We start from the raw sequence: 144,179 nt of genomic DNA, 5'->3' as shown, positions 1-144,179 counted from the left end.
TTAATTGAATCATTTTTTATCATTTTATTTTATTTTTTTTTACACTGACTATGTCACTGACTATGACTCTGTCCATTCAGAAAATGAAGGAGCTGGTAAATTACATATTTACCGACCCCTTCCTGGTGGGGGGCAGTAGTGGGGGGCAGCACAGTCGGGGGGGGGGGGGACCAGAGGAGCACACAGGGGCCCAGAGACAGCGGAACACAAGTGAACTGGATAGGAGGAGTGGCGGGGGCAGCATACAGAGGAACCAATCTCCTCCATTTTTCTCCTGCAGCTACAGGAGGAAAAAGGATGGTGATTTCTCTACATGCTGCCCCCACCACCCCTCCTATCCAGGTGTACAGGGGAGCTGCATGGGCCCCCTGGAGCATGGGGCCCGGTTGCAATTGCAACCCCTGTAGTTACGCCCCTGGTAAGAGCATTTGCAATGGCCATAAGACACATTGCACATGTACAAAATGGGTGGAACTCAGTGCTTTAAGTGGCCCAAAAGAGGTGCCGGTACTCTATTATAGCCTATACATTTTTTTTTATATCAGGGCCCCCACAGAGCGCCCCCCACCTCACATCAGGGTCCCCACAGAGCCCCCCCCCCACATCAGGGTCCTCACAGAGCCCCCCCACATCAGGGTCCCACTGGAACTCCGCTTTAAGAATGTATGAGCTTTGCCTTGGAATAGACGAGCCCTGACACCCGTGAATATAACAGGCAGAATGAATGTCTGCTGCATAACTTTCACACTTTTGTAGAACTTCTTTAGCAATCTGCAGGAACTGGTAAAATATTCCAGCTTGCTTATTACCCAGGAGGTGTGATCGTACCGGAGCCGTTATGTCTCATACTTTAGTAGATCGTTAGAGTTTACAAACAAAGGCGCAACAGCCTGTTTTATTGGACCATAAAACCAGACGTATCCAACAGTGCCCCTGTAAATGCCGTTTACATTGGGTACATGTGGCTTAATATACCCGTAACGCTGTAATCATGCAATATGCATGAGGAAGATGATGATATTCATGTAAGCTTATATTGTGGTATGTCGATTTTTATATTGGTAGCTGCGGTTTAATGGGACATTGGAAGTCTAGAGGATTCCGTGCACTGCATTCTGGGAACGATGCCAGCAATTTTTTTTAACTATCCATTTGATAAAACTGTAAAAATGAGGAACTTGCCATTCAGATCGAATAGCCCATTTGCATTACGGCCATTCTGTTTTCCATCTCCATTTTAGCGTATCTTTGAAAGTGCCAATTTAGTAAAATAAAAAGAAATTGATTAAAATCTTGCTTTCGGTAGCATTTTTTTGTTTGTTTTCTGCCCTCAGGGTGATGCAGTAAATAGCCAACAGCAGAGTTCAAACTTAAGTTAGAAAAATGAGACACATTATTAAGTTTGCTTACATTTTTTTTTATGATTTAACCAATTCAATACCGGTCACTTTCACCCCCTTTCGAGCCCAGGCCAATTTTCAGCTTTCAGTGCTGTTGCAATTTGATAACAATTGCGCGGTCATGCAGCGCTGTACCCATATTAAAGCTTTTATCATTTTTTCCCCACAAATAGAGCTTTCTTTTGGTGGTATTTGATCACCATTGGGTTTTTAATTTTTTTGCTAAACAATTAAAAAAAGACAGAAATTTTTGAAAAAAAAAGGTTTTCTTCGCTTCTGTTATAACATTTTGTAAGTAGGTAGGTTTTTTTCCTCCACTGATGGGCAATGATGAGGTGGCACTGATGGGCACTGATAATGAGGCACTAATATGCAGCATTGATAGGTGGCACTGATATGCAGCACTAATTGGTGGCACTGATAGGCGGCACTGATATGCAGCACTTATGGGCACTGTAAGGCGGCACTGATGGGCACTGATAGGCAGCACTGATGGGCACTGATAGGCAGCACTGGTGGGCAATGATGGGCAGAGTTGATGGGCATTAATAGATGGCACTGATAAGCAGGACCGATAAGGAGGCACTGACAGGCATTACTGATGGGCACTGATTGGCAACCCCGATAGGCATTGATTGGCATCTCTGGTTGGCACGCGTTGGCATCCCTGGTGGGCATCCTTGATGGGTCTGCACTGATAAACAATACGCAAATTATCAGCGCAGACCTCCCCTGTCAGAAAAGCAGCTGGGAGGATTGATTGGGGGGATTTGTGCTGGTAGTGGGGATTGAGGGGGACTTGTGCTGAGAGAGGGGATTGAGGGGGAGTTGTGCTGGAAGTGGGGATTGGTAGGTGATTTGTGCTGACAATGGGGATTGAGGTGGATTTGTGCTGGGAGTTAGGAATGAGGGGGATTTGTGCTGGGAGTGTGGACTGAGGGGGATTTGTGCTGGGAGTGGGGATTGGGGGGATTTGTGCTGGGAGTGGGAATTGGGGGGGGGGGGATATGGGGAATTTGTGCTAGGAGGAGGGATTGGGGGAATTTGTGCTTGGAGGAGGGATTTGGGGGAGAAGATTTGTACTAGGATAAAGAATTTGAGAAGAGGATACATGGTAGGCAAGTGATTTTTTGGGGTGAGGAAGATTTCTGATAGGAGTGGGAATTCGGGAGGGATTTGAGCTGAAAGGCAGAGTTGGGGGGGGGGGGGGGCAAAGATTTTTGTTGGGAGGGGGAATATTTGCATTTTTGTTTGGGGAGAATTTTGGCTTTCAGACAGAATTTATGCTTTGGGGGTGAATGTGCTGATTGTTGCAGTTTTTTGCAGATTACCCGTGCCTTGTCAGCGTGAATAGAGGAAGAGCCGATAAACAGCACTTCCTGGTTACGATATGACATCTTTGATTGGACACAGCTGATCACATGGTAAAAAACCTACATCATAGGCTCTTTACCGAGATCAGAGATGCGGTGTGTCAGAATGACACACCTCACCACTGATCGCAGCTCAGGTTATCCTGCTGGACGTCAGAAGGTCATTACTAAGCATCCCTGACAACACCTCCTGTCATTTTACAAGCACCAAAATGACCAGTTAAAAGCTCTTCTTCATCTAAACACCCTTGTTGGGGGTGTGATCCCTCTGCAAAACCTGTTAACAGCAGTAGAAAGTGAAGTAAAAGCTACTTTGTCAATTTATAACCAGCAAAGTGGGTATAAGTGGGACAGGCAAGTCACTGCACAATACCAGTTCCCCAGTGCGAACCAGAGAAGGGAAACAACGTGATGCCTGTTTGTATTGTAATGAGTGTTTGAAACGAAAAATTGGGGAGGAGGGGGTTTAGTTGCATTCATTTGGAAGGATATGTATTAGCAGCATACCTTGGCAAGGTGCCTATGCAGATATGAGTCCTGCTATAATGTTTGGCAGGACCAGCACTGTCACATATTTAGAAATGCCTAAACTGAGAGTAGAGTTCTTCCTAAATATACAGGGATGCAAGAAGACCCCAGAATTGACCATGGGGTCTGAAGACCAGTTGTGTTCAGTTTCCTCCATCCTTGCCATCTTGCCAGTTTTCAGGTCCCAGTTGTTGGGGGATGGGCACTGATCTTTTGGAACATTGTCAGGGAGCTTTATTATTGCTTACAAGGGGGCTCTTTGGAAATAAGACCCTTCTGGTTACTAAGAAGTAACTACTTTTGTAAGTAACCGTACGCTCTTTTTAAATGAAGATGTTTTGTGGAAAGGAATTCTGTTTTTGGCCATCATTAGGCCCCTTTCACACGGAGCGGACCGTTTTGCGATCCGCTCCGGCACTTTTTTTTTTTTTCACGGACACGGATGACATTTGTGTCATCCGGTCCGTATGTCTGCATATCATCCCATCCGTTTGCGGATGATATACGGACATAATGCATGTCTATGGGATTGCGGATGTCAACGGATGACACAGCTGACATCCGATTTTGCGTCCGATTTTGCGTCATTAAGAAAAAATAGGGTTCTGTTCCGTTCCAAAAAACAGAAGAGAACTGAAAGGACGCAAATCGGATGTCAGTGGATGGTCATCCGCTGACATCCGCAATCCCATTGACATTCATTATGTCCGTATATCACCCGCAAACGGATGGGGTGATATACAGACATACGGAGCAGCCGTGTGAAAGGGGCCTTATGGTGGGAAATTATGATTGTGCTTAAGAGTTTTTTGGTAATAAGATAAATATTATACCCTAGTGAGCAATGTTTCTCAACCTTTTTCCAGTCAAGATACCATTTAAAATTATAGACAATCTCATGGCACCCTTTAAAATTATAGACAATCTCATGGCACCCCATTCTAAAATGTAAAAAACTATTCTAATAATTTTACATAATGCAGCAACATCCACACCTAGGACACCCAACGTTATAAGTGATTTTTTTTTCTTCCAAAGCAAATACACTTTTGCACACTGGTACTGACTAGTATTCCAATGTTTCTCTTCTCCCTCAATTTCTCTCCACCATTCAGCTAATGTGACCCCAGTGCTGAGGGAGAGGGGCAGAGGAGGGACAAGCAAGGATGCTGTGGAGGAAACAGACCTTCTCCTTATTAACTGATGACATCATTGGTTGTTAGGAAGCCAGTATCTTGAAAATAGTAATGGTGCATAATGAAAACCTGTGGCTTAGTGTAACTAAAAGGCAGGCTTCATTCACTTTCTGGCTTGTATACAATTTTTGATAAATTTTTAGACATTTTGCCAAGGTACCCCTGAAGAAACCTCAAGGCACCCTGGTTGAAAAAGGCTGCCCTAGAAATGCAAACATTTACCAGAACCATGAAGCTACGTGCTCTTGATTTTACTGTTGGAATGTGAAATTCCCTGTAAGATCTTATCTAGTGTTAGATGAAGATGATTAAACAAATCCATTGCCAGTGGATTGTCTTGAGCCCCAGTCCGGGTCCCGCTGACAATGAATTGTCTTCCTTCAGGAACATTTGACTTCTTGCCTATTTCACATCATTCTCCGACGTCCTTGATCTATGGAATTGGTATCGATTTGTAGCTTTTGTTTGAAGAGGGAGAGAAAAAAAACCCCTAGAAAGTCATTAAAGGACGTCATTTGGCTAATCTACGTTTAATTTAAGGTAAACAAAGAGTTCAGATGGCCTTTAATGTGGTAATCCTACCTATAGGTTTGCCTTTGAGATAAAGTCATTGCTCTAAACGAGGAGAAATTATTGCAAACGCCGCCATTGATTTTTTTTTTTTTTTTTTGTTCTTTTTTTTTTTTTTTTTACTTGAAGAACCTCAGAGATGAGAAAGACAGTTTAATCCTATCTTCATTTTCTCTTTTCTCTGGAGAAATGTTCTTTTTATGTACTTAGAATCTAAATGGTAGATAAAATGCTCAGGGGTGAATTTGTCAAGGAATCCCGTCTATACTTGTTCTCTGTAAAGGAAACTTGCTCATTCGCTTTTTCCCATCAATGCATCGGAATTCTATTACTTACAGAATGGGGATGTATGAGATAATAAAAATGCAACAAGTGCTTATTGTGTTTTAGGTTCTGAGAAACCTTAGAAAAGGTACTGCAAGGAACAGTGATACTGCATGAAGGTCAGTATCCTATTGTAGCATGTCAGGGTTCAGTATACTGGTGTCAGTTTAGTGAATGATGATTAGGCCAGTGTAGCAGGTTTTCCAGGCATTGGGACTGATATGGGTCTGTCATTGTTACCGGTGACACCTTCAGCCCATTTAAGCTTAATACCCAAGTGTGAGATTTGAGACAATGACGGCATCTTTGGTTTGTTTTGTATATTTGATATTGGGGATGGGAGAAGGGAATGAGTGGGATACTCCTCTGGCTCAACTAGGTATAACTGGGACACTCTGTGGAAAAATGCCTGTTAGCGCTGTCTTGGCGCCATCTGGATGCCGACCAACGCTTACTGGCACTTGAAAAATGCTGTATTGCTGAACTGTGCTGTAACTTGACTTTTAACACTCTGGTTAACTCAAAAGATCCTGGACTGTAGTGAGACTTGACTCTTGACACTCTGTTTAGCTCAAAAGTCCTGTGAACAACTCCCTCCAGCCCTTCACTGACTGAGGTAGCTCCTTGTAACTGCTTGTGCTGCTGCAACTCTCAACACTGCACGCTTTACACTTTAACTCTTCAGGGCCCAACCGCTGGCACCCTCTTTACACTTCAGGGTCCTCTCACTAGGCACCCCCTCTACACTTCAGGGTCCTAGGCACCCCCTCTGATACTTCAGGGTCCTATCACTAGGCACCCCCTCTGACACTTCAGGGTCCTCTCACTAGGCACCCCCTGTGACACTGCAGGGTCACACTGGCACCCCCTTTACCGCTAGCTAGCTCCTGGATCCCTTGGACCTTCACCGGAGCGGTCCCCTCTCAGCTAGGCAGAACCCCAGGGGCAGTTTGCAGTACTCACGAACTTGGAATGCTTTCCTGAAACTGGACCCCCTCTACTCCGCTGGTCCGCGGCACACCGGATCCTCTCTGCAGCTCAGCTCTCTGTCCCCTCAGGCAAGCCGTCTGGGACACCCGATCCATCTGACAGGAGGCGAGACAGCCGTACTCTCCCTCCTGGGACTCTGCTTCCCGCCAAAGACGCTGCGTCATGCGCTCCCCTCAAACTTATACCCATTCCCAGAATCCTGTGCGGCAGAATCTGCCTTTCTGGGGAAGATACAAGCCTGAATGTGCCACTGATTGGGTTTCCTCCACTGCCCAATGAGAATCCTCCCATGGAGCCAGTGGGGAGACTCCCCAGTCTCAATAGCAACACCTGGGAGACATGACAGTCCAGCTAAAAATCATGGCCCTGCTGTTAGGCAGCCAAGGCCCACTATACTTTGCCTAGCACCTTCCCTGTAGGGTGCTACACCAGGAATATAAAACTACAAATATTTTGTCACATAGAGGAGTACACTACACTGTGTGCACAAATATTAGGCAAGTGAGTATTTTGACCAAATCATCATTTTTATGCATGTTGTCCAACTCCAAGCTGTATAAACTTGAATGCTTTTGGATTCAAGCATATCAGGTGATGTGTATTTATGTAATAAAGGAGGGTATGGCCTAAGGAGATCAACATTCTATATCAAGGTGTGCATAATTATTGGGCAGCTTCTTGCCCTCAGATAAAATGGGCCAAAAAAGAGATTTAATTGACTCTGATAAGTCAACATTGTAAAAAGTCTTTCAGAGGGATGCAGCACTTTTGAAATTGCTAAGATACAGGGTCGTGATCACAGAATCATCAAACGTTTTGTTGCAAATAGTCAACAGGGTCGCAAGAAACGTGTTGAGAAAATAAGATGCAAACTAACTGCCAAAGATTTGAGAAGAATCAAACGTGAAGCTACCAGGAACCCATTATCCTCCAGTGCTGTCATATCCCAGAACTACAACCTTTAAAATATTAGAGCAGCACTGACGGATAAGGAAGTAAAAATTCCAGTGGTGATAGAACAAAGGATTGTCCATGCAATGCCCGTGCTGTAAGGTGACACACACTTTCTAGTTGAGGAGACAAGTGCTCTTTGTGCTTAACATCCACCACCAAGAGAAATGGCCTTTCACCTTAAACCTGCTTGTAATGAGCATGTAACTCGAGCAATCATGGAACGCTCCTCCCCTCTAGGCAAAAGACTGAATGGGATCTGTCTCACTCTTGCACTTCCCAACATCAAAGCCAAACACTGATCCTGGGCAGGCTCGGACCGTCACATCCCCTCATAGCCATAAAAAAGGGAATACAAAACCGGGCAAGCCCATAGTGTGATATTGCAACAAACTTTAATGTAAAAACGTGCATAAAGACAGCCTCTTACTTGTTGTTTCAGGTAAAACAGCAAAAAATGATCCAGCAATACCGGCGGGTCTTGCAGGTACCTCGCCGGGTTCCAGACAACAGCGGGCGACGTCAGATGGCTCCGCCTTCCCCCCGAACGCGTGTCGTCCCCCAATGGGTGGAGACTTCTTCAGCGGTGTATCACTGACCTCAACCCAATAGAACACCTTTGGGATGAATTAGAGCGGAGAACGCGAGCCAGGCCTTCTTGTATAACATCAGTGTCTGACCTCACAAATGTGGTTCAGCAAGAGTGGTCAAGCATTCCCATAGACACACTCCTAAACCTTATGGACAGCCTTCCCAGAAGAGTTGAAGCTGTTATAGCTGCAAAGGGTGGAGCCAACTCAATATTGAACCCTACGGACTAAGACTGGGATGCCATTAAAATGTACCTGCGTATAAAGGCAGGCGTCTCAATACTTTTGGTAATATAGTGTACATCTGAACCTATCTCTGTTCCCAGTCCCCCCTCCCCTGCTGACCGTGTACTATGGGTGACAGAGAAATTTCTAATTTAACAAATTCATTTTTTTTTTTTTTTTTTTTTTTACAAATCCCTTCTATCCCCACGAGTGTGAGCAAAATTGTACCAGCCCCTTGAGCTCTCAGCATATTTTCTGTAGGCAGCCAGTGAAAATGCTGGAAGCAAAGATTGCCTATAATTTGCACAGATGAATTTAATGAAACTGTATGCAACAGAAACTCCATTATGCTATTCCCCTACTCCTATATAATTTATTTCACAGCCATCCACATTTACTCTGCAACCCAGAAAAGGATTGCTGATGCCTTCACTACAGTTGGTTTACCTCCTCCAACAATTCATATGTGTGTGTCTGTAAAGAGGTGAAGGCATGCAATGCTGGTGCACAGATATCTCCAGCCTTGATTGCTGCCCCCTCTAATCATGCCACTCTATGGTGCCTTTATTGTAAATAAAGCCCTGATCCAACGGTGTACAATTATGATCAGTGCTTACTGGATGGTAAAATAATATGTTTAATGCAATGAATACAATCTCTACATTTTATTATTATTCCAAAAACCTTTCAAACAATGATTGCGAATTTACTTTGACAAAAATGCTGCTAATGTATTTTGCTATTTTTATTTATGTACATTAACCACTTAAGCCCCGGAAGATTTTACCCCCTTCCTGACCAGGGGGTATTTTGCGATTGGGCACTGCGTGACTTTAACGGACAATTGCGCGGTCGTGCGACGCTGTACCTAAACAAATTTGACGTCCTTTCTTTTGGTGGTATTTGATCACCTGTGCGATTTTTTGATCATGCGCTATAAACAAAAAAAGAGCGTCAATTTTGCAAAAATAACAATATTTTTCACATTTTTTATATGAAATTCCCCCCCCAAAAAAATGTAAAAATCAACATTTTTTAACATTTTCGGCCAATTTGTTTTATGCTACATATGTTTGGTAAAAAAAATCGCAAAAAGCATATTTTGATTGGTTTGCGCAAAAGTTATCGCGTTTACTAACAAAGGGAAAGATAGATTTTTGTCATTTTTGTTTTTTTTTTTTTAAATGCGTAATGGCGGCGATCTGCGATTTTTTTTGCGGTACTGCGACATTGCGGCGGACAGATCGGACCCTTGACTGACATTTTTGACACTTTTGGGGTTACCAGTGACATTTCTACAGTAATCAGTGCTATACATATGCAATGTTACTGTAAAATTACACAGGAAAGTGAATGGGTTAACTTTATTTGAGAGGGAGGGGTGGTGTGTGTCCCTAGGGGCGTGATTCTAACTGTGATTGGCTGTGGCTTGAGCTGTATGAACAGTGATCAACGGTCCTACATAGTAGAACCGTATGATCACTGTTTCTACACAGGGGAGAATGACAGGCGGCTTGTTTACATCAGCCGCCTGCCTTTCTCCCTCTGCATCGACAATCGCCGAGTGACCGGCGGACATCGGGTCCACCAGTCACACGCGCGGAGTGGTCCGTGACCTCGCGGCAGCGGGAGCGCGCCTCCGGCGGCGCACGCTCGCTCCCCAGAGCCTCACAGGCTAGTGACGTATATATACGTCACTTTGCCTGTGAGGAGCTGACCGCCGCAGTATATGTACTTGCGGCGGTTGGCAAGTGGTTAAAGTGGTTGTAAACCTCAGAAATGAAAAATGAACAAAGCATATCTTTCTATAGTGTGCACTCACTTCTATCCAAAGCACCTGTGATTTCTGTCACACTCTGCTATCTCACATTTCTCTGCTATCTGCAGAAGTCACTTCAGACAGTCTATTCGGACACCAGCCAATCCTGGGGCATGGCCCCGCTCCCTCCAGCACACAGCAGGTGATTGACCACCTCAGCTGTGCATGTTTTCTATGAGGCTGTGTAAAGGGGGTAGAGTCTATCCCTTCAACTCAGGTCTCAGATTACACTCAGCTTCCTAATCTATGTTTGTAGTGTGTGACATTAGACACCTTCCTTCTGGGGTTACGGAATGCTGTGTAAAATATGTGCTTTATGAGGCCTTAGAGAAAAGATGGCTGCAAATAAACAGGTACAACTTCTGTAGGAAGATTTGTTTCATCTCTGTGTGCCATGTGAGGCTAGTCACTTTAGTGGGTATACATAAGGGTTTATAACTACTTTAGCACTTCACAGGACATATGGAGTACATGAAAGTGTACAAAAAACCATATCTGTCCCTACCACCAGAGGAACTCACAGTCTAATAGTGGGGAAAATAATTATTTGATCCCCTGCATATTTTGTAAGTTTGCCCACTTACAAAGAAATTAAGGGTCTATCATTTTTATCATAGGGGTATTTTAAACGATAGAGGCAGAATATCAACCACAAATATAGAAAAAGCATATAATACATATGTGTTAAATTCAGTTGCAGTTCAGTGAGTAAAATAAGTATTTGATCCCCTACCAACCAACAATAATTCTGGCTCCCGCAGACTGGCTACAGTAGGTGCTCATGTGGTACACAGATTAATCCTGTCAATGTAAGAAGGTGCTCCTAACGACAACTCCTTATGTGTATAAAAGGCACCTGTCCACAGAATCTCCTTCTTCCATTCAAACCTCACCATCATGGGCAAGACCAAAGAACCATCAAAGAACGTCAGGGGCAAGATTGTAGACCTGCACAAGGCTGGAATGGGCTACAAGACGATTAGCAAGAAGCATTGTGAGAAGGAGAAACTGTTAGAGCGATTATTTACAAATAGAAGAAATAAAAAAAAAAAACCATTGGTAACACAGTACGCCGCCATGGGTTGAAATCCTGCAGGGCACGCAAGGTCCCCTCCCTCAAGAAGGCACATGTACGGGCCCATCTGAAGTCTGCCAATGAACATCTTAATGATTCATAGAAGGATTGGGAGAAAGTGCTGTGGTCAGGAGAGACCAAGATTAAGTTCTTTGGCATTAACTCGACTCGCCGTGTTTGGAGGAAGGAAAATGCTGACTATGACCCTAAGAACACCATCCCTACAGTTAAGCATGGCGGTGGAAACATAATGTTTTGGGGCTTTTTCTCTGGTAAAGGTACAATCCAGCTTTGCCGCATTGAGGGGCCAATGGATGGGGCCATGTATTGTAAAATCTTGGATGAGAACCTTCTTCCCTCAGCCGGAACACTGATGGGTCATGGAGGGGTCTTCCAACATGACAATGACCCAAAACATACCTCCAAAGTAACAAATGAGTGTCTCAAGAAGAAGCACATAAGGACATGGAGTGGCCTAGCCAGTCTCAAGACCTTAATCCTACAGAAAATTTATGGAGGGAGCTGAAATTTCGAGTTGCCAAGCGACAGCCAAGAACCCTTAAGGATTTTGCGAAGATCTGTAAAGAAGAGTGGACCAAAATCCCTCCTGAGATGTGTACAAACCTGGTCACCAACTACAAGAAACGTCTGACCTCTGTGCTTGCCAACAAGAGTTGCTCCACCAAGTACTAAGTCATGTTTTGCTTGGGGATCAAATACTTATTTTACTCACTGAACTGCAACTCAATATACAGTATACCATTTGTACCATGTGTTTTTTGGGTTGATATGCTGTCTCTATCATTTAAAATACACCTATGATAAAAAATATAGACCCTTCATTTCTTTGTATGTGCGAAAACTTACAGAAATCTGCAGGGGATAAAATAATTATTTTCTCCACTGTAAGCCTGCACACACTCTGGAGTCAGTTGGGTCAGACAACGGTGAACCCACCAGTGCTTTTTAGATTATTGGAGGAAACTAGTTTGAAGAAAACCCACTCAAACAATGGGAAAATACGTGATCTCCATGCAGATAGTGGTATTGATGGGAAATTACTGCAGAACTCCAGCTCTCCAAGGCAAACTCGCTATGCATTTAGATACAGCACTGCTCGGGTACTGCTAGCAGAATACGTACCACTAGCTGAAACTTTCTGCTATGCATCTTATATATTATAGTGCCCAAAGCTACTATGTAAAGTAACATTTGAGATTAAAGTTCTTTTTGCATAATGTCATCAAATATTTGCCTGGAGTGTAGGAAATTGTGAATGCAGGTCTGTTTATCTCCTGGCAGGTTATTTTCTTTAGCGGCCTGTTTATTTCCGCAGAGCATTGCAGCCACGTAAACGCCGTGTTTTGCTCAGTGGGGCCTGAAATACTGCTCTTAGCTTGTCGGGCTCGGTGCTTTCATTATGACTTTCATGGTTGGGCTCCCAGATTTTCTCTCCTATGTTATGCCGCTACAGATAAGGGCCGAACATTTGTTTAAGTTACTGTTGGTGGCAGATCCTTAAAGGATGAATTAAGGGCAGCAGTGCTCGGGGCCAGGTGACACAGACGCCAGAAAACGATAATGCAGACGTGTTAACAGATTCTATGTGATCACACATCATAATGCCTTAGTCAGTTTAACCTTGACGGTGCTAGTGGATGGCGGCCTTACGGCTTCAGAAATTTCTGACTCTGTGTCACGTCTAGTGGAAGTTACACGTTTGGGAGGTCTAAAAATGTTTCTAAGATGTGCACAAGGCATCTAGGATTACTGCAAAGAAAAGGATTCTTAAAAAAATCCATCATAAATCCACATAATAAGGGGTGAACCAGTATAAAGTACACTAGAGCAGGCATGTCCAAACTGCGGCCCGGAACCGCAGGCAATGCGGCCCACTGCCCCCTGACAATTTTTTTTTTTTGCTGGGGAGGAAGGAAGTTGAGTCAGGGGCACGGTCACGGCGGCTTCCAACTAAGTGTAGGCAGAGGCTGCCTCGGAGGGGATCATCCACTAGTTGTGTTAAATTAGTGCTTGGGGGGGGGGGGGCGCAGCAGCTCGGGAAGGGCGCAGCACCGTTTTATTACTTATATACCTTAACTATAGTATATATTTTTTTTATGCGGCCCGAGAAAATTTCTCTACACTCAATGTGGCCCAGAGAAGCCAAAAGGTTGGCCACCCATGCACTAGAGCCTTCTTAGAAAAGAAGTTATCTACATGTCTCGCTTCCATCCCAAATCCAAATAATAAGGGGTTATTCCTCACTTTAGCATAGTTGGCGGTTGAGCCATGCAATCTGCAATGGAACCCATTGGCCAACTGTTATTATTGCTTTATAATATCAGGCTGTATCTGTATTACAGGCGGTCCCCGGGTTACAAACAAACAGCTCCTACTTACAAACAAAGGAAGACAACAGGAAGTGAGGAGAAATCTCCCCCTAGGAAGGGAAATTCACTCCTGTACGAGTTCTCATGGGAAAAAGGTGTCTCCACTGAATATTTATCACCAATCCTTGTTTCCACAAAAAATTTTCAAAATCCATTCGTCATAGGGACATAAAGTGAGGTGAAATCTTCTGAACAGGGGTACGGACAGCAAAGCAAATGGTACAGGGATGTTAATCCTTCCCTATGCTATCTAAAAAACTTAAAAAATTATTATTTTGGCTGGGGCTACACTTAAAAATTGTACCTGTTTTGACTTACAAACAAATTCGACTTAAGAACAAACCTACAGTCCCTATATTGTTTGTAACCTGGGGACCGCCTGTATTAAAGTAGAATTAAAGTGAAATTCCAGGCTGGAAATAGCTAAGCTTAAAACTTAGGATGCACAGATATCGGTATTGGTTCCTATACCAAGCATTTGCAAATGCTCCCGATACCGAAACCGATACTTTGCAGTGGGTCATTACAAACTGATTATTTGAGAAAGTCACGCGTGGAGTGACGCAACGCGTTGGGAGGAGCCAGATGACGTCACTTCTGGTTTACGGCCATAACCGGAAGTCGGATTGTACACCGCATCGGCGGGCAGCGTTTGATTCTTTGCTTTACTGTAAGTTCTTTTTAACCATTAAAATCGTTGTTATGATATACTGCACCATGATGGCCTTCATTTAATTACCCCACATATGAGATACATTTGAGAAGCACACCGATGATCGGTTACTATCAGCATAGCAGTTTGGATTGATTCTCACGGAGGGGAGAGAAGCGCATCATTTTCACATCCCACCATCCATCCTATCCCACAAGAGGTCCATATAACACCTAAGGAGTTTCCTAACAGGCTCATATGAGTGTGCATTAAGGTAAGCGGCCATTGCACACATTCATCTTTATTCACTGGAGTGAAACAGTTTTTCTTTTGGCAAAATAGTCTGGAATCACAGTTATCACTTGGTTTATTTATGGAACCATCACTGTAAACCACTTCTTGTTAGCACACTGCTTGTGCACTACTTCATCATCTATTGGACATATTTTTCTTTGCACTCATCATCATTATTTGTGCATTGTCATATATCACCACTTTATTTGATATTAATCATTTGTTCATACATTGCCAGCTTTTTTGCATATGGGAAATTTCTCATCACTTTATGAATTAGCGCCAATTTCTTTCATTGTTTCTTCATATTTACCACACGGTGGGGACACCGAATAGAATTGGCTGCTTTTTCTACCTTATTCTATTCTTTTTCAGTTTTTTACACTTTACCTACAAGTTATTTGGCACATATTGTTTGTCCTGCTCATTCTATCTTACCCCTCAGGTAACGCATTGGCTCTCTCACATTTCTTTCACAAAATGAATAGGCGCAAATCGCACTGCAAAGAATCGCATGCGATTTGAACAGGAATGCAGTGCGATTCTTGCCCGAGTTGCATGCGATTTCCCAAAACGCTCCTGTGTGTATAGAAAGGGCAAAGCACCATCTAGTAGGCAATTTATTAAAAACATGAGAAGTCACATTAAAGTGATACTAAAGTCTAATTTTTTTTTTCTTTAAAAATAATAAACGTGTTTCACCCTCCTAGGTGGGTGCTAGTGTAGATGTACATAGTTTTTGGTTTCTCTGCTTAACAGGTGGACAGCCAGGTAAATATAGGAGCTGCCTGCTTAACAGAGAGCTGTGATTGTTGGATAGAACCTGCCCAGTGTGCTCTGATACTGCTTATCCTGGCTTGATGTTTCACACTGATCCAATAGTGATAGAGTGTATTGGACAGTGGGAGGAACCCATGCAGATGAGAGCAGGGGATATCTGTACAGCTATGGTCAATAGCCATGGGAGGTGCCCCAGTGCATGCTGGTTGACTTTACTTATATCTGAGGGGCACATGGGGCTCCTGGTCTTCGACTGAAGAGCGGGGTCCAGTTGGACAAGGGGCTGCTGCCTCTCCCCAGCAAAGGCTGCCATGCAGCCTCAGGTGATCGACCTGAGGGCCAGAAACAGAGAAGCTGAAACAATGGTTCTTTTGAGAGCTGACCGAAGGAGGATGTCCATGGATCCTGTCTGGTATCACGGAGAAAGGTGACCTTGGACCAGGGCCTTGTGATACAGACCCCCCTCAAGGGATCCTAAAAACTGTCGCTGTTAAAATTCCCACTCTTGGTGCTAGAAAGTCAGTGTGCTGGGTGTAAGGTAAAGGGGATATGTTATAGTGTTCTGAAGATACAGAGTCCACTAAGTCTGCTGCTAACACAGGCAAAGGACGTCCTCTTTCCATACGAGTGCTGTATGGTTTAGCAGAAGATCTGCTATTCAGTTCCACTAAGTGAGGCCAAGTGAGAGTTGTCCTCACCTGTACAAAGTTGAATTTGGAGTATCCCATTAATCCCTTCTTCTATCCAAGTTCTCCAATTAAAACACCAAAAACAAATCCCCTAGACTGGTCATTGGAGACAGTGAGCTGAAGAGTGTGTGTGCATCTAGCTGTGTGTGAAAATCAGAGGGAGACCCAAGATAGATCTATACTCAGCGACCCCTACAAGGCCATCGCTATACTTATCTGTTCTATGCAGTGGTTTTGCACAGAGCAGCCCAGATCCTCCTCTTCTCGAGTCCCTTGCCAGCACTCCTGGCCCCTTCCTCCTGCTGAGTGCCCCCACAGCAAGCAGCTTGCTATGGGGGCATCCGAGCCAAGCCCCTGCTCGGTGTGTTCATCCAGATATGGAGCTGCGGCTCGACCCCTTTTTCTCCTCATTGCCTCACTGACTTTAATTGACAGCAACGGGAGTCAATGGCGCCTGCTGCTGTGTCTCAGCCAATCAAAAGGGAGAGTTCACATTGGTTCACATTGGTTGAGCCAGATGGACTTGTGTCTTTTTTCAACCTGACTAACTATGTAAGTATGTTCCGAACTGCCGAGTCTCTCGTGCAACATCACTGGAGTGAGATGGGGCTCAGGTAAGTATTAGGGGTCGATGGAGGGGACATAGAATGCATTAAGATAACAAAAACCTTCTACCTTTGGAACCACTTTAAGTACAGTTCAAATGCAAAATCTTCATAGGTGTCCCGGTCCCTCTGATCATTAAAAATCACAGCCACTGGAGGTGCTCAAAGGGTTGGAGGAGATCTATAGGTGATCCGCTCCCAAACTGACATCACTTCTGCCCTATGACCACAGGGGTCTTGGAACTTCTCCTCCAGCCCTGTGAGCACCTCCAACGGCCATGATTTTCTATCATTGGCAGGACTGGGACATTATGCAGATTTTGCATTTGACCAGATAATGTGAGTTATAACATTTTTCCTAAACTGCCCACTAGATGGCGCTTCCCTTTCTAAACACACAGTGGTGGTGGAGTCACATGCAATTCAGAGAGGAATTCATTGCAGTGCAATTTGTGCATTTATTTAGTATAGACCCAAATCGCACCGCAAAGTATTGGTACTCGGTATGGGCGAGTACTTGGCTGAAAGTATCGGTACTTGTATGCACTGATTAAAAAAACCTACTTAAAACTGCTCCCACCCTCCTGCTAACGCCTATCCTAACTACCCTGTAGAAGGAAGATGCATATACTTGTAGGTGGGAATAAGGCCAGGCAGTAGGCGCCCAAGATGGAAGCAATGACTCACGGAAGTCTGAGTTTCAAAAAGTGTCAAGAATGTTCCAAACACACTACAATAGTGTTTATGTAGAGGTTTCAACAAGGCAGTAACACTCACAGATGATTATGCAGTATTTCGAGGAGCGATGATCGAGGGCCGACAACAGGGCCGCCACCAGGGGGAGACAGCCCATACACATGTAGGGGGCCCTGGCGTCCCAAGGGGCCCAGGCTGCCAACCAACGAGACCAAGTTGCTGCTGCTGTAGTTACTAGCAATTGCTAAAGCAGGGCGGCCATGGAGTGAGCCGATGCAGCTCACTTCGTTCCGGCTGCAGGGGGAAGGCGAAGTGGGTGCACTAAAGTGGGATGGCCAGTGGGAGAGCCCTGGGGAATGTTGGTGGTCAGACCTGGGTAGGGCCCAGACCTAAAGCTGTGTAAGGGGCCCCAAAATTTGTGATGGCTGCCCTGGCCGACAACACCTGATACTGGAGATGGCTGATAGGCAGTAGGCAATGAGACACTAAATTGGAGAGGTTCCACACATCAATGATGACAACAGTCTCTATACTGTCTCCTCCTTTGAAATTCTTCTCTACACTAGGTTCTTGCTCCCTAACCAGCGGGTTCCTGTTCCTGTCCTTTGCCACATGCAAAATGTGCGCCCCAGTAGTAAGCCAATGCTTTTTATAAGCACTGCCCTCACTAAAGATAGCCACAGAGGTCATCCAGAGCAGCCGCATCCAATCTAAAAGCTGACCACCCGATGACATGTATGGAGGCCTAAGAAGAAAGTGCGTTCCTCAACTCCCCCTGCATGGTGGCTCCTGACAGCACCACCTGTGTAGGGAGGTCATCCTATACCCGCCTACATATCTATTCTCAGGGTGCTCCAGTCCGTTCGCATGATTAACTCCCAGTGGCTTACTTCAGGGAAGAGGAGGGAAAGCTGACAACAGATGCCCCATAGTAAGCCTATGGGTAAAGACACCGTTTATTCCGTTTATTCGTTGTTGGCGCTCTGTCCTCTTCCCTGTAGCCAGTTGCTAAGGAGATCATGTAAGTAGAACAGAGAATAGGTATGCATCTTCCTTTTTCAGGGTAGTTAGTATAGGTGGTAAAAAAGGGTTTGGAGCAGTTTTAAGCTCAGTTCTAGCCTTGAATTCCCTCTAAAGCCTGAAGGCTATAGTTTGGAGACCCCTGTTCTAAAGCATCTTGGAAGGAGGTAGGGGGGGACGTCTTTATTGCAGAAGAGACATAGTAAGTCTCTTCTGCCAAAAAATCCTTCCTGCTTGCAAGTTTTTTTTTTTTTAAACCAGAGCTACGTTAGGCATTAACAAGCTATTTAGGATGTACAGTTGGTCGAGGGGCACAAAGGAACAACTTCATGGCTCCATCAACTATCCTCAAGTGAGGAGTAACTTCATTATTTGGATATGTGATAGAAGTGAGAATATCTTCAAAGAAGGCTCTACTGTGCTTCATACTGGTTCAGTGGTGAGCTTCTTGCTTTATTTTGATCCACCTTACCATAACCTCTCTGCCCCTCTTTCATCTAATCTATAATGCCATGGCAGATTCAGCCAACATGCAGTCTCTGGGGTCACTGCTTGCTGGCAGGTTATGCTGAGACTTGTAGCTTATCATATCTGGATAGCTTTGATTCATGGTACCCTACAAGCAAACCGCTAGACACAGCAAATACTTCACCAGCCTGTAGTACCAGAAGAGAACACTGTAGATATTTTGACTATTTATGAACCTCAATATTTCACAGCCACTCTTTTACTGTCTGTATTCCTTGTGTAAGACCATTCCAACTTTGCAGCAGCCCATTGCCAAACAAGTCAAGACCACAAAACATTCACATTATGGTGTCCCAGAGCTTTCCCTGCTCTGTATAAGCAGTAGGGATGGGCTCAGGCATGTTCGGATCCTAGTCCAAACCCACCTGAGCCATTTGCCAGATTGGCAGTGCGCAGTGACGGCTTCCTGGCGGGATTGCTCAGGTCAGTTGGGACTAGGATCTAAACACGCCTGAACCCATCCCTATTAGGCAGTTCTGTCAATCAGAGCAGATGCCACAGACACAAATCTTTTATATGAGCTGTGCATCCACTGCAAAAAACGAACGTGGAAGTTATTTTTAGTGCAACATACTCAGTGTTTCCGCAGCTGCTCATTGTTACAGAAATATCCAGTAGAGCAGAGTTTTCCTTTAATCCTTTCTGCCTTTCTGCTGCCATCCTCCTGCATCCAATTGATCCTGTTGGGGAATTTCACTGTGAATTATTAGCAGGCGTTGAAACAGCCTGTGCTGTGCTGGGAGATCACCTTAACACCCTATGTGTCACTTCTGGAGATGGAACTTCTCCTCTGGGGTTACGTGGAATTTCTCTGAACGTGCTAATGATGGTGGAAAATCCCCCCTCCCCATGATAGAGGCAATGATTAGTGTACAGCAAACCGTTTAGAGAGATTAATGACACCATTACAGGAGTCTAGGGCTGGATTAACACATTTCACTCTTATTATTCAGCTCTGTCCCTTTTTTTCTTTTTTTTGCAAGGAAGATGTCCCTATTTTCAAGACATCAAACATTGCAGAATGCCGGGAGTGACCATTGATGGTTCAACTGTTGCATGCAGTGGGTCTGGACTAGGAATGGCTTGCTTGTCTCTTGTGTGTGTAAGGCAAAGGTCTCAAACTGGTGGCCCTACAGCTGTTGCAGAACTACAATTCCATGAGGCATTGCAAGGCTGACAGTTCCCCACAAACACTTGATTTATAAATTAAGGGCGACAGGCATCGACCACAAGGTTTGCTCTTGGATACGGAACTGGTTAAAGGGGCGTGTCCAAAGAGTGGTTATAAACAACGCATACTCGGACTGGTCTGGGGTGGTAAGTGGGGTCCCCCAAGGCTCAGTTCTGGGACCAATTTTGTTCAATATATTCATAAATAGCATTGAGGACGGGATCAGTAGCTCGATCTCAGTTTTTGCAGGTGACACAAAATTAAGCATGGCAATAACTTCACATCGTGAGGCAGAAATCTTACAAAGACCTAAACAAAATAACAGAGTGGGCAGCTACATGGCAAATGAGGTTTAATGTGGATAAGTGCAAGGTATTGCACTTAGGGACCAATAACATAAAAGCAATATACAAGCTAGGGGGGGAACCTCTGGGGGTTTTAAAAATGGAGAAAGATCTAAGGGTCTTGGTGGAAGATAGATTTGACAATAGCATGCAACATCAAGCTGCAGTTGCCAAAGCCGACAGAATTTTGGCATGCATAAGGAAGGCGATGTATTCCAGAGATAAAACTATAATCCTACCACTTTATAAAACTCTGGTCCGACCAAATCTGGAGTATTCTGTCCAGTTCTGGTCGCCAGTCCTAAGAAGGGATGTATTGGAGCTTGAGAGAGTCCAGAGAAGGGCAACAAAACTAATTAGGGGATTGGAGGACCTTAATTACGAAGAGCATTTAGAAGCACTTGATTTATTCTCCCTGGAGAAGAGACGCGTGAGAGGGGACAGGATAGCGATTTACAAATACCTCAACGGTGATCAGAGCATAGAAAAAAAACTATTCAGTCGCAAGGATTGCATGAGGACACAAGGTCATACAATGCGTTTAGAGGAGAAGAGATTTAACCTCAGGCTACACAGGGGGTTCTTTACTGTAAGGGCTACAAGACTGTGGAATTCCCTGCCACAAATGGTAGTAACTGCGGGGAGTATGGCTACTTTTAAAAGACTCTTGGACGTACATCTCAAGGATCGAAACATTCAGGGGTATGAGAAATGAATACGTCCACACAGATCTACATAGGTTGAACTGGATGGACTATTGTCTTTATTCAACCTCACCTACTATGTAACTATGACAGTTACAAGCATGACTCCCATACGCAGAGGCATGATAGGACTTGTAGCTCCTCAACAGCTGGAGGGCTGCCAGTTTGAGACCCCTGGTGTAAGGTCTCTTTCACACCAGCGGACCGATTGGGTCCACCTTTTTCGATTGGACCACCCGTTGTTCTGTATGGGGAGGTGAATGTAAACGGACATGTGTCTGTTTACACCCCCCTGCATGCGATCCGGACTGCCAAAAACAGACCATCCGACCGCCTCATAGAGAATAGAGTGCTGTGTCAGTGTCTGCTCTGCATAAGACCTCTTTCATACTGGTGCATCCGTGAAGCAAGATCCGCTTTCTCAGCACGGGATTTCTCTGCTGATCTTCGCTGAGCAGGCAGATGACAGATCCCTGTCTGCTCTGCTATGCAGACACAGACACAGCCTGCTCTCGTCTATGGGGGCAATCGAATGGAAATGGACCACCTGTCCTCCATTTCCATTCAATGCCATCAAATCTGATCCGCCAGATGGATGAGTAATAGGTCCCCCATCCGTCTGTTTTTGGCGGATCGGATCGGATGGCGACGGGTGACATCCGCTAATCCACAGAAGAGACTGGAGGGTCCTATCAGGTCCACCTGAAAAACTGACAGGCAGACCTGACTAGATCACCTGTGTGATTGGACCTAAGCAGGGCCGTCACAGACCTGTCATCTGTCTGCTTAGCAGGGATCAGTGGGCAGATGCGTTGTGTGAAAGGGGCAGAAGGGTCAATTTTGTATCATTCTGAAGGTCTATGTATAGTAAACTTTGTCTGTGTTTTAACAGTCACTTGCCTGGTTGTGGAAAGAGAGGAGTTAAAACCAAATTCTTCTCAAGGGCTGTAATTTTAAGTATATTAAGCAGTCTGAAAATAATATGTTCCATTTAAATTTGATTTTTTTCCTCTGACTGTAACTATATTTAAGCTAAATTAGCATAATGATGTTTAAATGAACAGATAATAATGCCCATCACTTCAAGATGATGGACAGGTGCTAAAGATGTGACATTATTCCAGATTCCTATTGCAATGCTCCAGAGAACAAGTTAAAACTGAATGAATGCAGCCCTATCCTTTAGAAGTAATGTTCAGAGAATGACCATGCACAATATTCAATATTAACAGCTAGGCATGTGTGGTGATTCATTTTTTAGAGACCACGTTTGTGAGATTTCCCAGCAAATCTAGTAACAGAGCTAATTGACTAGATTAATCAAGTCTGCAGTTGGTTTTTCATACTCTGTTTGCCAGGAGCCGGCCTTTTCCAAAATTTTTTAGGCCTGCAGATGTAAAGTGGTTGTAAAGCCTTAAGGTTTTTTACCTTAACCAGTTCCGGACCACCCACTGGCAGGGCGGCCCAGCTGCGTAAAATCACGTACATGTACGGGGGCGCGTGGGCACCGCTGGAGCGCCGCTCCCGCTGTATTTGGACACAGCGGGAGCCAATCAGAGGGACCCGCCGATCGTTCCGAGGAATGACAGAGCTGTTCTGTCAGGAAGGAAAAGAGAGATCTTATGTTTTAGCTAAGCAGGAACACAGATCTCTCTTTTCCTCCAGTGCATCCACTGCCCCACAGTTAAAATACACTCCCTAGGAGCACACTTAACCCCTTGATCGCCCCTGGTGTTAACCCCTTCCCTGCCCTGCTTTGCAGGGACATAAAATCCACCACTTTCTCCCCTGTCCGAACGGAGCTCTGCCTGGTGTACATATGCAGAGCTCTGTTCTGTGCCTGCCTGACGATCGGCGGGTGCCGGCGGACATCCATTGCCCGACACCCACAGCATGCGATCACCCCCTGTAGATGGAAGTGCAGAATCACATATATATATACACGTTATTCTGCGCAGAAGGGCCACCCCATAGCAGTATATCTGCTATAGGGCGGTCGGGAAGTAGTTAAATAAATAAACGCCCAAACAGTGCTAAATTCGTCTAAACTGGTTTGAAAAAAAAGGAGCTTAGGCAAGTTTATAATGCTGACTTTCACCTGTCAGGATAAACAGCGTTTACAAGAAACCAGTGTGCATGAGGCCTGGTAGAAGAGTTACAGTATCTCACAAAAGTGAGTACACCCCTCACATTTTTGTAAATATTTTATTCTATCTTTTCATGTGACAACACTGAAGAAATGACACTTTGCTACAATGTAAAGTAGTGAGTGTACAGCTTGTATAACAGTGTAAATTTGCTGTCCCCTCAAAATAACTCAACACACAGCCATGAAAGTCTAAACCGCTGGCAAGTGAAAATGTCAAAATTGGGCCCAAAGTGTCAACATTTTGTGTGGCAACTATTATTTTCCAGTACTGCCTTAACACTCTAGACTCGATGCATTGAGTTCACCAGAGCTTCACAGGTTGCCACTGGAGTCCTCTTCCACTCCTCCGTGACGACATTACGGAGGTGGTGGGTGTTAGAGACCTTGCGCTCCTCCACCTTCTGTTTGAGGATGCCCCACAGATGCTTAATAGGGTTTAGATCTGTAAAGAAAAGGGCACGCAACCTCGGGCAATAACGCTTTAATAAAGGACAATAACACAGTACATTGGAATTGCACTCACACTTTTTCTTTAAGGCAGGGGACCTGAGGAAGGAGGCTCCGCCTCCGAAATGCATTGTCCGTAGCAACAGCAGAGGCAGTGCACCCGTGTCTTGAATCCCCCACCTCGCAGCTCCATACAACCTGTGGCTCCGGCTTTGGCTGAGGCTCCCCTGAGGCGCCGTAGATCACGTCGGCATAGTGCGCAGGCGCACCAGAACCTGCATCCGGTGACCAGGCAACACAGGAAGTGAAGGAGAGCGGGGATACAGCGGCGGCAGCCGCGAATGAGGAGACCGCAAAGTCACCATCTGGAGGGACGGGAGGAGCGAGTAGCTCCTGTTGGAATGCTGTAAAGCGATTGCCTTAAAGAAAAAGTGTGAGTGCAATTCCAATGTACTGTGTTATTGTCCTTTATTAAAGCGTTATTGCCCGAGGTTGCGTGCGCTTTTCTTTACAGATTTGAATTGTTTTGATCCGCCCCCCCCCCAGTGGAGTGAGAGAGGAGCAGCAGCAACCGGGACATTTCAGCTAAAAAACATACAAACAAAGGAGGTGAATACATGGACAGCGCCATGGGCTGGTGAAGTACTCCTCTTTGTACTTGTTGTATATCAGCATGTGCAGGATCTGTCCTTTTTGATTGTTAATAGGGTTTAGGTCTGGAGACATGCTTGGCCAGTCTATCACCTTTACCCTCACCTTCTTTAGTAAGGCAGTGGTCGTCTTGGAGGTGTGTTTGGGGTCGTTATCATGTTGGAATACTGCCCTGCTCTGCTTCAGTATGTCACAGTACATGTTGGCATTCATGGTTCCCTCAATGAACTGTAGCTCCCCAGTGCCAGCAGCACTCATGCAGCCCCAGACCATGACACTCCCACCACCATGCCTGACTGTAGGCAAGACACACTTGTCTTTGTACTCCTCGATTTGTTGCCGCCACACATGCTTGACACCATCTGAATCAAATACGTTTATTTTGGTCTCATCAGACCACAGGACGTGGTTCCAGTAATCCATGTCCTTAGTCTGCTTGTCTTCAGCAGGCTGTTTGTGGGCTTTCTTGTGCATCATCTTTTGAAGAGGCTTCCTTCTGGGATAACAGCCATGCAGACCAATTTGATGCAGTGTGCGGTGTATGGTCTGAGCACTGACAGGCTGACCCCCACCCCTTCAACCTCTGCAGCAATGCTGGCAGCACTCATACATCTATTTCCCAAAGACAACCTCTGGATATGACGCTGAGCATGTGCACTCAACTTATTTGGTCAACCATGGCAAGGCCTGTTCTGAGTGGAACCTGTTGTGTTAAACCGCTGTATGGTCTTGGCCACCTTGCTGCAGCTCACTTTCAGGGTCTTGGCAATCTTCTTATAGCCTAGGCCATCTTTATGTAGAGCAACAATTCTTTTTTTTTCAGATCATCAAAGAGTTCTTTGCCATGAGGTGCCATGTTGAACCTCCAGTGACCAGTATGAGAGAGTGAGAGCGATAACACCAAATTTAACACACCTGCTCCCCATTCACACCTGGGACCTTATAACACTAACGAGTCACATGACACCGGGGAGGGAAAATAGCTAATTGGGCCCAATTTGGACATTTTCACTTACGGGTGTACTCACTTTTGTTGCCAGCCATTTGTTTTTTTTTAAGTTTTGGTTGTCCCATCCGTTAATGCTGCAGGAGCAGAAAAGGGATTTCATCTTGCTTGGAGTTTTCATGGCTTCCAATTTTGCTTGGAGTGTTCATGGCTTCCCACCTTGCTGATCATTGCTTCCAACTCAAATTTCCCAGCATTTGACCCTCACAGCACCGTGTTGTCATAGTTCAGCCTTGATGTTCATTTCACCATCAAACAAACATGGCGGCAGCAAGCCATGTGCTCACATCTGTAGGCCAAAAGGCGCCAGCCATTTGTTAATGGCTGTGTGTTGAGTTATTTTGAGGGGACAGCAAATTTACACTGTTATACAAGCTGTACACTCACTACTTTACATTGTAGCAAAGTGTAATTTCTTCAGTGTTGTCACATGAAAAGATAGAATAAAATATTTACAAAAATGTGAGGGGTGTACTCACTTTTGTGAGATACTGTATGTGTGTACTAATATCTGCCTGCATCACCCAACGGAAAGATTTCTTCTTTAGCCTGTGGCGATTTGCATTCTCACTGGCCAGGACATAGCCTGACATGCTGCAGCATCATGCAAGGTAGCCTATTGTATCATGCAAATGAAGGTTGAAGCTTCTCTAGCTCATTTCAAAGTGCAAAGCTTTCTTTATTGCTTGATCACTTAGAAAAGCAACGTTGCAGGGTTCCCGCTGGGTCCATAAGTAATATATGATGCTTTTCTTTTTGATCATGCAATCAAAAAAAGCTTGCTGGTGACATATTGTATCCGCATTATACGCAATGACTATGAAAAACTGAAAAAAAATTATTGTGCTAAGTGTACCAAAATAACATCAAAACAGCAGCACACTAATCATCCGAATACTGGAATTTACACATAAATCAAAAGCAGGTGTGCTATCTATTTAAACAGAATAAATTATTACACTTATTTATTTGTTTCTTTCCCTTCTATCCTTATATTTCCCCCAATCCATCCTCAACCTTTCAGAGTTGAAGAGCTGGGGATACAAATACAATGATGAGAAGGGGAGGGGTAGCAAGGGAAATTTGGGGGGGGGGCATAGTTGGTTTGCTGTTTAAGGGCATTCTGTTGTGGGTTCTCTCAGGAGGAAATAATCCTCAACAAGGCCTCCCCAAAAGTAAGCCCACCATGAAGAACAAGAATCAGTCCATTTTTTTAAGGAAGCTTATAGTAAAATATTTTGGGACATTCCCCCTAAAGAGAAAATATCTTGTATATACACTACAGTATATTACCAAAAGTATTGGGACGCCGGCCTTTACACGCACATGAACTTTAATGGCATCCCAGTCTTAGTCTGTAGGGTACAATATTGAGTTGGCCCAACCTTTGCAGCTATAACAGCTTCAACTCTTCTGGGAAGGCTGTACACAAGGTTTAGGAGTGTGTCTATGGGAATGTTTGACCATTGTTCCAGAAGCGCATTTGTGAGGTCAAGCACTGATTTTTGAGGAGAAGGCCTGGCTCGCAGTCTCTGCTCTAATTCATCCCAAAGGTGTTCTATCGGTTTGAGGTCAGGATTTTGTGCAGGCCAGTCAAAATCCTCCACCCCAAACTCACTCATCCATGTCTTTATGGACCTTGCTTTGTGCACTGGTGCGCAGTCATGTTGGAACAGGAAGGGGCCGTCCCCAAACTGTTCCCACAAAGGTGGGAGCATGAATTTGTCCAAAATGTATGCTGACGCCTTCAGAGTTCCCTTCACTGAAACCAAGGGGCCAAGCCCAACCCCTGACATAATCTCCCCTCCACCAAATGATTTGAAACAGTGCACAAAGCAAGGTCCATAAAGACATGGATGAGCGAGTTTGGGGTGGAGGAACTTGACTGGCCTGCACAGAGTCCTGACCTCAACCCGATAGAACACCTTTGGGATGAATTAGAGCAGAGACTGTGAGCCAGGCCTTCTCGTCCAAAATCAGTGCCTGACCTCACAAATGCGCTTCTGGAAGAATGGTCAAACACTCCTATAGACACTCCTAAACCTTGTGGACAGCCTTCCCAGAAGAGTTGAAGCTGTTATAGCTGCAAAGGGTGGGCCAACTCAATATTGAACCCTACAGACTAAAGGGCCATACACACTATAAGATTTTCTGAAGACTTTTTCCTTCAGATTTACCTTTTCTATGTAGTGCAAGGGTCTGCCAGATTGCATACAAATTGAAAGTGTTTAGGTTTGACCTCATATTATATGGTTTTGGTAAATCTAAAGGAAAAAGTCTTCAGAAAATCTTATAGTGTGTATGGCCCATAAGACTGGGATGCCATTAAAGTTCATGTGTGTGTAAAAGCAGGCGTCCCAATACTTTTGACAATAAAGTGTGTACCATATTCCTAAGTGAAAGCAGTAAATGCGAACAAGTAAGGGTGTAAATCCCACTTAAAAATTAAAACCAGGTCTTGCAATCAAATCCCGCAAAAATAATATTGTGCAAACAAATGAAACACAGCAAATAAAGGTGTGCTCTATAGGCATCCCATCAGTGCCTAGAGGCTCCTTACTGAATTCTTTTGATCTCACAATATTGAGATCAACTGCGCCCGACTGTCACACAGCTATATATCCCCCAGTCCCCTGGTTGCTCAGCGCTCCACATCAAACTCACACATGGTATAAAAAGAACAAAAAGGCGAATCCCATAGTGCAGACATTTCAAAACACAGTTACATTTATTTAAAAATGCCACTCACATAGAGAGATGAAGGACTGGCACATACACAGATCACAGCAACACCGCATGTCCCCCCTGTGTGTGTGATGACATCACAAACCAAGCCTAACCCACCTTGGCCAGTTGGAAGTCATTGCAGCACCCTTTTAAAGTGGAAGTAAAGTACTGCTTTCAAAAACCCTTATATGCAGACAGGAGTGCTGTTAGAAATCATGGGGCCCCATAAAGCCTTCCTGACAGGGCCCTCGTCCGAAGCTAGCTGAGGACATAGATTTACCAGTCCCTTTCTCTGTAGTTTTAGCTGCACAGGTGAATGAATAGGAAGCGCTCTGAGGCTTCCTGCTCATTCACAAACGAAAGCATAGTAAACACAGCTTCAGTGATGAATGGACACAGGAGTGATTGGTACTGATTGCTTACTGTGTTCATTCAAGAAAGGAACGGGACAGTGAATTACATATTTACTGACCCCTTCCCCTGATCTCCATCTTGAAACGTTGCACTGTGTGCCTGCAGCAGCTACCGGCAGGAGAGGAGGGGAGGGCAGCTGGCAGTTCTGCGGGGGTAAGGAACACACATGGGCATGTGCTAGAACCACTAGAACCAATTCACCTGCAGTGTAGCCTGAGGGGGAAAGAGAAGGAGAAGCTGGCAGCGCTGCAGTGGGAGGCAGAACTCTACTCCTACTCAGGCCCCCCTTTTGAACTGATGGCGCCTGGACCCAGTACAGGAGGGCTGGCTATACTGCCTTTTTTAGTGGCTCTGATTGAATAAGGGACATACAATGTCCCTTCTGCAAAAAATGAAAAAAACGACCCGTCTGCTTGCAGCCTCCTTTGGAATGTACACTGTTTACATTCCGGCACAGTGCTTGTGTGCTGAGATGACTGCACTTCTGTGCATGTGCAGGACTGACATCATCCTACGCTTGCCGGTGAAGATAGGGTAGAAGATGCCATGTGGAGGGGGGAGGGGGGGGGCAATAGGTTGTATCCACCCTGCATCTGTAGATGTTACCAGTCCTAGTGTACTTTATGAAGTGATTGCCTGCTTTTTTCTTTGTACAATCAGCCTCTTTCAGCAGAACTGTCACCACCCATAGACATAGACATGCACCATTTTCGGTAGGCATTATTACAGTCCTCATCCGATTTGGGCTAGTAGAAGTGTTTCTGTCTGTGTGCAGAAGTACACCTGACACTGCAGACTAATTGGCCATTATCTGGTGCTTCTGAGATGTTTTGACGTGTAATTTTGTTGCTCTGATTTACCTTTCAGCTGCTTGAGTGTGCTTAAGTTTAAAGCTCCGAGGCAGAAATAAAATGCACTGATGAATGCAGTTCTGTATTAATTAAAGCAGTATTAAATCCATACCAAACCAAAACCAAGAAACCTCCTGTATTAGAGTGCCCCCACTCTGGATGAATAAGAACAGGTGGCAGATTTGGACAGCAGCATTGTCAGTCTGGTGGGAGGGGGAGTGTTCGATGTACAAGCAGTTTTAGATACACTAACAAATTGAAGCTGAAATACAGCTCACACTTTAAAATCAGTTACAGCTAATATTTTTTTTCCTCTTCTTTTTGGATAAAGGCTTTACATAAATAAATAAAACACCAGGGAAAAAAAAATATTAGAAAAATGTAAATTAAATGAATAGTTCAAAGTGTGATGAAAAGTGTGCTCAGATACATCCTCTTTCCACTGATCATCCTTGAGATGTTTCTACAACTTGATTGAAGTCCACCTGTGGTAAATTGAGTTGATTGGACATAATTTGTAAAGGCACACACCTGTCTATAAAAGGTCCCACAGTTAACAGTGCATGTCAGAGCACAAACCAAGCCATGAAGTCCAAGGAATTGTCTGTTGACCTCCGAGATAGGATAGTATTGAGGCACAGATCTGTGGAAGGGTACAGAAGCATTTCTACAGCATTGAAGGTCCCAATGAGCACAGTGGCTTCCATCATCCGTAAAAGTTTGGAACCACCAGGACTTTTCCTAGAGCGGGCCACCCAGTCAAACTGAGCGATCGAGGGGGGGGGCCTTAGTCAGGGATGTGACAAAGAACCTGATGGTCACTCTGACAGAGCTCCAGCGTTTCTCTGTGGAGAGAGGAGAACCTTCCAGAAGAACAATCATCTCTGCAGCACTCCACCAATCAGGCCTGTATGGTAGAGTGGACAGACGGAAGCCACTCCTCAGTAAAAGGCACATGACAGCCCGCCATGGAGTTTGCCAAAAGGCACCTGAGGACGGCCATGAGAAACAAAATTCTCTGGTCTGATTAAACAAAATTGAACTCTTTGGCCTGAATTGCAAGCATCATGTCTGGAGGAAACCAGGCACCGCTCATCACCTGGCCAATACCATCCCTACAGTGAAGCATTGTGGTGGCAGTATCAGGCTGTGGGGATGTTTTTCAGTGGCAGGAACTGGGAGACTAGTCAGGATCGAGGGAAAGATGAATGCAGCAATGTACACAGACATCCTTGATGAAAACCTGCTCCAGAGCGCTCTGTACCTCAGACTAGAAGGTTCATCTTCCAACAGGACCACGGCCCTAAGCACACAGCCAACATAACAAAGAAGTGGCTATGGGACAACTCTGTTATTGTCCTTGAGTGGCCCAGCCAGAGCCAAGACTTGAACCCAATTGAACATCTCTGGAGAGATCTGAATATGTCTGTGCACCAACGCTCCCCATCCAACCTGCTGGAGCTTGAGAGGTCCTGCAAAGAAGAATGGGAGAAACTGCCCAAAAATAGGTGTGCCAAGCTTGTAGCATCATACTCACAAAGACTTGAGGCTGTAATTGGTGCCAAAGGTGCTTCAAAAAAGCATTGAGCAAAAAAATTTCAAACAAACTTCTGTCACATTGTCATTATGGGGGATTGTTTGTAGAATTTTGAAGAAAATAATGAATTAAATCAATTTTGGAATAAAGCTATAACATAACAAAATGTGCAAAAAGTGAATACTTTCCGGGTGCACTGTATTTGTGACAGCCCAGGCAACCATATAGTGTCATTACTTGACTCTACAAGCTATGGTTGTTCCAAAGCAAAACACACCCCTGCAGCATTTTGGATGGTGATGTGCCTACTCTGAAGCAGGCTATGCTCATGGCAGCCTCCAATGTTGTAGGGGAGTTTAGCTGTGCCAGGTAAAAGCTGCCTCACCAGGTCCTCTTTAGTCTTTATTGCAGGAACCTACAGAGGTCACAGAGAAAACAAAAAAATGCATAACTTGATATTATATAAGTTTTGTATCTTCCTTGGGAGTTCCTCTTTACAGAAAACTCTGAACATTTGACGGGGTTGATAAGGCAAAAGAAACTGTGGGTGGTGGACCAATTGCAGAATTCAGATGCCTTTATTCACAAGAAGGAGCTTGGTTGGCTTAGACCAGCCTTTTTTAACCAGGGTGCCAGGCATCCTTGGGTGCCTTGAGGGTTCCTCAGGGTGCCTTGGCAAAATGCCTTAAAATGTATCAAAAATTGTATACAAACCGGCAGGTGGATCAAGCATGACTTTTAAGCCCCGTACACACGAGTGGAAATTCGGCCGGGAAATTTAGTCCGACGACCGATCTACCGATTTTCGGCTTGTTAGTATGGTGCTTCCGACAACCGACTCCGACTTTTCGGCCGAAAAAAAATCCTGGTGTGCAGGCTATATAATTTTTGTCGACCGTCAAAACACGTCCGATTTTCGTCTCATTAGTACAGATTTCGATGGGGAAAAAATCTTATGAGCAAGACTAGGCATGCTCAGAGATGAAAGAACACAAAGAAAGCAATCCAACACATGACATCACTTCGGAAGTAGAATTCTGTCGTGCGGGAAAATTTGTGTGCAGTCTAGAGCACATTCCAACCAACAGACACCACTCTGGACAAAAGACGGACGACCGGTCAGCGGAAATTCGTTGCGTGTGTACGAGGCTTTAGTTACACAAATCCATGGGTTTTCATTATGCACCATTACGACTTTCTGGACACTGGCTTCCTAACAACCAATGATGTCATCAGTTAATAAGGAGGATGTCTGTTGCCTCCTCAGCATCCTTGTTTGACCCTCCTCTGCCCCTCTCCATCAGCACCCGGGTCATATTAGCTGACTGATGGAGAGAAATTGAGGAAGAAGAGAAACTTTTGAGTACTAGTCACTACCAATGTGGAAACGTGTATTTGCTTTGTAAGAATAAATCACCTCTAACTTTGGGTGTCCTACGTGTGGATGCTGCTGCATTATGTAGGACTATTAGAATATTTTTTTGTTACATTTTAGAATAGGGGTGCCTGTACATGATTTTTTAAGGGTGCCTTGAGATTGTCTATAATTTTTAAAGGGTGACTTAAATGAAAAATGGTTGAGAAACGCTGGCCTAAGCAGTCGATCTAAAATTTCCTCTTTCCTGCTTCTTTTCAGCCAAGGAAAATTGCATATCCTGTTGACACCAGCATCCATTTTTTCCTGGCAGCCTCCTCTGTGAACACACAACTTTCAGTGTTCTTTGGAAGATGCTAATCATCTTGCTTAGCACTTCTGTATTTCTCCAAGGTGCGACTAATTAGCTGCTTTCCCCTTCTAGCGTGTGTATGTCTGGGGATCGTCTGCAGGACTGCCAAGGGATTTTGTGCCAGGATGAGAAAATCAAAATGCTGCTGGAAAAAAAAAAAGGGTGACAGACAGAACATTCTTATTATCTACAGACAAGATTCTGCTTGTTTTGTTGTCTTTTTATGGGATTTTATTCTTCTTAGATAAAAGATTGAGAGAAAAAAAAAAAAGCACTGTAATGGTTTTATTGTAGCGATGTGACAGAAGAAGAAGAGGGATTTGAAACATTATTTTTTGTCACGATCTATATAAATGAGTTTAAAGTGTTCTTTGTTCTTCAGAAGGCACATTTATTCAGCCTAACATACTGTAGGTCTTTCATGTAGAAGACGGATTGACTGAAATTTTGGTTGTTTTAAGACAGAATGCCAGTCCCTAGAAATGGATATATACTTTACAGTCTCTTTGCTGACAACCGAGTAAAGAATTCTATACTGTGATGCCTTGTTTTCTGCAGCATCCTCATTTATTGGGGTCTCTAAAGACCTTTCTTTTGCCCAACGGCATCCAATAAAATTCATGCTTGACATTTCTAATCACATTTTTTCATCACAGTTCTTATTTCAGAGAAATAGATAAATGAGGTGAGCAGAAAAGTGAGCACCAGACCCAGGTTGGACTACTTTATCTGAATGCATTGGCTTGTTTTTTTTTAGGCACTTCTGATTAAGTAAACTGTTAGGACTCATTCATATGGACGTACTACAGTGTACATTCGCGTGAGGGCCGTGTTTGTCTTGTAAAGTTTGGGGTTGTATAGCTCAAGTGTAGTTCCCACTAGCAAATACAGTCAATGTCAGAAATGATTATTTAAAGAGGAAGTAAACTGGCTGAAAAAAAATGTGAAAAATAATCCTGTAAAAACAAAGGCATAATGAGCTAGTATGCATCGCTAGCTCATTATGAAGTACTTACCTAAAAATGAAGTGCCGACAGGACGGCTGACATGTTCGGCCGTCCTGCTCCCTGGATCGCGTCCTCCGGCTATTTCATTGGCCGGAGGTGCGATTACATCACTCCCGCGCGGGAGCAGCCGTTCATGGCACAGGGCTCTGAAGGAACGGCACGGGTGGCCGTTCCTTCAGAGCGCATGCGCCGATGACGTCATCGGCTGCATGCACTGTAAATATCTCCTAAACGGTGTATGTTTAGGAGATATTTATAGCACCTATAGGTAAGTCTTAATATAGGCTTACCTATAGATAAATGTCAACAAAGTGGGTTTACAATCACTTTAAGGACTTGTTGGCCCACTTTTATTAACCACCTAAAGACCGGAAGGATTTACCCCCTTAATGACCAGGACATTTTTCTGCGATACAGCATTGCATTATTTTAACTGACAATTGCGCGGTCGTGCGACGCTGTACCCAAATACAATTTATGTCCTTTTTTTTCCCCACAAATAGAGCTTTCTTTTGGTGATATTTGATCACCTCTGTGATTTTTTTGCACTATAAACTAAAAAAGAGCTTCAATTGTGAAAAAAAACAATATTTTTTTTTACTTTCTGCTATAAAACTTTCCCAATAAAAAAAAAATTAAAAATTAAATTTTTTCATCAGTTTAGGCCAATTTGTATTCTGCTACATATTTTTGGAAAAAAAAATCCCAATAAGTGTATACTGATTGGTTTGCACAAAAGTTATCGCGTCTACAAACTACGGGATAGATTTATGGCATTTTTATTTATTTTTCACTTGTAATGGCGGCGGTCACTGATTTTAGTTATTCTGAAATTGTAATGCAATTTTTAGAGGCAGGTTTTCACAGATTGGTGAACCTTTTCCCATCTTTACTTCTGAAACCTTTTGATTCTCTAAGATGCTCTTTTTTAACCCAGTCATGCTACTGACCTGTTGCCAATTAACCTAACTATAGTTGAAAAATGTTCTTTTAGGTCTTCCTTGTTCGTGCCGCTTACTTTGCTAGCTTTTTCTTGCCCTGTTCTAACTTTTTTGAGATGTATTGCACCCATGAATTTCAAATTTTTTTTCCCTTGAAATTGTTTTCTATTGTGAACAATACCTGGGTTTTGAGATCTGCAAATCATTGCACTCTGTTTTTATGTAGATTTTACTCAGCTTTTTTGGAATTGGGGTTGTATTTCCTTCTATTCCCCAGAAACATTAAAAAGGAAAGCTTATTGGTTGCCATGTGTCACAACGTTAGTTCTATCTGTGGCTTTCTATTCTGAGGCTCCTAGTAAATGGTTGGACACACATTTAGAAGGCAGTTTGTTGAATTTTGGAGGCCATAGAATGTTTTTAGTAACTTCCAAGAGTTAGCTATGGATATGTGGCTTGCAAGGATTTGTCCAGGTCTGCCTATAAAAATCATCCCAACTAATGAAAAGACTGATCACTAAATGGCTGAAACCAAACTGAGGCCAAAAACTAATTAAACAAATGTCGACTGCTGTCCAACGCAGTTTAAGTATATGTTAGATTAGCTGTTTCACCTGTACTCAGGTGTGCTATATGGCTGATCTTCATCAGGAAGGTTACAATAGTGGTTAGACCTTTCAGTTCTATAAATTCTGTGTTGCAGCCCTGCCTCCAGCTTTTGGACTTGTAAGCACCCCCTAGCTGCCAGAGGACATTGCAACTGAAACCCATAGCTAGAGGCCTAACTTGTGGGTGAACTTACAGGAGTATGCTGGCAACACCAGAGGCGAGTTGCTAAGCTCAATCTCGGCCCACTCGCCCCTATGCATTTTAGGTGGAAAATAGTGGAGCCCCAAACCCCCATGCTACTTCTCCTTGTACAACTTAAGGTTCTTATCACTCTTCAGCCTTTAACCAAGGGTAGGCACCTCTCAGGGACGTGCGGTGAGGTCAGTGGCTGGTGAGACACTGGCTAGTATCAGAGCCAGATACAACTCCCAAATTATTTAGTGAATAAGCCCCACATCACCATTTAGTGAATAAACCTAAACATGTAAACTGTAAAAATTAAGTGAAAATGTCCAAATTAGGCTCAATTAGCCCAATTGGGCCTAGGCTATAAGAAGATTGCCAAAACCCTGAAACTGAATTGCAGCACGGTGGCCAAGACCATACAGCGGTTTAACAGGACAGGTTCCACTCAGAACAGGCCTCGCCATGGTGGACCAAAGGAGTTGAGTGAACATGCTCAGCGTCATATGCAGAGGTTCTCTTTGGGAAATAGACGTATATGTGCTGCCAGCAGTGCTGCAGAGGTTGAAGGGGTGGGGGTCAGCCTGTCAGTGCTCAGACCATACGCCGCACACTGCATCAAATTGGTCTGCATGGCTCTCATCCCAGAAGGAAGAATCTTCTAAAGATGATGCACAAGAAAGTCCGCAAACAGTTTGCTCAAACAAGCAGACTAAGGACATTGATTACTGGAACCATGCCTGTGGTCTGATGAGACCAAGATAAACTTGTTTGGTTCAGATGGTGTCAAGTGTGTGTGGCGGCAACCAGGTGAGGAGTACAAAGACAAGGGTGTCTTGCCTACAGTCAAGCATGGTGGTGGGAGTTTCCTGGTCTGGGGCTGCATGAGTGCTGCTGGCACTGGGGAGCTACAGTTCATTGAGGGAACCATGAATGCCAACATGTACTGTGACATACTGACGCAGAGCATGATCCCCTCACTTCAGAGACTGGGCCACAGAGCAGTATTCTAACATGATAACGACCCCAAACACACCTCCAAGAAGACCACTGCCTTGTTAAAGAAGCTGAGGGTAAAGGTGATGGACTGGCCAAGCATGTCTCCAGACCTAAACCCTATTGAACATCTGTGGGGCATCCTCAAATGGAAGGTGGAGGAACACAAGGTCTCTAACATCCACCATCTCCGTGATGTCATCATGGAGGAGTGGAAGAGGAGTCCAGTGGCAACCTGTGAAGCTCTGGTGAACTCCATGCCCACGAGGGTTAAGGCAGTGCTGGAAAATAATGGTAGCCACACAAAATATTGACAATTTGGGCCCAGTTTGGACATTTTGAATTAGGGGTGTACTCACTTTTGTTGCCAGCGGTTTAGACATTAAGGGCTGTGTTGAGTTATTTTGAGGGGACAGCAAATTTACACTGTTATACAAGCTGTACACTCACTACTTTACATTGTAGCAAAGTGTCATTTCTTCAGTGTTGTCACATGAAAAGATAGAATAAAATATTTACATAAATGTGAGGGGTGTACCCACTTTTGTGAGATACTGTGTATATATATATATATATATATATATATATATATATATATATATATATATATATATATTTAAATAGGGTTTTTTGTGTAAATGTTATTGACGTGATTAAAGGTAGCAATTATATTTTTCTTTGCACATTTCTTTTTATTCATTTTCTTCATTTTATCTAATTATTCCTCCTACTATGCCACTAAGACTGCAGATTGCGAAAAAGACATTTTCCTCACTAGCACCTAACAATTCACATTCAAAGACACCTACAAGATCATGTTAAGTGACATTTTTCAAGGCTTCGTTTTCTTTATTTCCTAGAAAAGCAGCCTCATAATCCTGAGTGATATCCTGACTACAGACACTTCCTGGGAAAAGTTAACTTCCACCAAAGTGACACTTTACACTCATCTCCGCTCTGACGGCACTTTCCCAATTTGTTGAGTTGGCAGATAGACTGACTGCACTTGGCACATCCCGCTAATCTGATCATTAGTTTATAAAAGGGACATTTTTGATCTATTTGAAACCATCCGGCAGGCTGCTGAAAAATGAAATAGCTGCCAGCATTGATAAAGGGGATTTAAAGTTCTACAGGCAAATTAAAAATTTGAGATTTTTAAAAATTTTTAGGGCTCTATCTTGCATTTGATTTGGGCAGTGTGAAACTATTTTGAATGATTACAAATGACATTGTAGAAAAGTTTAAATGTGATTTTTAATTCAGTAATGGCAGCTGACTGAGATCACGTGGCTTATTCTCAATGGCAGTTTATAATTGGTAATTCACCGGACCTTGAAAGCGGAACTAAACCCATCGATTTAACAGTTTCAAAAAAGTTACATTTCTGCATGTGCCAGGTATGTAATGGCGCTTTTCCACTGCATGGAACTGAATGGTTCGGCTCGCTTTTGCGCTTTTCCACTGCATGGTACCACATGGTACGTGTTAGAACGGTTCGGTACGGTACGGCGGCGCTTTTCCACTACATGGAACTGAACGGTACGGCTTGCTTAAACAGTACCACCTCGGCTGTGGTTCCAAGAGGGCTGTACCGATACCATATCCCACAATCCTTTGCATGCAGCCTTGACTGTTTGTCACTACTAGCCACTGATTGGTCAGAGAATCGTTGTTATCCTACCCACTTCTTTAGTGGAAAAGCAAACCGTACCGAACCATTCCAACACAGTACCATGCAGTGGAAAACCAAACCGAGCCAAGCAGGGCCTAGTGGAGCTGAGCCGGTACTTGCAGTGGAAAAGTGCCATAACTGTCACGTTTGCTGGTGCTCTCAACCAAACTGTCAAATCTTTAAATGGCTGAAGTCAGAACTGATCAGATGTGCAGCATTATGGCAGTTGCAGATCAAACAGAGATAAGACTAGGATAGACTAGGATAGCAGCTTCCAATGCTGAAAACGAGTGTTTAGTTTCGCTTTAACCCTTTCATGCATAGTGGTCACTACAGTGGACAGCTTTTTAACCACTTCAGCTCCAGAAGGTTTTACCCCCTTAATGACTAGGCCATTCGTTGCGATTCGGCACTGCTTTACTTTAACGAAAAATTACGCAGTTGTGCATCGCTGCACCCAAATACAATTTATGTCCTTTTTTCCCCCCACAAATAGAGCTTACTTTTGGTGGTATTTGATCACCTGTGTGATTTTTAGATTTTGCGCTATAAACAAAAAAAGGGCGACAATTTTGAAAAAAATGCCATATTTTTTACTTTCTGCTATAACACATTCCCAATAAAAAATTTAAAAAAATCGATTTTTTTTTCATCAATTTAGGCCACTTTGTATTCTGATACATATTTTTGAGAAAAAAAATCCCAAAAAGCGTATTTTAATTTGTTTACAAACTACGGGATAGATTTTTGGAATTTTTATTTATTTTTTTGTTTTTACTAGTAATGGCGGCGATCAGCGTTTTATAGCGGGACTGCGACATTGCAGCGGACAGATCGGGCCTTTAACTGGAATTTTTGACAATTTTTGGGGACCAGTGACATTAATACAGTAATCAGTGCTAAATATTATGCACTGTTACTGTATAAAAGACACTGGCAGGGAAGGGGTTAACACTGGGGGTGATCAAAGGGGTTAATGTGTGCCTAAATTAGAGATCGACCAATTATCGGCAAAGCCGATATATATCGGAATCGGCCCCTGAGGTTACCGATATTACCAATATTTCGGAAAGTGCTTGTACCAGAGTGATGCCTGCAGCTAGAGGCATCACCCCCGGCAACGGCGTCCATAGCTGATGGTCGGCTGTCTTGTAATGACAACCGATGCGGCTGAGAAGCCGCTTGGCTGTCATTACAAGGAGCGGGAGCGGACGTCCCCCTCCCGCCGCCTTCCGCGGACTCGCCAGGGTATCCCGTCCCACCGGGAGACCCGGGAAACCAGCCTGCATGGCTGCCGAAGACCCGATCAAACCCGCATTCGGCTCTGATCGGGTCTTCATGCAAAAACCCGGAAGTGATGTCATGAGTGACATCACATCTGGGTACTGTCTGGCGCCAGATTAAAAAAAATTACAGCATTCAAAACAGCTAAACTTGTTGTTTTGAATGCTTTTAAGTGCAGAGGAGGGGTTTGACCCCCAGATCCCTCCACAAGTGTACCTGTAAAGTTAAAAAAAAATTTAAATATACACAAATATCGGCCCATATCGGCCGATACTGATATGCATTGGCCAAAATATCGGTATCGGCAATGAAAAACCGATATCGATCGATCACTAGCCTAACTATGCTTGCTGACTGTGTATGGGAAGGGTTCTGTGGCAGGCATAGAGAGATCGGGGTTGTAGCTTAGCTGAAACTCCTGATCTCTCCCTGCTTGTGCGACAGAAGACTCGCCTGCTGTCAGAGAAACAGCCATGCTGCAACTGGCAACTCCGCCAGAACTTCCAATGGCCGCAATGGACTCAGGCCATAGACTCATTGTCAGGGAAATGGCTGTGCTGCAACTGGCAACTTTGCCAGTACTTCCCATGGCCACAATGGACTCCATAGACTAATTCACTGGCCTATAAAAGGACTCTGCTCAGCCCATCAGATTGCTGGATTGTCTTCAGCTCTTCCTGTTTCCTGAGCATTGCTACTTCCTGGATTCCAGTTTGACCTGGCTTGTTCCTGACCTGTCTGCTCTCTCTCCTGGCTTTGACCCACGGCTTCGTCTGACCATCCAATCCTGCTCCAGTGTTTGACCCTCGGCTTTTGTGACCATCCCTGCTCTTTTGCCCTTTGCCTGACTTCTAGTGTACCGATCCCGGCTTGCTCAACGGACTTGCTTCTGCTCAAATCCCCTTGTCTTGTCGCCTGTTTGGACTGATACCTGTGTTTGACCCTCGGCCTGGCTTTTTACCTGCACATTGCTTGATTCCCTGGAGGCCCTGAAAGTTGTTCACCCTTGTGAACCTTTACCTGCACTCCACAAGCATCCAGTGCTCCTTGGGACGCGTCACCTCCTGTCCCACTTCCAGGGGTGATTCGCACTGAGCTGCAAAGGAAGCCCTCTCAGCATTTCGGCCTCTACCAAGAAGTGATCTGACACCTGCTTTGTTTACATAAGCAGGCGGGTCTTCTGTCAGTTTCTCTGACGATCGTGGGAGGCCGGTGGCAATCACCGCCGCTCCTCCCGGGGCCCGCCTCCCGCTGTGCCTAAACACAGCGGGAGTGCGGCTCGAGGCCTCGTGCCCGAAATCACGTAGTACTATGTGATTTTGCACAGCCGAGCCGCCCTGCCACAGTAATACTAAGGTGGGCGGTTGACAAGAAGTTAAAAGCTGTTTTCTTGTACATGCATTGGGTTCTGATTGGATAGCTGCATATTACCCAATACAATGGGCACTGGGGTGTCAAAACCATACTCTGCCACCCACTAGAAAGCCATTGTAAGGGCAACAAAAATTTCTTAAAATCAAGATGGTCGGCAGAAACCCAGAAAGCCTGAGCAGTTTAGGAATATCTTGCCAATACTTCTATAGGAGGAAACCCTCAGGGGTAAAATAAATATTGTGACCTCAAGTAACAACTAAAGAAACATATTGTAATTAAATTTTACTGGTATTGATTTTACCTTTGGCAGAAATTACAATTAATCATCTGTCCGCTGAATTGGACATCATGCATCACTAGTTATATTTCAGTTACACTTTATTCTATTACTGGGACGTTGTTTATATTGAAAATAATACAGCTGCGGTAACTTTTTTGGCTGAAAATTTATTTAATTATACTATTATAATGTCATTTGCCGTTTTTGTAACAAAAAACATAATTTTGTGCAGATAAGTTCCATTATGTGAGTAAGGCCTCATGCACACTGGACACTTTGCTAGCTCTCATAGACGCCTTTCTTCCAGGCAGCAGCAAAGGCCTCATGCACACAGGGTGTTAAAAAAAACAGCTGAAAACCAGTACAGATGCCAGGAAAAAGCGCTTTTAGAAGCGTTTTGCATTGGCGTTAATGCACGCTTAGCCACGTAAACGTTTAGCAGCGTTTCTCTGCCCTCTTCTGTTTTCCACTCCCAATTCCAATTACTACAGCTTAAAAACGCTTGACGCGGCTTAACACTGTATACAGCTTTAATACGCGTTTTGCCGCATCAGGCATTCTTACAGTTGTAACGCTGCTGCTCCAGAACGCACTGGCCCTGAGTCTTTTTTTCAGTTTGAAAACGCCTATGCCACTTACAGCTCCTAAAAGCCTGTGTGGACACAGAGTAACATGGAGAGGCGTTTTTAACCACTTAAGCCCTGGAAGGTTTTACCCCCCCTTTTTTGCAATACAGCACTGCATTACTTTAACTGACAATTGCGCTGTCATGTGAAGCTGTACCCAAATAAAATTTATGTTTCTTTTTCCCCACAAATAGAGCTTTCTTTTAGTGGTATTTAATCACTTCTGCGGGTTTTATTTTTTTGCGCTATAAACAAAAAAAGAGTGACAATTTTGAAAAAAAAAAAACAATATTTTTTACTTTTTGCTATAAAACACATCCAATAATAAAATGTAGAAAATCAAATTTCTTCATAAATTCAGGCCAATTTGAATTCTGCTGAAGAGGGAGCCGAGAAGAGGAGGATCTGTCAGGAAAACGGAAAATTTATATCCATACTTACCGTAATTTTCCTTTCCTGATGGACTCCATGGCAGCACACGTATGGGTAGGCTCCGCCCCCTCTCCTACCCTACCCCACTCCCATAAATTTTTGCTCCAAGCCAGGAGCCGTGTTCCATAAATAGACTACTCCAGCAGATGGGAGGGAACTCCTGCTGCCATCGAGTCCATCAGGAAAGGAAAATTACGGTAAGTATGGATATAAATTTTCCGTTTTCCTGACAGACTCCATGGCAGCACACGTATGGGAAATAACTAGCCATACACACCCGGGTGGGCAACTGCTGGTCAAACAAAAATAGGTTTAATTTGCACCGTCAACAGACAATATTTTTAAACCAAAATCAACTGAGGATAAAAAAGCAGGTTCAACACAATAGTGTGACATGAAAGTATTAATCGAGGACCATGAGGCCGCTCTGCAAATGACATCCGGTGCAACGTGAAGGGAAGCCGCCCATGACGTAGAAATCCCTCTGGTGGAATGAGCCGTCACCACTTCCGGAGGAGCCAGTCCCTTGGCTCTATATGCCCACTGGATGGTCTGAACTATCCAACTAGAAATAGTTCTGAAGGAAGCCCTCTTGCCTCTGTTCTTTCCATAAAAGAGAACAAATAGATAGTCTGACTTGCGAAAAGAAGCTGTGAACTTCAAGTACAACTGTAAGACTTCACCCACATCCAACGGATGGGTACTCTGGTCATCTTGAGATTTGAATGTAGGTAAAACAATTTCTTGTTTGACATGAAAAACTGAGTTTACCTTCGGATTGGACCCTAGCATAGTGACCAGGACGACCCGATCAGGGAAAAATGTCAGAAATGGTTCTTTACAACCCAAATCACTAATTTCGGAGACACGTTTAGCCGATGTGATGGCTATCAAAAAAGCCGTCTTCATAGAAAGATTCTTAAGGAAGAGCGAATCTCCATGCTCCAAAACTGTTGATGAGAGAAACTCAAGGACTAGTGGAAGGTCCCATTTGGGGAACCTGGGTTTCCTGGGAGGTCTCATTCTAGACGCACCTCTGAAAAACTGTCGAACCAGAGGATGTTTCGCCCATGCAGTCTCCGTGAAGGCAGAGATGGCTGAGATCTGGACTCGGAGACAGCCGACAGCCAGGGATAGGTCTAAGCCTGTCTGGAGGAACCCCAGAACATGATGAATTTTAGGATTAGTGATGGAACCAGACTCATTAGTCATGTAATCCTCAAATTTAGACCAGATCCTCTCGTAGACTTTATTGGTGCCCGGTCTCCTGGCACTCAACATTGTAGACATTGCCGCACTTGGACAGCCAAGAGCTTTTAGTCTTTCCCTCTCAAGGACCATGCCATGAGATGTAGTTGCGCTGGGCAGGGATGCAGCACTGGACCCTGAGACAGAAGGTCCGGCCTGAATGGCAGGGGAACAGGATCCCGGAAACTTAGTTGAAACAACAGGGGAAACCAAGGTCTCCATGGCCAAAATGGAAGGATTGCTATGACCTCTACTCTCTCTCTCCTGAGTCTCTGCAGGAATTTGAATATTACCGGAACCGGGGGAAAAGCATATACTTTGTGGAACTTCCAGTGGTCCGTCAGAGCATCTACCCCGTAGGCTTGGGGATAACGCCACCTCGAGTAGAACTTAGAACTTCGTCAGTTTGGCATTGCTTGGAGAGGCAAACAGGCCTACCTCCGGAAGAATCCCCAGAGAGGTGACCCACTTGAAGGTTTCCGGGCCTCATCCTCCACTGTGTCCATTTGACCATGGGAGCCGTGGAAACCATAGTCCCTATTATTCTTAGACACTGAGAGGCCCGAAGATAAGAGGTTGACATTGCCGGTTGTATTCTGCTGCGGATCACTGGAATCTTCTCCACTGGTAGAGAGATGGTGCCTCTGGAGGTGTTGAAGAGTGCCCCCAGAAAAATCAAGGATTTTGTAGGATCCAGATGGCTTTTTTCCAGGTTCAAGAGCCACCCGAATTCTTGAAGGGTGGAGATCACCAGAGACCTGTGTTGCAGAATCTGAACTTGGTCTTGTGAAAGAAGAAGTAGATCGTCTAAATAATGAAACAATCGGATCCCTTTTGATCTGATCAGGGCTACAATAGCCAGTAAGATCTTTGAAAAGACCCGAGGTGAGGTGGTAAGCCCGAAAGGGAGACAGGTAAACTGGAGATGCACTTGACCCACGGCAAAGCAAAGAAATTTTTGTAGCTCTGCTGCTACTGGGACATGGAAGTAGGCATCTTTTAGATCTATAGAGATCATCCAATCCTCTGGTTGCACTACTTGACGGATAGTGAAGATCGTTTCCATCCTGAACCTCTCTTTCCTTATGAAGGAGTTTAGATGAGTCAGATCTATGACCGGCCTCCAGGTGCCGCTTTTCTTTAGCACCATGAACAGAGGTGAATAAAGGCCTTGAAACCTTTCTTCGGCCGGAACTGGAACGACAGCACCTTGAGAGATCAGGGAATCTACGTATGACAGAAGAATTGACTTCTTTTCTTCCACACGAGGTAGAGCCGTAGGGATAAACCGCAGAACTGGAGTTTCTTCGAAAAACCAAATGTGACCATGAGACACGGTCTTGACGGTCCACTGGTCTGTGATCGAGGCTGCCCAAACGTGCGCAAACTGACGCAGGCGAGCGCCTACTCGCAACGCCTGGGCAGGCCTGATATCAAAAGGACTTCGTGGCCTCCCGGCCACCTGAAGATGTCCCCTTGTTGAACTTCTGACCCGTAGGTTGAGAACGTTTCCAGGTCTTCCTGATCCAAGCTCTGTTTGTGCTGAAATCTTCTGTGGTCTAGCAAACGGCGATCCTGAGGAAGGAAACCCGATTTACCACCAGTGGCATGGGTAATGGCACTGTCCAGCTTATTGCCAAAAAGGGACGTACCCTTGAAAGGAATGCTGCACCAGGCTTGCTTGGAAGCAGGGTCGGCTAGCCAAGGACGTAACCAAAAAGTATGTTTGGCCGTGACAGAGGAGAGCATGACCCGTGCCACCAGGCGAATGATATCAATGGAAGTCTCCCCCAAAAAAGCCGTTGCCAACCTTAACTCTTGAACAGCCGAGTTTCTGGCTACTTCTTCTGAGACACTTTGCAGTGTGGCCTCCACATTGTCTACCCAAGCCTCCATAGCTTTAAACGTGGCTGCTAGAGCCAGGGCTGGTTTGCAGGTCATGCCAGCTGACAGATAGATCTTTTTAAGATCTGTATCAATTCGTCTACCGAGACCATCTTTAAATGAGACGGAATCTTCTAATGGCAGGGTAACGTGTTTAACCAACCTCATTAAGGCTGCGTCTATTGTAGGTGCCGAATCAAGATGCTTTACCTTTTCAGTCTTAAAAGGATACAACCTAGAGAACTTGGACAATAAGGAATTCTTTCTTTCAACTCCTTGCCATTCGTCTGTGATGATTTCTCCCAGTTCACTCAGGAAAGGGAAATGATCTCGCTCTTTTTTGAGGTGTTTAAAATATTTCCTCTGTTTTGCTGGGGAATCTGCTGCCTCTTCCCATTTTAACGCCTCTTTTACTGCTTTCACTAAACCTGTATTTTGGTCCTCCAGGTTGTGACGAGACCAATCTTGCCCCATTGCATTGGAGGAGCCTGGTTGCCCGCCTGCTGCCTTTGGACTATGGACCAGGCTTTAAAAGACTTTGTTCCCCTATGTTTTAGCTGCTACGCTCCAAATTCCTTTAAAGAGGTTGTCACTATGTCTGCAAATTCAATGTGTATTAGCTGCAGATGGAGGGGGGGGGATTGTTTCCAGCAGCCCCCTCCTAAAGAATGTCTACTGATTAACTCAGTGCTTTTGTCTAAAATAGGACAGTATGTTAATAGAGTCTGAAACTATTGATAAGCATGTTAATGAGCTCACCTGGCTGTAATTACACAGTCATTGTTCATGTGGTATTCTCAAAGTATATATAAGTGTGTGTTTCTTGCAATAAAAGAGAAGAGAGTTACTCTCGATCAAACCTCACTACAGAGCCTTGTCTCGTACTTGGGGGGGAATTATTGATGTGCTTCATGTATGGCGGATTGGAGTGGTCAATAGCTGTCCGGGTGTTCGGGAGTGGATTATCCTAGACGACTGTAACCCCTTTCATACTTTGGGGTGTCGTAACAATTGGTGGCAAGCGGCGTGATCGTTCCCACAGCCAGAAGGACAGCTACAGGAGACACCATTCCGTGGATTTTACAATTGAGGGCAACGCATGTCCCAGTACAGCGACCCTGACAGCACCAGCATGGAACCAGCAGTGGAGTACAGATATTCTCTGAAAGAATATGACCGTATGATGTGGTTACGGATGAGCTTCTTCGGACCCAATCCACTGGAGAGATCCAAGCGGTTTGCGAAGAACTTAGTGTTCGGGACTCTGCTAGACAGGGCAGAGAGAGAGGGCCAGCTGGCACGTTGGGAGGAACTCCAGCGGCAGGTACAGTTAAGGGAAGAGGAGAACCCAGTCTCCATTCCCCAGCGGCAGCCTGATTTATTGGGAATTGGGAGCCCAGTCTCCATTCTCCAGCGGCAGGCTGAGTTACAGGGGGCAGAGACAGTCAGTCCTGTCGCCCAGCAGCAGATTGATTTGTTGGGAATTGGGAGCTCAGTCTCCATCCCACAGCAGCAGAGTGTCCTGCAGAAAACAGAGAGCCCAGTCTCCTTTCCTCAGCAACAGGACACTGTATTGGGAGCAGAGACAGTCGGTCTCCCTCCCCAGGGGCTGGAAGTATATTTGGGAGAGGAGCTTGTTACCCCCTCTCCCCATTGGCAGAGTGATATCCAGGGAATTGGGAGCGCAGTCTCCATCCCTCAGCGGCCGATTAACTTACAGGGGGCAGACACGGTTGGTCCTGTCCCCCAGCGGCAGATTGAGCTATTGGGAATTGGGAGCCCAGTCTCCATCCCACAGCAGCAGCTTAACATACCAGGGGGAGACAGTAAGCCCCCCAACAGTGCAGATGGGACCGTGGTCTCTGCACTCACAGCACAGGGGGTAGGGACAGTCGGTCCTGACCCCCAGCAACAGGGCTGTTTAGCCAAAGGGAAGCCAGTCAGTCTTCCGCCACAGCAGCATGGTGGTGTATCTAAAGGGGAGACAGTCGGTCTCCCCCTCCAACAACCCGTCTCCAACCAGGCTACTTCTGTGGTAGCGCTGGCACCAGGGCAGAGTACCGCTGGTCTCTGCCCACTCAGCAACCCACCAAGGCAGTCTGCCAGTCTCCCACACAGCCAAGGTGAGGCACCTGGACATGGACAAATTTCTCCTCTACCCAGGTGTAGTGACCATTTATTGTGGGTGGGCTGTACTTTGTTTTCTGCTTTGTGGGTGGGCTGCTGGACTAACGAGGGCACTGACCGGCAGGAGGTCAGGTACCCTGTTAGTCTTTTTGGAAAGGGGGAGAGATGTGACGAGACCAATCTTGCCCCATTGCATTGGAGGAGCCTGGTTGCCCGCCTGCTGCCTTTGGACTATGGACCAGGCTTTAAAAGACTTTGTTCCCCTATGTTTTAGCTGCTACGCTCCAAATTCCTTTAAAGAGGTTGTCACTATGTCTGCAAATTCAATGTGTATTAGCTGCAGATGGAGGGGGGGGATTGTTTCCAGCAGCCCCCTCCTAAAGAATGTCTACTGATTAACTCAGTGCTTTTGTCTAAAATAGGACAGTATGTTAATAGAGTCTGAAACTATTGATAAGCATGTTAATGAGCTCACCTGGCTGTAATTACACAGTCATTGTTCATGTGGTATTCTCAAAGTATATATAAGTGTGTGTTTCTTGCAATAAAAGAGAAGAGAGTTACTCTCGATCAAACCTCACTACAGAGCCTTGTCTCGTACTTGGGGGGGAATTATTGATGTGCTTCATGTATGGCGGATTGGAGTGGTCGATAGCTGTCCGGGTGTTCGGGAGTGGATTATCCTAGACGACTGTAACCCCTTTCATACTTTGGGGTGTCGTAACACAGGTCATCCTCACTTCCAGAGGAATCCTCCGAGAAGCGACTCGGCTGGGAAGTGCCTGGCTCTAAGTCTTCCCTCTGAGGGGGAGCTGGTGTATCAGATGCATGACCAGACAGCCGGCTAGGATCCCAATCCCTTAGGGATTCTTGAACGATCCGCCTGACCAGAGTTTCCACTGGTTGATCTGGGACCTGTTTTTCCTTGATCGCCCGAGAATAGCAGGCGTCACACAAGGATCTATCTTCAGGTACTACAGCCCTACAGCCCCAGCAGGATTTGTGTGTGGGGCGGTCAGCATGGCGGGAAGACCGGAGGCTGACTGAGCTTGGATAATCTTTATGGCGCCTAGATCTAGACCTGGATCTACGGTGCCTGGATTTGGATGATGCATGATGATGGCCTGAAGGTGACCTATCCTTTGATCCAGATGCAGGACGTTGCTCAGACCTAAATGGGCTGAAAAACATAGGAAATAAAGCTCAGGCTACAGTAAGCCAGCTGGCAGACAAGCGAGAGTTTAAAAACAAAACTCACCTGTTGCGCAGGGACTGGCCACCGGGGGGGGGGGGGTTGAGGCATCCATTGCAGATCACAGCGAAATAACCTGCAATAGGAAGAGTGTAAGAACTCAATCTTACCTTCCCATAGCCGCCCTTCCCCTCCCCCATTCGTGCAGGACTGACTCAGCACAGGACTTACCCAACACAGGCAGAGACACAGCGCGGGGAGGCCGCCGCAAAAGCTCACAGACATCACAAGAATGACAGCTCAAACAGCTGTTTAAATTTCCCGGGAGCCGTAAAGCCACGCCCCCACGACGCCGCCGCGTCATCGAGGACCGGAAACAGAGTGTGCTCATGCGCAGACCATTGGGCAACCAAGCCTCACCCTGAACACCCAATCAGGAACCAGGGAGGCAGGGGGAGGAGCCAAGAGCGGCGGTCTGGAACGCAGAAGCGCTCCAACCGCCATACTAACCAGGAAAAGCAAAAAACACAAGATATAGAAAATGAGTAATACATTACCACCAATACCATCAGAAGACCCTGGAATGCTCCTCAACCGGAGACTGGCGTGTGCATCAGGGCATAAGGGCCTCCCGCTAGTAGCAAGGACATTTGGCCAAGTGATGCAGCCCACCTCTCATTCAGGATTTACGGCATCTTCCGGCATCATTTCAAATTGCCCGGGTCCACCCAGATAATACTGAGATTGCTGGACTAAGGTAGAAGAGGCATCATCCAGGAAAGCCACACGCCACCAGGTATGTAAGAAAACGCATCCTATAAGGTAAGACTTCTCTTGCAGGAGGAGGACAAAAAAGGAACATGGCTCCTGGCTTGGAGTAAAAATTTATGGGAGTGGGGTCCTATAGGGTAGGAGAGGAGGCGGAGCCTACCCATACGTGTGCTGCCATGGAGTCTGTCAGGAAAACATGTTTGTTCTTAAAATGTAAACTTTACAATCACTTTAATGCTCAAAAAAAAGCCCAAAGAGTAAAAAAAAACACAGGAAAAAAATCCTGACTGTGACCTTCATAATTCATGCATGAAAGGGTTAACCCCTTCCCCAACAAGGACTTACCCAAACATCTGTGGGTCTCTGGATCTCTGAATGTACCCCCACCCCAACACCACTGCCTTCCCAGGTTCTCCCGTTTCACCTGGGAACCCTGGACTGGGATGATAGAGAATTGAAACATCCCCAATCATCTCTATGGTCTAAAGAAGCGACGAGAATTTTGTCACTTTGGGTTTTCTGTTTAATGTAATCAGGCAGTTAGTGGTCTGTGAAAGCATCTTCTCAAAACTGATCTCAGTTTGATTAGATGCTTTTAAGGGCAGAGGAGAAATCTGGGGTCTAATAGATCCCAGATGTCTCAGTAAAGAGTACCTGTCTCTGCCCATGCTATTGTTTAAATGCTTTTAATTAAATTTCTTTACATAATAAAAATGACATTACAAAACAAAAACATCAATTTACACACAACCATGACATTTTGGTGTCTCCAGCACGAGTCTTACCCTTAAACTATTTTTCTTTTCATTTCTCCTTTTCTTTTTCCCTCCCCTCTTTCCTCTCCTACCAAAAAAAAAGGGAGGGGGAGCGGAAAAGGATTAATTAATTTAAAAGGGTATATTTCAGGGTAGAAACCATAATTATCCAACCTATTTCACCCTAAATAATGTGAATGGGTGAATTATACACTAAAATAATGCCCATGTTATTACAAGGGATGTTATTCATCCCTTGCGATAGCAATAAAGTTTATAAAACAAATTAAATAAAGATACAGAAAATAAATAAAACACATTCTTTTAATAAATAATAATAAAAAAAATGTAAAGCACCTCCGTCCTACTATGCTCGCACACATATGTTGGTCACGCACGCATTTGTAAATGAGCGTGCACAGTTTTAAAGCTTGACATGTTAGGTATCTATTTATTCAGCATAACATTATCCTTTATATTTTACAAAACAATTGGGTTATGCAGTGTATTGTGTTTTTTGTGCATTTAAATTCACTAAAGTGTTATTTTTTCCGAAAAAAACGCTGCAAAAATACAACGTGACATAAAAAATTGCAACACCCACTATTTTATTCTCTAGGGCCTCAGCTTAAAAATATATATAATGTTTAGGGGTTCTAACTAATTTTCTTGCAATATGAAAAAAAAAATTAGGTTTTTACATGTAGGAGAGATGTGTCAGAATAGGCCTGGTGTGGAAGTGATTAAAGCGGTTATAAAGGCTCAAGGTTTTTTACCTTCATGCAATCAGCCCCTCTAATACTTACCTGAACCTGATGCAATGTGCAGGAGAGCCTCGACTCTCCCTCCTCATTGGCTGAGGCAGCAGCGGCACGGGCGCCCCCAATAAAAGCTGTTTGCTTTGGCAGGGGGGGAGGGACCAGGAGAGCTGGCGAGGGACCAGAGAAGAGGAGAAGCGATACTGCTCTGTGCAAAACAATTACACAGAGCAGGTTAATATGACATGTTTGTAATTTTTTAAAAAAATGCCTTTAAAGCGGAGCTCCAGGCTGCTTCAGAAAAAAGTTAAAGTCAGCAGCTACAAATACTGTTTAATATTTGGGCACTTACCTGTCCACGAATCCAGCGGTGTGTCCTCAACTGAGCCGATTTTTCAATTGGCTCTTGGGTGCTGCCGCCGTCATCTCAGCTAAGGGAAACCTGGGGGAGGGACAAGACCTGTAAATGTTAATTGCAGCATGAAAAAGTCAGGTTTCCTTCCGTGCTAGACAGGGGTGTTCTGTGTGGCAGAGCAGTGTAGATATTATGACTGGATGGGCAGAACCAACTCCATATACTGTAACTCTATATTTAATCTGTGTATTTAGCGGTTTGCCCGGAGTTCAGCTATAACAGAAATAAAGGATGTGTGACTTTAAATCTTTCTTGTAGTTTATTAACCAAGTGGCAGGAGGTAAGTGGAACAGAAGATGCTGCAAATCATTTGGCATTTTTTAAATTTGCTTTGTGTATTAGAAATAAAACCTGCCTGTTGCAATTATTTCAGCTAATTATTCATGGCAGTCTATTAGGAGCGCAGCAAATTAATGTTAGGTGCATTGCAGGCTTCTCATTACTGGGAGTGCTCTCCGTTATTTAGCTTGTGTGACATTCCTGGAAAAAAAAAATAACTCACATATTTTTAATTAATTAAGGCGATTATGATGTTCCCTTGATGTGCATTAACAGGCATTCACCTTCAGGGGATGATAGACCTGACATTCTGTTTTAACTCATGCTCTGCTCCTGTCTTGCTCCGGGCAGGTTTGCAGTTATTTAGATGCTGAACGTGAATGTACTTCCTCTAACCTGCAATATCTCTTTAATTCTTATAGTGGAACCCATGGCCCCCGAATCACTGGAAAAATACATTAACCAGAGGCCCTAAAGAAACACAATAATATACATTTGAATGTTTCCTGTTTTCTTGTTATTTCCGTTATGATGTCATTTGTGCCGGCAAATTCCCCTTCCTATCTGCAGCACTTACTCAGTGTTGCCGACCATCAATATTTTTACTGGTAGCTGGTAAAAAGCAGGTACCTTTCTCCTGCCAGTAAATGCCAGTGACAGGATTGCCAGTAAAAAATATGTCAGTTCCGGTCTGAAGCCAGGCCATCGAAATGCCTGCTACTGGGACAAGGTCATCCAGTGCCCAGGACAAGGATGCCAAAATGCACCCCCCCCCCCCCCATCCCTTCAATAAACTATTGCACCCAGGGAAACTTCCCCTCCTGCCCACCCCTTGTCCCGGTCCTGCCTGCTCCAGTGTGTTCGGCGGCACCAGCAGGGGCTGGGTCTGCCAAAGGCGGTACCTGAATGTGTCATGTGATGTCACGGTGCAAAGGAGCTTAGCAGAGTGGCCGGAGCCTTGTGGGATGGGAACAAGGCAAACTGGGAGCGGGACTGTCAGTGCTGTTTGGACTGGAGTGGACTGAAGGAGCCAACAGTCAGGGGGAGGGGACTTGTCATGTCAGTGAGGTGTCAACATTATCTGTGCTGCTGCACACTGCTGTCAGTGTCACTGTGAGAGTCAGTTTCATGTGTGTGTGTGTGCGCCCATTCTAATTTCTTGCCCTCCTGAGTCCTGTCCCTGAGCTACTTACTTACTGTATTGAAAATAAAATAAGACATATCTTTTTTCCCCTACTTATAATCGCATTGTTAATTGCATATTGTATTTGTTTGTAGTCTAAATACTGAAATTTGCACTTAAAACTGTGATTTTGTAACTTTTGGAAATGCCAGTAAATTTTGGGTGTCGTGTCAGTAAATTACAATCTGGTAGGTTGGTAACACTGCACTTACTGCAGGCTCTTTTGATCTCTTTGGGAGTTTAATTGAAAGTGTAAGTCCAGGCCAAACCTAACTAATGCTAAACCTGCTCTCTGCCACGTTTTAACCCTAATCTATCTAACCCTGTAAAGCAAAAATCACTGTGCTTACCTGAAATAAATATATAGTGTTGCGCAAATAAAAAATTATTAAATTAATTAATTTGTGCTTAAATTATTAAAAACCCAAAATATTTATATGTGACATAATATTAAAGTGCCAATAGTGCTAATAAAGTGTTAAATATAATATAATACTCATAGAAAAGAGAAAATATATAGATATAAAAGTCCAGTGTAAAAGTCCAGTGTGCAAAGTGCAAAAAGCCAATAAACAAAGTCCAAAATGTAATCCTAAAGTGATCTGTGCTCTTAGAGAAAAGTGACCAGAGTGTCACAGTGGACAGCCAGCCGTGCACCCCCTTGTGAATGGGTGCTCACCTCAAATCCTTAAAAAGAGCGCATAGATTGTTATCCCAAAAAGATCATCCATCCATATCCTTCAGGGCTCCTCTCATTCACAGGAGTTGCAGCATCAATCAATGCAGTATATATGCAAAAAAAAAAGACTTGCAATAGTGTATGAAATCCTTAAACAATCAGCTTTTATTAAATAAAGGTGGATAAATCTCACTCACATTTGTAGGTGCAACACATGCACTTGGACAATAGCATCAAGTAAATGGTGGAAATCGTGGTGGTATAGTGGGAGAGACTGCACAGCGCCGCCGGTCTCCACAGCGTGCGCCGATAGCTGACAGCCTCACCTAGACAATAGTGTATCGTTCCGTCCATCCTTTCCCCTCCCCTACGCGTGACGACACAGGGATCACGTGTCTTCCTCAGGGGGGTATATCCCAATACGTGATGCTATTGTCCAAGTGCATGTGTTGCACCTAAAAATGTGAGTGAGATTTATCCACCTTTATTTAATAAAAGCTGATTGTTTAAGGATTTCATACACTATTGCAAGTCTTTTTGTTTGCATTTATACTGCATTGATTGATGCTGCAACTCCTGTGAATGAGAGGAGCCCTGAAGGATATGGATGGATGATCTTTTTGGGATAACAATCTATGCACTCTCTTTAAGGATTTCAGGTGAGCACCCATTCACAAGGGGGTGCACGGCTGGCTGTCCACTGTGACACTCTGGTCACTTTTCTCTAAGAGCACAGATCACTTTAGGATTACATTTTGGACTTTGTTTATTGGCTTTTTGCACTTTGCACACTGGACTTTTATATCTATATATTTTCTCTTGTCTATGAGTATTATATTATATTTACCACTTTATTAGCACTATTGGCACTTTAATATTATGTCACATATAAATATTTTGGGTTTTTTAATAATTTAAGCACAAATTAATTAATTTAATTATTTTTTTATTTGCGCAACACTATATATTTATTTCAATTAAGCACACTATTATGAGAAGTGGAGTGTCTGTGGCAAATAACTGATCGATTTAGAGCCTCAGGGTCGCTCGCAGGACTTATTCCTTACACTGTGCTTACCTATTCTGCAGCCGAACCGGTCTGGTCCCAGCATCAGCTGTCAGCGGTCCGGTCCCCAGGACCGACAACGGCTGTGAAATGACTGGGAAGTGACATCATCCATAGCATTACTATGAGGCTTCCTTTGTCGGCTGCCTCTCCTGCACAGAGCTTCCGCCGCTGGAGACCGGACCGCTGACAGCTGATGCTGGGACCGGACCGGATCGTCTGCAAAATAGGTAAGTACAGCGATCTTTGCTTTACAGGGTTAGTTAGATTAGTTTTAGAATGTGGCAGAGAGCAAGATTAGCATTAGTTAGGTTTTGCCTGAACTTCAACTTCATTACATCAGCATGTGCACATTAGACATTATCTGCATCGCATTTCAGATGCTTTTGCATTGTTTTGGTATTCAGATGTGCTTGTTGTCGGACTCATTATGGGTGATGTATGACACCGGCATGGTACAACCTACTGGGTTTAACCCTTTCGCTGCCAGAGCCGGTTTTGTGGTTTTTTTTGCACACATGCTTAAAAAAATAATTTTAGCCCTGAAGATTACATAACCCCCTCCCCCCCAACATTATGTATTTCTTGAAAGCAGACACCCTACAGAATAAAATAGAGGCAGTTCCAATTTTTTTTTTTATGTCACATGATATTAAAAAATACCTTAAAGTTTAGGGCACACAAACATAATAAACTACTCAGATTTTTGTTAAAATATAAAAGATGAGTAAATAGATACCAAAAATGTCAAACCTTTTATTTGCGTGTGCCTGGTCCTCCCTCTCTCATGGGGTCTCCCTTCGGGGGAGCCCCATCTAGTACTTGGGGTCGGTCTGTTTCGGCAGACCTCCCAGAGAATGGGGTCCGCTTGGTTTTGGCCAGGTGGACCAGTGAGTACCTCAGTCCCTGTCAAGAGCCTTGCGCCCTGGGGCATCAGGGCAAGGGTCCTTCCTCTTCAGAGGAGGGTCATGTGTACACCCTGTGCACTTTTTTGAGTTCTCACTTTTGTGTGTGCACTTTTTTTTTTTTTTTTTTTGCACTGGGTGTTATGTTTTTGAGTGTGTTTCATGACCCCACGGAAAAACACGACCCTGTCACAAAAAAAAAAAAAAAATCCATGTGATTGTACTGGTACTTGCCACTATCTCATGGGGGCAAAAGAGTCCTCAGCCCTGTGTACTGTATGACTACAGTGACTGACAGCTTCCTTTCTTCACTCCTGGTGGATGAATAGAACAGCAGAGAAAGAATAGATGGTGAGTATGTGTTGCTGGGGAGAGGCGCATTGAAAAAATGTTTGCTTTGTCCTTTATAGAAAAATCTTTCATTAGAGAAATACAGAGACTGCCATCACCAAACCCTCCCACTAAAAATGCTAGTTGTCTGGCTATCTCTAACCTGCTAGCTTCAGTACTTTCTGAATGACTGGTCTGAAAACAAGAATGCATATCAGAAGTTCTTATTTCACTTGTTGCATGGGACTGCAGGCTGCAAAACCCCCACCACCCATAAAACACCATTAATACTAATAATAAAGAAAACACTGTACACAGGAAATGGCATGAAATGACTGCATGACTATTGATTTACCAAATACAACATAAATCATTGTAAGAAGATTTGAATTCAATTAACAACAAGAACAGACAGATTCACCAACTTCTTTGCTCAGTTATTAGAACTCAAGCATATATAGAGAAAATCAACGACCCCCCCGGATCCAGGATGGCGGAAAATCACATAAAGTACAGCGACGGGCAGGAGGATGGGAGCTCTTTTTGCTAGAAGGTCCAAAGAGGACCAGAACCAGATCTAGCTGCCTTATATAGACACTGGGCCAGCATCCTATAATAATCCCACGTGTTCCCATTGGCTTTCATAGCCCACCTGGGAAAACTCAGGGGACTCTTAAAGGAGCCATTCAACCAATATTGCAAACAAATATACCTGCAATATCTATTATAGCAGCTTTGAGAAGGATAAAAAGGGGGAGAGCAGCCACAGTCCCATTAACCACTTGCAGATATACTGCGGCGGGCTGGCTCGGCTGCACGAATCGCCGTACATGTATGGCGATCTGGGGGAGCGATCCTGGGGGGCGCGCTTGTCCCCATTAGCCAGTGGGAAAGCTGACTAAAGGGCCAGCAGCCATGAATGCCGCCGGGCCCCCGCGATCACTTCCCATGGAGAGAGAATGGCGGTCTGCTGTTGTAAACACAGCAGACAGTTGTTCTCGCTGGAATCAGCACAGAGCGCCTGTGATCCTTCTATATAGGATCACAGGTCTCTGTGTGGATTCCACAAGCCCATCCCCCTCACATTTAGAAAACACCCCCTACGCATACACTTAACCCTTTCCATCGCCCCTGAGTTAACCCCTTCACTGCCAGTGCCATTATTACCGTAACAGTGCAAATATTTAGCACTGATTACTGTAGTAATGTCACCGGTCCCCCCAAAAATGTCAGTTAGGGGTCCTGCAGAAAATATCTGATCGCCGCCATTACTAGTAAAACAAAATAAATACATAAAAATGACATAAATCTTTCCCCTAATTTGTAGACGCAATAACTTTTGCGCAAACCAATCAAAATACGCTTATTGGGATTTTTTTTTTTTTACCAAATATATGTAGCAGAAAACAAATTTGCCCAAAATGATGAAAACATTTGATTTTTAAGTTTTTTTTATTGGGAATGTTATATAGCAGAATGTGACAAATATTGTTTTTATTTATTTTATTTTTTTTCAGAATTGTCACTTTTTTGGTTATAGTGCAAAAAATAAAAATCGCACAAGTGATCAAATACCACCAAAAGAAAGCTCCATTTGTGGGAGAAAAAGGACATTGATTTTATTTGGGTACAGCGTCGCACGACCGCGCAATTTTCCTTTAAAATACCGCAGTGCGGAATCGCAACAAAATGGCCTGGTCTTTAAGTGGTTAAGGTGGGCCCAAAGGGTTGTGTCCCCCTTTAACCACTTGCCGACCTCTCACTGGAGCTCTACTGCGGCAAAGTGGTTAGTACCCGTCCAGCGACGTAGACCTACGTCGCTGGACTCCTCCCCTTGTGGGCGGCGCACGTGCGCCGCCAGAGGCTCGCTCCCGCTGTATTCAGTCACAGCGGGAGTCGGGCCAGGGGAGGAGCGGAGGCGATCGCCGCTGCTCTTCCCCGATCGTCGGGGAATCGAGTCTGGAGATCCGCCTGCTTGTGTAAACAAAGCGGGCGGATCTCCTAAGTGACAGACAGTGACAGATTGCAGGGTTCAGCATAGCTGAACCTGCGATCTGTCCCTGTGTCACTCGGTCACCTTCCCCCACACACGTTAGTAAGCACCAGGCATACATTAACCCCTCCCTCTCCAATAAAATTAACCCCTTCCCTGCCAGTGTCATTTTTACAGTAACAGTGCATATGTATAGCACTGATTACTGTAGTAATGTCACTGGTAACCCCAAAAGTGTCAAAAATGTCAGTCAAGGGTCCGATCTGTCCGCCGCAATGTCGAAGTCCCGCAAAAAAAATCGCAGATCGCCGCCATTACTCGTTAAAAAAAAAACACCAAAAATGACAAAAATCTTTCCCTTAGTTAGTAAACGCAATAACTTTTGCGCAAACCAATCAAAATACGCTTATTGTGATTTTTTTACCAAACATAGGTAGCAGAAAACAAATTGGCCAAAAATTTAAAAAAAATTAGATTTTTACATTTTTTTTGGGGGGAATTTCATATAAAAAAATGTGAAAAATATTGTTATTTTTTCAAAATTTACGCTCTTTTTTTGTTTATAGCGCAAAAAGTAAAAATTGCACAGGTGATCAAATACCACCAAAAGAAAGCTCTGTTTATGGGAAAAAAAGGACGTAAATTTCGTTTGGGTACGGCGTCGCACGACTGCGAAATTGTCAGTTAAATTTGCACAGTGCAGAATCGCAAAAAGTGGCCTGGACGTAAGACAGCAAAATCCTCCAGTGGTAAAGTGGTTAACATTCTTTTCTTCAGGTCAGTGTTGAATTCGGAGACAGCTAGGCATGCAGCATTTTCAGAAGAAGGTCAGCAATGGTAGCCCTGTGCGTCTCTCATGACCGGTTCCCTTTTGTAGTACTTGCTTTTCCTGTTTCCTTACCCTACAAGAAGAAATTGTACCCCGTATAGAACATGAGCATGTACAGTATGTTATAGAAAAGGCAGTGCTTTGTATAGTATTGATCTATTATATTTTTTTCCTCCATTCTAACCAACGAGGGTGCGGCCCTCATTCATATTGTTCTGGAGCGGCAGTGGAAGCTTATCAGCACATTCATGGTCGGATCAATGAACATAGATTTATGCCAGGGAACAGAGACCCTGAGTTCTTTTCAGCGGCCCTCCAATTTCCATCTTCCTGCCCTTCAGCTTTGGCAGTTACTGCTCATCGTGGTGTTAAAGAAAAATCACAGACGTGAGATTCTGTTATTCTGTGATAACAACCATGACCGCATTGTGCCTCCAACGACCATTGTCTTATTGTAAATCGATGAGTTTTCACAAGCTGCTCTTGTCAGGGAAAAGACTGAGGATGAATCTAACTTTCTACACAATTGATCATTCCCAAGTTATATCTTTTTTTTTTTTTATTTGAATGTGTTTTGCTTATTTTTTTGTTACTATTCCATTATATAGTACCACAATAGATGAATGAGAATGTGATTTTGCATCTAAAATATTTTTTTGCTAATTCACTTGTTCACTTTTTGTGTTTGGTGGCCTATTTAATTACAGTGACCCTACTCCAAGGTTGAAAAAGCAGTAGGATTTTTTAAGGCTGAATTCCGGGATAAGCAAATGTTGCCTAAATACAAGAGACATGTGCATTCTTCATTGGTTTTTGGTTTGTTGAGTCCCTCCCACATCTCTGCACTCTGCACAGGCAATTAACAGCACAGTGTTTGTGTCACTGCTATTGTTTTCATAATTGGGTCTGCAAAGGCATTTTGGTGCTCACAATGTGAATGTATATCCTTTGTGCTGTTAGGCAATACACTAAATTACCAAAAGTATTGAGACCCCTGCCTTTACACGCACATAAACTTTAATGGCATCCCAGTCTTAGTCCGTAGGGTTCAATATTGAGTTGGCCCACCCTTTGCAGCTTCAACTCTTCTGGGAAGGCTGTCCACAAGGTTTAGGAGTGTGTCTATGGGAATGTTTGACCATTCTTCCAGAAGTGCATTAGTGAGGTCAGGCAGTGATGTGGACACGAAGGTCTGGCTTGCAGTCTCTGCTCTGATTCATCCCAAAGGTGTTCTATCGGGTTGAGGTCAGGATTCTGTGCAGGCCAGTCAAGTTCCTCCACCCCAAACTCACTCATCCATGTCTTTATGGACCTTGTAAGAAGAGAATAGCAAGAGGATGCTGCCGAGCAAATCTTCAGGGAGGAAGACAGCCAGGTGGGCTGGTGAGTAACACACAGTCAGAGGGACTGAGAACACATAAGAGAACTGGGAGAGAGCAGTCTGGGATGGATGCAGAGTCAGTTGGGAGGACTGTGGTGGAACGGGCAGGAGAAAAGGGCAGCTTGCAGCCAGGTGGATTGGCAGTGCCTGAAGAGGTGGTACTGGGAGAAGTAGCCACAGATAGTACAGCCATGCACTTTCTTTGCTACACCAAAGGGGCCCGGGGTCCCTGCCTGCAAAGGGCATTTCCTACTAGTCTACCTGAGCCTTGTGTTAGACTATCCAAACAGTGCCAGCTGGTCCTGGCTGTTGTAGTCCACAAGCAAGAGTTGTGGTGGAGGAGAAGGAGTAGATCTGCAAGCAAGTTTGTGCAGGAGGCAAATGAGTGTATATACTGGATGTATATAGTTGTCCCTGAAGACTTTACTACATTGATCAAATGGGCATTCCATAATACCCTTAACACTATCCAAGTTCAATTACCCTAATAAAATACAAAAACAAAACTGCAAGACTGTTTTCTGACTACAGTATGCTTGGAAATTATGTGTGACTGGCAGTACAGGGTGGGAGATACCCATATTCATCAGTGGCACCTACAGGGGTGGTGCTACACCTTCATTAAGATAAAAAATGTCTAAGTAAGTATTATCGCCCCCTCACCTTGCTATATACTTGAGATCTATATCAATCGAGCAATGTATAATGCATTCCGTCAAATCTAGATAGATTTATAGGTTAGGAAATGATTCTTATGAGGGAATAGAGCGTCCCAATTAGGCAGTTTGGGTGTAGTGGACGGTTTATTGGGTTTTTCAAGGAGGAAGACAGTGGCTGGAGGTCTTAGCTCTTAAGGACAGCAATTTTTTATGACGAAACGCGTAGAGGGTACATCCGGCTTACATCATATGCAGTTACTGAAAGCATGCACTGTCCATCTTAGGGAAGAGCACTTCTGTGTTTCTAAATGCTATTGACGTTTCTAAAGGAAATGTAAGTAAAATAGTTTATGCCACAATAAATAATACTTTTCACTACGTGAGGCTCCTCCTATGTGAGGTTCTGTACACATGTGGGGGATAAGCTGTGAGACAAAACTAGGGGCGAATGTTTACTTATACTGAGGAACTGGAGGAAGACCAGTTGGGAAGGCTGAGCTGCATGAGCCAAGGCCTGTGTGTGACATACTATATTGACTCACTTGATAACACAAGGGGTCAAAAACATCCGGTGAGTGTGGTGTGAAATCCATGGGGTCTGCTTCTCCTGGAATATCACTATCTTGGAGCACATGTTTGGATAATTTTGTGTCACTAACTGTTTTTGTTTGACTTTTCACAAAGCACGATCACTTACAAGTGGACTATTATATTATTGGCTCCTGCTACTGTCAATCAAATCCTGTAAGTATAACATGTCTATTATAAAAAAAAAAGAATGACCAGGACATTTTTTTCGATACGGCACTGCGTTGCTTTAACTGACAATTGTGCGGTCATGCAACGCTGTACCCAGCGTTGCTCTTTTTTTGTGGTATATGATCACGTTTTTAATTTTTTTTGCGCTATAAACAAAAAACGACCAACAATTTTGAAAAAAAAGCAACAACAATATTTTATACTTTCTGCTCTAAAATCTATCGAACAAAAAATAGTACAAAATCTAATTTCATCATCAATTTAGGCCAATATGTTTTCTGCTACATTTTATTGGTGAAAAAAAACCCCAATAATAATATATTGATTGGTTTGCGCAAAAAATATAGTGTCTACAACTATGGGATATAATTATGGAATTTTTTTTAATTTATTGTTACTATTAATGGTGGCGATCAGCGACTTATATAGGGCAGGCACCTAACTGACACTTTTAGGGGACCAGTGACACCAATATAGTGATAAGTGCTAAAACAATGCACTGTCACTGTACTAATGACACTGGCTGGGAAGGGGTTAACATCAGGGGTGATCAAAGGGTTAAATGTGTGCCTAGCTGGTGTTTCAGTGTAGTGTGGGAGGCGCTTTTACTAGGGGCAGGCATGGATCTGTGTTTCTGCTTTACAGGAACACAGGATCCATGTCTTCTGTACTGACAGAACGGCAGTCTGCCTTGTTTACATAGGCAGATCAGCGTTTTGCCTGTGTACCTAACGATCAGGGAGCTGGTGTACATGGGGTCTACAGGACCCTCTGGTCAGCTCCCGCTGTGTAGAATCACAGCAGGAGTGAGTCGCAGGTGGTGTCCACTTGTACCCGATACCCCAAGTAGCAGGATCACGTATGTATACGTGATCCTTCGCAGTGCAGCAGCCCTGTAGCAGTAAAACTGCTATAGGGCGGTCGGCAAGCGGTTAAAGTAGGTAATAAATTCAAAACTTTTTTTTATCTTAATACACTACTCTAGTCTCTACTAGTCTAATTTTTCTGCCCCTCCCCCTTTCCTAAACACCTGTCTCCTCACGCTCCACCTCTGTCCCCGGCTGTAGCAGTGCTACTCTCTCCTGGTCTCAAAGGATACAGAGAGCAACGGGAGCAAGCGAGATTCGCTGTCAGCCACATCTTGTGCGTAGGGAGTGGGGGGCATGCTGTGTGCAGGGGCTGACTGGCAACCTTCGGCCCAGGGGGCAAGTACAAACCAGAGGCCCATGGTGCAGCGAACCAGCATCGCTCCCACTATCCCTCTTCCTGGCCTCCTTCTGACCCCCATTCCAGGCTGAAGCTCCGCTCCCGGTACTCTCCACTGACTGGGTTACTGACCTGGCCAGCAGGGGCAGTTGGGGGGAGCTGGGACAGTTCGGTCAGGGCTGGCCGGGGGAGGAGAGTCCCCAGTAGGACATGGAACTGGCCTCTGTTCAGACACAGTTTACACCATCCATGCTGGGGGGGGGGGGGGAGCTTGCGCTCTGTCCTTCCCCCACTTAGTAGGTTAGCGGTGGAGACTTTTTACTTCTCTTCACCAGGAATCCTTTAGGCATGTCTGTGGCAGAAGCGGTGCAGCCTTTTATGGGGCATCAGAGCAGCCTGGGGGGCAACTGTCCCCCTTCCCCCTGGCCCAGTCCTCCCCTGGCTGTGTGTGTTTAAGGATGCACACAGCTTGGCTCTTGGCTTGCTGTGGGGGAACTTGGAAGAAGGAGGAGTGGACAGTGCTGGCGGGGCACCATCAAAGAAGAGGTAAGGGACCTCATTGCACAGAGCAGGTAGGTATATCCTCTTTTTTATTTTAATTTTAAAAAAATCACCTTTACTATCAATAAAATGGTTTTCTTGTTCTTACGTATACAGTACTGGGATCTCTAATATTGCATAAGCATTACTTAAAAACACTTTTTTTTTAATCTATTCTGCATTATAATACTGTATAGGATATTTTAATCTGAATATCCTTATGTAACTTTTATACATAATTTATGAAACAACATTCATGTGTTTGTTGAATTACATACCATAATATTACATACTCTAGAAATATAACAGAATGAACACTCCATTAACATATTGTATTAACATATAAATTGCATTAACATATTTGTATTCTGGAGCAAAGTCCCAGAATTATCTAATTTCCTGTCTGTCTATAAACAAAGTAAGATATAATCACAAGAACAACACAATAAGAGACAAGCTATTATATAAAGTCACTAAAACTCAATTTCCAGTCTAAACATGGACATCACCATACATTTTCAGGTGAACAATACTTGTTTTTTTTTTTTTTTTCAGAACTGTTACAGGCCCTCCAAAATGTAAAATTAGAAAATAATTTACTGCTACCTTTATATGGCATATGGTTTGAATTAGTAGACTTAGCGCAAAGAATCATTTAAATCTAATTTTCAGGAGGCAGTGGGTGCCTTCTTTCATTTAGCTGCATTGCATTGTTGGCCTTGCCTGACTCCATTGCAGACATTATAGGCCAAATGAGCCTTGCCTATACCCAGTGCCAGGATAAGGCCACCCAGTGTCCATGGCGAAGATGGCAAACTTTCCCCCCTACCCCAATAGAAGAAGTGATGAGGCTAAAAGGGAAGCTGCAGCACGCTGAATCAAAATGTATGTAAAGTTGGTGTCAAGCGCTAAACATAGTACCAATAATTATGGTGCACCACAGCAAATGAAGGAGTTTAAAATGATTGCACAAATATAGGGCTTATAGTGGCAAAGGGAAAACTGCCCTTGCATCAGTGGTGTCACTGCAAGGAAAAAATGTCCTTGCGTCAGTGGTGTCAGTGTGAGGAGAACTGCTTTGGCATCTTTGTCAGTGGGATGAAGGGGGGGGGAGTTCTTTGGGGTACGCAGAACCTACGGGTTTGGAAGGGCTCTGAATGAGGTAGGGAATGCTGAAGGGCTCTAAGGGAGAGAGGAGAGAGTTTGAAGGAGGAGGAGGAGAAGGGAGTTCTAGGGCTGAATTGTTCCTCATCTTCTGGGTACTCACCAAGTTTGGACTTTCTTCTCAGCACAGCACACACGGGGAATGCAGACAGATTCTCTTTCTGCCCGTCTCAGGTTATGTGATATTTCAGGAAGAAGTGCAGTCTGCCCTTCCTCCCCAAGGGTGTCACACTGAGACAGAAGTGTGTTCAAGTGGCTGCCCATTCTCTTCTGGGCACCACAGTAGACTGCTAATGGAGGGAGGAGAGAGCAGAATCCTTCCTTCAGCAGTTATTAAAGCCTCTGTTCCCTTGGAAAGAAGTGGGCAAAACTCTTAGTGTGCCTCACTACCCACATATCAACACTGCACTTGGGGCATATGCCGTTACTGCCCCACTCTTGTCCCTGCTCTGCCTACACCACTTGAGTATAGCACCCCCTATTGTTGGATGCAAGCAAAGTTTACATCTGGGTTGAATACATTTAACTTGTGGTAAAACAAGGAGGGGCAGGGAATGTGGCTAAAGCTTCCTGAATGGAGAAAAGCAACAAAATCCCTTGGCCGGCATTACAGGGACCCCCTCTGACAACTGTAAAAAAGACCTCGAATAAACGGCATTTACTTCACAGAAGTTTGAGAAAGAAGGGTTGCCCTTCTAAACATGTTACTGCCCCCCCCCCTTCTTCCACCGGAACGTACAGGTCACCACAAGGCTTTAGGTAGATGTTTATTGGTGGTCTTTTTGTCCCTGTGATGCCCTCCAGGGAAGCTGCTGTTCTGCACACAGCCTTGCTTTGTAATCATCTTGTTGGTTCCTACCACCCATGCTGAATTTTCAAGAATTTTGACTGTAAGTGTGCTATTTTTCTCTTTTGTATACTGTCATGCTAATGAGGATCCTGCGCTCCTGTTTTCTTGTGAGCTGCCTTGGATAATCCCAGATCTCCTCTGGAAGCTGCAGGATCCTCTCATTAGATGCCCCTTGATCATCCTTCTGATTGGATTGAATTTTATTAATGCTACTGACATTGGACATTGAAAGCTAGGACTTTGCTGGTTTGTAGATTTACTTTTACTGGATGGGGGTAAAACCTATCTTTGTTACAGTACTTATCAGGGTTAATTTTTTTAAGCAAGAAAATTATAGCTGTAATGTTTTAAGTCATTTCAATTTATTTTATCCAAGCTTCACAAAAGAGATTCCAGGAGTCAAAGAATCCTCTTGGGGCTTGATAAAACTCTGTTTTCTTTGAAAGATCTCAGGTATAAAAACTTTGGAGTCTATCCATATCTGTTTTTTCTTAAGGCCCCCAAAGATTGACCCATTCCTGCTGAATTACCCCACATTTGATCTGTGGGTTACCCTACAAGTATTGCCAGCAGTTTTGGGTGCCATGGCTGCCTGAATACATTAGCTGGTACCTCCACCCAAGCATTTAGCGTGTGAGGAGGTGCTGCATGGGGCTGTGGCAGTAAACACTCAGAGTCCAGTAGCGGAAATAGAACTTGTAGTAACGTTAAAGTTTACAATTCACAACAAGCTTGAGGGGAAGGCAATCAACAGTGGACACTCACAGGATGTAACAGCGATGTGTACCGGAGCAGGTCTCGGATGTGCCGACGGGGTTCGTCTTGAGGGACGGAATGCAGCTTGGCTGATTCATGCCCAAATGGGGAGGCTTTCAGGAAGGGTGATGTGTCCCTATCCTTTCCCTACTCGTCTGGAACCTCTCCCTACCTCTGTTCACTGTCCCTGACAGATGGATGACCTGTCCCTACACTACACACACGCGAGATGAGCGCCAATCCCTGGAGCCGGGGTATTAAAGTATAACTTTTTAGTTTTGGATTTGAAGTAGAGTTTGATTAGAATGCTTGACAGTTTTTATTGCTGTCTGTGCCCCCATTAAGGAGATTCATCCACTATTTGTTCTATTTACCATTATAATTGAAAGTGGAAGTAAAATAAAATCCTAAATTTTGTGTTGTCCCCAGAAAAGTAATAAAGGGAAAATCTTCCAACGGGAACACTAGTTCTGGTGACCTGGGGGTCCCCAAGGAATTCCCTTAATTTGAAGGGATTTCCTCTCCCTTCCTGTTTGGCCATGAGACAACAAGTGAAGGGAAATCTCCACAATGGGACACAGATGGCGAAAATAAATCTCACAGTGGTTATACCCTCTCTGTCCAAGCCAAACAAAGCATGATCAAATTTGCTACAGCAGGGGAAAAACTCCTTCCTGATCCCCCAAGAGGCAATCAGATATTCCCTGGATCAACTTTACCTATAAATATTAGTACCCAGTTAAGAATCCAGGCCTTTTTTAAAGCAATCTAGTGAGCTGGCCAGAACCACCTATGGAAGGAGTCTATTCCACATTTTCACAGCTCTTACTGTGAAGAAACCTTTCAGTTTTTGGAGACAAAATCTCTTTTCCTCTAGACCTAAGGTGTTCCCCCTTGTCCTCTGTGATGATCTTAAATTGAATAACTCAACACCAAGTTCACTATATGGACCCTTATGTATTTATACATGGTGATCATACCCCCCCTTATGTGTTTACAGTATACATAGAGATCATATCCTCCCTTATGTTTTTATACATGGTGATCATACCCCCCCCCCCCCTTATGTATTTATACATGGGGATCATATCCCCTCTTAATCTCCTCTTCTCAAGAGAGAATAAATTCAGTTGCTCCAATCTCTCCTCATAGCTGAGCTCCTCCATGCCTCTTATTAGTTTGGTTGCCCTTCTCTGTACTTTCTCCAGTTCCCCGATATCCTTTTTTAAGAAATGGAGCCCAAAACTGAATTGCATATTCCAGATGAGGTCTTACTAATGATTTGTACAGGTGCAAAATTGTATATCTCTCTCTGGAGTCCATGCCTCTGTTTTAGGACTCCTCTTTTGCTTACACAAATCATTTATAGTTTCATTGCAGCTGGAAAACCAATTTTGGTAACAGACTGCTGTAAGCCCGGTGCTATTATTTGCAGGACATGAGTTGGTTACATTTCCAGTAACCCCCCCTATAGTATATGACTGACCTTAGAGAGGTAAATGTATTGGTTATCCTGTCTCTTGACTGCACTGAAGCCTGTATGTTTATGTACGCAGTCCACAGGTGATCGATCTGTGGAGGGATAAAAAAAGAAACCTGATTGAGCAGTTTAATATACAGTAACGATTATTAATATACATTACCTAATGGGTGAGGCTGGAAACTCATAATTGAGGTTGGCAGCAATGTAAATCGTTCATCCCACTAAAAGGCTGTGACTGGATGACATAAGTTGTGGTTGAACCAGAGCAATCTCAATTCATAGCAAGCTGTAATAATACACAGTGGATTTAAAGAGGGACTCAGAATTCAGTAACAAGTAAGAGGTGAAGTATTTTCCCCATGTCAGGTTTGGGATTAGGTCAGCATACGAATTGTCAAGTGAAAATGTTTTGTGAAGTCTTGTGTCTATAGCTGGGATTTAGCCTATTGCCTCTGTGTTCCAATCACTAACTGTTAACTGTTTGTCAATTCAAAAATGATGCATTGGATAGAAACTTTCAGAAGCAGCATTTGAGGAAAAATAGCATTGCAGTGCCATCCATGCAGCTTACTCCTCTGTGTGCTTTCTAGTAGGTCACTGACCTAAGACAGGTATGTGGGTCCAGGGTTACAACTTGACTATCTGCATATTTGTTCAACATCAGAAACTTGCATAGTGAACAAAGGATGAGTTTGTCAATCCTCAGGCCTGCAACTTTAAAAATCAGTCACCAGTGGCAGCTCTCATATTTCCATCCTGACACGTTCTCTTTATAGCCACTGTCACAAAATCCATTAGATACCCGTCACATGAGTTCACTGTGCATGGGTGCAAGAACATTGGAAAAGCACTACAACATATTTACTGTGCTAATCTAAATCCTAAGGGAAAAAAAAGAAAAGATTTTTAAAATTACCAAAACAGGTTAACCACTTGCCTACCAGGCACTTTTACCCTCTTCCTGCCCAGGCCAATTTTCAGCTTTCAGTGCTGTCATACTTTGTAGTCATGCTACACTGTACCCATATGAAATTTTATATAATTTTTTTTTCACACAAATAGAGCTTTCTTTTGGTGGTATTTCATCTACACTGGGTTTTTAAATTTTTTGCTAAAGACGGAATATTTTGGGAAAAAAAAAAACTAAACTTTTTCATATTTTTTTATAAAATTTGGCAAACAGGTAATTTTTCTCCTTCACTAATGTGCACTGATGAAGCTGCACTGATGGGCACTGATAGGCTGTACTGATGGCCATTGATGGGCACTGATAGGCTGCACTAATTGGCACTGATGAGGAGGCACTGGTGGGCACTGATAAAAAGTTACTGATGGGCACGAATAGGTGGCACTGATGGGCACTGATAGGCGGCGTTGATAGGTGACGCTGGAGAGAAAGCACTGATGGGCACTGATTAGCAGCACTGGTGGGCACTGATAGGCGGTGTTGATAGGTGACGCTGAAGAGAAGGCACTGATGGGCACTGATTGGCAGCACTGGTGGGCACTTATTGGCAGCACTGGTGGGCACGGTTGGGACTCCACTATTTCAGATCCTCAGAGAGTTCTTTGCCATGAGGTGCCATGTTGAACTTCCAGTGGCCAGTATGAGAGAGTGAGAGCGATAACACCAAATTTAACACACCTGCTCCCCATTCACACCTGAGACCTTGTAACACTAAGACACCAGGGAGGGAAACTGGCTAATTGGGCCCAATTTGGACATTTTCATCTAGGGGTGTACTCACTTTTGTTGCCAGCGGTTTAGACATTAATGGCTGTGTGTTGAGTTATTTTGAGGGGACAGCAAATTTACACTGTTATACAAGCTGTACACTCACTACTTTACATTGTAGCAAAGTGCCATTTCTTCAGTGTTGTCACATGAAAAGATAGAATAAAATATTTACAAAAATGTGAGGGGTGTACTCACTTTTGTGAGATCCTGTATATACAGACACACGCACACAAATATACAGACAGACAGACACACTCACTCACTCACTCACTCACTCACTCACTCACTCACTCACTCACACCATTGCTTGCCTGCATATTTCTCCTCTCTTATTGAATACTCATAGATCTCTGCAGTCTCCTGTTATCTCAGCCCTCATCCAGCCCCCTCCAGCTCTGCAGCTTTCCTTGGCTCTCCTATGACCCACCCCTCTGCCCTTGCTGGCAAACTCTCACGAGAGTAAGAGAGGGAGCTGTGCATTATGTCATAGCCTAGGCTAATTACCAGACAAGAAATAGGAAGTGGGCTGTATAAGGTATTTACTGGCAGTAAAAAGTGTTTTACTATTCAAAGTTAAAACAACAAGGGCAGAGGATTTAATAGATGGAAAGATGAAAAAATGACTAAAGGTCCAATTTAAAGACCTTAGAACCACTTTAAATTGTAATTTTGAGTATACAGTTTCATCATCCATGTGCTACTTGCATACAATGAGCAAATATTTTGTATCGAAATGTACATTCTATTAAACCAGTTTTTCCCCAGTCCCAGTGTGTCACCGTTTAGCATTTCGTTCATTTTCATTTACCTCTCCTGAATGAGGTGGGGGTAAAAAAAACCTTGGGGCTTTGCCACTCTACATAATACACGCATGTATACATGGTTTTGCTTTTAAAAAATGACAGATCCTCTGGGAAATCCACTTCTCCCGAGCCAAAAAAATTGTTATTTTTGTATGATTTGAATATTCATTTATTCGCTGAATGGGATGGCGAAGAAATTAGCTGCGCAGTTTCAATCCGGCAGGCTCACCCTCCGCAAGAGTGCTAATTACTCTTGTTTGTATACGCCGAGGGTTTTTAAATTTTCTCCCACAAGATCTGCAAATTGGTATTCGAAATGAGAAGGTGAAGACGTTTTGCAGCTACAAATTGATGAGGAACGAAGCGGAGAGCTAATGCGGAGGGATGATCGCCGGCTATTAGACTTCTACAGTCTTAAACAAACATGAATTTGTTCATGATGGTAATTGCAGGAATCAGCTCAGAAGTGTTCTTGTGATGGTGTTATACGAATTTCAAGGGAACTTTGGGCAAATTCATAAAAACTCTATTTAGACCTTCTATTGATATTTCTATAAAAATAACCCTATAATGTATTCAGAATCTTTTATCAGCTAAAATCCTTCTTAACCGGTTGCCGACCGCCGCACGACTATATACTGCGGCGGTCAGCCCCGGCCAGGCAGAGTGACGTATGGATACGTCACTCGCCTGTCACTGACTTGCGAGCCAATTGCGGGCTTGCGTGCGCCCGCCGCGGCTCGTTCACAGACAAGCCAGTGCGTGTACACTACGATCGCTCCTATGAAGGGAGAAAGGCGGAGCGGCTTATGTAAACAAGCCGCCCGTCATTCTCCCTGTGTAAAAATGATGATCAGACGGTTCTACTATGTAGAACCGTTTATCTTTGTTTTTACACCAATAGCAATGTCCCTGCACAGTTAGAAGCACGCCCCTAGGACACACTTAACCCCTCCCTGTCCAATAAAATTAACCCCTTCCCTGCCAGTGTCATTTTTGCAGTAACAGTGCATATGTATAGCACTGATTACTGCAGTAATGTCACTGGTACCCCCAAAAGTGTCAAAAATGTCAGTCAAGGGTCCGATCTGTCCGCCGCAATGTCGCAGTACCGAAAAAAAAATCGCAGATCGCCGCCATTACGCGTAAAAAAAAACCCACCAAAAATGACAAAAATCTTTCCCTTTGTTAGTAAACGCGATAACTTTTGCGCAAACCAATCAAAATACGCTTTTTGCGTTTTTTTTTACCAAACATATGTAGCATAAAACAAGTTGGCCGAAAATGTTAAAAAATTTTGATTTTTACATTTTTTTTGGGGGAATTTCATATAAAAAAATGTGAAAAATATTGTTATTTTTGCAAAATTGACGCTCTTTTTTTGTTTATAGCGCATGATCAAAAAATCGCACAGGTGATCAAATACCACCAAAAGAAAGCTCTGTTTGTGGGAAAAAAAGGACGTCAAATTCGTTTAGGTACAGCGTCGCACGACCGCGCAATTGTCCGTTAAAGTCACGCAGTAAAAAATCGCAAAAAAAACCCTGGTTTTTTAGCAGCCAAATCCTCCGGGGCTTAAGTGGTTAATACTGGGAGGTCAGTCACACAGCAACATTAAATGGACCTTTTTTAAATGCAAGCAGTATAAGTACCTAAAGAAACCAAAGGTGTGCAGCACTTCCTGTAGTAAGTAAATAACAGTCATAAAATATAAATAAAGTCTTTATACAGTATATGAATCCGTGACTTGATTTCACCAAATCTTTCGTGTAACCCTGCATAATTCCAGCAGTGTGCGTGATAAGTCTACCCACTCACCAGAAAGTGGAAAAAATACAGCATGAGGTCAACATCACTCAATGTGCTTGGGAACAATTTGTCACACACTTGCACTTCCACAAATCTGTACACTCATCTGATAATAAATGATAATGTTTTTATAACTATAACACAGGATTATACTGAACTATCAGAGTAGTAGGCCGCTGCTATGCTGGGCCATCTTACCGAATGGGCATGCTGAACAGTTGCCTGGGGGGCCCACTCTCCCAGCAACCCAGCCCCAGCCAAGCATTAGTCCCAACTCCCGTGTGCATCCCGCCGCTGAACTTAGCATGTGGTAAGCGCCTGTCGGCCCTGCGCTGCTATCAGGCCACTTGGGCCGTGGAGGGGAAGCCCACAACTGCAGGATTGCTTGTCCACGGAAACAGGCACACACAGGACAGTCAATCTGACTCCCATCCGACTGACCCAGCCGCCAAACTTGGAAGCTGTCATTAGCCTGGCACTGCTGTACCAATAAATATCGCCTTATCGATAATTTGCATTTTTATTCTCGTGGGTGATTGTGTAGGCGGGGCCTCAGTGCACTGCATTGACCGGGGGCCCTTTAATGCTCTTAAGATGGCACTGCCGCTATGGTCTCCTAAAAAATGGCGCTGGACCGGATTTCATGTTGCTGGACAATAACAATATGACGCGGACACCGGAAATGACAACACTAAGATGGCGGCGAAACCGGAAGCCGCCATCTTAGTGGTTTCTTGTTAGTTTTTAACAGAGTAGTAATAGTCCTCTGTTTTGATTTTCTGTAACATAGCTTTTCATAATTGTGACATTTTGGCCTTCCTTTTTTGAAAATGCCAGATTTAACGGAGTTATGGGACCAGTAAACCGCCGCTGTAGTCTACTAGAAAATGGCTCTGGACCGGATGTCACATTGCTGGTTAACAACAATGTGACACAGACATCGGAAATGACATCCCTAAAATGGCGGCAAAACCGGAAGTGACATTTCACCGTGCTTAATGTCCCCAATCAAGGAAATCTAGTACAAGTTAAGGGCTACATATATATAAGACACCACAGGCTATACTCTCTGAGCTCCTAATGATACGCTTGGCGCGAAATGGCCGTTGAGCTGAGATATATGCCTGAGGTCCAGCCGCCATTCTAGGTTTAGCATGGCGGCACTCGCAGTAAGTGACCTTCACCCTTTATGCACTTTATGGACCCATTATCCTAATTACCATTTTTTTCTCTGCACGTGTACTGGTGTTTCGTTTATGTGAGTCTTAGTTTTTACTGTGTTTTTGTTTAATTTATTTTAATATGTTTTCAGCTTTATTAAATACTACACTATGAGAATCTATTTCCTTCTCATGTCTGATGATTTATTTCGCTGGACTCTTTGATGGTTCCATTTTTATGTGCGGGATTGCCATCGGATTGGTCGGTCTTAACAGAGATTTATACTTTCATATCCTGCACGAGATTGCTGTCCTATAACATTGACAGCTACACCTTCTGGTGAGTTTGAATTTTAACTGTTTGGTGAAGGCAAGACACCATGGGTGACACCTGGCATCATATCACACACTGGGCAATTTTTGATTTCCTTTTTTCAGCTGAATTATGGACACTTTATTGTGATTTGAATATTTTGTTTGTTCACTTAGATTCAATTATAGACACTTCATATGACTTTGTAGTTATATATGTAGCACTACTCCCTTGGGAGCTGCTGGTTACGGATTCCCCTGGGTTACCCATAGCAGCAACATCACAGTTTAGCATTTTCCAGTTGCTTTGGCTCAGTCAGGAAACAGTGTAGGAGTTTTGTTTTTTTGTGGTTTTATTGAGAACTTGGATAGGAGAAGGGAATTAGTGGGATACTCCAACTTGAATAAACTATGCACAATTTGCTGGGAAGACTAAATATAGCTGAGTGCGGCAAGGCCGCTGCTTCACCTTGTCACTTGCAGTGAAGAAGGCACTAATGAACTGTATTAGATAAACTGTACTGTACTGTAGAACACTCTTCAGGGCCCTTCCTGTCACCCCCTTTGTCCCCATTCTTCAGGGTTCTCTACACGGCACCCCCTTTACTGTAACACTCTCTGTGTGAGCTAGCTCCTTGATCCCCTAACTTCATTGGAGTGGTCCCCTTCCTGGGCAGACCCTTTGGCAAATCTCCTGGTACTCACGGACACTGTTTTTCCCGAGAGACTCTGCCAGCCGCTCCACTGTCAGCTCCACTGGATCTTCTGCAGCTCAGCTCCACACCTGGTTCACTAGGCCGACTGCCTAAGACCACCTTCCTCACACACAGCGGGAGGAGAGACAGCTGTCAGCCTCCTCCTGGAACTCTGCTTCCCGCCAAAGACGTCCTGTCACATGTCCCCCCGGCTTTTATGAGCAATCCCCGGATGCATTGCAAGAATGCCCTCCCACTGGGACTCCCACAAATGCCAACGTGTCACTGGCTGGGTTTCCTCCACTGTCCAACAAGCTCCCTCATTGGATGCAGTGGGGACACTCCCTTAGACCCAGTGAATCACACCTGGAGACATGCAACAGGCAACGTAATAGATCAGGCTACCCTGATAAGCAGAAGGAGCAATAGATGCTTTTTCCTAGCACCTACCTAGGAGGGTGCTACATATATTTTTTGTTTTTTTTATAGCGCTGCAATTTCTCTTTTTTATTTTTAAATGATAATGCACTTTAGGTTATTACTCTGAAGTTAAAGAGACATCCCACCCTGATATACTGGTAGGCTGGTGGTCCCCGATAAGGCCAGGCAAAATGCAAAAAAAAGCTCAGCTGTGGGGGCCCAAATGATGCTCATATATTGTAGTAGTTTATTAAACTTAAAATCAAGTACAAAAGCTGCAGCATAAAATGAATAAGGCCAAAAACGTACATAATCAGCCACCGCTCCTACCACGAGGACGCAATGGCAATGACGTCAGCAGGTGGGCCACTCCTGACGTGTTTCGTGCTCATGCACGTTCTCAAGGGATCCGCTTATCACTGAAGTCAAGTGTCTAACATATTCTAACAGTGTAAGTACCTGATTTGGTATAAGGTTCTTGCTGTCCTTGTACAGCAGAGCTCAGACTTCCAGAGGAAGAAGCATCACAAACAGACAACCAGTTATTGTGCTAATTGTGCTCCTTCACTGTCCAATCACAGGCTGAGCCCAGGTCCAGGATGACCTGGGCTCAGATGAAGTGAGTTAAATTATGCTGCCCATCATATAATCTGTAAGACTGAGGACATCTAGTGATAGCAAATAATTATTGCCAAATCACTAGTAAGCGTTGGTCTTTTTAAATTAATAAGCTGTGCTAAGGGCATATGAGGACATTTTTTTGTGCATAACATACAGAAGGAGAAAGTTGCCTTGTTTGTAAGCCCAATAATTGTGTGCAATGTGACAATTTTTATACTTTGTGCAACCAAAAACAAGCCACCCACATGTCTTAGTTGCTGTTGTACAGTATGTATTGACCACTTCCTCCTGTATTGAGTTATATTGTAATTGTATTGTCTGCCCTCATGTAGTAAAGCACTGCGCAAACTGTTGGCGTTATATAAATTCTGTATACTAATAATAATAATACTAATAATAATTACTAAATGGTGTGTTCTCCCCAGTGTTATCCTTTGAATGTTGTTCATTTTAAAAGCCTTTAATCTTTTTTTCCATTAATTTCCCATCATCCCTTGCACTCTAGAATGTTGGTACTTGTTCATCCACTTGCTGAGTGTGTCAAAAGCACATGTAAAATAGTCAACTTTAAAGCAGAGCTCCACCCAAAAGAAAAAGCTCCACTTGTTTGCCCCTCCACTGCCACATTTGGCACCTTTCAGGTGGGAGGGGGGGAGCAGGTCCCTGTTTGTGACAGGCAGGTACCCGCTCCCACTCCTGGCTGACTTTGCTGCGGCAAACTCAACGTAACTTTACTGAACAGTCTTCAACATTGCAGTCCAACATGAACAAGTCCCAATCCCAGGCATACCTTCCGTGAGGTAGTAGTCCATATTGATATTCTCCATGGCTTGGATGTCCTCCAGAATCCTCTGTGTCTTCAGCGGACTGCAAGGCGTAGCAGTTCCAGTACCACAAGTTGAGAACAGGAGCAGAGCTGACCGAGCTCCTGGACCTCAGCCTTCCCCCTTTTTACACCACAGGTGGGGTGGCTGGAACCAAAAAGCCCGGGAACTGAGTATACAAAACTTAACCCTTTCCCCTAGCATAGGACAGCCACTAACTCACTGAACCAGCATTGTCACAACCTGCTTGCATGGTTTCTAATACACAGGTGTGATTGGGCCCTAATAGAATACATATTCTGTCCATTCCCATATTATACGGGTCCCAGATGTAAATAGTCTTGTATTTCATATCCTTTAATCAAGGGTTTCAGCTCAGTGTTTCCATAATATCAGCCCTGAAGAAGGGGTATTTGCAACCCCTAATTTAACTTTTCTTTTTCTCAGTAAACATGACCTGATTTAAGTTGTCTCAAGCATATTCATTGTTTTTCTTCTACATACATTTAGGGACCTAAAGGGCAGACAGTTGTGGAGCAAAGAAGGACACCGGGATTTGGGTAAAAACAGAGGGAAAATGGGACCAGGTTCTTATTGGAAATCTGTCAAGTATTGGACTTTCCAAAAACAGGGCCATTGCATCTTAGAGGATGTCTTGGTTGGTTTGAGCTATCACTCTCTGCTGATTCCCAATTAAGCCTTTTTAATTTTCCCCCATACAGCTAGACATAGTCAAATACATAACCACTACTGGTGCACAGGGCTAACAAACTTTAGTCACACACATATGCCGGGCAGGTACAAGGGATAGGCAGAAGGCATAGTTGCCCTGGGCGCAGTGTGTATTGTAGGGATGGAGGTGCTGAAAGTTCCTTCTGCTATAAGGCTGACAGGAGTAGTGACAGCGGCATCACTACTTCTGTAAGCTCAGCACTGGAAGCGTCAAGGAGAGAAGGAGAGGGCTGAAAGGAGGTGCGGGCTGTGCTTTCTCTTTCCCCATCCTTCACGTAAACTCACACACAATAGGTGGGGGGGGGGCTTTGCAATTTGGCATCTTTGCCCTGGGTACTGGATGATCTTGTCCCGGCACTGCATATATGTCCTCCACTTTCCAAGCTTGAACTATACGATTAGTATAGATGTGAATGGGCACTATGCCTTGCTGGTATGGATGGAAGGTGAGCCCCACCTAGTCCAAGAACCAAAAATCTTCCCTTTATATCTCATCGTTATTAATGTTTTTTTTTTAATCAGTTTGTTCCAGATGTGATTTCAACATGGTGTTAAATCTTAGAACCCCTGCAAAATCAGTGAGCTTTCTCAGGTACTGGCAGTTCTCCCCTCTCTCATTACTAATGAAAAGATGAAAGATTAGATAGGAGACAAATTGATGGATCTGAGCATTTTCATGGCTCCAGGTTGTTAAATACGAACCTGAGCAGTAGTAATAACCTGGAGTTATCAGTGACAGAGCAGAATCGACAGCCCTGAAATATGCACTGAATATTCCACCATCACCATGAGACTGGAGAGAAATACAGAAATGATGCTGGTTGAAGAACGGTCTCTGTTGCTGCATGATAAAGACAGATTGGAATCCTGTAAAGTCTAGAATTCTTGTCTGTGTATGGATCTGTCCCATTAGCAGACATGTTACATCTGGGCTATATCTGTTTCCTCTTGTCAGTGTTACCTGTATTGAGGGGCTTCAGCTATGGAGACTGTACAGATCTGCAGAGAGCCATATCTGATAAAGAGAGGAAAATAATCAGCGGTTATGTATTGTTTTTTTTTTTCTGTTGGAATTATCATTAGGTTACATTGACGCTTTCATTTCAAATTGGGAGCAAAGATGCTATTGCTATTTATTTTTTGCTCCATAACACATTCTACATTGTGTACAGAGAGCACTCAGCCATTCAAATAGGTCTGTGAACCAAATGCACTTACATTCTGCCCCCCCCACAGTCACACACTATTATACATTTACAGTATCTCACAAAAGTGAGTACACCCCTCACATTTTTGTAAAAATTTTATTATATCTTTTCATGTGACAACACTGAAGAAATTACACTTTGCTACAATGTAAAGTAGTGAGTGTACAGCTTGTATAACAGTGTAAATTTGTTGTCTCCTCAAAATAACTCAACACACAGTCATTAATGTCTAAACCACTGGCAACAAAAGTGAGTACACCCCTAAGTGAAAATGTCCAAACTGGGCCCAAAGTGGCAATATTTTGTGTGGCCACCATTATTTTTCAGCACTGCCTTAAGCCTCTTGGGCATGGAGTTCACCAGAGCTTCACAGGTTGCCACTGGAGTCCTCTTTCACTCCACCATGATGACATCACGGAGCTGGTGAATGTTAGATACCTTGCACTCCTTCACTTTCCGTTTGAGGATGCCTCACAGATGCTCAATAGGGTTTAGGTCTTGAAGCATGCTTGGTTAGTCCATTACCTTTACCCTCAGCTTCTTTAGGAAGGAAGTGGTCGTCTTGGAGGTGTTTGGGGTCGTTATCATGTTGGAATACTGCCCTGCGGCTCAGTCTCCGCAGGGAGGGGATCATGCCCTGCTTCAGTTTGTTACAGTACATGTTGGCATTCATGGTTCCCTCAATGAACTTGTGAGACTGAGAGGACCCTGCGCTTATGGAAAAAGTGCTTGAGTGCAACAATATACTAGTGAATTGTGTGTAAAAAGCTGCTAGCTGCAGTGTAAAAGTGCTGGGTGCTCTTTTGAAATGTGTAAAACTGTGATTTGCAGCGCTGCTTAAATTAGTTTATAAATATATCAAAAATTCATATAAAATAATAGAATAATGAAATACTTCATACAAATTAAATTAATAATACAATACATAAAACTCATAAAGTGCTGTAGTATTGGTGAAAATAAATATATGGCTCAATGTCCATTATATCATCGTGTTGCCGTGATGAATCTTTTCACTTGAACTCATACAGGTGCTAAAGTGCTTGATTTGTGCTTTGTTCGGGGTCTCCCCCTTTGGTTATCTACTCACCGCTAGATGGTAGTTTTCAGGCATGTAAGGATAGTTTTGCCCTGCTTCTCCGCTTGATGTATAATAATTTCTGTGAGTGTTAATTCCTCCCCGATGTCCTCATGAAAAGAGAGTCATTCATGGTGAAGATCGTTTAAAAAGGGGGGTGTTTATTGGTAAAAACAATGGGAATATACTCACAAACATAGTATAATATCATGCAAAAAAATGTGAATGAATGAAGAGAGCGGCTCGGCGGCTGACTGCTCCCGCAGCATCCACTACACCGGCCGGAGGTCACGTGATACGCTCGACCAATCACTAGACGCGTTTCGATGTGTAACACATCGTCCTCTGTACCTCACAGATGCTCAATAGGGTTTAGGTCTTGAAGCATGCTTGGTTAGTCCATTACCTTTACCCTCAGCTTCTTTAGGAAGGAAGTGGTCGTCTTGGAGGTGTTTGGGGTCGTTATCATGTTGGAATACTGCCCTGCGGCTCAGTCTCCGCAGGGAGGGGATCATGCCCTGCTTCAGTTTGTTACAGTACATGTTGGCATTCATGGTTCCCTCAATGAACTGTAGCTCCCCAGTGCCGGCAGCACTCATGCAGCCCCAGACCTTGACACCCCCACCACCATGCTTGACTGTAGGCAAGACACACTTGTCTTTGTACTTCTCATATGGTTGCCTCCACACACGCTTGACACCATCTGAACCAAATACGTTTACTATGGTCTCATCAGACCACAGGACATGGTTCCAGTAATCTATGTCCTTAATCTGCTTGTCTTCTGCAAACTGTTTGTGGGCTTTCTTGTGCATCATCTTTAGAAGAGGCTTCCTTCTGGGACAACAGCCAAGCAGACCAATTTGATGCAGTGTGCGGGGTATGGTCTGAGCACTGACAGGCTGACCCCCCACCCCTTCAACCTGTGCAGCAATGCTGGCAGCACTCATACGTCTATTTACCAAAGACAACCTCTGGATATGACGATGAGCACGTGCACTCAACTTCTTTGGTCGACCATGGTGAGGCCTGTTCTGAGTGAAACCTGTCCTGTTAAACCGCTGTATGGTCTTGGTCACGATGCTGCAGCTCAGTTTCAGGATCTTGGCAATCTTCTTATAGCCTAGGCCATCTTCATGTAGAGCAACAATTCTTTTTTTCAGATCCTCAGAGAGTTCTTTGCCATGAGGTGCCATGTTGAACTTCAAGTGGCCAATATGAGAGAGTGAGAGCGATAACACCAAATTTACCACACCTGCTCCCCATTCACACCTTGTAACACTAATGAGTCACATGACACCGGGGAGGGAAAATGGCTAATTGGGCCCAATTTGGACATTTTAACTTAGGGGTGTACTCACTATTGTTGCCAGCGGTTTAGACATTAATGTCTGTGTGTTGAGTTATTTTGAGAAGACAGCAAATTTTCACTCTTATACAAGCTGTACACTCACTACTTTACATTGTAGCAAAGTGTCATTTTTTCAGGGTTGTAACATGAAGAGATAAAATAAAATATTTTTAAAAATGTGCGGGGTGTACTCACTTTTGTGAGGTACTGTATGTACAGTAGCTGTGACATATACCATGGTTCTGTACAGAGAACACTCAGGCAGTCACATCAGTCTCTGTACCAGAGAAGCTTACACTCTAATGTCCCCCACAGCCACACACTATTATTATTATACATTTATATAGCTCTGACATATACCGCAGTGCTGTACAAAGAACACTGAGCCAGTCACATCAGTCTCTGTACCAGAGGAGCTTACACTCTAATGTCCCGCCACAGTCACACGGTTTTAAAATATATAAAAGTATACAAAATGGAGACAATAGGTACTGCTCCCTTAGTGCGCAGCAGTGAATTGAAAGGTTTCATACAATTGCATTTATTACGCTGCAGTGAATTGAAGGGATATTGGTAGTGCACTGACCGTACATTCACACCTATGCGCTTCTTTGTGAGTTTTCCATTTTTCAGGAAGTCCATTTAACATGATTTCCTTTGGTACACATTCACACCTATGTGTTTTTCAGCCTGTGCATTTTTGGAGAGGGTTGGGGACTTTTTCCCCGCAGCGGATTGCGTGTAATAGACTTCAACAGAGTCGCACCAGGAACGCAAGTGTTTTTTTCTCTTTAAAAACACTGTATATAGTGGTTGCTAAGGAGCGGGCCCAGGTCATCAGCTGTCAGCAGGGAATGTAAAAATAAGAATTGGCAGCAAAAAAAATTGTTAAAATAAAATGGCTTTTGGGTCCCCCCCCCCAAAATCTATACCAGACCCTTATCCGAGCATGCAGCCCGGCAGGTCAGGAAAGAGAGGGGACGAGCGAGCGCCCTACCCCTCCTGAACCATACCAAGCCAGGTGATGTCATCGGTGGACCCTGTCCCATAGCTTTTTAGGAATTGTCACGTGACGGGGCAGGTAGACTGCGGGAGTATTCGTGGCGAGCGGAGCTTTTTTTTTTATTTCGCTTTTTTGGTCTGGCGGTGGCGGTGGCTGCATGATTGATGATGGATCTACATCGGGGGACAAAAACTGGCTCCTTTTTTTTGTTCACTTTTACACTTTTTTGGTGAATGGGCACTATGTACCCCATACTCATTTACATAGGGGAGGCCGGGATCTTGTTAAAGGGGGCTTACAGATTCCAATAAGACCCCACCTGTAGACCCCCACAAATACAGCCCAGGGTTGTGGGGAAGAGGCCCTTTTCCCCATCATCATAAGGACAAGGTGATTTGGGGCAGTGAGAGGTCTGCCCCCCCCCAAAGAACCCCCCCTATGTTGAGGGCATGCTGCCTGCTATGGTTCAGGAGGGGAGGCGCTTGCTTGTCCCCTCCCTTTCCTGACCTGCCGGGCTGCATGCTCAGATAAGGGTCTGTTATGAATTTGGGGGGACCCCACACCAAAATGTAAAAAAAAATGGTGTGGGGTCCCCCCCAAATTCATAGTGGTTGCTAAGGAGTGGCCTGGGGGTCATCAGCTGTCAGAAAAAAAGAATTGGCAGCAAAAAATAATTGTTAAAATAAAATGGCTTTTGGGTCCCCCCCCAAAATCTATACCAGACCCTTATCCAAGCGCGCAGCCCGGCAGGTCAGGAAAGGGAGGGGACGAGCGAGCACCCCCCCCCCTCCTGAACCATACCAGGTCACGTGCCCTCAACATAGGGGGGGTTCTTCGGGTCAGGGGGGGACCTCTCACTGCCCCAAAGCACTTTATCCCTATGATGATGGGGAAAATGGCCTCTTCCCCACAACCCTGGGCTGTGGTTGTGGGGTTTACAGGTGGTGGGCTTACTGGAATCTGGAATCCCCCTTCAACAAGGGCCTGGTATGGATTTGGGGGGGGGGGGTTGGACCCCATGCCGTTTTCGTCCTGATTATTTTTTTTTTTCCAGGCAATTCATTATTTTACATTCAGCTGTCAGCAGGGCTAATGACTCATCGGTTGGTAAGAACGTGATGGGCGGCTTCCCGGCCCGCTCCTTAGCAACCACCTACATGCAGTGTTTTTAAAGGGGGGAAAAAAAAAACCAAAATGCATAAAAACTGCATAAGAAAACAACGGTTTAAAAAAGCATAACACGCCACAAAACGAGCCGGTTAAACGCATCAAGCGCAGCCCACATTGGTGTGAACCTAGACTGAGTGTGCTGCAGCAAAAATATGGGACCAAAAGTGACAGCAGAAAGAAAAAAATATGCCAGCACCCTTGGTGTCATCCTGATTACCCAGCAACTCCGGTCAAAAGCCACAGATCCCAGCTATGATCATTGCACTTTTGGTTTCTTGACTCACTGAATAAACCACTTTCAGAAATGAAAAATCCACTCATGTTTTACATAATGAATCAGGAAAGTCTTCTGAGGATAGCGAACAATAAAAGTACATTATAAAATGCTAATTTACCAAAGCAAACACAAATAATACAGATAAATAGCTGGTTCACACCGTATAAATTACTGTAATCATGCACGGGGGACAAAACAACTCCCATTTTATTGCCTGTGTAACAAGACGGAAAGTAAATAAAACTGTGAGGATGTCATATTTGCATCTTCCAAGATAAATGGGCCATCTGCGAGGAGAGATCTATGTCAGAATCGCAGTGAACAGTATTTATGAGGGAGTGATCAGTCTGGGAATATTGATACAATTGAGAAAAGGGAAGAGGCTGCAATGCTGCAATACATGGCGGTGACGTACTGTGATGCAGGTGTAGCGCAGACCTAGGACTGGTCTGGATGTTTGGTCCCAGGTTCTATTCCCTGATAGGCACACAGCAGCCAGGCACACGGTAGCTCACAGTCACTCGAGTCAGGAAACAGGTTGTACATGTCTTTCTGCAGTTTATTTTTGCTGAGGGAACTGGGATAGGGTGAAGGTGAGCCTCAGGATACTCCAAGAAAACTTCTAACAAACTGGAGGACTCTAAACCTGATCTGCTCCTTCAGGGTGATAATCACCCTCTTGAATATGAAGGGTACCTAAGTTCAAAACCGAAACCCCTCAACAGGAATATAAGCCTGGATGTACTGCTGTGAGCTCTCCCAAATACGGAAAGAAAAGTCTCTGGAAACCACATGTCCAAAAAAGAATTCTTTGAAGCTGCAGATAGTCTACTAGGTATGCTTTGGTCTTACTGCCGGAGGAACAAGAGGAAGCTGTTCCAGGCCCCAGCCTATTTATACCCATCTCAGCCCCCTACTGGTCACTCACTCCCCTGACCAGGTATTGGCTGAAGAGGCATGAATATGCAAGTCAGGGTCTAAACTATTCTACCTACTATATCCCAGAGCTTAGTGGGATGCAGGAGAAAGTAGATGAGCCTGCACTAGTAGAACTTATTGCGGACATTAACAAACAATAACTGCTCTTCCTGATTACAAGGAGCCCAAAAACGAAATTTACTTAATACTAGTTACTACATAGGCAAAGGTGATATATGGTTTTCAGTGCACTAGATGCTTACCTGGGGGGCCTCTTGTGGTCCTTTAGTGTTTCCTTTGTAGCAAAATCATGGAGACCAACATTAGGAAAGGTTTGGTAGTGATCTGATGTTAAAGTGATTGTAAACAATCACCTTGTAACACAACCCATTCAGTTTAAAATAGAAATGAAAGGCAAAACATTTGTGTGTAGATATAAAAAAACATTATAAATACCCTTTTTCCCCTTTCTTATAAGTGATCACATTCCCTATGTTCTCAGTTGCATAGGAGCTGGGGGAGGAGAAACAGCATTACACTGAGCTTCACAGTCAAAGGCTGTACAGGTGTGTCAGGACAAGTCTGATCATTGGAGGAGAGCAGGCTAAGTTCCCAGCATAGTTAGAGAACTGACCACGCTGTGTTCTTCTGCCTAGTGTGGTCAGTTTCTACTGGAATGCAGAGGTACTGGCAGGAACATCAGACATTTCCCACAAAGAAAGCAGTATCTCACAAAAGTGAGTACACCCCTAACATTTTTGTAAATATTTTATTCTATTTTTTCATGTGATAACACTGAAGAAATGACACTTTGCTACAATGTAAAGTAGTGAGTGTACAGCTTGTATAACAGTGTAAATTTTCTGTCCCCTCCAAATAACTCAACACACAGCCATTAATGTCTAACCGCTGGCAACAAAAGTGAGTACACCCCTAAGTTAAAAATGTCCAAATTGGGCCCAAAGTGTCAATATTTTGTGTGGCCACCATTATTTTCCAGCACTGCCTTAACCCTCTTGGGCATGGAGTTCACCGGAGCTTCACAGGTTGCCACTGGAGTCCTCTTCCACTCCTCCATAATGACATCACGGAGCTGGTGGACGTTAGAGACCTTGCGCTCCTCCACCTATCGTTAGAGGATACCCCACAGATGCTCAATAGGTGTTAGGTCTGGAGACATGCTTGGCCAGTCCATCATCACCTTTACCCTGTGAGGGTTCACCTGACGTTGAGCACGTGCACTCAACTTTTTTGGTCATAGTGAGGCCTGTTCTAAGTGGAACCTGTCCTGTTAACTGCTGAATGATCTTGGCCACCATGCTGCAGCTCAGTTTCAGGGTCTTGGCAATCTTTTTATAGGCTAGGCCAGTACATCTATGTAGAGCAACACTTCTTTTTTTTTCAGATCCTCAGAGAGTTCTTTGCCATGAGGTGCCATGCTGAATTTCCAGTGACCAGTATGAGAGAGTGAGAGCGACAACACCAAACTTAACACACTGCTCCCCATTCACACCTTAGACCTTGTAACACTAATAAGTCACATGACACCAGGGAGGGAAAATGGCTAATTGGGCCCAATTTCGACATTTTTACTTAGGGGTGTACTCACATTTGTTGCCAGCGGTTTAGACACTAATGGCTGTGTGTTGAGTTATTTTGAGAGGACAGCAAATTTACACTGTTATACAAGCTGTACACTCACTACTTTACATTGTAGCAAAGTGTAATTTCTTCACATGAAAAGAGATAATAAAATATTTACAAAAATGCGAGGGGTGTAGTCGCTTTTGTGAGATACTGTATCAGGAACATGAAATATTGGGGTAACAAACACTTTAAGGCAGTGAGTGGAACACCTCGCGAGGACACACATGACCGGGTTGCGGCCTGAGTCGTTCTGCCTGGAGTGGTGCCCGCACGGTTTCCGAAGGTTTGGTGAGTAGTTTTCCCCCCAGGGAACCCCCCCCAGGCTGTGCTGGTGGTGTGGGATGCATGTGGAAAAGCTGTGGCTGGCAGGGGCTCGGAGCGAGATGCAACGGTTCCCGCTACAAATAAGCATGGTTTCAATGGTAGGGGGGGGGGGTTCCTAGTTAAGCCCCCCTTGGTGTCTGGCATACCTGCAATAGGCCCTGGGGTCCAGTTTGCCACGCTCCTGCCGCGTGTCGCTGTCATTTTCTCATAGCTCACTGCATAGGAGCTCGGCGGCCGTGTTTGCTTAGGCTCCCATAGAAGTCTATGGTGAGCCATTGTCTTGTAGCCACCGGAGCGGTGTGCAGCAGGGGCTTCTAGCTGTGACATGCCCATTCCACTTCCTTTCTAAATGGCATGGAGCAGGCTGCCTGTTGCTTCTGGCTCTCCCGGTGTGCGGTGTGGTGAGTCTCTGGGGGTGTATGCGATCCCTCCTCCTGCTGTAGCGGTGTGCAGGGACCAGTAGCGCCACAATTAAAGTGGTGGTGCAAATTACAGCCGTTTTGTGCACACATTTTTAAATCACAACTGGACCCACTATCAGAGGTTGTGGGACTCTCAGAATCTACGTCCGCCCTGGCGGCCATGACGGTGGTGGCCCTGCAGTCGCTGGTGTCAAAGTGGATTTGGCCCTGCAGAAGAGACAGGGAAAGAAGTGTCCTCTGCCCTCACCTACCCCCTCTGTGTCCTCAGATTCTGAGGCAGACATGGCCGCCATGGACCCGAGCAACCCTGCGGGGTCTGTGTCCATGCAATTGGAGTGTTCTGATAGTGAGGATGAGTCCTCTTCCACGTCTTCCGCGCAAGAAAAGGCGCTTGTGGAGGCACTGATTGTATCAGTGCAGAAAACTTTGCTACCGGTGGAGGACACTCTGTCCTTTAAAGACCCTGCAAATAGGAAGGCTTAGGCCCTGGTCCGCCATCTTTTCACTGTGACAGGTTACATTTTGAGACCGTTGTTTGCCATTACCTTGATCTCTCAGACTTTAACGGAGTGTGTCAGGATTTGGAAGGGGGTCAACATCCCCCTGAGCTGGCTGAATTGGCGGGCCAGCTGATACAGGGGTTACAGTATATCTGTGACACTTTCCTGGATGCGGTTCCATTGGCCTGCCGAATGTCTGTGACTGCGGTGACCCTCCACCTCATGATTTGGCTTAAATGCCTGATCTTCCGTTTGTAGGGGAATGTCCATTCGGAGCTTCCATGGAAGAGACCTTTAAAGGTCTCACTGGTGGTAAGAGCATACTGCTGCCACAGATCACAAAGGGCAGAGAGCCTTGCCGCAAACGTGGTCCAGTTTTCTTAGCCCACAAGCAGCCCTATCGTCCTGCGCAAGACAAAGGTTCAAAACCCTCCCTAGCATTCTCGGGGGGTTCCAAGAGACCCTGGGTTGGTAATGTTGCAGTGTGCGATCACTGGGTGCAGCGGAGTCCATTCAGATCAGACATTGTGGAGTAAACAGGAACTGGCTTCTTTATTGGAACATAACAGCAGATTACCTTCTCATGGTGAGAAAACACAGACAGGAAGAGATAACCAACAAGTTCAGTACAGTGTACAGGAAAAAACAACACATCATAGAGAATGCATAGCATATCACTTAGCATTAGCGACATCTACTGTCCTATTTGTGAACTGCAGTCTATCTGCTAAGCTGAAAGCTGTTGTATCTCCAACAGGTAAGTCAAAAGAGGGTCCCTCTGGTCCCGCAGACAAGTCCTTCTCTGCCTGAAGGGACACCCTCACCTGATCAAGGGGTGGGAGGACGTCTTTGTTTCTTTCCGGATCCTTGGACCTCCTTCATTCAAGACAAATGGGTTCACAAATTGGTCCGGTTCAGTTACAAGATCGAGTTTCGGTACTGGCCCCGGCAAGGTTCTTCCCTACCAACCTGCACCTGTCCCCGGATCGGTTGCAGGGCCTCATGGGGGTAGTGCAAGATTTGCTTTTGCAGGGGGTCATTGTACCAGTTCCAGAGTTGGAACGCTTTCAAGGTTTTTATGCAAACCTTTTCACTGTTCTCAGGAAGGAGGGCAAGGTTTGTCCAATTTTAGACCTCAAGGCCTTGAGCTGCTTTGTGAGGGTTCAAAAATTCAAGATGGAGTCCATTCACACAGTAGTGGCTTCCCTTCATCAAAGGGACTTTTTGGCCTCCATCGACATCAAGGAAGCCTATCTCCATATCCCAATATAAGGCGGGCATCAACGTTTCCTTCGCTTTGCCGTGGGAGAGGAACTTTATCAATTCGTGGTTTTTCCCTTTGGTCTCGCATCAGCTCCTCGAGTGTTCACAACGGTGTTGGCCCCGGTGCTTGCCATGCTTAGACAGAGGGGAATTGCGGTACTGGGGTACCTGGACGAACTCCTTCTGCGAGCAGAGTCACGTTCCGTCTTACAGAACAATTTGGACATTACTGTGCAAACCTTACAAGAGTTTGGCTGGATGCTGAATTTTCAGAAATCAGCTCTGACTCCGTCCAACAGGTTGGCTTAGCTAGGGATGACTCTGGATTCAGTCTCGGCTCGAGTGTTTCTCCCGGAGGAGAAACTGCAAAAGTTGCAGCATGCGATTCAGCTTCTATTGTCCAACCACTGGCCATCTCTCAGAACTTGCATGCAAGTGCTGGGGTTGATGGTTTCCACTTTCGAGGCAGTTCTGTTTGCCCAGTTTCACACCATACCTCTGCAAAGGGAGATTCTGGCCAAATGGGACAAGAATCCTGGGTCCCTGGACAATCTGATCAGATTGACCCAGGGTACGAGGGGCGCCTTACTGTGGTGGCTCAGCTCCCCGGCACTTTGTCCTTCCTTCCCTTATACTGGACAGTGATCTCTATAGATGCCAGCCTGTCTGGGTGGGGAGGTACCTTGGGCATGCGCTCGACCCAGGGGGTTTGGACTGGGGTGGAGTCCGTTCTGTCGATCAACATCCTGGAAATCCAGGTGATCAGACTTTGTCTGTCCCAGTGGACAGATCGTCTACAAGGGTGTCCGGTAAGGACAACGCCATTGCTGTGGCACATGTCAATCATCAAGGGAGCACAAAGAGTGCCCTTGCGGCGAAAGAAGTGGCTGGCATTCTAAGATGGGCAGAACGACATGTTCCAGTCCTCTCTGCTGTGCACATTCCAGGGGTGGAAAATTGGCAGGTGGACTACTTCACCTGGCAGGCCCTGAGTCCGGGCAAATGGTCCCTCCATCAGGAGGTGTTTCAACAATTTTGTCTCCGGTGGGGACTCCTGATGTGGACCTACTTGCTTCTTGCCTCAACAGGAAGGTTCAGAGGTTTGTAGCAAGATCTCAAGACCCCTTGGTAGGCGCCGTAGACGCTCTGGTGGCCCCCTGGGGTCGGTATCGTCTAATTTATGCCTTCCCTCTGTTACAGCTCCTGCCAAGACTCTTGCGCAGAATTGAGGCAGAAGGGATCCCAATGATCCTGGTGGCTCCAGACTGGCCTCGCCGTTCTTGGTACGCAGGGTTAGTGAGGCTGGTCGCCGATGCTCCCTGGCGGCTCCCTCTCAGAGAAGATCTGTTGTCTCAAGGACCGATCTTCTATCCTGCTTTACAGTCGCTGGCCTTAAACGGCCTGGCTATTGAAAGCCAGGTACTGAAGGATAGAGGATTGTCGGATTCAGTGATTCCTACTCTGTTAAGAGCTAGAAAATGTACTTCCTAGAAGATTTTTTATCGGGTTTGGAAGGCGTATATTACTTGGTGTGAGTCTCGGGGGTTTTTCCCATGTGCCTTCCTGGTATCGCGTCTGCTGGAATTTCTTCAAAGGGTGTTGACAAGCGTTTGGCTCTGGGCACCATCAAGGGCCAGATTTCAGCCTTGGCAATTTTTTTCCAACGCCGGTTAGCCTCAAACTTCTTGGTTCACACGTTTTTCCAGGAGTTCGCCATGTGGCCCCTCCTGTGAGGTCCCTGGTGCCTCCGTGGGATCTTAATTTGGTATTATCTGTTTTTCAAAAATCACCTTTTGGGAATATTTGCGAGATCACTTTATTGACTCTCTCATAGAAGGTGGCCTTCTTGGTGGCCCTTACTTCGGCAGGCAGGGTTTCTGAATTGGCTGCATTGTCCTGTTGGTCACCTTATCTAGTGGTTCACAGGGACAAGGTTGTCCTCCGTCCCTGTCAGTCCTTCCTTACTGAGGTCGTCTCGGGTTTCCATTTGAACGACGACATTGTGTTGCCTTCGCTGTGTCCTAAACCAAGACCTCCAAAAGAGATTGCTTTACATTCCTTGGATGTGGTTTGTGCCATCAGGGTGCACATGGTGGCGACTGAGATGATTTGTAAATTAGATTCCTTATTTGTACTTATGTAAGGACCCCGTAAGGGGCAGGCCGCATATGCTGTGACCATTTCCAGATGGATCAGGCAGAGGGTGGTGCAGGCCTATTCCATTAAGGGTCAGGTTCCTACTTTCCCTGTCACAGCGCATTCTAAAAGGGCGCTTAGTGCCTCCTGGGCCTTCCGTCACCAGGCTTCAGCGTTCCAGGTGTGCACCTGGTCGTCTGTGCATACATTCACCAAATTTTACAAGGTTGATGTTCTGGCATCTGTGCATGCTGCTTTTTTCTGCAAAGTTTGCAGGCCGCTGTTGTGGAGGCTGTAGCCTCTTGAGGGTGTGTTGGTGAGCCCCAGTTGTTCCTGGTTGGGCTACTTGATACCTGGTTGGTTATTTTTTAGCCATTTTTGATTAAACTTTGCTGTGTGCCCACCCCTCATGATGACACTGCTTTGGGACGTCCCAACTGTCAATGAAGATATGAAGCTGTGTCCGTCATTGAAAGAAAGAGAAAACTGGATTTTTGTCTTACCGTAAAATCCTTTTCTCTGATGTTCATTGACCGACACAGCACCCACCTCTCTGTGGAGTTTGGGTTATGTATTCTTCTGACACTGCTTGTTACAAAACTGAGATCCTAGAGCAGGAAGTGGGAGTATACCACCTGGGACTGCTCATAGGCTTAGTCAAGCTTGTTAACTTTTGTTAACCCTTTTTCCGCCTAGCATCTTACTCCTAGGAAGAGCAGCAAAACCCAACTGTCAATGAAGATATGAAGCTGGGTCCATCAATGAACATCAGAGAAAAAGATTTTACTGTAAGACAAAGATCCAGGTTTTTTGCTAGAAAATTAGTTAGAACCCGCCAACATTATATATATATATATATATATATATTTTTTTTTTTTAGCAGAGACCCTAGAGAATCAAATGGCGATTGTTGAAATATTTTATGTCATATGGTATTTGCACAGTTGTCTTTTATGCGCAATTAAAAAAAAATACACTTTAATGAAAAAAACAAACAAACAATTTTTACCCCAATTTTTTTGTATAATATGAATGATAATGTTACATCAAGTAAATAGGTACCTAACATGTCATGTTTTAAAATTGTGCACGCTCGTGGAATGGCGAAAAACTACGGTACTTAAGAATTCCCATAGGCGCTCCTGGCCTGTGGAGGTGCTATCCTGCCTCTGGGTTGAAATGCTAGCCTGTCCTTTGCCTGTGGATGTGCTATCCTGTTTCTTAGGTGAAATGCTAGCCTGCTCCTTGCCTGTAGAGGTGCTATCCTGTCTCTTGGGTGAAATGCTAGCCCACCCCTGCCCTTTGGAGGTACTACCCTGCCTCTGGGGTGAAATGCTAGCCCGCCCCCTGCCCTGTGGAGGTGCTATCCTTCCTCTAGGGGAAAATGCTAGCCCTCTCCTGCCCTTTGGAGGTGCTATTCTGCCTTTGGGGTGAAATACTAGCCTACCCCTTGCCTGTGGAGATGCTATCCTGTTACTGGGGTGAAATCCTAGCCCTCCCCTGCCCTGTGGATGTGCTATCCTGCCTTTGGGGTGAAATGCTAGCCGTCCCCTGCCCTTTGGAGGTGCTATCCTGCATTTGAGGTGAAATGCTAGCCCTCCCTTCCCTTTGGAGGTGCTATCCTGCCTATGGGGTGAAATGCTAACCCTCTCCTGCCCTTTGGAGGTGCTATCCTGACTTTGGGGTTAAATGCTAGCCCCTCCCTGCCCTTTGGAGGTGCTATCCTGCCTCTGGGGTGAAATGCTAGCCTGCCCTATGCCTGTGGAGGTGCTATCCTGCCTCTGGGATGAAATGCTAGCCCGCCTCTGACCTGTGGAGGTGCTATCCTGCCTCTGGGGTGAAATGCTAGTCCTCCCCTGCCCTTTGGAGGTGCTATCCTGCTTTTGGGGTGAAATGCTAGCCCGCCCCTGCCCTGTGGAGGTGCTATCCTGCCTTTGGGGTGAAATGCTAGCCTGCCCCTGCCCTGTGGAGGTGCTATCCTGTCTCGGGTGAAAGGCTAGCCCATCCCTGCCCTTTGGAGGGGCTATCTCGTCTCTGGAATGAAATGCTAACCTGTCCCAGCCCTTTGAAGGTGCTATCCTGTCTCTGGGGTGAAATGCTAGCCCGTCCCTGGCCTGTGGCGGTAATATCCTGCCTTTGGGATGTTTCTAGGTTGAAAGGGAACATTTTGGTATGCACAATGAATCCAATTTTGTCTAGGTTCATATTGATAAATCATCCTTAAAAATATAATGAGATATCCATAGCAAAACTTGCTACAGTAGAAAGCCAAAAATATGCTTTTGCGATCCATCTGTCTCCACTAGTCCTACGCATGTGGAAAGATTCAATTTTATATTGGGCCTGAGGCAGGTAAAATAAAAAAAAAGTCCCCATGATTCACTTGGAACTTTTGCCTAGCCTCCCCTCTGTAGGTTATGCTATCAGCCAGTGAGATGTCCTGTGTGTGTATGTTGGGGAGTGGGGTCAAAGCTCGTAGATTCTGAGGGTATCATGGTTATGATTCATGATTTTAGCAGCACCTTGTTTCCCATTAACCGGATTCTTAGAAAAGACTGAGTTAATCCCCCTCACTAAACAGAAATGTCATTGTCCAGCAGTCTATTAGAGGAAACAAGCCGGGACATGTGCAGGGAAGGCTTATTATGATGAAATAAAGACAAGTTACACCAAACATACCCGGGGGATTCCGCTAAGCCGCAGTTCACTACTCCTTATTATTGGCCTGCGACTCAGAAGGAAAAATTAATTGAAGCTTCACGCAGGAAGTGGCTGTGGGGACTGTGCCGCGCCGTCCCAAGCAAGTCTAATGTTGACACTGAAGGTTAACTGTTTCCTGGGTGGCTTGTAAAGACCGGGAACCTCATAAATGATGTAACTGCATGGCTAGTTCTCTATAATACAGGCGCAGCCGGGGAACGCAACGTGGTAAATCTATCAGAATACAAATGAAGAGAAGCCTCTTCTGCAATCTCCACTGTAGAGAAAATCATAACGCTGTGGAGTACAGTGTCTGCTCAGTGCAGAAACTAGAAGAGGGACTGATTAAACAGGACCCTCCAGAGGGATGACTGACCGCTTCACTTTTCACAAGTTCAGTCCCGTATAACAGGCAGAAATACTTACCATACTAACCAACTTTTTTTTTCTTTTTCTCATACCTCACCACTTTTTGAGATGGGAACGAGGGACACCTATTAGCAAAAGTATGTAGGCAAAGGACACACCCCCTTACCACGACCCCTTAATGTGTATGTAAAGTCTCAATTTTATTTAAAAAACAAACATGTTATACTTAAGTCCCCGTTCACACTAAGGCGACCTGTGAGGCCTCACAGGTCGCCGTAGGTCGCCTTCCATAGGGAAGCTGCGGACCCGTTCTAATAGGAGCGACACAAGTCGCTCCGACTTAGAAAAAGGGTCCAGAGCTTCTTTGGGGCGACCAGGAGGCGACCGTCATAGACTTCAATGTTATGAAGTCCGTGCCGGCCGCTCCGAGGTCGCGGCGCGCTGCTCGCATCGCGACCTCGGAGGTCGCCCCTAGAAGTAGCGTCGCTTGTATGTGAACGGGGCCTTACTCCTCTGTGCAGTTGGTTTTGCACAGGGCAGCCCAGATCCTCCTCTTCTCAGGTCACTCTTCACTTCTCCTGGCCCCTCCCTCCCTTTGAAGGCCCCCACAGCAAGCCGCTTGCTATGGGGGCACCTGAGACACAGCTCCGATACAGGGCTGCAGTTTGGCCCTGCCCCTCTCTCTCCTGATTGGAGAGTTTGATTGACAGCAGCGTGAGCCAATGAAGAGGGGAGTCCCGGACGGCTGTGATAGACGTGGACATCGCTGGATCGAGAGGGGGCACAGGTAAGCTGAACACACAGAAGTTTTTTTGTCTTAATGCATAGAATGCATTAAGACAAAAAAAAAAAAAAAACCTTCTGTCTTTACAACCCCTTTAAAAGAGATTTATACAAAAAAATGATTAGTTAAACCCACAATTGCTTTTTTTTTTTTTTTACCACAACTCTTTCTTTATATTGGCTTTTGAAATTTACAAATGCAGCAATTTAGAAATTGGATGAAAGGTTTAGCATCAGAAAACACTTTTTTGAAAGATAAAAAGAGCATTTTATATACAACTATATAGATCAGACCAAAATGCGGGACATAGGAGGAGGAAATAGGAACAGAGGGACTTTGTTCCAAATCAAGGAAAGTCCCACAAAATCAGGGACAGTTGGGAGCTATGATTTTGTGATGGAGGAGGGAAGTGTTAAAAAAAAAAAAGATTTTCTGGGGCTTTTATTCATGGCAGTCAGGAAATGCAAAACCTGCTCAAAGCAGATCAGAAGGTCAACTGTATGTCAAATGCACCCGTAAGTGAATTCTGAATGGTCTCAAACTGTTACCATTGACACAAGGTCAAAACCCAGACATTGGAATTATAGTGTCATTCCCAGTATTTAGGAATAGGTGTCTGAACTAAATTATATTATGTGTATAGAGGAATTGACAGCTAGCCTACGGGAGAAATACCCAAAATTTATAGCTAAATGGGGGGCTTGGAAAGATTTCAGCACTTCAGACATTTTGCGACTGTACCTGTGGCCTAGCTTCTCATTACATATGAATTTAGAGAACCTTGAAGGAAGCCCGTAGGGAAGGGTTCCCTCCTTATATTATATTTTTTCTCATCTTTTTTGTTTCTTTTCTTTTCTATCTTTTTTGCTATTCATTTTAATGGTTGGCGGTATTGGAATGCAAAGGTCTATGCACAGATATAAAATTGAATTACAAACAGGCTCAAATTGAGTTTTTGTGTTTGCTTATGAAGCCAAATGATAATAACTGATGTTAGTTTATATGTGACTAAGTGTATCATAAAAAAAATAGTTCAATAAAGCTTTGAAAACTAAAAATCAAAAGGAAACAAAAAGGCCAAAACCCATGGACAAAGTCCCAACTGTCCTAATGACAATCGTCACCAAGACAGAAAGTAAAGAGAAATCAAAAGTTTACATTAGTTACCAAAACAGGAAGGGCAGGGAAATGCTCCAATGATGACACCTGTTCTGGTAACAACGAAGAAGGGGAATTTCCCCCAATTCTCTGTTGCTTCTCCAGGACAGGAAGTGACAGGAAATCTGCCCACACACAAACAGCCAAAAATAACAAAAAACACAGGTTTGGTTGTACACTTTAAAGCTGAATTCACCTAGTTTGTAAAATGTTCTGGATTAGTCCAGGTTAAGTCCAACGAGGTGGATGTCACCTAGTTTACTGTCAGGACCCAGATCTGAACCTGCAACCTCTGCTGTGTCTGGCTGTGTCTTTTCTTGCTGAGCCAACTGAGATGCTGGACAGCTCCCTGGACAATCTTGTTTCTGGTGAACCTTGAACCCTTTGCTCCTCCCATGAACTTCCTATTTAGCATGTACAATATGAAAAAAATGTGCATATTTCTCTAGAAAATGTACACAAAATTAGTGCAAAGAACAATATTGTGTAATAATGGTGTAAACACATTCAACCAAATTTATAAGGTGCATGTGACTTTAAATCCAAAAGCATTTGCTATTGAGCTGCATAAAAGTGCATATGCATAAACATTTGATTCTATATTAACATATACATTAAGTACAGAGAAAGTCCAAAGAAAAATATACAAAATTGCTTTATGCAGTAGTGGTGAGAACACCTCATGCACTCTCCTTCCCTCAGAGAATCCTTCACGTCTTCACCGTGCTCTAGTAAGATTAAGCATCAAAATGCCTTGACCCTCTATAACGGAGTAGCCATGATGAGCATGTAAGAACACCGCCAAATGCCACTGCTGTTCCACTGTGGTCAGAAGTAAAAAAAAAAAACATCCACTCCCAAATTATCATAGGATCAAAAAAAGCAAGATATACTCGCAATAGTGTAAAAATTATTCAAATCAGTATTTCTTATAATGTCATTACACTCACAGAATAAAAGGGTTAACAGTCCTCGGCTGGCATCTAGCAAGTATCAGTATAACTCCATACATGACGACATCTCCGCATTAGGCCATGCCCTACGTGTTTCATTAGATACTGACATCTTCAGGGTCCCCCTTTGTTTAGGGTGGACCTATACTTTAGAGGTAATCGGTGAGTACACAAATATAGAAGATGATGCATTAAAATGTGTTGGGTTAGGCAATCTATTTGAATGGTCAGCCTACCCAGCACAACAAATCAAAATGTGGACACATCTCTTTTCAAGATCTTTCAAGTGCCAGGTGGTGCCAACAGGGCCACCTACTTATCGAATTTTTAATGATTGAGCAGGAATCAGCCAAAATATGAGCCACGTTCAGTGCATCTGGAAAGTATTCACAGTGCTTCACGTTTTCCACATTTTGTTATGTTACAGCCTTATTCCCAAATAAATTCAATTAATTATTTTCCTCAAAATTCTACAAACAATCCCCCATAATGACAACGTGAAAGAAGTGTGTTTGAAATCTTCGTAAATTTATTAAAATAAAAAACGAAAAAATTCCCATGTACACAAGTATTCACAGCTTTTGCCATGACACTCAAAATAGAGCTCAGCTGCATCCTGTTTCCACTGATCATCCTTGAGATATTTCTACAACTTTATTGGAGTCCACTTGTTGTAAATTCAGTTGATTGGACATGATTTGGAAAGGCATACACTCGTCTATATAAGGTCTCACAGTTAATAGTGCATGTCAGAGCACAAACCAAACCATGAAGTCCAAGGACTTGTCTGTAGACCTCTGAGACAGGATTGTATGGAGGCACAGATCTTGGGAAGGGTACAGAAACATTTCTGCAGCATTGAAGATCCCAATGAGCACAGTAGCCTCCATCATCTGTAAATGTAAGAAGGTTGGAACCACTAGGACCCTTCCTTGAGCGGTCCACCCGGCTAAACTGAGCGTGAGATGGGCCTTAGTGAGGGAGGTGACCAAGAACCCGATGATCAATCTGACAGAGCTCCAGCATTTCTTTGTGGAGAGAGGAGAACATTCAACAACAATCCCTGCAACACTCCACCAATCAGGCCTGTATGGTAGAGTGGCCACACGGAAGCCACTCCCCAGTAAAAGGCACATGACCGTCTGCCTGGAGTTTGCCAAACGGCACCTGAGGACTCTCAGAAAATGAGAAACAAAATTCACTGGTCGGATGAAACAAAGATTGCTTTTGCCTGAATGGCAAGGGTCATGTCTGGAGGAAACCAGGCACCACTCATCACCTGGTCAATACAATCCCTACAGTAAATCAGGGTGGTGACAGCATGATGCTGTGGGGATGTTTTTCAGCAGGAAGAACTGGGAAACCAGTCAAGATCGAGGGAAAGATGAAAGCAGCAATGTGCAGAGACATCCTTGATGAAAACCTGCTCCAGAGTGTTCTGGACCTCAGACTGGAGCAAAGGTTCATCTTCCAACAGGACAACGAACCTAAGCACACAGCCAAGATAACAAAGGAGTGGCTATGGGACAACTCTGTTAATGTCCTTAAGTGACCCAGCCAGAGCTGAGATTTGAACCTTATTGAATACCTCTAGAGAGATCTGAAAATGGCTGTGCACCAACGCTCCCCATCCAACCTGATGGAGCTTGAGAGGTCCTGCAAAGAAGAATGAGAGAAACTGACCAATAGGTGTGCCAAGCTTGTAGCATCATACTCAAAAAGACTTGAGGCTGTAATTGGTGCAAAGGTGCTTTAAAAAAGTATTGAGCAAAGGCTGTGATACTTATGTACATTGGATAGTTTTTTGTTTTTATTTTAAATACTTTTGCAAAGATTTCAAACAAACTTCTTTCACATTGTCATTGTGGGTTATTGTTTAAATAATTATGAGGAAAATAATGAATTTAGTCCATTTTGAATTAACCACTTAAGCCCCGGAAGATTTTACCCCCATTCCGACCAGGGGGTATTTTGCGATTCGGCACTGCGTGACTTTAACGGACAATTGCGCGGTCGTGCGACGCTGTACCTAAACGAATTTGACGTCCTTTTTTTCCCACAAACAGAGCTTTCTTTTGGTGGTATTTGATCACCTGTGCGATTTTTTGATCACGCGCTATAAATAAAAAAAGAGCGTAAATTTTGCAAAAATAGCAATATTTTTCACATTTTTTTATATGAAATTCCCCCCCAAAAAAATGTAAAAATCAAAATTTTTTAACATTTTCGGCCAATTTGTTTTATGCTACCTATGTTTGGTAAAAAAAATCGCAAAAAGCGTATTTTGATTGGTTTGCGCAAAAGTTATCGCGTTTACTAACAAAGGGAAAGATTTTTGTCATTTTTGTTGTTTTTTTTTTTAACGCGTAATGGCGGCAAACTGCGATTTTTTTTGCGGTACTGCGACATTGCGGCAGACAGATCGGACCCTTGACTGACATTTTTGACACTTTTGGGGTTACCAGTGACATTTCTACAGTAATCAGTGCTATATATATGCACTGTTACTGTAAAAATACACTGGTAGTGAAGGGGTTAACTTTATTTGGGAGGGAGGGGCTGTGTGTGTCCCTAGGGGCATGCTTTCTACTGTGATTGGCTGTGGCTTGAGCTGTAAGGACACTGATCAACGGATCTACATAGTAGATCCATGTGATCAGTGTCTTTACAGCGAGGAGAATGACAGGCAGCTTGTTTACACAAGCTGCCTGACATTCTCCCTCTCCCCCGCCGATCGCCGAGTGGCCGGCGGACATCGGGTCCGCTGGTCACACGCGCGGGGGGGTCCGTGACCACGCGGGAGCGCGCCTCCGGGGGCGCGCGCTCGCTCCCTAGACCCTCACAAGCAAGCAACGTAGCCCTACGTTAGTTTGCCTGTGAGGGGCTGACCGCCGACGTAGATAGTCGTGCGGCGGTCGGCAAGTGGTTAAGGTGGTAACATAACAAAATGTGAAGAAAGTGAAGTGCTGAGAATATTTTCTGGATGCACTGTATGACCAGCTGTCTCAGGGTTTGTTGTTCCTTGCTTCGCACCTATAAGTGGTATTGTGTGTGATCCTTAATCTCTACATTGTTGGCTCTATACTTGTTCCAGGTCCGTGAACCACTATGGTGTGAAGTAAGGATAACACTGATAACCCAAGACCCTCTGCCTTTATAAATAAGTCAGCGTTGTATCTATATTCCCTTCCTGACTGCTTCCTTGTAAATCATTTTCCCTTCAATAGAAAACTATGTGATTTTTTAACATAAATGTGAATCAATGTTTTTTTTACCCCATTGCCCATCAGTGCTGCCAATCAGTGCCCCCTCACCAGTGCCCATCAGGGCGGCCTATCAGTGCCACCTTTTAGTGCCCATCAGTGCCGCTTATCAGTGTCCATTAATACCACATATCAGTGCAGCCTCATCAGTACTTCCTCATCAGTGCCCTCTCAGCAGAGCCCATCAGTACCGCCTCATCAGTGCCCATCTGTGTTGCCTATTAGTGACCTTCAGTGAATCCTCATCAGCGCACATCGGTAAAGGAGAAAAAAACCCTGTTTGCAATTTTTTTTTTTAACAGAAACTAAGAAAAAAACATTTTTTCAACATGTTTGGTCTTTTTTCATCTGTTTAGCAAATAAAAATGATAAAAATGTCCTATGGGTACAATGTTGCATGACCGCGCAATTGTCATTCAAAGTGTGACAGCGCTGAAAACTGAAAATTAGCCTGGGCAGGAAGGGGGTGAAAGTGCCCAGTAGGCAAGTGGTCTAACAGAGACAGGTTTAGCAGACATTCTGTGATACTAGGAAGCAGTGGAAGACTGGAGAGTGGAATAATGAATAGGAGGGTAACCGTATACTGCAGTGTGTATGCATTGCACCTGCAATATAGTGTCCATTGTGTGTTCAGGAACAACCTGGCCCTACATAGTTCATGTTTCCTTTCCTATCTGCGTCTGGCCATCAAAATGAAGTGTTGAATGACTCCTGGTTTATTTTTGGAGACTATAGATGCAATTACTGCGCAGCCTGGCTAAATACAGAAGGGTTTAATTTAATTTCAGTTTGAACAAGGGGCTTAACTGAATGAGGACACAGTAACTTGATTGAAAACTGATCTTATTATGTGAGCAGTCAGGAGCCATGCACACTGCAAAATATACTGCGATGAGTATCATCACACCGCCATAAGGCAGACAAGGAGAAGACTATCAGACAACATAATCGCATTAATACTGCTTTTTATATACACCTCTCTATAGAATTACCAACACCGTAAACCTCCAAGCTGGACTTTGTTTGTCCCTTTACAGTAACTGACTTATTGAGCGGTAATAGTTTACCAGTTTGGAGTTCCAGATTGTTCCTTTTTTTTGTAATAGCAGTATCAATAAATAGTGTGATTTTAGGCAAAATCGGTCTTTCGTTTTTTTTTTTCGGAAGGGAGGGCTGCAAGATAAGCGGATCTTGTGTTTTTATTACATTGGGAGAGCATTACCTCGTATTCCGGCAGCAAAAACTTTCAGAGTCGCACAATGGCAGGAGGAGTGGGGCGCATTTGTGACTCAGAGTTGGGATGCAATTTATTCTTGTGTTAAGGGTGACAGTGCGATCAATGCTGTGTACAAACTGCTTGCTCCACGCTCAGTTGGGCTGATAGCAGTTTGTGGTGTGTGGCACTTGGGGAGATAAAAAGGAAGTTCATTCCCCCAAGGTTCTGTCCTGGGACCAATTCTGTTTAATTCATTCACAAATAATATAAAGGACGGGATTATTAGCTCAATCTCAGCTTTCGCAGATGACACGAAAATAAGCAGGGCAATAACTTCACATCAGGATATAGAAATCTTACAGAATGACCTGTACAAAATAACAGAGTGGGCAACTACATGGCAAATGAGGTTTAATGTGGAGAAATGTGAGGTTTTGCACTTGGGGGCTAAAAACATAAACGCAAACTACTCACTAGGGGGGGGAACCTCTGGGGGAATCAAGGATGGAGAAAGATCTGGGGGTCCTAGTGGAAGATAAACTAAGAAATAGCATGCAATGTCAAGATGCAGCTGCCAAAACCAGCAGAATATTAGCATGCATAAGGAAGGGATGTATTCCAGAGATAAAACTATAATCCTACCACTTTTTAAAACTCTGGTCCTCCCACACCTGGAGTATTCTGTCCAGTTCTGGTCACCAATCCTCAGAAGGGATGTGCTGGAACTGGAGAGAGTCCAAAGAAGGGCAACTAAACTAATTAGGGGATTGGAGGACCTTAATTACGAGGAGCGATTACAAGGGCTTAATTTATTCTCCCTGGAGAAGAGATGTCTGAGAGGGGACATGATAGCGATTTACAAATACCCCAATGGTGATTCCAGCATAGGAAAAAACTATTTAGTGTTAGGGAGTGTAAGAGGACACGTGGCCACACAATGAGATTAGAGGAGAAGCGATCTAACCTTAACCACTTAAGCCCCGGAGGATTTGGCTGCTAAAAGACCAGGGGGTATTTTGCGATTCGGCACTGCGTAACTTTAACGGACAATTGCCCGGTCGTGCGACGCTGTACCCAAACAAATTTGATGTCCTTTTTTTCCCACAAACAGAGCTTTCTTTTGGTGGTATTTGATCACCTGTGCGATTTTTTGATCATGCGCTATAAACAAAAAAGGAGCGACAATTTTGCAAAAATAACAATATTTTTCACATTTTTTTATATGAAATTCCCCCCAAAAAAATGTAAAAATCAAAATTTTTTAACATTTTCGGCCAATTTGTTTTATGCTACATATGTTTGGTAAAAAAAAAAATCGCAAAAAGCGTATTTTGATTGGTTTATGCAATAGTTATCGCGTTTACTAACAAAGGGAAAGATTTTTGTCATTTTTGTTGTTTTTTTTTTTTAACGCGTAATGGCGGCGATCTGCGATTTTTTTTGCGGTACTGCGACATTGCGGCGGACAGATCGGACCCTTGACTGACATTTTTGACACTTTTGGGGTTACCCAGTGACATTTCTACAGTAATCAGTGCTATATATATGCACTGTTACTGTAAAATTACACTGGCAGTGAAGGGGTTAACTTTTTTTGAGAGGGAGGGGCTATGTGTGTCCCTAGGGGCGTGATTCTAACTGGGATTGGCTGTGGCTTGAGATGTATGAACAGTGATCAACGGTTCTACATAGTAGAACCGTATGATCATCATTCATACACCGGGGAGAATGACAGGCGGCTTGTTTACACTAGCCGCCTGACTTTCTCCCTCTGCAGCGGCGATCGCGAGTGACCGGCGGACGATCACACGGCCGGTCACGCGCGCGCGGGGGGGGGGGGTCCGTGACCACTCGGGAGTGCGCCTCCGGGGGCGCGCGCTCGCTCCCTAGACCCTTACAGGCTAGCGACGTAGACCTATGTCACTCTGCCTGTGAGGGGCTGACCGCCACAGTAAATAGTCGTGCGGCGGTCGGCAAGTGGTTAAAGCGGGATTCCACTGGCTTTTGTGTTTATTAAAAGTCAGCAGCTACAAAAAGTTAATAAACACATACTCACCTGTCTCACAGTCCAGCGATGCTGCCGGGGTGAGCATTGGTTCTCTCCATCTTCTCTCCGCTGCGCCGGCATCTCTAGTGTGGGCACCCGGCTGTAACAGCTTGCGGCTTCAGAGCCGGGTGCGCACTGCGCATTAGCGAGTCTCGCTGCGCATCGTGATTGGCCAGCCAATCTTGTGGGAACTGTGACGTGTCCCAGAAGATTGCAGGGAGGGAGGGGGAGAGGAGAACTTCCGCCTAGGCGGCCCGAGCGCAAGTGGGAACGGGTACCTGTCGAAACTAGGTACCCGCTCTCCCCCTCCAAAAAAATGATATGCCAAATGTGGCATGTCAGGGGTCGGGACCACTTAAGGTGGAAGTTCCACTTTTGAGTGGAACTCCGCTTTAAGCTGCGTAGGGGGTTTTTCACTGTCAGGGCGGTAGGAATGTGGAACTCTCTTCCACAATTGGTGGTATCAGCAGGGAGTATTGATACTTTTAAAAGACTCCATGACGTGCATCTCAAAGAACACAATATTCCGGGATATGGGAAAAGAATATCGTCACTGAAACACACACCTACACGGGTTGAACTGGATGGACTGTTGTCTTTATTCAACCTTAACTACTATGTAACTACGTAACGATTACACCAATTATTTCACTAAATTCATCAATATGTCATATTTTATTAATCAATTACATCTCTATTTAACTTTTTGGGAGAAAGGTTGTTGCACCACTTGAAATCCTAATTTAATTTAAAATCTCTATAGTACATTTTGCATCTAGATTCTAGACAATACGTATCCCCACAGTGTCATAAAAATAACCAACTTCTGTGCAATAAAAGGTTACTGCTAAGAGGTTCCCATGCCTCTGTTAGTCCAAGAATTCGGATAGTTTGGAGGTGTGTGAAGCTATTTCTCAGCATGTCACAGTGATGGATAGTGGGGGACACAGACAGAACATTGCTCCAAGGAATAGACAGCTGTGGACACAGGAAACGATAATTCTGGGTGTCTGATTTAGGAGACTAGCTAATTTGCAACTGTGCAACCCTCCCATCTTCAGAAACAAAATTGTTACTTGTAATTGTAGTTCAAACGATGAACTACAGGCAGATAAAAAAAATTAATTTTGTTTTGAAGTCATTAGTGTTATACATGTAGCTAGTAATCTGTGTTATAATGCTCTAAACAGCAGCACTCAGACTTGGAGAGGAGAGAGCAATAGGACTCCATCCCACATCGCAAGCAATTGTGCTGCAAGTTCGGAAATGACTTGCTAAGCTATTGCTAGATTTGCCAGGCTTCACAAGTTTGTTGCACAATTGCAGCAAGTCCGCATTGCATGACTCCAGATCAACTTTCTTTGCAAACATTCTGCAAGTCTGCTGCAAGTTCTGGTTCAGTTATATTGTGCGATAGTCATCCCACCACAGGGGTCACTGTGGTTGAATTTTCATGCTGTAGAGTTTAGACTTGCAGAGCTCTTGCTGTAGACTCACCACTGCAACTGCCACACAAATTTGTTACAAATTGGAAACGTGTCAGCTAGAACTTCAAGTGCTCTGCAAGTGTACAACTTGCCAATGAAAATGTGCAGCAAGGTAACAAGTCTTACAAGTTTGTGGCAAGTTATCCTTGCTATCTGTAATGTTTTTCAAAGCATGCTTACGGGACGGAAGAGCAAAGGAATGACACAGTAGGGTCTATTTACTAAAACTGGAGAGTGCAAAATCTGGTGCAGCTGTGCATGGGAGCCAATCAGCTTCTAACTTCTGCTTGTTCAATTAAAGCGGAGTTTAGGCCTCACTTTAGGTCACTTCTTACTTGCGATGACTCCTGGGAGCTGAACGTCATCGCTCCCAGGAGTCAATGCGCCTGCACCGGCCCCGCTCGTCACTTCCGGTGCAAGCGCGGCATTCCCTGCTAAACAGCTTCTGGGCATGCCCGGTGCAGTGCATTGTGGGACTCCGACGTCACGGAAGAGGACACGAAGAGGGATGCTGCGGCTTCAGCTGCCCACACCTGAGATGGCAGCGGTGGAGAAGAACTTTTCAAGGTAAGTATTTCTTCTTACAGGTAAGTTCGACCTGGGACAGTTCAGAGGCTATCCATTATGGAATGTACTAGCCCTGACTGTCCCGGGGGTATTTTTACCTAAAATTGACTCCCGAGGCCGGAACTACTCTTTAAGCTTTGACAAAAAAAAAAAAAAAAACCTGGAAGCTAATTGTTTTTTTTTTTTTTTTTTGCATAGGTGCACCAGATTTTGCACTTTTCAGTATTAGTCAATCAACTTCAGTCAGTCTACTGCTACTCCATTATCCAGTCTCAAGCTGGGGCTAAACATGGACCAGGCTATATTGCTTTTGTGTTGTGTAGTCTGCAGGTGGTCCATTGTCTATTTGCTAATTAAGAAATACCAGAGAGTTTTTGCTTTGACTGGAGTTCCTTTTTATCTCAAGATAATATTTCTTTAAGGGCATTTTAGTCAAGGGACCAAAGGTCCTTAGTCTTAGGCCTGTTAAGGCACATGGCTTACCACCAGGGTAAGTAGGAAATATTACATAAGACATTTTTGTAATTTTAGAGGTAGCCAGCAGGTGGAACCCTTGGCTCCCTTTCTCAGGTTTTCCTGTATCTCCTTACCTCTCGTAAAAAGCCTGCTGTTTTTTTAAAAATCAAACATCAGTTTGCAAACCATTTTAATAATGTAAATTATGGACCCAGATGTATTACATAAGGGATGTACCGAAAGTAATACAAAAGTGAGCATCAATTTTTATTAACTTACATAGGTAAGTGTGCTCTGTTGTACCCAGTTTTTCACTGCCACTTTCACCTCGTCCATATCAGCAAATTGTTGTCTCCAAAGACTGTCCTTCAATGGACCAAACCATTGGAAATCGGAGGGTACTAAATTTGGGATGTACGGTGGATTTGGGGAACACTGACCAACCGAGTTTGCCAATTATTTGATTTGTTGCCAACGATGTGGGTGGTCACGCATTGTCATGGTGAATGAAGGTTGTTTTCAGATTTCTTTAGCATAATGGCTTCCCTCAGCTTTTTAACTGATCACATATGCAGCATTATGGCAGGTGAAGATTTAACAGAGGCCAAGATGGCAGCTTCCTTGGCTGAAAATGATAGGAGGGTTTACTTCCACTTTAAGCTTCTCAATATAGTGCTAAGTCAGGGTACGGCCACGTTCAAGGAGAATAATGCCCTTGTCATCCCAAACAATAGTCATCATGACTTCCTGTGCTAATCACTGCCTCTTGAACTTCTTAGGCTTAGGGGAAGAGGTGTGATGCCATTCCAAGGGCTGATTCTTCATTTATGGATCATAAAGATGGGCTCAAGTTTCATCCCCTGTCACCAGATCAGTAAAAAACACGTGTTAAATGGCTTAACCCTGTGGTGCTGGCACCTCCTGGCCCTTTAGAGTGTTTCAGATCCCAGGAGGCGGGGTGGGGTTTATGATCATGTGACCACCCTGATTGGCTATTTGGCTATCATAGAGGTCACATGACCAGAAAGCTCCTGATTACAAGCCTCTGGTAACCGTTCCAGGAGCATGCAGGGCGCGTGCTTGTGGCACAGCTGTATTTACATCCTGGTACGCAAATAAGGCCCACCTGCTACATTAAGGCCCACCTGCCGAGAGGTCACATATTTGCGTACTGTCGGAACCAAGAGGTTAAAATGCTTCCAGCAGATCAGAGCAGACTTCCACTCTTCTCATCTTCAAATCTGCTGTCAACTGCCGAGGTACCCACTTTGCGCACACTTTCCCATACCCTACGTCTTCTACCATCTTCACAGTTTGTGACTTGTCTGTCTGCACTAATTAATTAATTTACTTACTGACAATTTGTGTCAGTGGATGCAGTTAATGGACTACAATTGCATGGTTTTGTCTTCAAGGCTGGTTTCCTTAAACCTCTTCATCCATCTGTGCACATTGCTCTTATCAATGGTGTCACTGGTGTCAGCATTCTGTAGCCTTCTGTAGATGTCAGACAGCCTGCACCCTTCGATCGTCAAGAACACAGTAACAGCACATTGCTTCTGCTTGGAATCCATTATTTACCTGCAATGAAAATGAAGAAGAAAAAGAGTTACTATAGAGAAAGAGTTACTCTACCAACATGTAAAGTTTGAATGACTTACTGTATGCACATTAATAAAACAAATTGCATTGCTGTTGTTACAGCCCTCTGAGTTTGCCCTTAAAGTGGATGTAAACCCTCACATATACCCAGTAAAGTAAATAGCCTCAGATGATACACAAAGATGAAACAAATCTTCCTACATAAGTTTTACATGTATATCTGCTTCCCTTTCTACACTCTTTTGAAAATGCAGATCGTGATACAAATTTTTCTTCCTGTTTCAGCAGTGGGTGTGGAGTCTGGGCTTACACTGTGTGTGAGCTGATTGGAGGAAAGACACACACTCCCGCTCCACATAGGCCTAGGAGCAAAGGAACATGCAGAGCTGTACTGTGAATAGACCAGCTCTCTGCTTATCTACCTCTAAGCACCCTCCTCGACACAAATTTTCAGCTGCTGTAATCTTGTGTGTCAGAGAACTTGTCAGAAGTGACTCTGCTGATGAAAGAGGAACAGAGCAGCAGAAAGACACAGCACTTAGAGCTTTGGAGAGAAATAAATAAACACTACAGATATATGTGCCTAGGTCAAATTTCATGAATGGGGTTTAAAACCACTTTAAGGACTAATTGTTGTCCAGAACCCACAGAAAGTGGATGGGGACAGTCTTTATTTCCCGATACAGGCCGCACATTCTTGTGAAGAATTTTGTCACTGTCAGGCTTGGAGGCCAGCAGCTATAGCAGTAGAGAGGCTCCCACTGACCAGCCAGATAAGTACAGAAGCAGGTAATCTTAGCAGATGACACTGGCCCACCATGGTGCAGAGTCTAAACACTAACTAGTGTTCACCAGAGCTCCTGATGGAGGAGATGGGTTGTACTGTGTGTTAGTACCAGGTTGCGGTCCTCAGGATCTCCCATCGGGAGGTGAGCAAGCCCGGGCCCAGTAGCAAATACAGCAGGTAGGGATAAGCAGAAGCATAGTTATTAAACAAGCTAAAGATTGGTAACAAGTGGTTTCAGGTTGGGATTAGATGGGAACGTAGTTGAGGAACAAGCCAAAAGTTGGTAGCGAGTGGTAATGGCGATACAGATGGCAACAGGAGTGGCAAGAGTGAGATGTTGGCTGGAGAGAACACAATAATCCGGCAAACAGGATATGCAAAGACATGGCCTAAATAGGAAGTTCGTGGGAGGGGAAAAGGGTTTAAGATTTAGCAGAAACAATGCACAAGGCAGGATTGTCCAATAGATCAGGCAGGGTACTGTCCAGCATCTCGGGGAAGAGACATTGCCGGACACAGCAGAGGTTGCAGGTTCAGACCTGGGTCCTGACACATACTTTGTTCTTCCAAACAACCTAACCAAAGGCAAAAGGCTGGCATACAATAAAAGCTATTGCTTTCACATGTTATCTTCCCTGGAAACTACCTGTTTTCCTGCTGTGCAAGCAGCCTGAAAGACTTGCAGATGGATTTTTAAGTTGCACTTTAACATAAAAATCTACGTTTTATATCTAGCTGTTACCTGTTCTAAATCCTCCAGCTGTCCAGCATAAGTGCCATTTGAATGCAGCTTCCGGAACAGTGGCTGGAATAAGTACCTAATTGAAAGCTTGTGATTTAATGCGGCCGAGTTGTTTATTTGGGCCTGAACATAACAAGCGATATAAACCTTCACATCGTTCCCTGCTTAGTTTTAATCCTCAGAAGTTAATGGTGAGTTATAGAACTTCCTTTAAAAAAGAAATAAAAAAAAAAAAAGCTGATGAAATGTTCTAAACCTAAATCACTTTTTTTGCTCTCTGAAAGCCTGCGATCTATATGACTCAATCCGCGCTGCTCTGCGCAGTAATGCTTTTGAGGAAGCCGTTGTAAATCTGGGAAAAAAGTCAATGCTTAATTTTCTTTTAGAGAGTAAATTTCAGCGGCGCCTTTCCGTTCTGCCACGTGAATGCGGTGAGAGCTGGAAGTTAGTAGAGAGGGTAAGCGTGCGTCTCTTAACAGTCCAACGCTCGGCTGCTCCAGGGCTTCATTTTACTTAAAAAACTGCTCTTAGCTTGCTTAAGGAACTGCAAAGAAAACCAATTACTGCTTGTGCCCTGAACTCTTAATCTGAATGGCCTGGATTTCCAGATCATTCAAGCTATTTCTTTATAGTTAGCTGCTTTCTCGTGCACTCCATTAAAGGGTCAGTCCACCCAAAACGGATATTTCACTTCTTCATAGACATTGAATTAACCCTTTGACATGGGCGTACCTTTTTACTGGGTTGCCAGTGACTTATGTATTACCTAACAGTGTGGTGCCACTGTGAGTTTGCTTTAATTACAATCATTCACCTGTCTGTTAAATATAGAAGTGATTTAGTTGGCTACAAATCCATTTGATCCCTTCTATATATTCCAATTACCTCCTTCTTTTCCCTCATCCCTCCTGGCCATATACAGTTGTAGCCATACTCCCATAGGAGCTGCTGGTTATGGATTCCCCTGGGTTACCCATTGCAGCAACATGACAGTTTAGCATTTTCAAAGTGCTTGGCTTAGTCAGAAACTAGTCCAGGGGTTTTGGTTTTTTGTGGTTTTATTTGAGAACTTGGATAGGAGAAAGGATGAGTGGGATACTCCAACTTGAATAATTATGCACAGTTTTCTGGGACGTCTAAATATATAGCTGAGTGCAGCAAGGCCGCTACTTCACCTTGTTACTGCAGTGAAGTAGAGTATAATGAACTGTATGCTTCTGTGAATCTCTCTTCAGGGCCCTACTTGGCGCCCCCTTTGTCCCTACTCTTCAGGGTTCTCTACACGGCACCCCCTTTACTGAAACTCTCTGTGTGAGCTGGCTTCCTGATCCCCTGACTTCATTGGAGTGGTCCCCCTTCCTGGGCAGACCCTTTTGCAAATCTCCTATTACTCATGGACACTGTCTTTCCTGAGAGACTCTGCCAGCAGCTCCACTGTCAGCTCCACTGGATCCTCTGCAGCTCAGCTCCACACCTGGTTCACTAGGCCGACCGCCTAAGACCACCTTCATCATACACAACAGGAGGAGAGACAGCCGTCAGCCTCCTCCTTGGACTCTGCTTCCCACCAAAGACGACCTGTCACATGTCCCCCAAGCTTTTATGGGCAATCCCAGGATGCATTGCAAGAATGCCCTCCCACTGGGACTTCCACAAAAGCCAATGTGTCACTGGCTGGGTTTCCTTCACTGTCCAACAAGCTCCCTCATTGGATACAGTGGGGACACTCACTCAGACCCAGTGAATGACACTGGGAAACATGTAACAGGCAACCTAATAGATCAGGCTCCCATGATAAGCAGAAGGAGCAATAAATGCATTTGCCTAGCACCTACCTACCTCGGAGGGTGCTACACTGTGCATCCGGAAAGTATTCACAGCGCTTCACTTTTGTTATGTTATAGCCTTATTCCAAAATGGATCAAATTCATTATTTTCCTAACAATTCAACAATAATATTTCCTTCCAAATTCAACAATACCCCATAATGACAGCGTAAAAGAAGTTTGTTTGAAATCTTTGCAAATTTATTAAAAATAAAAAAAGGAAAAAAATCACACGTATAAAAGTATTCACAGCCTTTGCCATGACTGTATGTACAATGTTGAGATGTGACCCTGTGTGTTGTGGCACCACATCCAATTAATGCAAGTATAGAGAAAAAAAAACATATACAGTGCCTTGCGAACAATGGAATGGTTCACAAATAAACATATCCAGGTGTTAGAATGGCCAAGTCAAAGTCCAGACCTGAATCCAATCGAGAATCTGTGGAAAGAACTGAAAACTGCTGTTCACAAACGCTCTCCATCCAACCTCACTGAGCTCGAGCTGTTTTGCAAGGAGGAATGGGCAAAAATTTCAGTCTCTCGATGTGCAAAACTGATAGAGACATACCCCAAGCAACTTACAGCTGTAATCGCAGCAAAAGTTGGCGCTACAAAGTATTAACTTAAGGGAGCTGAATAATTTTGCACGCCCAATTTTTCAGTTTTTTATTTGTTAACAAAGTTTGAAATATCCAATACATTTCGTTCCACTTCATGATTGTGTCCCACTTGTTGTTGATTCTTCACAAAAAATTACAGTTTTATATCTTCATGTTTGAAGCCTGAAATGTGGCAAAAGGTCGCAAAGTTCAATGGGTCCGTATACTTTTGCAAGGCACTGTAGGTAATAGGACTTTAAAGGTAGCCACCATTAATCCCATAAGAAAGAAATCACTACTCAAATATATAAAAAAATACAAAATTTATTTATGAACACATAATAAAAATATTTAAAACCATCACATGAATGGTGTGCATGAAGGTGCTATACAACATATTCCTATAGCAAAAGAACCCATAAGTTGCCCATCGTGTGCCAGGGTCTGGCACAAAGAAGTTTGTTTGAAATCTTTGCAAATTTATTAAAAATAAAAAAGTAAACAATCACAAGTACATAAATATTCACAGCCTTTGCCATGACACTTAAAATTGAGCTCAGGTGCATCCTGCTTCCACTGATCATCCTTGAGATGTTATTACAACTTGACTGGAGTCCACCCGTGGTAAATTCAGTTGATTGGACATCATTTGTAAAAGGCACACACCTGTCTATATAAGGTCCCACAGTTAACAGTGCATGTCAGAGCACAAACCAAGCCATGAAGTCCAAGGAATTGTCTGTAGACCTCTGAAACATGATTGTATCGAGGCACGAATCTGGGGAAAGGGTACATAAAATTTTTGAAGCATTGAAGGTCCCAATGAGCACAGTGGCTTCCATCATTTGTAAATTGAAAGACCAGGACTCTTCCTAGAGTGGGTCGCCCGACCAAACTGAGCGATTGTGGGGAGGGGATCTAGTCAGGGAGGTGACCAAGAACCCAATGGTCACTCCAAGACATAGCGTCAGTGTTTCTCTGTGGAGAGAGGAGAACCTTCCAGAAGAACATCTATCTTTGCAGCACTCCACCATTCAGGCCTGTATGGTAGAGTGGTCAGACGGAAGCCACCCCCTAGTAAAAGGCACATGACAGTCCACCTGAGAAACAAAATTCTCTGGTCTGATGAAACAAAGATTGAACTTTTGGCCTGAATGGCAAGCGTCATGTCTGGAGGAAACCAGGCACCACCTGGCCAATACCATCCCTACAGTGAAGCATGGTGGTGGCAGCATCATGCTGTGGGGATGTTTTTCATTGGCAGGCACTGGGAGGCTAGTCCGGATCAAGGTAAAGATGAATGCAGCAATGTACAGAGACACATCCTTGATGAAAACCTGCTCCAGAGCGCTCTGGACCTCAGACTGGGGCGAAGGTTCATCTTCCAACAGGACAATGACCCTAAGCACACAGCCAAGATAACAAAGGAGCGGCTATGGGACAACTCTGTGAATGTCCTTGAGTGGCCCAGCCAGAGCCCAGACTTGAACCCGATTGAATATCTCTGGAGAGATCTAAAAATGTCTGTGCACCAACGCTCCCTATCCAACCTGATGGAGCTTGAGAGGTCCTGCAAAGAAGAATGGGAGAAACTGCCCAAAAATAGGAGCGCCAAGCTTGTAGCATCATACTCAGAAAGACTTGAAGCTGTAATTGGTGCCAAAGGTGCTCCAACAAAGTATTGAGCAAAGACTGTGAATACATATGCACATGTCATTTATTAGCTTTTTTTTAAAAATTAATTTGCAAAGATTTCAAACAAACTTTTTTCATGTTGTCATTATGGGGGGTTGTTTGTAGAATTTTAAGGAAAAGGATGAATTTAATCCATTTGGGAATAAGGCTGTAACATAACAAAATGTGGAAAAAGTGAAGTGCTGTGAATACTTTCCAGATGCACTGTATCTGTGCTAGATCCCCCTTGTCACTTTTATTTACTATATATTATATAATACACAAGTAAAGATCCTCCCCCAAACAACTTCCTTTACTATACAACAATTCAAGATATTAACTAGTGTTGAGCGAACACGGACTGTATTATTCGTGTTCGTACCGAATAATTGGATTTTTTTTACCCGAACACGGACACGGACACTTTACTGTATGTTCGGGTAAAAATCCGTGTTCGGTCGTTTTATTTCCGGGTTTTGCATGCTTTGGCGCTCTTTTCATGGCGGGCTTTCAACAGCCAATCAACAATCGTTTAACTGGTGTGCCTTAAGCCATCCCAGCCATGCCTGCAAATGTCTTAGTAGCTGTGATTGGCCGTCTGAAGCATGTGACCAAGTCTTTATAAGTTCGAGGCAGCCGCCGCAGCAGCGTCATTCTGCTGCTTAGCTAAGGGACAGAGCACACATCAATGTGCTGGCTGCTGATTAGGGAAAGATAGGCAGGAAAAAACCATTTGTGTCCGGATAGAATTGAGGGACAGGTCGGAGTGTTTAGGCAGGGCGAGTTGTAGGCATTTTAGGGATAGAGTCTGCTGAATTATAGGGTCAGTGTCTTCTACAAACTACAATCGATATTGCTGTGTGGGGGGTGGGGTGAATCTGCACTCAATCCTGATCTACGATCTCTTCTCAATCCTGTTAGGGACAGAGTCTGCTGAATTTTAGGGAAACTGTGTTCTACAAACTACAATCGATATTGCTGTGTGGTGTGGGATTGGAGATAGGCAGGTGTCAGTGATCCACATCCATTTTTCTGTGTGTGAGCTGCAGTGAACACAATCTTTTTGGGCTGCAGTGAACACAATCTTTTTGGTCTGCAGTGAACACAATCTTTTTGGGCTGCAGTGAACACAATCTTTTTGGGGTGCAGTGAACAAAATCTTTTTGGGGTGCAGTGAACACAATCCTTTTTGGTGTGCAGTGAACACAATCTTTGTGGGGTGCAGTGAACAAAATCCTTTGTGGGGTGCAGTGAACACAATCTTTTTGGGGTGCAGTGAACAAAATCCTTTTTGGGGTGCAGTGAACAACATCCTTTTTGGGGTGCAGTGAACACAATCTTTTTGGGGTGCAGTGAACAAAATCCTTTGTGGGGTGCAGTGAACACAATCTTTTTGGGGTGCAGTGAACACAATCTTTTTGGGGTGGAGTGAACAACATCCTTTTTGGGGTGCAGTGAACAAAATCCTTTTTGGGGTGCAGTGAACAAAATCATTTTTGGGGTGCAGTGAACACAATCTTTTTGGGGTGCAGTGAACACAATCTTTGTGGGGTGCAGTGAACACAATCTTTTTGGGGTGGAGTGAACAACATCCTTTTAGGGGTGCAGTGAACAACATCCTTTTTGGGGTGCAGTGAACACAATCTTTTTGGGGTGCAGTGAACACAATCTTTGTGGGGTACAGTGAACAGAATCTTTGTGGGGTGCAGTGAACACAATCTTTGGGGGGTACAGTGAACACAATCTTTTTGGGGTGCAGTGAACACAATCTTTGTGGGGTGCAGTGAACACAATCTTTTTGGGGTGGAGTGAACAAAATCATTTTTGGGGTGCAGTGAACAACATCCTTTTTGGGGTGCAGTGAACAACATCCTTTTTGGGGTGCAGTGATCAAAATCCTTTTTGGGGTGCAGTGAACACAATCTTTTTGGGGTGCAGTGAACACAATCTTTGTGGGGTGCAGTGAACACAATCTTTGGGGGGGTACAGTGAACACAATCTTTTTGGGGTGCAGTGAACACAATCTTTGTGGGGTACAGTGAACAGAATCTTTGTGGGGTGCAGTGAACACAATCTTTGGGGGGTACAGTGAACACAATCTTTTTGGGGTGCAGTGAACACAATCTTTGGGGGGTACAGTGAACACAATCTTTTTGGGGTGCAGTGAACACAATCTTTGTGGGGTGCAGTGAACACAATCTTTGGGGGGGGTACAGTGAACACAATCTTTTTGGGGTGCAGTGAACAACATCCTTTTAGGGTGCAGTGAACACAATCTTTGTGGGGTGCAGTGAACAACATCCTTTTAGGGTGCAGTGAACACAATCTTTGTGGGGTACAGTGAACAGAATCTTTGTGGGGTGCAGTGAACACAATCTTTGGGGGGTACAGTGAACACAATCTTTGTGAGGTGCAGTGAACACAATCATTGTGGGGTGCAGTGAACTCAATCTTTGTGGGGTACAGTGAACACAATCTCATACTTCTGAAGATTTGAGGGTGCTGCCTGTTCCATACTCCCCCTACTCCTCATCTAGCCTTTTAGGGGTACAAACAATAGTAATTGGGGCCTAGTGTGGTTGTGTACGTGTGATATACATACACTTTTTTTGGATCATATTTTCTATTCCGCTATTTAATCAAAAACCTTTGGGGATCAGTTAAATTGGGGGATAGTCTGTGTTGGTACGTGTGAGAGAGATCCACCTTTCCAAGTTGTTGGGGTTCATCTCATACTTCTGAAGGTTTGAGGGTGCTGCCTGTTCCATACTCCCCCTACTTCTAGCCTTTTAGGGGTACAAACAATAGTAATTGGGGCCTAGTGTGGTTGTGTACGTGTGATATACATACACTTTTTTTGGATCATATTTTCTATTCCGCTATTTAATCAAAAACCTTTGGGGATCAGTTAAATTGGGGGATAGTCTGTGTTGGTACGTGTGAGAGAGATCCACCTTTCCAAGTTGTTGGGGTTCATCTCATACTTCTGAAGGTTTGAGGGTGCTGCCTGTTCCATACTCCCCCTACTCCTAGCCTTTTAGGGGTACAAACAATAGTAATTGGGGCCTAGTGTGGTTGTGTACGTGTGATATACATACACTTTTTTTGGATCATATTTTCTATTCCGCTATTTAATCAAAAACCTTTGGGGATCAGTTAAATTGGGGGATAGTCTGTGTTGGTACGTGTGAGAGAGATCCACCTTTCCAAGTTGTTGGGGTTCATCTCATACTTCTGAAGGTTTGAGGGTGCTGCCTGTTCCATACCCCCCCTACTCCTCATCTAGCCTTTTAGGGGTACAAACAATAGTAATTGGGGCCTAGTGTGGTTGTGTACGTGTGATATACATACACTTTTTTTGGATCATATTTTCTATTCCGCTATTTAATCAAAAACCTTTGGGGATCAGTTAAATTGGGGGATAGTCTGTGTTGGTACGTGTGAGAGAGATCCACCTTTCCAAGTTGTTGGGGTTCATCTCATACTTCTGAAGGTTTGAGGGTGCTGCCTGTTCCATACTCCCCCTACTCCTAGCCTTTTAGGGGTACAAACAATAGTAATTGGGGCCTAGTGTGGTTGTGTACGTGTGATATACATACACTTTTTTTGGATCATATTTTCTATTCCGCTATTTAATCAAAAACCTTTGGGGATCAGTTAAATTGGGGGATAGTCTGTGTTGGTACGTGTGAGAGAGATCCACCTTTCCAAGTTGTTGGGGTTCATCTCATACTTCTGAAGGTTTGAGGGTGCTGCCTGTTCCATACTCCCCCTACTCCTAGCCTTTTAGGGGTACAAACAATAGTAATTGGGGCCTAGTGTGGTTGTGTACGTGTGATATACATACACTTTTTTTGGATCATATTTTCTATTCCGCTATTTAATCAAAAACCTTTGGGGATCAGTTAAATTGGGGGATAGTCTGTGTTGGTACGTGTGAGAGAGATCCACCTTTCCAAGTTGTTGGGGTTCATCTCATACTTCTGAAGGTTTGAGGGTGCTGCCTGTTCCATACCCCCCCTACTCCTCATCTAGCCTTTTAGGGGTACAAACAATAGTAATTGGGGCCTAGTGTGGTTGTGTACGTGTGATATACATACACTTTTTTTGGATCATATTTTCTATTCCGCTATTTAATCAAAAACCTTTGGGGATCAGTTAAATTGGGGGATAGTCTGTGTTGGTACGTGTGAGAGAGATCCACCTTTCCAAGTTGTTGGGGTTCATCTCATACTTCTGAAGGTTTGAGGGTGCTGCCTGTTCCATACCCCCCCTACTCCTCATCTAGCCTTTTAGGGGTACAAACAATAGTAATTGGGGCCTAGTGTGGTTGTGTACGTGTGATATACATACACTTTTTTTGGATCATATTTTCTATTCCGCTATTTAATCAAAAACCTTTGGGGATCAGTTAAATTGGGGGATAGTCTGTGTTGGTACGTGTGAGAGAGATCCACCTTTCCAAGTTGTTGGGGTTCATCTCATACTTCTGAAGGTTTGAGGGTGCTGCCTGTTCCATACCCCCCCTACTCCTCATCTAGCCTTTTAGGGGTACAAACAATAGTAATTGGGGCCTAGTGTGGTTGTGTACGTGTGATATACATACACTTTTTTTGGATCATATTTTCTATTCCGCTATTTAATCAAAAACCTTTGGGGATCAGTTAAATTGGGGGATAGTCTGTGTTGGTACGTGTGAGAGAGATCCACCTTTCCAAGTTGTTGGGGTTCATCTCATACTTCTGAAGGTTTGAGGGTGCTGCCTGTTCCATACCCCCCCTACTCCTCATCTAGCCTTTTAGGGGTACAAACAATAGTAATTGGGGCCTAGTGTGGTTGTGTACGTGTGATATACATACACTTTTTTTGGATCATATTTTCTATTCCGCTATTTAATCAAAAACCTTTGGGGATCAGTTAAATTGGGGGATAGTCTGTGTTGGTACGTGTGAGAGAGATCCACCTTTCCAAGTTGTTGGGGTTCATCTCATACTTCTGAAGGTTTGAGGGTGCTGCCTGTTCCATACTCCCCCTACTCCTAGCCTTTTAGGGGTACAAACAATAGTAATTGGGGCCTAGTGTGGTTGTGTACGTGTGATATACATACACTTTTTTTGGATCATATTTTCTATTCCGCTATTTAATCAAAAACCTTTGGGGATCAGTTAAATTGGGGGATAGTCTGTGTTGGTACGTGTGAGAGAGATCCACCTTTCCAAGTTGTTGGGGTTCATCTCATACTTCTGAAGGTTTGAGGGTGCTGCCTGTTCCATACTCCCCCTACTCCTCATCTAGCCTTTTAGGGGTACAAACAATAGTAATTGGGGCCCAGTGTGGTTGTGTACGTGTGATATACATACACTTTTTTTGGATCATATTTTCTATTCCGCTATTTAATCAAAAACCTTTGGGGATCAGTTAAATTGGGGGATAGTCTGTGTTGGTACGTGTGAGAGAGATCCACCTTTCCAAGTTGTTGGGGTTCATCTCATACTTCTGAAGGTTTGAGGGTGCTGCCTGTTCCATACTCCCCCTACTCCTCATCTAGCCTTTTAGGGGTACAAACAATAGTAATTGGGGCCCAGTGTGGTTGTGTACGTGTGATATACATACACTTTTTTTGGATCATATTTTCTATTCCGCTATTTAATCAAAAACCTTTGGGGATCAGTTAAATTGGGGGATAGTCTGTGTTGGTACGTGTGAGAGAGATCCACCTTTCCAAGTTGTTGGGGTTCATCTCATACTTCTGAAGGTTTGAGGGTGCTGCCTGTTCCATACTCCCCCTACTCCTAGCCTTTTAGGGGTACAAACAATAGTAATTGGGGCCTAGTGTGGTTGTGTACGTGTGATATACATACACTTTTTTTGGATCATATTTTCTATTCCGCTATTTAATCAAAAACCTTTGGGGATCAGTTAAATTGGGGGATAGTCTGTGTTGGTACGTGTGAGAGAGATCCACCTTTCCAAGTTGTTGGGGTTCATCTCATACTTCTGAAGGTCTGAGGGTGCTGCCTGTTCCATACTCCCCCTACTCCTAGCCTTTTAGGGGTACAAACAATAGTAATTGGGGCCTAGTGTGGTTGTGTACGTGTGATATACATACACTTTTTTTGGATCATATTTTCTATTCCGCTATTTAATCAAAAACCTTTGGGGATCAGTTAAATTGGGGGATAGTCTGTGTTGGTACGTGTGAGAGAGATCCACCTTTCCAAGTTGTTGGGGTTCATCTCATACTTCTGAAGGTTTGAGGGTGCTGCCTGTTCCATACTCCCCCTACTCCTAGCCTTTTAGGGGTACAAACAATAGTAATTGGGGCCTAGTGTGGTTGTGTACGTGTGATATACATACACTTTTTTTGGATCATATTTTCTATTCCGCTATTTAATCAAAAACCTTTGGGGATCAGTTAAATTGGGGGATAGTCTGTGTTGGTACGTGTGAGAGAGATCCACCTTTCCAAGTTGTTGGGGTTCATCTCATACTTCTGAAGGTTTGAGGGTGCTGCCTGTTCCATACTCCCCCTACTCCTCATCTAGCCTTTTAGGGGTACAAACAATAGTAATTGGGGCCCAGTGTGGTTGTGTACGTGTGATATACATACACTTTTTTTGGATCATATTTTCTATTCCGCTATTTAATCAAAAACCTTTGGGGATCAGTTAAATTGGGGGATAGTCTGTGTTGGTACGTGTGAGAGAGATCCACCTTTCCAAGTTGTTGGGGTTCATCTCATACTTCTGAAGGTTTGAGGGTGCTGCCTGTTCCATACTCCCCCTACTCCTAGCCTTTTAGGGGTACAAACAATAGTAATTGGGGCCTAGTGTGGTTGTGTACGTGTGATATACATACACTTTTTTTGGATCATATTTTCTATTCCGCTATTTAATCAAAAACCTTTGGGGATCAGTTAAATTGGGGGATAGTCTGTGTTGGTACGTGTGAGAGAGATCCACCTTTCCAAGTTGTTGGGGTTCATCTCATACTTCTGAAGGTCTGAGGGTGCTGCCTGTTCCATACTCCCCCTACTCCTAGCCTTTTAGGGGTACAAACAATAGTAATTGGGGCCTAGTGTGGTTGTGTACGTGTGATATACATACACTTTTTTTGGATCATATTTTCTATTCCGCTATTTAATCAAAAACCTTTGGGGATCAGTTAAATTGGGGGATAGTCTGTGTTGGTACGTGTGAGAGAGATCCACCTTTCCAAGTTGTTGGGGTTCATCTCATACTTCTGAAGGTTTGAGGGTGCTGCCTGTTCCATACTCCCCCTACTCCTAGCCTTTTAGGGGTACAAACAATAGTAATTGGGGCCTAGTGTGGTTGTGTACGTGTGATATACATACACTTTTTTTGGATCATATTTTCTATTCCGCTATTTAATCAAAAACCTTTGGGGATCAGTTAAATTGGGGGATAGTCTGTGTTGGTACGTGTGAGAGAGATCCACCTTTCCAAGTTGTTGGGGTTCATCTCATACTTCTGAAGGTTTGAGGGTGCTGCCTGTTCCATACTCCCCCTACTCCTAGCCTTTTAGGGGTACAAACAATAGTAATTGGGGCCTAGTGTGGTTGTGTACGTGTGATATACATACACTTTTTTTGGATCATATTTTCTATTCCGCTATTTAATCAAAAACCTTTGGGGATCAGTTAAATTGGGGGATAGTCTGTGTTGGTACGTGTGAGAGAGATCCACCTTTCCAAGTTGTTGGGGTTCATCTCATACTTCTGAAGGTTTGAGGGTGCTGCCTGTTCCATACTCCCCCTACTCCTCATCTAGCCTTTTAGGGGTACAAACAATAGTAATTGGGGCCCAGTGTGGTTGTGTACGTGTGATATACATACACTTTTTTTGGATCATATTTTCTATTCCGCTATTTAATCAAAAACCTTTGGGGATCAGTTAAATTGGGGGATAGTCTGTGTTGGTACGTGTGAGAGAGATCCACCTTTCCAAGTTGTTGGGGTTCATCTCATACTTCTGAAGGTCTGAGGGTGCTGCCTGTTCCATACTCCCCCTACTCCTCATCTAGCCTTTTAGGGGTACAAACAATAGTAATTGGGGCCCAGTGTGGTTGTGTACGTGTGATATACATACACTTTTTTTGGATCATATTTTCTATTCCGCTATTTAATCAAAAACCTTTGGAGATCAGTTAAATTGGGGGATAGTCTGTGTTGGTACGTGTGAGAGAGATCCACCTTTCCAAGTTTTTGGGGTTCATCTCATACTACTGAAGATTTGAGGGTGCTGCCTGTTCCATACTCCTCCTCCTACTGCTCAACCATCCTTTTAGGGGTACAAACAATAGTAGTTGGGGCCTAGTGTGGTGGTGTACGTGCGAGATACATACACTTTCTTTTTGATCATATTTTCTATTCCGCTATTCAATTAAAACCTTTGGGGATCAATTCAATTGCGAGATAGTCTGTGTCGGTACGTGTGAGATCCACCTTTCCAAGTTGTTGGGGTTCATCTCATACTTCTGAAGATTTGAGGGTGCTGCCTGTTCCATACTCCTGCTCCTACTGCTCAACCATCCTTTTAGGGGTACAAACAATAGTAATTGGGGCCTAGTGTGGTTGTGTACGTGCGAGATACATACACTTTTTTTGATCATATTTCCTATTCCGCTATTCAATAAAAACCTTTGAGGATCAATTGAATTGCGGGATAGTCTGTGTCGGTACGTGTGAGATCCACCTTTCCAAGTTTTTGGGGTTCATCTCATACTTCTGAAGATTTGAGGGTGCTGCCTGTTCCATACTCCTCCTACTCCTCATCCATCCTTTTAGGGGTACAAACAATAGTAATTGGGGCCTAGTGTGGTTGTGTACGTGCGAGATACATACACTTTTTTTGATCATATTTCCTATTCCGCTATTCAATAAAAACCTTTGAGGATCAATTGAATTGCGGGATAGTCTGTGTCGGTACGTGTGAGATCCACCTTTCCAAGTTTTTGGGGTTCATCTCATACTTCTGAAGATTTGAGGGTGCTGTCTGTTCCATACTCCTCCTACTCCTCATCCATCCTTTTAGGGGTAGAAACAATAGTAATTGGGGCCTAGTGTGGTTTTGTACGTGCGAGATACATACACTTTTTTGGATCATATTTCCTATTCCGCTATTCAATAAAAACCTTTCTAGGGCAAGATCTTAAATTACAGAAATATGAGGAGACCGTCAAATAAGGGCCGTGGCCTGGGTCGTGGTGCTGCTGGTAGAGCTCCTGTTGCAAGGAGAGGACGTGGTCGATCTGTGCCAGCTACACGCACAAGTGAAACACCTTCCTCAAGTGTGAGTAGGCGACAGAACCTGCATCAGTATTTGGTAGGGCATCAAACGCCCCTAGAAGTGATGAGGCCAGAACAAGTTGAGGCGATAGTAGATTGGTTTGCTGCTGACAGTGCCTCCAGTTCCTTCACATTGTCTCCCACCCAGTCTACTGCAGAAAGGTCAGAGTTGGCACCTGCAGCCAATGTCCAACCGTCTTTCACCTCACCCCCTTGCAAATCAGGCCAGCAGTCTGAGCCCCAAGCCATACAGCAGTCTCTTATTCTTTTTGAGGACTCTGTCAGCAGGGTTTCCCAGGGCCATCCACCTAGCCCTGCCCCAGAAGTGGAAGAGATTGAGTGCAGCGATGCCCAACCACTTATTTCTCAAGATGAGTACATGCAAGGATCATCGCAGCACGTCTCCGATGATGACGAAACGCAGGTGCCAACTGCTGCGGCGTTCAGCATTGTGGAGACCGACAAGGAGGGCAGGGGTGAAGACTGGGTGGAAGATGATGTGGAGGACGATGAGGTCCTCGACCCCACATGGAATGAACGTCATGCAGGTGACCTGAGTAGTTTGGAGGAAGAGGCGGTGGTCGCACAGAGCCACCAGCACAGCAGAAGAGGGAGCAGGGTGCAGAAGCGGAGCGGCCGTGCCCTAGACACTACGCCCGCTACTGCCCAACGCAGCAAGGGAACGAGCGCACCAAAGTCAGCTCAAAGGAGTTCTCTAGCGTGGAAGTTCTTTAGAAAATGTGCTGATGACAGGACACGAGTGGTTTGCACCCTGTGCAATCAGAGCTTGAAGCGAGGCATAAACCTTCTCAACCTGAGCACAACCTGCATGATCAGGCATCTAAGTGCAAAGCACGAGCTGCAGTGGAGTACACACCTTCAAAACCAAGAAACGTCTCTGGCTCATCCTGCTTCCTCTTCTGCTGCAGTCTCGGCCGCTCCAGCCACATCTGTAGTGATACCGGCACCTGCCACCCCGCAAACAGACGATCTGTCAGCAACACAACCACCTGGGTCACCAACAATCATCTCCACAATGTCCCGTGGAAGCGTTCAGCTTTCCATCTCCCAAACACTTGAGAGGAAGAGGAAGTACCCCCCTACCCACCCGCGATCCCTGGCCCTGAATGCCAGCATTTCAAAATTATTGGCCTTTGAAATGCTGTCATTCCGTCTGGTGGAGACGCACAGTTTTAAAAACCTTATGTCGGTGGCTGTCCCACAGTACGTCGTGCCCAGCCGCCACTACTTTTCCAGGCAAGCCATCCCTTCCCTGCACAACCAAGTGGGGGAAAATATCAGGTGTGCACTGCGCAACGCCATCTGTGCCAAGGTCCACCTAACTACGGATACGTGGACCAGTAAGCACGGTCAGGGGCGTTATATCTCCCTAACGGCACACTGGGTAAATGCAGTGGCGGATGGGCCTGAGGCGGATAGCAATTTGGCGCATGTCCTTCCACCACCGAGGATTGCAGGGCGCTTCAGTTTGCCTCCTGTTCCTAACTCCTCCTACTCCGCTTCCTCATCCTCTACCGCCTCCTCATCCGGACAGCGTAACACCTTCACCACCAACTTCAGCACGGCCAGGGGTAAACGACAGCAGGCAGTTTTACAACTTGCCTGTTTGGGGGACAAACCACACACCGCGCAGGAGTTGTGGAGGAGCATGGAACAGCAGACAAATGAGTGGTTGCTGCCAGCGAGCCTCAAGCCCGGCCTGGTGGTGTGCGATAACGGGCGAAATCTCATAGCAGCTCTGGGCCTAGCCGGTTTGACGCACATCCCTTGCCTGGCGCATGTGCTGAATTTGGTGGTGCAGAGGTTCCTTAAAAACTACCCCGATATGTCAGAGCTGCTGCAGAAAGTGCGGGCCGTTTGTGCGCACTTTCGGCGTTCTCACCCTGCTGCTGCTCGCCTGGCAGCGCTGCAGCGTAACTTCGGCCTTCCCGCTCACCGCCTCATATGTGACGTGCCCACAAGGTGGAACTCCACCTTGCACATGCTGGAAAGACTGTGCGAGCAGCAGCAGGCCATAGTGGAGTTTCAGCTGCAGCACGCACGCGTGAGTCGCTCTGCGGAACAGCACCACTTCACCACCAATAACTGGGCCTCCATGCGAGACCTGTGTGCCTTGTTGCGCTGTTTTGAGTACTCCACCAACATGGCCAGTGGCAATGACGCCGTTCTCAGCTTAACTATCCCACTTCTATGCCTCCTTGAAAAAACAATTCGGGCGATGATGGAAGAGGATGTGGCACAGGATGAGGAGGAGGAGGAGGATGAAGAGGTAACATTTCCAAGGCTTTCAGGGCAGTCATTCGCAAGGGGCTCCGAGGGTGGGTTCCTGCACACGCAAACGCCAGGGACGCAATTGTCCAGCAGGGGCACAGTTCTGGAGGATGAGGAGGATGAGGAGGAGGAGGAGCTGGAGGAGGAGATGGAACCATGTTCACAGCAGGGTGGCACCCAGGCCAGCTCATGGCCATCACTGGTGCGTGGCTGGGGGGATACAGAGGACACGGACGATACACCTCCCACAGAGGACAGCCTTTCGTTGCCTCTGGGCAGCCTGGCACACATGAGCGATTACATGCTGCAGTGTCTCCACAACGACCGCCGAGTTGCCCACATTCTAACTTGTGCTGATTACTGGGTGGCCACGCTGCTGGATCCCCGTTACAAGGACAACGTACCGTCCTTAATTCACTCACTGGAGCGCGATCGCAAGATGCGCGAGTACAAGCGCACGCTGGTAGACGCCATGCTGCTGGCATTCCCATCTGACAGCGGGGCCACAGTGGAAGCACAAGGCAGAGGAGGAGGAGGAGGAGGTCGCCAACGCAACCAGGGCACCGCCAGCACCTCAGAAGGCAGGGTTAGCATGGCCGAAATGTGGAAAAGCTTTGTCAGCACGCCACAACAAACAGCAGCACCAGCAGCTCAGATGGAACGTCTTAGCAGGAGGCAGCATTTTACCAACATGGTGGAGCAGTATGTGTGCACACGCCTACATGTAGTGAATGACGGGTCTGCCCCCTTCAACTTCTGGGTCTCCAAATTGGGCACATGGCCTGAGCTTGCCCTTTACGCCTTGGAGGTGCTGGCGTGCCCTGCAGCCAGTGTATTATCTGAACGGGTATTTAGCACGGCTGGGGGCGTTATAACAGACAAGCGCAGCCGCCTGTCCAGAGACAATGTGGACAAGCTCACGTTCATTAAAATGAACCAGGCATGGATCCCACGGGACTTTTCCGTACCTTATGCAGAATAGCAATGGATACCGACCTTACCCACCCATTGTTCCATTTTTGCTCTTTCTCACTCTTTTGGGGTGTACCCTCATTTAAAATTTTTGAAAAGAAGCAGTGTTGGCTACCTCGTCCTCCTCCTCAGGGCCAGATTAATGTAGGGGCTATTGGAGCTGCAGCTCCAGGCCCCTACCTTTTATATAGGCCCCGGGTTGGCCATATTCACTGTTACCGCTCTTCTGTCACTTGTAAACACAGAAGTCTGGCTTCTATGCTCGCTTCCCCAGGCAGCACCCTCAGAACCTCCCCACACAGCGTGAAGGCCGGACAAGGAGGGACAGTTGGCGATGCATGGATGTGTTTATGGGCTTCAGAGACAGCATCCCATGTTGAATTAGGCATGCATGGCTGCACCCTTCCTCCTCTGGGTGCATGGCAAGGCACGGCCCTTAAGGCCCTTCAAAATCCTCAGCACCAAGCCCATGATGCTGTTAATCCGGCCCTGGTCCTCCTCCACCGCCGCTTCCACCTACACCGCCCATAGGTGTGCGCAGCCTATTGCATTAAGGTGTGCACCCCAAAGTTGAAATACACATGCATGTGTTTGCCAGCAGGGAGAGTAATGTATCGGGGCCATGTACCTGTAGGCAAGGAGAAATAGAGCAGAGCAGGTCCCAGGGAGATCTTTCCCATCTCCTCACTGGCAATGCTATGTGCCCTAGGTGATTAGGGTGTGCCCAGGCACACCCAGCACACCCTGTGCGCACGCCTATGTCACCGCCACATCCACCACCACCTCAACCTCCCTCCTACTCCATATGGGCCTCGTCCTTCAGAGATGAAGAAGAACATTGTTTTATTTTTCTGTTTTTTTTTGTTGTTTTAAGTTATTTCCCTATCCACATTTGTTTGCAGAGCACTTGCCATGCTCTTAATTACGTTTTGCTGCCATTTGCAGCACTCTAGCCCTTTCCTTTGGTGTTTTAGAGCCATTTTAGTGCCTTAAAGTTCGGGTCCCCATTGACTTCAATGGGGTTCGGTGTCCGGGAAAAGTTCGGTAAAAGTCCGGGACACGGACCCGGACTTTTTTTTAAAGTTCGGCCGAACCCGTCGAACACGGACATCTAGGTGTCCGCTCAACCCTAATATTAACCAATAACAATTAGTTTTCCACATGCTTTTTATGCACGTCTCCAGACACCCCTGACTCCCTGGGTTCGGACATAGTTCAAAGAAAGAATGCAATTGCACAGACACCAGACTGTAGCAAAGTAAATTAGTATTTTACTAAGGATTCCTAAGTCAGCAAGAAGCAATGAACGCTAATGCAAATGTCTTTCAATCTCAAACTTTAGTCTTAGCAAGTATACAAAGGATATACAATGCAAAAAAAAAAAAATCACAATAAATCAAATGGTAATAACCAGTAGGCCCTCGAAGAATCTATGACCTCAGGTATAAAAGAGAAGAGAACGACCTTTCTGTGTCAAACTGCTCCCTTAAAACCCTGATGCCATGGGCCCAGAAAGTAAACAACACAATTTATAAGGCAACAATTTGTAAGGAATGCAATAAGAAACTTCTGAGTGATGTTATACACTGAGTCCCTTAAGTGGGAGGGAAGAAAGTAGAAAAGTCCTTGTAGTGTAGGTGTTCAGAATCTTCAGCTAGCTCAATAATGACTGTGCAGTGGCGACGAGCAATAGCAGATAGCATATGCAAAGTGTTTCCTGTTAGATGCTTTCGTGTAAAGAAATGGGGAAAAGGTGTCTGCATGCAATGTCTTTGTAGGATGTACTCTGTTGGGCTTCTGCCCGCTCACCAATCCTGATGATTCCTAAGACTCAAGGGAATAGGATGTCCCAGAACAGGCTCTTTAAAGCGGAGTTCCGGGCACGAAAACGTTTTTTCAATAAACATACCCCCGGGACAGTCAGGGCTAGTACATTCCACAATGGCTAGCCTCTGATCTGTCCCGGTTCGCACTTACCTGCAAGAAGAAATACTCACTTATAAAATTTCTTCTCCAGCGTTGCCATCTCTGTTGTGGGCAGCTGAAGCCGGCGCGATCCTCTTCTGCGTCTTCTTCCGTGTCTTCTTCTCCCAGAATGCGCCTGCACCGGCCCCTCTCGTCACTTCTGGTGCGGCGCCGCATTCCTCCACAGCTTCTGGGCATGCCCAGAAGCTGTTTAGCAGGGAATGCGGCGTCGCCCCGGAAGTGACGAGCGGGGCCGGTGCCGTCGCATTGATTCCTGGGAGCGATGACGTTCAGCTCCCAGGAATCATCGCAAGACAGGAAGTGACGGCGGAGAGGGAGGAAGTGGAGAATAGGTGAGTATTTTCTATCTACAATTACAAGAAGAGTAAAAAAAAAAAAATATACCTAACCATCCAATTCCTTTTCAGGTGAAGAAGATCCTGCGGATGGGCACAAAATTGATTAGGTCGATTTTGTGCCCGGAACTCCGCTTTAAGAATCAGCAACCAGTGAAGGGTGCCGGGCTGTGTACCTGGTGACTCAGGGCTTTAGCGGGTCTGTAATGGTGACGATGAGAGTGACCACCGACAGTCACTCGGCCGACAGGGAGCTGGCAATGGTGGATCTCCTCGCTCATGCGCTGAAGACTCTCCATGCTGTCCAGGCCATAGCGTCTGTTCATATTTCCAAAAGCAGCCAGGTCCCTGCTCCCAGCTGAAGGTCGTGGTTCCAAGAGGAAGAGTTCCTCCCCGGACAAGGCTATTTATGTCTTCACTCAGCATTCCTCTCTCTCTTCCAGCCAGCAGGAACTAGTAGTCTGCAGAAGCACTGGCTCCATGGAAATCCTTACTCTGTGGACCACATGTCCCATGATCCCCTGCTTTCAATAGTGGTCTCTTTGTCTCTCTGCCATCAGGAAATGATGACACAACATCCAGACTGAACATTAGGAGAAACATATCATAGGTAGCCCTTATAAAGAATGTCCCACGATGATGCAGGGAGACTAGCCAGCGCCTGGCTACATAACATACACTCTATTACCAAAAGTATTGGGACGCCTGCCTTTACACGCACATGAACTTTAATGGCATCACAGTCACAGGGTTTAAGAGTGTGTCTATGGGAATGTTTGACCATTCTTCCAGAAGACTGACCTGCACAGGGTCCTGACCTCAACCCAATAGAACACCTTTGGGATGAATTAGAGCGAAGACTGCGAGCCAGTCCTACTTCGCCCACATCAGTGCCTGATCTCACAAATGTGCTTCTGGAAAAATGGTCAAACATTCCTATAGACAAGTGATCGGTCCGATTGTAAGTTTTGCTTATGCTTGCCTTTGTACTGTCACTGTATACTACGCCATTGGGGTCCTTGTCTTCTCTGCTTGAGCACCACAGATCTAAGCATTTCGGAGGGAGGTAGCTCCCAGTGTGGCTTGCTTAAGCCTGAAGGAACCCCGGACTTACAACATTCCCCTCTGAGGCTCTCTACCATACATACCTGGACCAGAAGAGGGAAATAGGGTGAGAGTGTTACCTATTGGTTTCACTGTTTCAGACACACCTACTCACCACTACCTCACCTTTTAAAATCACTTATTCACGGTTTTAATAGCACTGGCAAGGTGTTTTTTATACTGTGTTTTTGATTATTGTCAATAAGGAATTTTAAACACCATTGCGCACTACTGCTGTTGATTTATATGTGTTTTAAAGGCACCACCATTAGGCATTAAATGTTTTTATGACACTTTGTGTACTGCTTTTATTTCTTGTTTTATATGAGCAGTTAGCTACACTATTTATCTGCACTGAGCACTTTATTCCTAAGGGGTGTACATTGTTCACCCCTATCACCAGTCTCTTGTAGCACTTCACTGATCACTGAGACAAGTTTTTTCCTGTGCACATACAATCTATATGGGGATTTCTACCCCCTTTTTTTGAAATACTGCTCAAACATGTAGCGCCTTATACAAACTTTCTCCTTCTCCCTCATCTATTTTGCATCCCTGTTCTTCAGGGGTGGGTTTGTGGCAGCTTACACCTGTATTTATATTTTATCATTTTATCCATATTTAAGATATTCCATAGCGCTGGTCACCTTTGTGTTTTGATTCCTATAGACACACTCCTAAACCTTGTGGACGGCCTTCCCAGAAGAGTTGAAGCTGTTATAGCTGCAAAGGATAGGCCAACTCAATATTGAACCCTACGGACTAAGACTGGGATGCCACTAAAGTTCATGTATGTGTGTAAAAGCAGGCGTCCCAATACTTTTGGTAATATAGTGCACATCAGTATCATGTTTATGAACATTGGCTTACAAAAGGGTCATTGCACATAAAGGTAAAAATACTGTACTTATGAATTGCTATCTTCATACTGTATCTAGTTCTGTTTTTATATTTCTTTATTAAATTTTCCAGGTAAAAAATTATTTACAACACTCCAATCGCTGGAGAATTTTTTCATATACATTTTACACATATTACCTTTTATCCCTTTTTTTTTCCCCCCCTCCCTTCCTTATCCCTCCCCCCCCCCCCCCCCGTCTCTTCTTATCATTCGACTCCTATTATTTCTCTGTATTCCCTTGTGTCCTTAAACTCTTGCCACTCATCCCAAATCTCCTCTTCATTCCCCTGTTCTTCCTCCTCCCAGGTCCTCAGCTGCTCCAACTTTCTTATTTTCTCTACTTTTAACAGCCATTCTTTCCTGGAGGGGGCCTCTTCTTTTTGCCAATTAAAGGGAATCAAGCTCTTAGCTGAGTTTAATAAGTGAGGGAGTAATGTTTTTTTATATTGTTTCACTGACATATGGGTTCCATGAAACATGCATTTCCAAGGATCCAAGGGAATATCTATTTTAGTAATTTTACTTATTAATTCTATAACTTCACTCCAGAATACTTTAATTTTTGGGCACTCCCACCATATATGGGCTATAGTCCCTACCATCTGACATCCCCTCCAGCAAAGTCTTGAACTCTCTACCTGAATTCTTCCCATCTTATCAGGAGTGTTGTACCACCTTGTGATCAATTTATAGTTCATCTCCTCCGTGTTGGTGTCTATCGCGGATTTATGTACTAATTGAAGGCTCTTATCCCACTGTTTGTTGTTACTACACGGGCCGAGGTCTCTTTCCCATTTTTCTTTTAATGTTATTCCTCTCTCTTTTGTTATTGTTAATAGTATTTTATACACATTCGAAATATTGTTTATTATCTTATCTTTAAGACATAATTGCTCAAGAGGGCGGAGGTCGTTTTTATCTCTCAATGGCTGCGGTAGTGACAATGTGAAGTGCTTTAGTTGGATATACCTCCACTCATTTATCTTCCAGTTTTCTTTCCTTTGTTTCAGCTCCGCCAAGGTTATAATTTTCCCCTTCTCTACTATATCCCCTAATTGTGCTTCTCCTTCTTCTATCCATTTACCCAATTCCTTCTCTTCCCCTGGTGCAAAAAATTTTGTGCCCTGTAACGGGATCAGTGGTGAATTGTGTTTCCAATTTTCTTTTTTATGTATATTATCCCAAACCTTAATAGCATGTCTTGTGATTATATGCGTGTTAGTGTCCAGATTTCTAAACCTCTCAGGTATCCATATAACTTTTGCTAGGTGTGTACCACTCATCGTGCTTTCTATTACCACCCAATTTCTATCATTATTTTTTTTTGTCCATTCTATCACCCTTGTGAGTATTGCTGCAAAATAATAATTTTTAAAGTCGGGTAGGGCTAGTCCCCCTTGTCCCTTACCTTTACATAGTGTAGTGTACTTTACCCTTGGCTTTTTGTATTTCCAAATAAAGCGGGATATTAATCTTTTCAGTGTTTTAAAAAATACTTGAGGTAATGAAATCGGAATCATCTGGAATTTATATATAATTTTTGGCAGGATTATCATTTTTATCGTATTTATTCTCCCTATCCAGGAAAAAATTCTCGGAGATAATCTATTTAATTCTGATCTTACTTCATTCAGAAGTTCTAGAAAATTTGTTTTGTAGAGTTTTTCTGGAGTTGGGGTTAATTTTATCCCTAAGTATTTAATCTCATCTTTTCTCCAGTTGAACTGAAATTCTTTTTTTAACATCTCCTCTTCTTGTTTAGGGATATTAATATTTAATATTTCTGATTTTTTTTGATTAATTTTTAAATTGGATAGTTCTCCATATTGTTTCATTATTTTAATTATGTTGGGCAAAGTAATCCTCGGATTACTTATGTAAAGCAGGATATCATCTGCAAAGGCAGATACCTTATGCTCCACTTGTCCCACCTTTATGCCCCCGATGTCCACACTATTTCTAATAGTTGCCAGTAGTGATTCCAAAGATAAGACAAATAACATCGGAGACAAGGGACATCCTTGTCTTGTTCCATTGAGCATTTTAAACGAGTCTGACAAAGTTCCATTGACCTTTACCTTTGCAGTTGGTTGATTATACAAAGTTTTGATCCAGGCTAACATTCTAGGTTTTATTCCCAACTCCACTAGGGTGTTTATCATGAACTCCCAGTCTACCCTGTCAAATGCTTTTTCCGCATCTATTGACAGAAGTAGACTGGGAGCTCTGCTTTTTACCATATGGTCTATCAACAGTATAGTTTTTATCCCATTGTCCCGTCCCTGTCTCCCCGGGATGAATCCTACTTGATCATTGTGTATCCACTCCCTCATTAGGTTCTTCATTCTAGTGGCCAAAATGTTTGTGAATAATTTAGTATCAACATTAAGTAGGGAGATGGGTCTAAAACTAGAACATAGTACCGGGTCTTTTCCCTCTTTCCGTATAACTGTGATTGATGCTGACAGGGCCTCTCTACTCATCTCGTACTGAGTCCCTATTCCGTTTATATATTCTTTAAATCTTGGGATTAAAATGTCCTTAAATTTTTTATAATAACCTATGGTAAACCCATCCGGTCCTGGGCTTTTACCTAGACTCGTTTCTTTAATAGCTCTCTCTATTTCTTGTTCTGAGATTGGTCTTTCTAGGAATGTTAACTTTTCCTCATCTATCTTTGTCAATCCTGCGTCTACAAGGTATTTTTTGATTTTCTCCCTCCTTTCTGTTTCATTCCCCTGTATCTCACCTTTCTTTACTGCATACAGATTTGCGTAGTAGTTTTGGAATTCTTTGGCTATTCCTGTCGTTGTTTGAATTATTTCCCCATTTTTATTTTTAATTTTATCTACAAAATTTTTTCCTTTCTTCTTTTTCAGGATTTTTGCTAGGTTTTTCCCAACCTTATTACTTTCAATGTATTTTTCTTTTATGCATCTTTTCATTTCCTGCTTTATTTCCTGTTCTAGTAGATCTTTCAATTCTTCTCTCTTCACCTCAAGTAAATTATTTATTAATATATCTTGTGTATTTTTATGTTTTTGCTCTAATTGATGTACTTCTGTCATTAGCCTAATCTTATCTTTTATTCTTTCTTTTTTCCTTTGGGTCCCCTTTGAGATAAATATGCCCCTCATATAAGCCTTATGAGCTTCCCATACCATGTCTTTTGGTGCATCTTTTGTATCGTTTATTTGAAAATAGAATTCCAACTCTTTCACTATTTCTTTTTCCCACTTTTTATCTCCAAAAATCTCCTCATTTATTTTCCAAGCATCCATCCTAGGCCGCTCTTTCGCCATTTTTATTTTTACCATAATGGGGGTATGGTCCGACCAAGTCTTGACCCCAATCTCAGCCTCGCTTACCCTTTCGATCCACCTATGTTCGATTAGTATATAATCCAATCTTGAGTATGTTCCATGTACACTTGAGTAACATGTATAATCTCTATCTTTCGGATGGAGAATTCTCCAAATATCTGCCAGTTGATTTGTAAATAATTTTTCCTTTATTTTCTTTGCCTGTACTTTATTTATCCGTAGGGTTTTTGATGTGGTATCTACTTTAGGGTCGAGGCAGAGATTGAGGTCCCCTGCCAGTATGACTCCTCCTTTTTTAAACTCCATTAATTTTCCCAGTACTTTACCTAGGAAGTCTACTTGTCTCTCATTAGGGCTATATATATTTACTAGGGTCAAATCTTCATCTCCTATTTTTCCTCTTAGAAAGAGGTATCTTCCCTCTGGGTCTAACATTCTCGACTCGAGAGCAAATCCAAGGTCCCTAGAGATGCCAATGGCTACTCCCTTGGACTTCCTCCCGGGTGAGTCCGCGTAATACCAGGTAGGATGGCTCTTAGAATATAATCTAATATTAGTTGCATGAGATAAATGAGTCTCCTGTAAGAATGTCAGATCTGCCTTCAAATAACTAATTTCTTTTAAAATTTTTTTCCTTTTTTCTGGAGAGTTTAAACCTCGGACATTGTAAGATAATATGTTAACTATAACCATTGTTTCTTAATCTTCATTACTGTCTTTCTCTATCATCTCTTCAACTCTAAGGTGGCCATAAAAACTGTTCAACCAACACCAGGGATCCCTAAGAGATGGCATTAATCCCTCTGATTTTTCTTGTCTTTTGGGTTCTCTTAATTCTTGTATTTTCTTATAGGAGACGTTTTGATCTATTGACTTCTTTTTCCCTCTTTCTTCCCCTTTCCTCTTCCCACCCCTACCCTCCCCTCCCCCAACTATTCCCGGTCCCTCCATCAGGGTTGTCGATTCTCCTTCCTCCCTTTCCAATCGACTTGTGGCCGAGGTCGAGCTCTGCTAGTGGTCACCGTTCCCTCCCATCTTCCCTACCGTAGGGTCTAATGGTGACGGCCCGCTGATCTCCATAGGGCCACCTGTTTTTTATTCTTACTTGCTCCTCCTCCCCTCCTCCCCTTCTTCCGCCAGCCCTCCCCCTCTCCCCCAATCCCCCCGGTCCCCCCAGTCCCTTTTCATCCTTTTGTTTTCATCTTTTTCTTCTGTTTCCACTGATTCAATTCTCCTTCATCAACTTCTTCCTCTGGGCACTCCTGGTCTGTCCAGCCTGGAATATCTATGAGTGGGATTTTTACTGCTTCACAAAAGTCTTTGGTTTCCTCTGGGTATCTAAGTAGTACTGTCCTCCCATCTCTTCTCACTCCTAAGCCTGCAGGGAAGTTCCAAAAGTATTGTATATCTTTTTTCTTTAATATTTCTACCATTGGTCTAAGAATGCGTTTTCTGTTAATTGTCTCTTTTGCCAGGTCTGGGAAAATCTGAATGTCCTCCCCGTCATATTTTAATTCCAGTCTACTTCTCATTTTCTCCCAGATCTGGGCCCTTGTCTCGTATTTATGGAATCTTGCAATCACATCTCTTGTTTTCTCTTTTGGTAGATTGGTTGGTTTACGCAACCTATGAATTCTCTCAAACTCAATTTTATCTGTGGTCGCCTTTCCCAGCAGAGGGTTAAATAACTTCTCCAGGGTTTCTTCTAATTTTTCTGTTGGCCCTTTCTCTGGTAATCCTCTTATTCTCAGATTTTTTCTACGATTTCTATTCTCCTGATCTTCGATTTTGTATAACATATTTCTCTGCTCCATTTTCATTTTTCTCATTTGTTCTTTTAGATTTTTTAGTTCTTTTCCTTGGGACTCCACCTTCTCTTCTATTTCTTCTACTCTGCCCAGAATATGCCCAAAGTCGACGTGTAAGGTAGCCATCTCGGCTTTGATGGATCTTTCAAGGCTGGCAAACATTTCCCGCATTTCTGATTTTGATGGTGGATAATCTTTTTCATTAAATTTCTCTTCTCTATTCATGTCTCCATCCTCTATTGTTATACTGCTTTCTCTTGACACTTGTAGGCTTTCTTCTCCACTTACTCCTATATGCTTTTGATTCTTAATTTTCTTGGTTCCCTCTGTATTTTGTTTGGGTCTAACAACCGGTTGATCCTCTTGCTGTGTGTTTTGATCTTTTCCCTCAGATGTCATGTATTTTTTAATTGTTCCTGGGCTTGCTGTAGTTTTTGGAGGTTTCCCTGCCACTTCCTTTGCCGGTTTACCTCTCATTGTGGATTCGGCTCTGGGGAATAAGCCCTCAGTATAGCTTCCTCTTATGTCTCAGTATGAACTAAATATCATATATATCATTCAGTGATTCAGGTAAGAGAGGTCCCACACTTTTTGCACGACAGTCTCCCTAGTTCTTAAGCTATAGACTCACGCATGATAATATAGCTGTGCTACCAGGGGAAGCAGTTTGTTGAAGTCAAACGTATGAAAACCCTGGTGGTTTCCCCTCTCACTCAAGCACTCAGACTCCCGCACATCTCTCAATGCGCGCAAGCAAGATCTGAGGGGCCTCCGCACTCACCCAAGTGAGTAGAGTCTCGCACTTTTTCCAGGGCCGTTCAACTGGCTCCTAAGCATACACTCGTAAATAAATACTGTAGCAGTGCTTTCTAAGAAAGCTAGTATTTGAGATTGGTCATATAGGAATTCTGGGGGGTTTCCCCTCTCATTCAAACAGGCAGAGTCCCGAACCTTTTCAACACAAACCCACCTTCTCTTAAGCCTTATACTCATAGATGACAATATGTCTTTGCTTTCAGAGAGGGCCGGTATATTATATCCAATGAAGGAGGATTCTAGGGGGTTTCCCCCCTCCCTAAGTAAGCAGAGTCCCACACATTTTTTCCAAACAGTCCCGACAATTCTTAAGCTATACACTCATGAAAGATAATCTAGCAGTACTTCCAAGGAGGGCTGATATTGAAATCCTGTGCAATAAGTCCTGGGGGGTTTCCCCTCTACCATAAGTAAGCAGTGTCCCGCACAATTTTCAGAACCATCCCCCTGAATCATTAAACTGTAAACTCATAGATGAAAATATACAGATGCTTTCACAAAGGTCTGGGAATGAGATCAGGTGTAGTGCAATTCTATAGGGGTTTCCCCTCATACTTTGGTAAACAGATTCCCGCACATTTTTTCTCAACAGTCTCGTTGACTCTTAAGCTATATACTCCTGGGTGATAATTTAACAGTGCTTCAAGGAAGGCTGATTTTAGGATCCAACGCAGGGGGGTTCTAGGGGATTTCCCCTCTCGCTTAAATAAGCATAGTCCCGCACTATTTTCAGATAAGTCCCTCTGTTCTATTAAACTGCATGCTCATAGATGATAATAAGACAGTGCTTTTTAAGAAGAGCTAATGTTGAGAAATAAACGTACAACCTCTCTGGGGGGTTTCCCTCGCACTCAAGCAAGCAGGGTCCCACACCACTTTTCCATCACAGTCACATTAGCTCTTAAGTTATATAAGTAAGCAGAGTCCCACACATTTTTTCCAAACAGTCCCGACAATTCTTAAGCTATACACTCATGAAAGATAATCCAGCAGTACTTTCAAGGAGGGCTGATATTGAGATCATGTGGAATAGAATCCTGGGGGGTTTCCCCTCTACCATAAGTAAGCAGCGTCCCGCACAATTTTCAGAACCATCCCTCTGACTCATTAACCTATAAACTCATAGATGAAAATATACTGATACTTTCACGAAGGACTAGGAATGAGATCAAATGTAGTGCAATTCTATAGGGGTTTCCCCTCATACTTTGGTAAACAGAGTCCCGCACATTTTTTCTCAACAGTCTCATTGACTCTTTAAGCTATATACTCCTGGGTGATAATTTAACAGTGCTTCAAGGAAGGTTGATTTTATGATCCAACGCAGGGGGGTTCTAGGGGATTTCCCCTCTCGCTTAAATAAGCATAGTCCCGCACTTTTTTCAGATTAGTCCCTCTGTTCTATTAAGCTACATACTCATAGATGATAATAAGACAGTACTTTTTAAGAAGAGCTGATGTTAAAAAATAAACGTACAACCTCTCTGGGGGTTTCTCTCGCACTCAAGCAAGCAGGGTCCCACACCATTTTTCCATCACAGTCACATTAGCTCTTGATTTATACACTCCAAAATGATGATAGTATTTTTAAGAAAGACTGTTTTGATATCGTTCATATGAAAATTCTGGGGGGTTTCCCCTCTCACCAGTCCCCTTCGGCTAATCTGTGGCGTCCCTTGTAGAGTGGTATGGTGGGGATGATTACGATATCCAATGTTGCTGGGTCTCTCCAGACTGGATCCCTCCAGCACTGGCCCCTCGACGGTGTTCACTCCAATCAAACCTTCTCTCCTGATCCTGGACCCCCGGCTCTCCCAGCTTCTCAGCAGCTCCTGCACTCGGCGGTCACCTCTCCAATACACAGCCGATTCCAGTCTCCCGGAGGGACCCAGGGTGCTCGTTCTCCCTCCTCCAAGCCTCAGGGGGGGTCGGCAACCAGGACCGGGTCGGGGCCTCCGGGTAGCGGGGTGGGTGGGGGGGCAGCGGGATCCAGCTAGGCAGGCATCGAGGCTATGTGAGAGAGCATTCCCTCACATCTCTCTGGGCGGTGGCTCAGAGACTCAGCAGGCCGTCGGGATCAGCTCCATTAGCAGGCTCCTCCCTCCATCAGGCACACAGGCCCTGTATCTAGTTCTAACGCTGCTCCAGTTACAATGTGTAAAGGAATATCCTGCTATTGTAATAAAAGTTACATTTAGTTGTGCTTGCTTCAGAAAAACAGTGTGAAAGATTGGGTAGAAACATCTTGCTGCACTGTGGCTCATCTACCACCAATGTGTTAGCGTATTGATAACCTTACCTCTCTGGTGTTAAGCTGGCCATGCATTACACAATTCTTTATTCCATTTCTTTTAGATTTACCTTCAACTATGCAGTGCAAGGGTCTGCCTGATTGCATACAAATTGAAAGTGTTTAGGTTTGCCAGTAAGCTATACAATAAGAGACATTAAGCCACAAGCGAAGTGTGGGAGGGTGTAAAGAAAGGCCTTCTGTGCACAGACTAAAACAGGTTCCTTCTCGTGCTTCCAGGAATTGGGCATTGGTAATGCATATGCGCATGGCGATGGCGCACACATGCACTTGTGACAGAGGTTTGCGCCAACCAGGCTATTTAAACTCAGCCAGTGCTCAGGTTCAGTGCTGCTTTGTCTTTTAGCCTCCTGTGTATCCTGTGTTCCTGGTACCCTGATTCCAGTTACTGACACAGCTTCTTCACAGCTGACCACTCTCTGAACTTCATTTGCACTGACCCCGGCTTGTCCTTGACCTCCGCTTCTGTCTGCTCCATTGGCTTCCATTGCACCTGACCCGGCTTGTACTCAGACCACGCTATTGCGTACTCCTTTGTACCTGATCTGTCCTGCCAGTGTATGACCTGGAATGTCTGAATCTGCTTCCTGACACATTCTGCAGTGCCTGCTGTTCATAAGTCTGCTACCAGTACATGCCTCACCTGCCCGCTGTCGCCAGTGCCAGCCTGCTTCAGTCTGCCATCCTCCAGCTGCTCGCCTGCTTGTTGGAGCCATCTAAAGACTTCTCCTGCCCTTCTGCTAGCAAGACTTACAGGCATTCGTACCACTCTGCACTCCTGCGCCTCCTGCCTACACTATCAGGGGCCCCGAGACAGAGGTGTACGAGAGGCCTTCCTCATTGTATCGGGCTCTGCTACCAGGTACGTGATAGAGGGGATGTGGCAGAATGATGAACTGATACCCGGGCCCAGTACAGGAGGGCTGGCTGTACTGCCTTATCAGCGGCTCTGGTTGTCCCCATTGGAGGCGCTCTCTACTCTTGTGACAACATTTTGAATTTACCATCACCCAGTGACAGCAGTCAAATAAAATATATAAAAACCTGACAATTGTTCTATCCCTGAACAAGCGAAAACAACTTCATCAATAGTTTTTGCTGCCTTCCATCAAACCTGTACAACCTCTTGATGTTACCTGGAGGGGAAATGTTCAGATTGTGTTGGGTGGAACAGTTTGCACATGGTAGGGTGGAAAATTTATGTATGATGGTCCAACAATCTATAAAAGTGGAAGTCTGGCCGCACACTGTCTAATAGGAGCCAGAGGTGCAGCTGCTTGCTCTGTGAGATATCTGTTTATCTGTGGGAACAGGCTGCATAGTGAGAATTTTAGAGGATGCTCCATAAAACAATATAACACTTGTATGTTCTGAACTCTCTGCAGTAGTCTAACCTCATTATCTATCTGTTCAGTACCTGCCTGGCAGGATTGCTGGACTTTATCATTATCTGCCGGCAAGCACTCAGGCAGGTGGGTGTAGTGCGATGCAGAGAGGTTGGAGGACTTTGCCTTCTCTGGCTGTTTCTAAGATGAATTTGCTGCAAATGGGCTTACTGGTTGTTACACCTGCACAGCGGTTTACGGTGACCCGCGTCTCTCTCCCTCGCTGAGCCTTCTGCATAGTAAATGGCTTCTCGGTGACCAGCATGCTAAGCAGACACACACTGCCTTCTGCATATGAAATACTTTGCCCATACATAATGCAAGACAAGGTTAAACACTTCAGTTTACTGCAGAAAACAGCCGGGCTCTAGGCTTCATAACACACTGCAAAAATTAGCAAACTTAACAATGACAACTTCAATACATTTCTTGATAATACTACCTCTGGACATTTAAAATGTTTTTTTTTTTTTTTGGATGAATGATAAATTGTGGACAAATGCTAAAGAACAACTCTATTTAGTCAATTCAGATGGTCACTGAACAAAAAATAAATAAATGAAAAAAGATACAATTTAGGGCGAGTTCACAAAACATGCAGTCCAGTGCATTTTTTTTCTGCATCAAAAAGCATAGAAAGTAGGTTATATGGTTTCCATTGGCATAGTTAACACCAAAGTAGTCAGTTCCAGGGCTTTCCAGTTCCAGAAAAAATGTAGAACCTACTGCTTTTTTCCTGCACTGGACTGTACTGGAACATGGTTAAATGCATCAAAAAAATGCACTGGAATGCATCAAAAACGCACCGAACGCCAGTACAGTGAAAACAAAAACACAGGAAAAAAAGAAGAAAGAAAGCATCTAGAAACACATAAAAAATGCACCAGAATCCACCTACAATGCATTAAAAACGAGTGCAGAAATACATCCGGAACGGATCTGGAGTGTGTTTTTGTGGTGTGAACCATCCCTGAGTCTGAAATTTTGCATTTCAAGCTGAATTCCAGGCACACCACTAAAACATCAGCCTTTCCCATCCTTTTGAGCACGGAGAAACCCTTAGAAATCGCTTTTTTATCAAGGAAAACCTGCTAATAATTAGTGTACATTAGTGTAATGGTCAGTGGGAACTTATCTGAAATGCAGAAATTGCTCAAGGAACTCCTAGCAAACTCTGGAGGAACCCTGGTTGAGAAAGGTTGAAATATACCAATGAAATATATGTAATGGAGTTGCTATACCTGCCAAAGGAATGGTACTTTTGTCCATCCTAACCTGGGATTTACACAAGACAGTGGAGCCAGAAGGTGACCTAACTCTTCTCTATTGTATCTAAGCGATACAGACTGCTCACTTCCCATGCCCAGCTTGTGATTGGATTGTGGAGGAGGAGCAGCAGACTGAAGGGGTCACCTGTCTACTCACTTCTCTTAGCATGTTTCCTGTATGCACATGTCCACTGCAGCACACCCGGTTGGCTTCTAGTACTGTTTTTCACTCTCCTAGTCTGAGTGCTGCTGTGCAGAGCGTGGAAGGAGCCTGTTGTCAATAATAATAACTACATTTCAGGATACTTTTAATTATTTTTAATGACTACATAAGTGGTGTAATTTTGTATCTGCTTGGGTTCAGTTTTAAACTCACTCAGGTCCAGGCATTCATCTACATATGGCCGTCCTTCTAGCTGGAATCCTGTGGTTCTTGGTATTTGTTTATCTGGGAATAACTGAGGTTGCAATGAAATGCAGTTAGTGAGTATTCCCTGCAAGAACCTGTAACGCATGGTGGTGAACACTAGGTGGCACCATCACAGGCTTGTGCATATGGTATGTTGTTGCTTGTTGGTTATTGGTTAGTAAATAGACTTGGTTGACAAACTTTAAGAGCCGGTTCACACTACCGCGACCAGAAAGTCGCCCCATGAAGGAGCGACTTTTTAGGAGAGACTTGTAAGATAGGCGACTTTGTCTGTGGGGAATGCCTGGGTAATCTTTTTCTTCTTCCTGGAAAGTCTGATAACAGTCGCTTAAAAATAGATAAGGATCCGACTTAGAGGCGACTCCCATTGAAGTCTATGTGCACAAGTCGGATAGAGGTCGCCTAGAAGTAGTACAGGAACCTTTTCTGAAGTCGGAGCGACTTCAGTAGTGCATATTAAGACGGCTCTCATTCATTTACATTTGTAATGACAAGAGATTGGGGCGACTTGAGGGCACACAAGTCGCGTCCCAAGTCGGAGTAGTGTGAACCGGCTCCAAGGATAAGTTCACCTTTGTAAAAAAAATAAAATAAATGCACATCTTTTTGCAGGTAAAAAAATGTGCATTTTTTTTTTTACTAGGAGCCTGCAAAGCATTGCACCCACGATCAGCAAATCATGAGTACAATGCAGGACTCCTGCAGAATATCTGTGTAAGTGTCTGTTCGTAACTTGTCCGGACTACCTAGAGTGCTCAACTGCGCCTGGTCATTCATTGAGAACTGCAAAGGCCGTGGGTATTTGTAGATCTCCCATTTACAGAACTATGTGAATGAATGACACATTCAGGTGGGCGGAGCCCCACACGGCTGCCTTTTTTAAAAAATTCTGACAGTGACAGTGAAGATCCCCTGCTCGCTGTCACCAGAGGCGGCGGGTCAGGGAACTTATCCTTTAAACCCAACACAATTAATGTGCCCACCTGTTATAATAAAATTATGCGTATAAAAAATTGCTGGCAAACAACTATGTAGTCCCGTGGATTTCATGTGTAGGCACCTATGTGGATTTATTGATTTTGACCTTCTTTTGTCCTCTGTAACTATATAATTAAAAGTCTGGGAATAAAAAAAATAAACATTTATACTGGACATATACAGAACATAAAAATGTGTTTAGTTTAATTTAATTTAGTTTAGTTTATCGATTTTCTAGCGAATTCCAAATTTTCGTAAATATTCGAATTAGGATCATTTGAAAATTTATCGACCAATTTGAATTCTGTGCTAAGAATAGCTGGTTGTTAAGGAGCAGGCCCGGAAGCTGGCCGCTGCATTCTGAACAACCGATGGCTCGTCAGCTGTCAGCGGGCTTTCCCGCTGACAGCTGAATGTAACAGAATTGCCAGAAAATATAAAATTTAGAAAGAAAAAACAGCGTGGGATACCCCCCAAATCTATACCAGGCCCTTTGGGTCTGGTATGGATTTTAAGGGGAACTCCATGGCAAATGGTAAAAAATAAAAATGGCATGGGGTCTCCCCCAAAAGCCATACCAGACCCTTATCCAAGCATGTAGCTTGGCAGGCCAGGAAAAGGGGGGATAAGCCAGCACCGCCCCAAACTATACCAGGCCACATGACCTCAACATGGAGGGAGTGCTTTGGGGGAGTGGGGGCTCTGCATCAGTCCCAAAGCACCCCCTATGTTGAGGGCATGTGGCCTGGCATGGTTCAGGAGGGGGGTGCTCACTTGCCCTCCCCCTTTCCTCGCCTGCCGGGCTGCAAGCTCATGTAAAGGTCTCGTATGGATTATGAGGGGGACCCCATGCCATAGTAGTATGGCTTGAGGGGGGCCCACTCTTTTTTTCTAAATTTTTATTTGCTGGAAATTCTGTTTACATTCAGCTGTCAGCTGAGAAGCCCATTGACAGCTGATGAGTCATCGGTTGTTAAGGACGCAGTGGATGGTTTGCCGGCCGCTCCTTAACAACGAGCTATTCTTTCCACATAATTCGAGCATTTTTTGACCGATCCGAATTCAAATCATTCCGAAAATTTGAAGTTCGTTAGAAAACAAATATAGGAAAAAAAACGAAGCAAATTTCAAGTAAATTCGTTACTATGTCATTCGGAGATTTGGATACATCAGAATCTCTGAATAACCAAAAATTGACCGAAACAAATTGCACATGTCTAATTTATACTCACCTAGCTAGATGCAGCATGGGTCCGATGCTGCATCTGTCCCCCGCTGCTTCTAAGACCGAGAACTGAGCAATCAAAGATTGCTGCTCACCCAGTTCTTTGTCTTCAGTAAACAGAGAGCTGATGACAGTGTTAGTCACCAGCTCTCTGCTCTGCCCCTCCAGCGCTCGCTGTAGAGCTGGGCTGTGGATTGGGTGGGAGCGGGTGGCTCACGGTCTCTGCAGCTCATTGAGAGGCTGAGCCAGCTGTCAGTCAGGAATCTTAGTGGATCCTGACTTTAACGTCATGATCTCTCCAGAGCCTGGACTGGCTGGACAGGAGTGCACTGCTGTGATCAGCAGAAGTAGGGCCAAAAGAGCTTTGCCCCACTTCACCTTTGTCTGAATTAGAAGTATATAAGATGTGGACATATTTCTCATAATGAAACAGCCAGATAAATCATGGAGAACACCGACAGAAACAAGAACTTAGTGTACACAAAAAGATATTACAGCCAGGCCCCAGACATTGTAAGAGCCCAGAAGAACATCATTCTTTCTGAGCTGGAGACCTGGAGTTGTAAAATAAGTGATCCTTCTCGGTGGACTGAACAGCAACAGCAGCTCAGACTCCTATCATTGAGTCAACAGATGGAGTTATAATCTTCCATCACCCGTAATAACCTTATTAACATATAAATGACTCCACTAAATGAAGGATAAACAAAATTATTCTCATGTCACCTCTTATAAATTTGGTCATGTATGGGGCAATGGGTTCATTATGGTCAGAAAGGCAGAGCTATGCAGTTTTCTTTTTCACATTTTGTATAATATGAATAAAAATACTAAAATGTTTAAATATAACCCCTAAGAAAGGGTCAGTAACATGAAGATTGATTAAAGTACCTGTTTAGGAGACAAATATGGCCGGCTTGTTTCCAAAGACCAAAACATGAGTGAAGCAGGAAATGGGATTTTAAAGGTGCCAAAAAACACATATTTTGTAAAAGTAATACATTTTATTTTAACATTTCCATAGGGATTGCCTGGGGCATTATACAGGTAAGAGGGCCTCCCAGATGGTTTTCAAGTATATGCATCATTGAGCAAGAAATGCACCTATTGTTCATTGTTAAGGTTTATTTCATATATATATATATATATATATATATATATACAGTATCTCCCAAAAGTGAGTACAACCCTCACATTTTGGTAAATATTTTATTCTATCTTTTCATGTGACAACACTGAAGAAATGACACTTTGCTACAATGTAAAGTAGTGAGTGTACAGCTTTTATAACAGTGTAAATTTGCTGTCCCTTCAAAATAACTCAACAGCCATTAATGTCTAAACCGCTGGCAACAAAAGTGAGTACACCCCTAAGTGAAAATTTCCAAATTGGACCCAAAGTGTCAATATTTTGTGTGGCTACCATTATTTTCCAGCACTGCCATAACCCTCTTGGGCATGGAGTTCACCAGAGCTTCACAGGTTTCCACTGGAGTCCTCTTCCACTCCTCCATGGCGTCATCATGGTGGATGTTAGAGACGTTGCGCTCCTCCACCTTCCATTTCAGATGCTAAAAAGGGTTTAGGTCTGGAGACATGCTTGGCCAGTCCATGACCTTTACCCTCAGCTTCTTTAGCAAGGCAGGTGTGACAGGTGTGCCTTAGGCTGGCCACTCTAAAATGTGCAGTTTTATCACACAGCACAATGCCACAGATGTCGGAAGTTTTAAGGGGGCGTGCAATTGGCATGCTGACTGCTGGAATGTCCACCAGAGCAGTTGCCCGTGAATTGAATGCTAATTTCTCTACCATAAGCCATCTCCGAGGGCGTTTCAGAGAATTTGGCAGTACATCCAACCGTCCTCACAAGTGCAGACCACGTGTAACCACCAGCCCAGAACCTCCACATCCAGCATCTTCACCTCCAAGATGGTCTGAGACGAGCCACCCGGAAAGCTACTGCAACAATCGGTTTACATAACCAAAGAATTTCTGCACAAACTGTCAGAAACCGTCTCAGGGAAGCAAATCTGCATGCTCGTTGTCCTCATC

The sequence above is a fragment of the Pelophylax lessonae genome (assembly GCF_965119305.1).
Source record: "Pelophylax lessonae genome assembly, chromosome: 11".
Lineage (NCBI taxonomy): Eukaryota > Metazoa > Chordata > Amphibia > Anura > Ranidae > Pelophylax > Pelophylax lessonae.
The sequence above is the reverse complement of the archived record's forward strand: the minus strand, read 5'-3'. Positions refer to the sequence as shown.